The sequence below is a fragment of the Pseudochaenichthys georgianus genome, chromosome 8 (genome assembly GCF_902827115.2).
Source record: "Pseudochaenichthys georgianus chromosome 8, fPseGeo1.2, whole genome shotgun sequence".
Lineage (NCBI taxonomy): Eukaryota > Metazoa > Chordata > Actinopteri > Perciformes > Channichthyidae > Pseudochaenichthys > Pseudochaenichthys georgianus.
This window is the reverse complement of record NC_047510.2, coordinates 30,393,399-30,537,577: the sequence shown is the minus strand read 5'-3', so window position 1 is coordinate 30,537,577 and position 144,179 is coordinate 30,393,399. Positions and strand designations below refer to the sequence as shown.

The following is a 144,179-nucleotide window of genomic DNA, read 5'->3' as shown; positions in this document are numbered from 1 at the left end:
AATATCTTCCGTCTATGAAGATTTTTTTTAACAATGACGGAAAAATCTGAAAGCAGTCCGTCATTTTGACGGATTACAACAAACTCGGAACAGTGCCACAGTTTCCCCGCAGCGAGGCTCCGGTTTTAAGCATGCCTGCCAAAAAGGAAATGATACCGTTTCCAAACCCAACTTTGCCACAAATCATTGATATGTCTGTGAGTTTTGGCTTTACGCTGTGCGCACTCCCGCGAGGTGCAGTGGGCATGCATAACACGGCGCTAACAGTTCACAAGCGTGCGCCCCGCCCCCCGTTGACAGTTCACGACCGTGCTCTCCCACCCCCCCCGCGGTTGACAGTTCTCTCTCTCTCTCCCCCCCCCAGAGTGTAAAGGCCGACGGGTAATACTGAATTTTTACGGACATTTTACGATCCTGTCCGTCAAAATGACGGGCAGTGAAAAAGTCTAGCACAACCTCTGCCCGGCAGCTACTGTATAAACTAAATACTGCGGTGATGAAACGCCATATCATCGATTATCTCTGAAACAGTCTGGAGCTCAAAGGCTTTCTCTCTTGTCGGTTATACCACAAGGTGAGTTCCTTTTTACTTCCTGCTTCTTCACACACATGCTCTCCAGTACAGGTTAGCTCTGAGTGTTAGCCATGCTAATGTAAACACCGACCATATTACGTCCAAAACAGTCGGGCATTGTTTCTGATAGCAACGTTTCTGATTGGGCCGTGGGTCCACATTTACGATATTACGTCATATCGGACGCAAATCTGGATCAGCTCCGTTGTTCCCTGTTTTTAGAGATTTGGGTACGGAGGAAAAGAGAGGGTTTTATTTTCTGACGCTGCGTGAGTTCCCCGACACACCGGGGACACATGTTTATGTATAGAAGGCATTAAAAGTGCATTTTGCATGATGGGTCCCCTTTAATAATTAGCTGGTATAGGTGGAGCTAATTTGAAATTGTGCTGCTGGATATCTTTACTTGTAATTGAATGTCATTGAATTGTATTTTTCATTATCTAAAGATCTCGGTGTAAAGTAACAACTAATAAAAGCTGTCAAATAAATGGAAAATAAGTGGAGTAAAAGGTCAAATATAAGGGAGATAAAGTATAAAGTAGCACAAAATAAAAAACTCTAGTCATTAAATACAGTACTTTTATGAAGTATTATGTATTTCATTACATTCCACCAAACAACACAATAGATAACAAGAGCAGGTGTAATCTGTTACTGTGTAGGTTTCATATGCATGTTGTAAAGTACCCTCATGTGAGGTCCAGTCCACAGGGGGGCTCCACTCAGAGGGGACTCCCTGGTAGAGATCAGGGACCACCAGAGACCTCACCTTCACCTGGTAGAGCTGGGAGGGGACCAGCGAATCTCCCAGGATCATCAGGGCCATGGAGCCTTTTGAAATGTTCTCCAGGACAGAACAACCCTACAGAATCATAATAATAATAAAGCTTTATTTATATAGCACTTTTCCTACAACACATGCAGCTGAAAGTGCTTTTATAAAATGACACATCACAAGTTAAAGGTCCCCTATTATACTGTTTTTCATCAATATATTATAGCTCTCAGATATATACAAAACATGTCTCTGAAGTGTTTGGCTCCAAACACCAAACAGGTCATTGCAGCATTACCCATAATCCCCTCTGTTTCAGCCCTGTTTCCAAAGTGCTGATTCTCTGTCTGTTACTATAGATGAAAATAAGGAGCCCCTCCCCACGCCCCTCTGAGAGACATTTGGTTACAAAGAACTCAATGGAGCTCTAGGAGGAGATTCAGGGTGATAAGGGGGGGGGGGGTTACCTTGGTTGCTGATTGGCTAATGGCTACACAAGACAACACATCGTTATGACATCACAAAGTGGCCAAAATCTGATCAGCTCATTTTCAGACAGGTTTTTATATAAATGGATCAAAAAGAGAGAGAATCTTTGTTCCTGAAACTTTCAGAGTCTCTTTCCACAGAGGGGACACATGTTGATGAAGAAGAGACATGAAGAAGAGGGGACACATGTTGATGTAGAGGAGACATGAAGAAGAGGGGACACATGTTGATGTAGAAGAGACATGAAGAAGAGGGGACACATGTTGATGTAGAAGAGACATGAAGAAGAGGAGACACATGTTGATGTAGAGGAGACATGAAGAAGAGGGGACACATGTTGATGTAGAAGAAACATGAAGAAGAGGGGACACATGTTGATGTAGAAGAGACATGAAGATGAGGGGACACATGTTGATGTAGAAGAGACATGGAGAAGAGGGGACACATGTTGATGTAGAAGAGACATGAAGAAGAGGGGACACATGGTGATGTAGAAGAGACATGAAGAAGAGGGGACACATGTTGATGTAGAAGAGACATGAAGAAGAGGGGACACATGTTGATGTAGAAGAGACATGAAGAAGAGGGGACACATGTTGATGTAGAAGAGACATGAAGAAGAGGGGACACATGTTGATGTAGAAGAGACATGAAGAAGAGGGGACACATGTTGATGTAGAAGAGACATGAAGAAGAGGGGACACATGTTGATGTAGAAGAGACGTGAAGAAGAGGGGACACATGTTGATGTAGAAGAGACATGAGGAAGAGGGGACACATGCTGATGTAGAAGAGACATGGAGAAGAGGGGACACATGCTGATGTAGAAGAGACATGAAGAAGAGGGGACACATGCTGATGTAGAAGAGACATGGAGAAGAGGGGACACATGCTGATGTAGAAGAGACATGAAGAAGAGAGGACACATGCTGATGTAGAAGAGACATGAAGAAGAGGGGACACATGCTGATGTAGAAGAGACATGAAGAAGAGGGGACACATGCTGATGTAGAAGAGACATGAAGAAGAGAGGACACATGCTGATGTAGAAGAGACATGAAGAAGAGGGGACACATGCTGATGCAGAAGAGACATGAAGAAGAGGGGACACATGCTGATGCAGAAGAGACATGGAGAAGAGGGGACACATGCTGATGTAGAAGAGACATGAAGAAGAGGGGACACATGTTGATGTAGAAGAGACATGGAGAAGAGGGGACACATGCTGATGCAGAAGAGACATGAAGAAGAGGGGACACATGTTGATGCAGAAGAGACATGGAAAAGTGGATTTTGCACAAAAAGTGACCTTTAAAAATAAACAACAAGAAATTCCCCTCAGATTATTTGTTAAGAACTTTACAGCAAAAATATTACATTGTAACAGCTTAATAGACACAAGGAGGTAAAATGTATGATAATACAAATAAAATAAATAATGATTTCTCTCCGACAGATAAGACGCAACAATATAAAACCCCATAAGACAAAGTGAACATATAGGTACAACAGAAATAAAAGGATGAATGCATATAATCAATAAAAAGTGGTTGTTCATTCAGGCAGGAGAACGGGCTCAAATGAGACCTCACCTGATCCGCTGTCTTGTAATAGCAGACGTGGTAATACAGGTCAGGCTTTGAAGCTGGTTGCGTCCACTCCACCATCCAGTTCCTGTCTTTTGGCTTCACACTCACCTGCTGCGGGGGCTTGGGACGAACTGCACAACAAGAGCTTGGGTCATGAACAAGTAACGCAGAGCCCTGAGAGGCAAGTTAGAAAACAATATTCTGGTAATAATGTTTTATGGCTGAGCTAAATGGTTTTCTCTCCTGTGTTTATGACTCAAGAAGAACACAAATGTTTTGCCTGTTATCTTTCTAAGTTTTTTCGGACTATAAAGCGCACCTGCATATAAGCCGCAGCAGCTAAATTGTCCGTCTGTCTTGCTCTCGTTCTGTCTCTCGGTTCCACTTTTACTTTGGCGCGCTACCTGTCTCACTCTTTTCCGGCCTCCAGCTTTTCCTGTTGGAGCCCGCCGCTTAAAGGTGGCGGGCGCGGACCGGTCATAGAGCCCGTAGAGTTAAAGGTGGTTAATTTTACCTGTAAAATCCATAGATTTAGGAGGTTCCCTAGTGGCCGCTAGCTGTACAAAAAAAATGGGGAAAAAAGTCGCGGTTTATAGTCCGAAAAGTACGGTACCTGAGTTTACGTTTTTTTTAAAACCATGGTTGTTGGGAAAATACTGAATGTACTCTTCTAATATCAGAGTACACATGATAACAAAGGCCCTACGTATAGTGTACATGACAGGATGTATGATTAGCCCGAAGAGCGCCAGGACTGTTTTAGGCATATGATAGCGATGTGATTAACATGCTGATTCAGCCACTATGGAGATAGACATATGACAAGCATGCTCATTTCTGACGTGGAGCTAATCTGAAGTAAACGTTGAATACTGCTTTGAACCGGAATTCCTCCATCTTGTGACTGTGTGACTCCCTCTCTTGTATATCAGCATGTGAAGGACACGGTTCAGGAACTAGTAGTATCATATGCTCTGTACGTGATGACTAATTGTTACTTGATTAAACATTACATTTTAAGCCAAAAAAGACATGACGTTTTACATCCTTAAAATGTTTAAGAGGGTTCAGAATTGAGCAGTACGTTTGCTGTGTAAATGCTTAATGGAGAGGTAGCAGACCTCGTGTCTATTTGTGTCATCATTTATACGTAAGAGTCTTTTAATAATTTGGGAGGACTTCCCATAATAGAGGGCTATTATAAGGAACATCTGTATTTAGAAACTGGCTTGAGAACTGGCTTTTTTTTATCAATCAAAAGACCTTTTTTGTGTTGTTGTTAAATGTTTGTTACAAGTGGAGGACCACAGATGGAAATGAGCTATTAGCTATAATCTGGCATATTGCATCTCTTCTCTTTGCTGAGATTAATGTTTTTGTATGCATGGTCCTTCTATAAATAAAAAAATAAAAAAAAGTGTGTTACAGTATGTGTGATTTGTCATATGACGTGATCTTATCTTTTTGCCTTGTATTTAGTGTACAGGCCAGCAGTTTGGTTAGCTTGGGTCATGAATAAGTAACACAGAGCCACGATAGGCAAGTTAGAAAACAATATTCTGGTAATACTTTCCAGGATACATTATTTTTAAAGTTTGTCAGAAAAAATGTAGCAGCAAGTTTGCTGTGTAAATGCCTTAGTGGAGAGGTACCAGACCTCCCATGTCTCTTTGTGTCATAAGTTATACTTAAGACTCTTCTGAATTTGAGTAATTCAGTTAAAATTAGAAGGCATTTATAAGGAACATTAAAGTGTTTTAATCAATCAAAATACCTTTTTTGTGTGTTATGTGTAATTTGTCACATGACAACAACTAAAATATAAAGCCAGCCATGTGATGGTATCTTATTGCCTTGTGATTAGTGTACAGGCCTGCAGTTAGGTTAGTGAAACACTAGGTGGCGGCACTCCATCACATCACAGTTACTCCGCTCCTCGCCCTGCAGTTTCATCGCCCCATGGTGCCTGTTTTAATTGGTCTCTCCTCCATAATCCACTAACTCTAGCTGTGCCCTCTGGATGTCCACTCACTGTGTTCGCAGACGTTAAAGCTCTTAGCGGGGTGGGATGGCTGGAGCTCTACCAGCAGATGTTTGGGGTCTGCATCCGTCAGGGAGCAGCTGTACCTCACCACCCCCCACCGGGGTCCGAGCTCACTGTCAGGTTCACACAGCGCCTCTCAGACCTGAAGCCACGGATTACAAGGAGATGGGAGATGGATGAAAGGATGATAAATAACCGGATGCATTTTCCAGCCAGGTGGTTTTGTCCACTTACGGCGGCGTCATGTTGTTTGGAAGGACCAGCTGGTAGGTGATGAAGTGATCCACGTCCCTGCTCACCTCCCAGCTGCACGTCACCTCCCTCTCTCCATCCAGGACACAATGCAAGCTGGGAATCTGCCCAGTGTCTAAACCCAGAGAAAAAGAACTAATAACAACAGCTGCAAGCGCCAGATTTTCCATCAGAGAAGGAAGATTAGAAATGTGAGAAAAGGAGATAAGGAGCGGGGTTTCTTATAGAAGAAAGGTCAGAGATGGAAGATTTATTCACATCTTTAATTTAATTAAAAGTCCCGTTACATTATTTTAAAAGTACTCGAAGTAAAAGTACAAAAGTGTTATCAACAAAAAGTACTTAAAGTATCAATAGTTACTTATTCTGCAGAAAAATGGCTTCCATTTATGATAAATTATTAGAAATGTGACATTATTACATTGTTCATGTTGTTGCATCAGGTAGCATTTAGCTGCTTTACACAAAGTCCTTGAACACCAATTATTCATGTTTTTCTAACCCTTTGTTTAATATATTGGAGACTTTTACCTTTTTGTACTTCAAACATTTACAGTAGGTGCATTATATGTTAAAAGTTAGGATTAAAATCAATTATTTCCCTTTCCAATGAAACGGAGTAGGAAGTAGCATTAAATGGAAACACTCAAAGTTCTTCAGGTACTTACAAATCGTGATTGTAACTATAACTTTTTAGGTGTTTTAAAGGTAACCTGTTATGCAAAATCCACCTTTCCATGTCTCTTCTACATCAACATGTGTCCCCTCTTCTCCATGTCTCTTCTACATCAACATGTGTCCCCTCTTCTCCATGTCTCTTCTACATCAACATGTGTCCCCTCTTCTCCCTGTCTCTTCTACATCAACATGTGTCCCCTCTTCTTCATGTCTCTTCTACATCAACATGTGTCCCCTCTTCTCCATGTCTCTTCTACATCAACATGTGTCCCCTCTTCTCCATGTCTCTTCTACATCAACATGTGTCCCCTCTTCTCCATGTCTCTTCTACATCAGCATGTGTCCCCTCTTCTTCATGTCTCTTCTACATCACCATGTGTCCCCTCTTCTTCATGTCTTTTCTACATCAGCATGTGTCCCCTCTTCTCCATGTCTCTTCTACATCACCATGTGTCCCCTCTTCTTCATGTCTTTTCTACATCAACATGTGTCCCCTCTTCTTCATGTCTCTTCTACATCAACATGTGTCCCCTCTTCTTCATGTCTCCTCTACATCAACATGTGTCCCCTCTTCTTCATGTCTCTTCTACATCAACATGTGTCCCCTCTTCTTCATGTCTCTTCTACATCAACATGTGTACCCCCTTCTTCATGTCTCTTCTACATCAACATGTGTCCCCTCTTCTTCATGTCTCCTCTACATCAACATGTGTCCCCTCTTCTTCATGTCTCTTCTACATCAACATGTGTCCCCTCTTCTTCATGTCTCTTCTACATCAACATGTGTCCCCTCTTCTTCATGTCTCCTCTACATCAACATGTGTCCCCTCTTCTTCATGTCTCTTCTACATCAACATGTGTCCCCTCTTCTTCATGTCTCCTCTACATCAACATGTGTCCCCTCTTCTTCATGTCTCTTCTTCATCAACATGTGTCCCCTCTGTGGAAAGAGACTCTGAAAGTTTCAGGAACAAAGATTCTCTCTCTTTTTGATCCGTTTCTATAAAAACCTGTCTGAAAATGTAGCAGCAAGTTTGCTGTGTAAATGCCTTAGTGGAGAGGTACCAGACCTCCCATGTCTCTTTGTGTCATAAGTTATACTTAAGACTCTTCTGAATTTGAGTAATTCAGTTAAAATTAGAAGGCATTTATAAGGAACATTAAAGTGTTTTAATCAATCAAAATACCTTTTTTGTGTGTTATGTGTAATTTGTCACATGACAACAACTAAAATATAAAGCCAGCCATGTGATGGTATCTTATTGCCTTGTGATTAGTGTACAGGCCTGCAGTTAGGTTAGTGAAACACTAGGTGGCGGCACTCCATCACATCACAGTTACTCCGCTCCTCGCCCTGCAGTTTCATCGCCCCATGGTGCCTGTTTTAATTGGTCTCTCCTCCATAATCCACTAACTCTAGCTGTGCCCTCTGGATGTCCACTCACTGTGTTCGCAGACGTTAAAGCTCTTAGCGGGGTGGGATGGCTGGAGCTCTACCAGCAGATGTTTGGGGTCTGCATCCGTCAGGGAGCAGCTGTACCTCACCACCCCCCCACCGGGGTCCGAGCTCACTGTCAGGTTCACACAGCGCCTCTCAGACCTGAAGCCACGGATTACAAGGAGATGGGAGATGGATGAAAGGATGATAAATAACCGGATGCATTTTCCAGCCAGGTGGTTTTGTCCACTTACGGCGGCGTCATGTTGTTTGGAAGGACCAGCTGGTAGGTGATGAAGTGATCCACGTCCCTGCTCACCTCCCAGCTGCACGTCACCTCCCTCTCTCCATCCAGGACACAATGCAAGCTGGGAATCTGCCCAGTGTCTAAACCCAGAGAAAAAGAACTAATAACAACAGCTGCAAGCGCCAGATTTTCCATCAGAGAAGGAAGATTAGAAATGTGAGAAAAGGAGATAAGGAGCGGGGTTTCTTATAGAAGAAAGGTCAGAGATGGAAGATTTATTCACATCTTTAATTTAATTAAAAGTCCCGTTACATTATTTTAAAAGTACTCGAAGTAAAAGTACAAAAGTGTTATCAACAAAAAGTACTTAAAGTATCAATAGTTACTTATTCTGCAGAAAAATGGCTTCCATTTATGATAAATTATTAGAAATGTGACATTATTACATTGTTCATGTTGTTGCATCAGGTAGCATTTAGCTGCTTTACACAAAGTCCTTGAACACCAATTATTCATGTTTTTCTAACCCTTTGTTTAATATATTGGAGACTTTTACCTTTTTGTACTTCAAACATTTACAGTAGGTGCATTATATGTTAAAAGTTAGGATTAAAATCAATTATTTCCCTTTCCAATGAAACGGAGTAGGAAGTAGCATTAAATGGAAACACTCAAAGTTCTTCAGGTACTTACAAATCGTGATTGTAACTATAACTTTTTAGGTGTTTTAAAGGTAACCTGTTATGCAAAATCCACCTTTCCATGTCTCTTCTACATCAACATGTGTCCCCTCTTCTCCATGTCTCTTCTACATCAACATGTGTCCCCTCTTCTCCATGTCTCTTCTACATCAACATGTGTCCCCTCTTCTCCATGTCTCTTCTACATCAACATGTGTCCCCTCTTCTCCATGTCTCTTCTACATCAACATGTGTCCCCTCTTCTCCATGTCTCTTCTACATCAACATGTGTCCCCTCTTCTCCATGTCTCTTCTACATCAACATGTGTCCCCTCTTCTCCATGTCTCTTCTACATCAGCATGTGTCCCCTCTTCTTCATGTCTCTTCTACATCACCATGTGTCCCCTCTTCTTCATGTCTTTTCTACATCAGCATGTGTCCCCTCTTCTCCATGTCTCTTCTACATCACCATGTGTCCCCTCTTCTTCATGTCTTTTCTACATCAACATGTGTCCCCTCTTCTTCATGTCTCTTCTACATCAACATGTGTCCCCTCTTCTTCATGTCTCCTCTACATCAACATGTGTCCCCTCTTCTTCATGTCTCTTCTACATCAACATGTGTCCCCTCTTCTTCATGTCTCTTCTACATCAACATGTGTACCCCCTTCTTCATGTCTCTTCTACATCAACATGTGTCCCCTCTTCTTCATGTCTCCTCTACATCAACATGTGTCCCCTCTTCTTCATGTCTCTTCTACATCAACATGTGTCCCCTCTTCTTCATGTCTCTTCTACATCAACATGTGTCCCCTCTTCTTCATGTCTCCTCTACATCAACATGTGTCCCCTCTTCTTCATGTCTCTTCTACATCAACATGTGTCCCCTCTTCTTCATGTCTCCTCTACATCAACATGTGTCCCCTCTTCTTCATGTCTCTTCTTCATCAACATGTGTCCCCTCTGTGGAAAGAGACTCTGAAAGTTTCAGGAACAAAGATTCTCTCTCTTTTTGATCCGTTTCTATAAAAACCTGTCTGAAAATGAGCTGATCAGATTTTGGCCACTTTATGATGTCATAACGATGTGTTGTCGTGTGTAACCATTAGCCAATCAGCAACCAAGGTAACCCCCCCACCTTATCACCTGAATCTCCTCCTAGAGCACCATTGAGTTCTTTCTAACCAAGTCTCTCTCAGAGGGGCGTGGGGAGGGGCTTCTTGTTTTCATCTAAAGTAACAGACAGAGAATCAGCACTTTGGAAACAGGGCTGAAACAGAGGGGATTATGGGTAATGCTGCAATGATCTGTTTGATGTTTGGAGCAAAACCCTTCAGAGACATGTTCTGTATATATCTGAGAGCTATAATATATTGATGAAAAACAGAACAATAGGGGACCTTTAAAGCTTTTTTGTCCGACCTGTTTCAGAGTGGCAGGTCACCACAGGGCTCCAGTCGCTCCACTGGCCCACGCTGGCCCGGACCCTCACCCGGGCTTCATAGCTGCGACCTGGGAGTAAAAGCCCCTTCTCCAGTTTCACACTGGTGTTTGTGACATCCTCAGACTGTAGGGAATGAGAAGAGAGTCAACTCGGTCACATGACGTTTCACATGGATTGTTATGTTTCTGTTTCAATGCATGGTGATGGATGGATTGGAACTCAGTACAACAATTATACAAATTAGGAATTGCAGCTAGCTAAAATTATTAGTTTGTAAGCAATTATGTAGCATGTTGAAATGCAAAACATGTGGTAAACATTGCAAACGCTATACATCGGCATGGTAATGTTGTCATTGTGAGCATACTGATATTAGCATTTGGCTCTCAGCAAATACAAACAAATGTAAAATACCAGATCCCCGGATAAGTTTGTTTAAACGGATGAACTGATTGAGACATTTTTATATTCTTGAGCTGGTATTTCGTGGCATGTATATACAAATATAATTTCAGATGTTGTAATTGACTTTTCATGACTTAGACATTTAGTAAAAGCTGGCAGCAGATTCTTTGATGCTAACCGTCCAGTTGTCCTGTCCGTGTGTCCTGTAGCTGAGCTGATATGTGAGGTTTCTGTTCAGAGAGGAAGAGGAGGGGTACGGGCTGGACCAGCTGAGCCGCCGGCCTCCATCACCTCCATCATGGCAGGATAGATTCACTGGTGGGCGGGCTCTCACTGTACAACACACAAACACATAGCAGTGAGACCACAATGGAGATCATTATTCGAGCAAGAATACTTGAAAACAGAGAGGTTGCTGGAAGGTTGCTGGAAGGTTGCTGGAAGGTTTATTGAAGGGCGGAGCCAAGGAAAACAGAAGATGAACAATACAAGTGCTTTCCACCATCTTCTTTGCCAAACCTGCCTCTGGTCTGCATATTGAACTGATTCTTAGACAAGTCATAAAGCAAATGTTCTTTAGTATAAACGCGCCTTGACTCCAAAAATCAAGGCGCCTCGTAAAGATTAAGATGGACGTGAAAGCTGCCTGTTGTGACCTAAGCCGCTTAAATGATTCCTAACATCGAAAAGGCCATTCTAAAACCAAAATATGTATCAAATCAAACATTTTTGTATTTTGTAATGTACTAATAGATATGAATTAGCTCAAACATTTCTTATAACACATGTTCTTTTGCTCGTTAGCACAGTTCATTATCTCAACGTACAGTGCTGGGAAAGATCCAGAGGCTTGTGTGGGACAGACGAGCAGAGGGTGTTGTTCTCCAGGAAGAAGACGGTGTGTTTGATGCCGATGGAAAATGTCCGGGTTTCATATCGACACTGGACAGTCCTGTGCTCTCTTCCATCTTCCAAGGCACCGCAAGGCAAGCACTGCTCCCTGAAAGGACATCAACACAGAGCTGTGGGACAGAGAACGTGCCAGGACGACATATTCCCCATTCATGATGTCAATTAGTTAACTTGGCTTTTGAGAGAAGGGCCAGACCTCACACACACTTCAGATCGCCTGCTGAGCTGCTGACCCCAGGTCCGCCCATCCAGCCTTCTTTATCCATCATTTCATGACTCATCATTTCCCACCCATTCATCCCTTTCCCGAATACCTCATCCTTACCTCGTTCCTTTCGTTCGCTTCCTACCTTCACTCGTCCCTTCATCTTTGCTTCCTACCTTCACTCGTCCCTTCATCTTTGCTTCCTACCTTCACTCGTCCCTTCATCCTTAGCTTTCTACCTTCACTCGTCCCTTCATCCTTTGCTTCCTACATTCACTCGTTCCTCATCCTTCGCTTCCTACCTTCATTCGTCCCTTCATCCTTTGCTTCCTACCTTCACTCGTCCCTTCATCCTTTGCTTCCTACCTTCACTTGTCCCTTCATCCTTTGCTTCCTACCGTCACTCGTCCCTTCATCCTTTGCTTCCTACATTCACTCGTCCCTTCATCCTTTGCTTCCTACCTTCACTCGTCCCTTCATCCTTTGCTTCCTACCTTCACTCATCCCTTCATCCTTTGCTTCCTACATTCATTCGTCCCTTCATCCTTTGCTTCCTACCTTCATTCGTCCCTTCATCCTTTGCTTCCTACATTCAATTGTCCCTTCATCCTTTGCTTCCTACCTTCATTCGTCCCTTCATCCTTTGCTTCCTACCTTCACTCGTCCATTCATCCCTTTCCCGAATACCTCATCCTTACCTCGTTCCCTTCGTTCACTTCCTACCTTCACTCGTCCCTTCATCCTTTGCTTCCTACATTCACTCGTCCCTTCATCCTTTGCTTCCTACCTTCACTCGTCCCTTCATCCTTTGCTTCCTACCTTCACTCGTCCCTTCATCCTTTGCTTCCTACATTCATTCGTCCCTTCATCCTTTGCTTCCTACCTTAATTCGTCCCTTCATCCTTTGCTTCCTACATTCATTCGTCCCTTCATCCTTTGCTTCCTACATTCATTCGTCCCTTCATCCTTCGCTTCCTACCTTCACTCGTCCCTTCATCCTTTGCTTCCTACATTCATTCGTCCCTTCATCCTTCGCTTCCTACCTTCACTCGTCCCTTCATCCTTTGCTTCCTACCTTCACTCTTCCCTTCATCCTTTGCTTCCTACATTCATTCGTCCCTTCATCCTTCGCTTCCTACCTTCACTCGTCCCTTCATCCTTTGCTTCCTACATTAATTCGTCCCTTCATCCTTTACTTCCTACCTTCACTCGTCCCTTCATCCTTTGCTTCCTACCTTCACTCGTCCCTTCATCCTTCGCTTCCTACCTTCATTCGTCCCTTCATCCTTTGCTTCCTACCTTCACTCGTCCCTTCATCCTTTGCTTCCTACCTTCACTCGTCCCTTCATTCTTTGCTTCCTACCTTCACTCGTCCCTTCATCCTTTGCTTCCTACATTCACTCGTCCCTTCATCCTTTGCTTCCTACCTTCACTCGTCCCTTCATCCTTTGCTTCCTACATTAATTAGTCCCTTCATCCTTTGCTTCCTTCCTTCACTCGTCCCTTCATCCTTTGCTTCCTACCTTCACTCGTCCCTTCATCCTTTGCTTCCTACCTTCACTCGTCGCCTTCATCCTTTGCTTCCTACCTTCACTCGTCCCTTCATCCTTTGCTTCCTACATTCACTCGTCCCTTCATCCTTTGCTTCCTACCTTCACTCGTCCCTTCATCCTTTGCTTCCTACATTAATTAGTCCCTTCATCCTTTGCTTCCTTCCTTCACTCGTCCCTTCATCCTTTGCTTCCTACCTTCACTCGTCCCTTCATCCTTTGCTTCCTACATTCATTCGTCCCTTCATCCTTTGCTTCCTACATTCATTTGTCCCTTCATCCTTCGCTTCCTACCTTCACTCGTCCCTTCATCCTTCGCTTCCTACCTTCACTCGTCCCTTCATCCTTTGCTTCCTACATACATTTGTCCCTTCATCCTTTACTTCCTACCTTCACTCGTCCCTTCATCCTTTGCTTCCTACCGTCACTCGTCCCTTCATCCTTCGCTTCCTACCTTCATTCGTCCCTTCATCCTTTGCTTCCTACCTTCACTCGTCCCTTCATTCTTTGCTTCCTACCTTCACTCGTCCCTTCATTCTTTGCTTCCTACCTTCACTCGTCCCTTCATCCTTTGCTTCCTACATTCACTCGTCCCTTCATCCTTTGCTTCCTATCTTCACTCGTCCCTTCATCCTTTGCTTCCTACATTAATTAGTCCCTTCATCCTTTGCTTCCTTCCTTCACTCGTCCCTTCATCCTTTGCTTCCTACCTTCACTCGTCCCTTCATCCTTTGCTTCCTACCTTCATTCGTCCCTTCATCCTTTGCTTCCTACCTTCACTCATCCCTTCATTCTTTGCTTCCTACATTCACTCGTCCCTTCATCCTTTGCTTCCTACCTTCACTCGTCCCTTCATCCTTTGCTTCCTACCTTTACTCGTCCCTTCATCCTTTGCTTCCTACATCCCTACGGCACTACATCCATTAATCACTTCTTCCCTACATCCGTTCATCCCAGCTTCCTTTGTTTATCCCTCCCCCTTTCTTCCCACATCCCTTCAAGCGTTCATCGCTCTGACCCTCCCACCCTTCGACTCTCATACTTCCCTTACTACATCCCTTATTTGATTTATCCTTTCCTACACCCCTTCAACCACCATCCTTCCTTACCTATCCATTTATCCCTTCCTTCCTACATCCCTATGACCCTTCATCCCTTCTTTCCCTACATTCCTTCAAACGTTAATCGCTCCCTCCCATGTTCCCTTTGACCGACATGCCTCCTTACTTCATTCCTTTTTCAGTCATCCCTTCCTTCCCTTCGACAGCAGCCTAACACACAACATCTGGTTGCTAAATGCTAGCTATTCTAACATCATGTCTTCACAACGAGCCAGCCCTCAAGCATCCTCTGTTTTCTCCCCTGATCTTTTGCCCTCACCTGTTGTCTTCTGTCTTGAACCAGAGCGTCAGGGTTGTGTTTCTGTGCTCCCTCCAGCTGCAGAGGACATGGGACTTGTAGTCGTTGTGGCACTGTAAGGATTTCAGCAGCGGAGACACTGGGTGGAGAAAAGGAAGTGTTGTTTGTTGATTACTTTGCTGAATGTATTTTCTTTTCTGTTGTGTTGTGCTGAATGACCAGTTTCAAGAATAGGAAGTTGTACAAAAACATGAAATCACCACTAAGCCGTGCATTCAAAATACTACATGTAGGAGTGTAAAGGTACTATAAGTGTGTATATTATAGGACAATTCATTTCTTAAAGGTCCCATGTCATGGCCATTTCCACTGGTCATAATTCCATTGTCTACTAGAATAGATTTATACTGTGCAATTTTCCAAACTCACATTGGTTTCGCATACGGCATCTCTGTAAAGTATGTGTATTCACTCTCTCCACTAAACGGCTCGTTGCAGCTCTTGCCCCCCCCCCCCCCTCCCTGTGAGCACAGTGTGCTCTGATTGGTCGGGACGTTGTGAATCGCGCTGAGCTCCGTGGAGGTGTGATTTCCTTGTTTAGCGATACACAGCCAAACTCACCCTGAGCACACACAAAGTCACAGCCGAAGAAAAAACAATAAGTGTGGCTTGATATTGAGAAAGAAAAAGGTTGATAAACGCTGTGAGAATGGGTCTGCAGAGAGAATTTCCCAACTGTCTGTTATCAGCCTGGGAGGAGAGATCAGCAGAGCTGCCTGCACTGAGTGTGTGAGGAAGTCCGTGGATTGGTCAATTTGGACCAATCAGCGGGGGCTTAACGTAATGGCTCCCCGGACGTAACGTAACGGCTCCACGGATTGGTCCATTTCGTTCCGGGGACGACATGACATCATGATGTACCCGGAAGAATCAAATGGACAGTGACGTATCTCCAACGAGGCGTTTTGGGGAGGTATTTTCTGTTTTAGAGTTTTACTCGCTACAGGGTGTACTTTGAGGGTTTTGACTCTGCAGACCGTTTACATGCATCCAAACCTTCATAACACACAAGGGGACGGGCAATAACCGGAAAAGCATGACATGTCACCTTTAAAGTGTGTTTATAGCATTATGGTGCAAAACGTCAAAACTATAAAGATGTTTCTGTTCTTAAACCATTGAGAAAAAGGGACACTTATACCTATCTTTAAATGAAAACAATTTGATGAAATATGTTTTGGAGAAAAGCAATAACATTTAAGGCAGTCTGCTTTACTTGAATGATGGAGAAGTTGACTTCACACTGTAACTTCCCATAAAGAAACATTTAAGACTTTGGAGATCCTCAGTATTATCGTTTGTTAAGTGAACAATTAATCACATTTCAAAGGCTTCTAGCATGTAGTGTAGGGGGAATCACTTTTATTATATGCACATTATTTATCAGCTTTCTGTCAGATACATTTAAAAGTATAAAATTCCCCTATGAAATGTGGTGGAGTAGAAATATACAGTAGACACAATACTCTTACGAAGTACAAACAACCCCAATCTGAACTGAAGTCAATCGGTTACATTTGAGAACATCACTTTTATTTACATGATGTATCACACAAACATAACAAAGGAGCATACCTGAGCAACGATCCAATTAATTAATAAATAAATAAATAATAAATAAATAAATAAATAAATACACTAATAAATAAATAACTAACTAAATAAACAAACAAAAAAACAGACAAATAAATAAATAACTAAATAAATAAATATATAAATAACTAAATAACTAAATAATAAATAAATAAATAAGAATCAGAAATATTAAAAACGAGACAGTTGAGTATTTCATTCCAAAACAATTGTGAATATGCCATGTGAAGAGACTTACCGTTGCCGCTGCTCTCGTGCACAGAACAGCAGTCTGGAGCACAGCAGAGAACCAGAGGAGGGAGCGTTGACCAAAGCACTACCCAGTAAAGAGGCATCATTCCTGGGCACACACACAGCCAGGCGCCTCTTTTTGTCTGAGGTCTGTTTCTGTAAACTTCACTCTGCGTGTTCACATCGTCCCGAAGTCTGATTGTACGGACACGGTCAGAGTCAGAGAAAGAGAGAATTAGTTCATTTGCTAGAAATAATGAAGAAATGAGTCACGACCGCACCAGCAGTGATCACTTCTGCTTTAAACGTCTGCTTGTTGTAGGAAGTCACCACACATCCGCCTACCTCTTATCTCCCTCTCACATGTGATTAAAACACACACACATGCTGTCACTGGGGACTATCAATAAATAAGATACCAAACACTGTTGACTACTATACTGTGTATGTAAACAAATACGTATTTACAGCTTGCACTACGCTTCAATCTTTAAAACCACACCTTTTAGAAAATAAAAGTTTACCCTGTTTGGGGAAGGAGTTATTCAGTTTTGCCCAAATGTAATTGACTTGTAAGTCATTTATAGATTTGTTTTTGTTTTTAAAGTGTCATTATCTACAAATGTTATTCCCACTTGTATTTTAGTTACATTAAACATTTCCAAATGTATTGCTTTTTTGTTGTATCTTTATTTTTTTATCCAAAACTTACACAACCATGTCGTTTCTGAATGTAAGTCCATCTGGCTGAAGATTTTGTATCGACTTCTGAAAATAATTATATCAATTCAAAGCATTTGTTTTTAAAATACAATTTTGTATGTCCATTTAATGATAGCTGTGACGGAATGTATTTTCAAATGAAACCATAAATATGTAATTTAAAGAGGAAACGTGAAAAAATAACAATGTTTTTTTTGTGAGAAAAAAGACAAGGTGTGATATTGCATCAACCAGGGGGAATTTGAAGGGTCACTCAGGCATAACAATGCTGTTGTACAGTATCGGGGAGGAAAGCCCCTTCAGGAGAGTGTGGGAAGCAAACAGTCACACTGATGCTGACATTTACCACAAAATCATAAAATCAAACTGAGATTTAATCCAGATATATCCATGGAAAATGTGATTATGTTGGCAAATGACCGAAAGCATGAAGCAAGACTGGAAGAAATGTTGTTACCGACATCTTTAGTCTTTACCATGACACATTGTCAAACCATTATGGAAGTCTCTTTATTCAGAAAATTCACTGTAAATCCGTCTTGAGTCACAGAGGATCTCATGTCATCCCCATTTTGTTATCAGCTTTAATGAAGACCAGTTGCATTTGGACTTCCTTCTTTCAGAAGAATCGCCAAATAAGAGCTATACATACATGAATATCACTGTACTCTTTTTAAGGTGATATATACAGTATTCACACAATTTCAACCCTATGAAAAGAAACCTTATTTAAAGGTGGGGTAGGTAAGTTTCAGAAACCGGCTCGAGATACACTTTTTGTTATATTCCATGCCTGCCACGATGGTCCTTCAGAATTGTTTTTTAAACTCTAATCTCACTTTTGCGAAGTTTGCTGGTGACTCTAGAACAGCTGACAATGTATGTGTGTTGATTAAGAGGAAAATGTGCTTGGTATTTTTATTGTTGTTACTATCAGGAAATGTACAGCCAAATCCAGGTCCCCCTAGCAGTATTAGTCAAATAGCTACTCCAGGGGCCTATACTACGAACCTGGTTCAACCTAACCTGGATATGTTTGAGTTAGCCGGTTGGCCTAATCCAAAACATACGCGCTCTCGCTAAACTGTACTACGACGCTGGTTATCAAGTGGATCGCTCAAGCCAACCGTGTCCTATCTAGTGAGGTGCGCGTTCACATGAAAGGGGTGGTATCTGGAGCATTCGACCAATCACAAACATGGAGAAGCGCACTGACAGCGCAGCGTCATACTTCCTGAATGAAAAGTGAACTTTAATACTAGTCAAAAATGAAGAAGTTAAACTTTAAACATCCATGACTTAAACACTTGATCCAGGATCAAAGCCACAGAGCTGCACCTGCAAGGTGAATACAGCTGGAAAAAGAAAAAGTGTTTGAATGCGTACATTAACAGGTTTATGATATCACTGCCCCGTCTAAAACACGATCTGACTTCAATTACATTTGTCTCGAGTGTTTCGTCAACTTAATGTGTTGCTTAAAATAATACTTCTGCATCCAGTATGTGACACTGTGAGTGTTGCACGGCCAGATACGGCTCAGCTGACTCAGATAAGGAGATATATGATACATTATGAAGTGATATGCCGCGGACTGTACTTAATGTACTCTGATCCGGTTACTTATGTTGTGGCAGATATTTAGGTAAGCTTTCTTAACGCTAATGTTATAATAGTCAGATTGCTCTGAAGATGGAGGTGATATTCTATTAATGTTCACGTTCACACAGTCGGTGATTTTTGCCGGCCGTCTTTCCTGCGACAGCAGTTTTTCTGTATTTCCTTTCTCCTGTAATATGACTTGATCGCTTTAAACTCCGCACACTGAGCTCTGATTGGTCAGCAGGCGGTGCTTTCACTGAGTTGAGCTCTTAGCCTGCAACCTAACCTGGTCCCGACCAGGTTAGCTGCTTAGCATATATTACCATGGAGATCTAGCCTGCTAAAAAGAGAACCAGCTTCGGATGACCGGAAAGCCGGAGTTTTCCCTGAATTTAGCTGGCTAAGCGAAAATCCTGCTTCGCAGTATACCCCCCTGCTGATCTTATATCTAGATCTGGGCTAGGTTTAATTCATTTAAATGTGCGTAGTCTGTTACCTAAATTAGATTTTGTCCGTATTTGGGCGAGTTCGACTGATGCTGATGTCATTGTCTTATCAGAAACGTGGCTAGATAAATCCATTTTGGCCTCTGACATTTACATAAATGGTTACAGTGTATATCGTACTGACCGGCCTAAAAAAGGTGGTGGCGTTGCCATTTATGTGAAAAATAAGTTTTGTGTAACTAATATGGTTTCCAAATCTGTTAGTAAACAGCTAGAATTTTTAGCCGTGAATATTGAGGTAACAAAGGGTCAACAGGTCATGGTGGTGGGCTGCTACAGGGCTCCTTCGGCTGTCAAGAACTCTTTATCGTCATTGGCAAAACTGTTATCACAACTTTCCTACAAGGAAATAGTGCTGCTTGGTGATTTTATTTGGGACTGGTTAACTTCTGTGTCAGAGGATTTTAAAAACCTGTTTACCTCTTTGAATTTTACACAGATTATAGACAGTCCTACTCGCCCAAATATTAAGTCCCTAAACAAATCCTCCTTAATTGATCTAATTTTAACAAATGTTCCACATAAATACTCATCTGTGGGAGTATTTGCTAATGATGTGAGTGACCACTGTGTTGTAGCCACAATTAGGGACACTAAGGTCCAAAAGGTTAAACCACGTATCATCACAAAGAGAGACAAAAAACACTTTGTGGAACAGGGTCTTTTACATGATCTGTTTGATTTTGATTGGGGTAGAATCAATTTGTGTGCTGATGTTGAAACTGCATGGTCTTATTTTTATCTTGGTTTTATGAAAATTATAGATAGACATGCACCTCTGCGTAAATTTAGAGTGAAGGGACGAAACAATCCCTGGTTTTCTGCTAAGCTGTCCAGTCTCCTTCATGAGAGAGATAATGCTTGGGCTAAGGCTAGGAAATCAGGCTCAGAGATAGAGTGGCTGCGTTTTAGGCAGCTAAGAAATAGCTTCACATCTCAAATAAAAAGTGCTAAATCAAAGTACTATTTGTCAGTTACCACAGAAAACCTGAATAATCCTAGGAAATGTTGGAAAGCCATAAAATCGATTTCCACTGGTGATATCCCAAATGAGCTACCTCCGTGCCTCACCACAGCATCTGGCATTATATCAGACAGGGCTACTATGCTAACTTGCTTTAATAAGCATGTTGTGTCTTGTGGCTCTCTGTTTGATTCTGTTACTGACTGTACTTCTGCTTCTGTGAACGCTCCAATCCTTGACTCTGAACAATGTGGTCTGGAAAACCCTTTCAGTTTTACTCCTTTTACTGTCAATGTTGTTCATGAAGCCTTATCTAAGCTAGATCCTAGGAAACCGGCTGGCCCGGACAACTTAGAACCTTTCTTTTTAAAGATAGCTGCAGATTTTATTGCTCCACCTCTTACTTCTCTTTTTAACCTCTCCCTCAGCACAAATGCAATTCCAAAAGTATGGAAGTCTGCTTATGTCTTGCCTTTACTGAAAAGGAGGGGAGGCAACTATTTTAAATAACTATGGGCCAATCTCTAAATTGTCAGTTCTGGCTAAGGTGCTCGAACGACTTGTGAGTGAACAAGTAAAGGAGATTTTATGTATAAATGACATCCTGTCTAAACATCACATTTTAAAGCAGAGGCTACTCAGTATTGGCATATCCAGCCTTGCAGTGGGGTGGTTTGTGAACTACCTCTCTGAAAGGTCCCAATGTGTTCACTTTGATGGGCTGTCTTCTGAGTGGTTAAACATTTCTAATGGTGTACCACAAGGTTCTGTTTTAGGACCACTTTTATTCTCCATATATATCAACAGTTTAGCTGATAATATGGATGAAGCTACTTTACATTTTTATGCGGATGATACCGTGATGTACTGTGCAGGTCCCTCCATTAAAGAAGCTGTTGTTAAATTACAGGCTGTTTTTAACACTATTCAGACTCAGCTCTCTGAATTAAAGCTTCTTTTAAATGTGGATAAAACCAAGGTAATGCTTTTTCGACACCAGAGCCTGTTTTAGACATTGTAACTACGCAAGGAACAAAACTTGAAGTTGTTGCCTGTTACAAATACCTTGGTATCTGGCTTGATGATTGTCTCTCTTTTAAACTTCATGTCAATAACCTGCTTAAAAACCTGAGGGTTAGGCTAGGGTTCTTTTTCAGAAACAAGTCCTGTTTCTCGCTTGAGGCCAGGAAAAGGCTAGTCACTGTGACCTTTTTACCTGTGCTGGACTATGGGGATTTGTTGTATATGAATGCACCTGCCAATTACCTGAGCAAATTGGATGCTGCGTATCACAGTGCTCTGAGATTTGTCACAAATTGTAAAGCGCTTACACATCACTGCACACTGTATGCCAAGGCAGGTTTACCATCACTCTCTGTACCGAGGCTCAGTCACTGGTACACTTTTATTTATAAAGCTATGTTGGGCAAACTCCCGTATTACATCTGTTCTCTGGTAAAGCAGAAAGTTGCGGGCAGCTATTGTCTGAGATCGCAGGATGTGGTCTTGTTAGATGTGCCAAGAGTGAGGACTGTCTTAGGTAAGACGGCTTTTATGTGCACAGCTCCACTTGCTTGGAACAGCCTACAGTCCAAATTGAAATTGAGCAATTTTATTTCTCTGAATGTTTTTAAGGTTTTTAAGGCATGCCTGGAACACCTCCCTAGGGAGGCGCCCAGGTGGCATCCTAACTAGGTGCCCGAACCACCTCAACTGGCTCCTGTTCAACACTTAATTCTGCTTCACTCTTTAAAGGTGACATGTCATGCTTTTCCGGTTATTACCCGTCCCCTTGTGTGTTATGAAGGTTTTTATGCATGTAAACGGTCTGCAGAGTCAAAACCCTCAGTACACCATGTAGGGAGTAAAACTCTAAAACAGAAAATACCTCCCCAAAACGCCTCGTTGGAGATACGTCACTGTCCATTTGATTCTTCCGGGGACATCATGATGTCATGTCATCCCCAGAACGAAATGGACCAATCCGTGGAGCCGTTAAGTTACGTCCGCGGAGCCGTTACGTTAAGCCCCCACTGATTGGTCCAAATTGACCAATCCACGGACTTCCTCACACACTCAGTGCATGCAGCTCAGCTGATTTCTCCTCCCTGGCTGCAGGCTGATAACAGACAGTTGGGATTAGTGCTGCGTACCTGGACTCACATTCAGGTTCAGGTCCGGACTCAAGTCCAGAGGTTCAGGTTCAGGTCCGGACTTATAAGTCCGGACCTGAACCCATGGCTTGTGTCAAGTTGTGTGACTAAAGTGAACTTATTGTGAGCTAATTATCAATTGAAAATTAACTCATAATCAACTCAAATTCAAACTCGTCAGGTGTATTGTGCTCCCTTCCAACTTGTGTCTACATTTATCTACAAAGTACAAATGTAAAAAAAATATTTTTTGCCACTTAGTCTACAAATGACTTATGACAGCAACTACAGTGAACTACTACAAAGTGCAAACATTTATTTCATTTACCAAACTAAAGTAACCAAACAGTCCCTGAGCTGACTGAGCCTAAATCCCTAAAACGTTGCTGAAAGGTAGAGTGTAGAGTAGACCATACGCATTACACTGTTACACACCTACTATACAGTATAGGCTACACTGTAGTGACTGTACAGTCAGAGTGTACTGTACTGTCTGTACACCATGTCTTTTCTACAACTCTACATGTGTACATTATACAGTACATACTACATACATAGTGATGTACATACATACTGTTAGAAATTAAAATCAATGTTGATATGGCGTAATTTTGAATTAAATACACTATTTAATTTAAATCAATTTTATTCTGAAAAAACCGGAAGTTCACACTATTAACTTAATACTTTTATTCTGAAAAGTCTTCACTTCCGGTTAGCATTAGCATGTGGCGAAATGCTACATTTTCAAACCGTGAATCGAAGGTGAAATGACATGTGATGTTGTACACTGAGCACACTGGGATTAGCACTCATTTATTGCCGCTGAATAACGTTTATCAGGGAATGTTTAAATAACCACAGAAACCAGAATATACGTAAGTGGTAGTTTTTTTGCGAGTCCAAGTACCGGTTCCCAACGTTCCGGTTTTAACCGGACTTGAACCGAAACTTTTTACAAGTCCAGTACCGGTTCGGCGTACCGGTACGCAGCACTAGTTGGGATCGTGGCGAAATTCTCTCTGCAGACCCATTCTCACAGCGTTTATCAACCTTTTTCTTTCTCAATATCAAGCCACACTTATTGTTTTTACTTCGGCTGTGACTTTGTGTGTGCTCAGGATGAGTTTGGCTGTGTTTCGCTGTGTATCGCTAAACAAGGAAATCACACCTCCACGGAGCTTAGCGCGATTCACAACGTCCCGACTAATCCCGACCAATCGGAGCACACTGGGCTCTAGGGGTGTAACGGTTCACAAACATTTCGGTTCGGTACGTACCTCGGTTTTTAGGTCACGGTTCGGTTCGGTACGTTTTCGGTACAGCAGAAAAAATTATCACAAAACATAACATATTTTTTAAAAATGATTATTAAACTGTGAATAATGTATTCACTCAAATAAATACAAAATATAATAAAATAAACATTAAGGTGCAGCATTTCGATGAACTGAAATAATCTGTATTTGAACTTTACTGTACTAGTACTCACAAAACATAAAATATTAGTTTTGGGTTTTTAATTATTATTAAACTATGAATATTCACTCAAATAAATATAAAATATAATAAAATAAACATTAAGGTGCAGCTTTTCGATGAACTGAAATAATCTGTATTTGTACTGTACTGTACTAGTACCTAAGCAGCCAGTTTGACATTAGGACTTGCTTGTCATTTCTTGTTTTTTTAAAGAAAGATGAACTTGTCCACATTGCTTGCCGAAAGGGCAGATCAGCTGGCACTAACAATGTCTCCTGCCGTGGAGAACACCCTCTCGCTAGGGACAGAGGTAGTAGCAGATACAGCCAGGTAGCGCTTTGCTAACATGGCAACATAAGGATATTTGCCGTTTGTAATAGCTTTGGCTCGGTCTGAAGTTTTTGCGAGTGGTGGAGGCTTAAATGCTAGTGGGAGTTGGGTTTGCACTTCAGTCTTTTGGTACCGGTGATATTCACGTTCGGGTGATGCCTTTTCAAATGAGTGTGCAAGTTTGATGTATTGCCAGCCGCGTAACCAATTTTAGTTGAACAATGCCGACAAACAGCTTTGGTTCGGTCCACCTGTCTTTGTCCGTCATCCTTGTACGGAACTGCGAAACCAAAATGTTCCCCAACCGGAGACTTCAATGATGCTGGAGGATTTTCGAGCTCAACTTTATCTGCGTTCGCCATTTCGACAGTTCCTTAAATTACTGACTACATTTGAACGCATCCCTCTGACCAGCTCGTCCAATGAAATGACTTGCTCGCTCTATGACGCGTTGAACACAATGGGAGCAAATTACTCTGAATGCTGCGACGCAGCACCTGAGATTACTTCCAAGAAGTTGTTCACGTTCTCAATTTTTTACGTTTAAAGTTATATTTGTTCGGTACACTTCGGTACACACGTGTACCGAACCGAAGGGCCAGTACCGAATAATTTCGGTACGGGTACGTGTACCGTTACACCCCTACTGGGCTCACAGGGGGAGGGGGGCAAGAGCTGCAATGAGCCGTTTAGTGGAGAGAGTGAATACACATACTTTACAGAGATGCTGTATGTGAAACCAATGTGAGTTTGGAAAATTGCACAGTATAAATCTATTCTAGTAGACCTCAACAATGGAATTATGATCAGTGGAAATGGCCATGACATGGGACCTTTAAATTAACAACCGCGGATGTCTTTTTGAAGACATCCGCGTTCTTGTGACACATAAATACTACGCTTCCTATGTTTTGGTGCGGACTGCGTTCACACCAGAGATGAACCGCTCCAGAGTTCGCAAGCAAGCGCTCCGAGACCACCTATTTTAGCGGACCAGAGTCCGGTTGTTTAGTTCACTTCAGAGGTCTCGGACTGCGTTCACACCGACCCAAATGAACCGCACCAAGCGGCTAAACGCACCAGGGTTAGATTCAACCGGACTATAAAAGGCTGGTGTGAATGCGTCGTTATCTCAGTGGGTCTCAAATGGTTTGGTCACAAATTATTCAAAAGATTATTTCCGCGACACACCTTCATATGATCATTATAGTCTATATGGCAGTAACACAAGAATAGAGTTTGAAAGGGGAGTGATTTGTAAAATATCCATAAAGAACATCTGCTTACAGTTGTGTTTCATCTGGGTGTTGAGAGATGTATCCATAGATCTCTTAATGTTGCTCTCAAAGTGCACCAGATTGATGCTTTTAACTTCAATATTTAAAAAAAATCTTCCCGGGGGAGCATGCCCCCAGACCCCCCTAGAGGAGGTGAGGTCCGCCCCCCACACATAAAAAATAGCACTTTACCCCTGCCTATATGCCGTGAGCTGATTATCGAGCCTTCATTGTAACAGCTGCGGGTGTACTGTGTTTGCGTGTGGGGAGTGTTCCAGTAGAAAATTCCACTGTAGCGCCGCGGCCGCCGCCACTGTGGGCTAAGCCCCGAATGTTTTCATGTCCAGGCGACGCCCCTGGTTTTCACTATAAGTACAACATATTTTTTCAGCGGACACTATAATTTACAGTTTTTTACCATGTTCAATCTCAATTTTCTTTAAAATAAAAAACATCTATATTGATTCTGACTTTTCTACATCCAACTCACAGGTTTATCATTACTTTGAGAAAAAAGATTATTAAATTAACCCTTTTAGAACGGAAGATATGGTCATTTGTTCTGGGAATGTCATTTTCGAGCCTGAAACCTGACAAACAGGCTTGGGGCTTAAGAGGTTAAGAAAAATACTTGTTTCCAGTAAATCCTCCAGTAGCATATCGTACTTTGCATGAAGATATTTTCAGAGTTTCCTTTGTCCGTTCTTTTGCATGCTTCCTTCTTCTTGGCCGTCTCCTCATCATGACAAAGTCGAAAACTCTGTGGGCGTTTCCCAGTTCCCGCTTTCTGTGACATATATTATAAAAACGTCATGTTCCCAATATCACATTTTGCCATTTTATGCTTTGGTCATTACTTTTCCTATTCTTCACTGATGTCCTTATTGAATGTTACTGAAGGCCTTTACTCCAGTACATTTCAGAAATACATTTGTATTTGTTATTTTATAGATTTAAGATTTCTCAAACAACACATATATGATCAGCTTGTAAAATATGAGGTATTCATATTATGACTTTTTACTGTGCCCGCTTTCTTATAACAGTGAGTCATTCTGGTTGGATGCTTTCTGTTCACAAAGTTCAATTTTAAGTCACCAACCCACATAGGTTTCACTATCACTGAATCAAATTCACCCCAAAAACACATTTATAGACACGTCTTAAAGGCGGTGGGATAAATACAATAATATATATTTGTTCACCTGTTTTGATCGGTTGAGTGCTAATTGAAGTCCTTTGCTTCAAAAAAATACAGGTCACGACATATTTATGAATACAAATATGTTCCCATACAACAAAACTTAATATTTAACTATGGAAACTTATTTTCTCCAAGGTTACTATTTTAGATACAAATATGTAATATAAAAAGGGATTTTGTGTAATAAAATGAAAGTAAAAAAATGCTTTGTTTAGTAGAAGATCATGGTTTGGGTTAAAATATGTACATTTGTGACATAACTTAATTGACATACTTGAGTTTAATACGATATGTATTCAACTTAAGTATGGTAAGTTTTGTAAGTTTAAAAATGTAGTTACAAGTGAACATTGGCTTTTCGTTTAACATGCTACACAGCCTGAAAGTCCCGTTTTTGTTTGCTCCAGTGTAAGATGCGTGGAAAATGTTGTGGAGTAAGAAACTCTCCAAAGGTAGATCCCTGGTTAGCTCTGTCACATTACGTACAGAGGTTAAAATATGTAAACATTTACTTTTTAGCCTCACATGGGGAACCAACAGAGGCCTCTTGAGTGAAAGTGGTTGGACCCATCCATCCACCCCCCAGAGAAATAATAAGTTTAGCTCAAACTTTGTAGACAAAGCATTTTTGTTTAATGGAAACAACATTGTTAGGAGACCAGGAAAACGTTTAAACAAATGGCGATAAATACTACTTCAAATGCACTTTTCACCTCGATATGAGGTCCGTAAAGACAAACTGAACTCTGACTCAAGTATTTCCTTCAGCTCTTCTGTCTCTGAAGCATTAACAGTCTTCTAGGTCAGGCAACTTTATTTATATAGCACATTTCAACATAAGGCAATTAAAAGGGCTTTACAAATAATGAAAAACATAAGGAGGATTAAGATACAGTCAAACAGAAACACATCTTAAAATGACATTTAAATACAAGATAAGCAGTCAACTTTACATATAACAGCAAACGTATGCATCACATTCATGCTATAGTCACACATGTCATCTCAATATGGCCGAAAGGTCTTAATGTTTTCTGACGGATCCAGATGTTTACTTGTCTCGGATCGTGAGCCATGTTAAAGTCTGATGGCGATCTTGGCGTGATGCCTTTGAGTCATGAGGGAGAAAAAAACGTAACGGCATGGAAGAAAATGTAAAGGACATTTTAAGGCCAGAAACATGCATGCAAAAACATCTAGTGTTATTTACTGGGGAATTAGTTATATTTGTTGTCACTACTTGTTGTTCAAAGCTGACTATCCCCTACTCTATCTATCTGATCTATCAAAATCTAAGAAGCTTTATTGACATGTCCATATCAAAAACACAGTATTGCCAAAGCACGTTGTACAGAGTAAGACAGTAAAACATTGAAAACAATCATGTCAGACTCTCTCACTGTCTTGCTGTATGACTTCCTTCTAACAAACAACTTTAACGCCTCACCCTGAGAAAAGTGGATCGTGAGTTCAGATAATAACGTGACCAATTCCTCATTTGTACTGCTGCAACTTTGTTTCTCAACAATTGTCCTTTACAATACTCAGCACCTCGGTTTTAAAACGTATGGGCGTTGTCCAGTATTAACTGTAAGGTGGAGTTGCAACAAACCCTCATACAAAAAACATGTTTAAGGGTGTTAAAACAATCACATGACCTCCATTTCTTGCCTGATCATGCGCACGTTTTCTTTTTCATTTCATTAAAAACAGATATTCAATGAGGAACTGTTGCTATACTTACCCAAAAGTTTGGCTTGGGCCCAGACAAATTGGGAAGACAAGAATGAGACGTTAAAAATAAGAATTACGCTTCCTCTAATTCTTAGAAACAATGAGGAACTCGCCAATCAACTTGCTGATCTGTAGGCTACATATCTGACTGACTACCTGAAAAAGCAAGACGTCAAAAGTGGTGACAGACTGTATCTGTAGTGACGCATGACTTACATACATTCAAGTTTGTTATTGCAAAGGGCAGTTCATGTGAAAATGTGGCACACAAGTCACTTTACTTTAAAAGATTGGACACAGGTCCCTCTTCTACTTCTTACTCATGCACGGGGGTGTATTTTCATATTTTTCAGCCATTGAATTGTACCTGATTGCATCATAATCATACAATAATGCATCAATAACATGACTTAACAATGTAATAATATCATACAATAACGCAACAATAACATGACTTAACAATGTAATAATACCTTAACAATGTAATAATACCACTTTCAATATTCCAGGCAGCAGATCAGTGCCATTTCAACCTCAACCTTGCCATCTAGTGATCGCATGCTACAACTGCTGTTTAGTATTACAGTAAAAGCACACCTCTGATGTAGATGGATGATAATAAGGACACAGATATGCATGAAGCAGATTATATATTTATATTTGTTTTTTAGTCCAGAGTGGTGTCAAAGAGCTACATTCCTACACGCCACACAGAATTGGACAAATTCACAGGAAACACGTCCAGTGCCAGGGGTTTGTTTTATCTAATTATGAAATACCTCTGGGGTTTTAAAATGGTTTTCTGTGTGAAAGACTTTATCTCGCTTTTTTGTAAATCCCATCCGTCCCAGAGACCGTGGTTTCCAAATGAAATGTCACAGCCACAGTGCATTTCCATGTAAGAAAATACATTCCTAACTATTCCCTAAATATTTGAAATGCTTTGCCGATATTGTAGCAAGCCTATAAAAAACACGCCTTCCTAAATACAGATGTACATTGATGACGTACCTAAGGATCCCTAAACAAAAAGGCATTTGGATTTGCTTTTGATCAAACGGGATAATCTCCACATATAAGGTTACAAACAAACTGCGTAACGGTGACATGGCTTCACGAAAACACCGCTAAGCTAATGTTATCGTAAGTCGGACAGCTTCAAAAAACATTGACTTCGAGACGTGGAAACAGGAAGTGTCGCTAACTCATACCCGGGTTTTAGGACTCATTCCTTCACCACTTTATGGTTATCTGCTCACATGCGCACGAATAACTTCATGGTTAAAGTGCTAACCTTATTTCTCCAAAGAGTCATTTTCAGAGCTGTTGCTGTCCTACTTTGTGATCGATAAGAAAGACGTGCCATTGTTAAATCTTGCCATGTGTAGCTTCAACAGCGCAGCGTAGCAATGTATGGTCTCAATTAGTTTTCAGACTGATTTTACAGATACATACTTTTGCCAATGTTGTGCACTGCCAGTAATTAGCATACACACTTTTTTTGAGAGATGTCCACAGTCAGGGAAGCATCATCATGAAAATACCGTTTGAGGGTCGAAAACTGATTTCACTTCAGATAAAAAAGGAATCTTATCCACACACCTCTCACATCATGAATGGCAAATACAACAGGAAGAGGTTTGATTTCCACACAGCTCATCTTAAAGTCTTGTATCCTGCATTGAAAACTGGTGTTTTAGGGGAATCAAAACAGGTAATGAATACAAATAGCTATCCCATATTTAATGAATCAGGGCTGAAGGCATGTTCACACAGTAGTGATCAGACCAATCTGTGGTTATTTAGTAATAACGCTGATTCCACCATTACACAGCCACCATCTTGCTGGTGTAAAATAAACTACTCTTCAGGGCTAATGAGAATGTAATATAAATTAATGAGATCAATAGTGAGTGTTTCAGAGGGAGGGCAGGAGCAGGAGGTGGCAGGGAGAAAGTCAATTATTGGAGTCTTTATTAGGAAAGACATCGTCCAATAAGAATACATTAGAGTAATTATAAAGTAGTTGTAGTTTAATCTGAGCCGAGTGCTCTGCTCTGATAAACAACTGGTGGAGACACGTCTAGCGCTCAGCCTCCTGTCTCATTAACTCTGGGCCTTCTCTCTCTATCACTGGGCGGGCACACACACACACACACACACACACACACACACACACACACACACACACACACGCACACACACACACGCACGCACACACACACACACACACACACACACACACACACACACACACACACACACACACACACACACACACACACACACACACACACACACACACACACACACACACACACACACACACACACACATACACACACACACACACGATGCTATTACCGTCACAGCACAGTTGCCTTCCATTACTGCCTGTTTCCCAAAATCACTTCAGAACAATGAAAGCAAGTCTTTGGAATCGTATTGAAATGTTTTCCCGTGTCAGCACTGTTGCATGCAGCCATTTATATGACATGAGCACTCAAAAGCATTCACTTAACCATGCATGTAGCCTGTGAGGATTGACAGTAGTGGAGACACTTCTCTGACAATTGCTGCCCCAGATAGTTTAGAGAAAAAGTCTGGAATCCAAAAATGAGCTGTTTCTGAATTAATAATATGTGTTTTTTCGCTGTTTCTTTGAGATTTTGTTCTCTCTCTTATATTGCCAGTGGCTGTCCCTAACCAATCCGTACCGGAAACCTGATTTGTGCTGCGCATGTGTGAAGAGGCAGCTACTTCCCATGATACTGTTGGAAGTATGTCAATGCCATTCAAGGCAGTTTCTGGGATTTAAAGGTCACCTATTATGCAAAATCCACAATGAGCTGATCAGATTTTGGCCACTTTATGATGTCATAACGATTTTTTTGGCTTGTGTAACCATTAGCCAATCACAAACCAAGGTAACCCCGCCCCACCTTATCACCTGAATCTCCTAGCACCATTAGGCGGGTTCACACCAGAGTACTTTTCCCCATACCTTTCCTGTTTAGTTCCGTTAGTACCCCTTATGTCGCGTTCACACCAAAAAGAGTACTTAGTGCCGGGAACTTTTACCCCCATTTTTAGTGCCTGCTAGAGAGGTGGTACCAAAAAAGTACCAATTTCTATTGGCTGGGCAAATTGCAAACCACGCCCCGTAAAACTTCTTTGAAGCCGCCATTGTATTTGCTGGCATTAGCATTATTAGCATTAGCCCCGCGCACCAACGGAGAGAGACTAACTTATGGCAACACAAAAAAAAAACATGGGAGCGGTGGAGCGATGAGGAGGTGTCGGCGTTCTGGCGATTTACTCGGAAGGCTTCAGTAGAAGCTGCTGCCAGTCCCTTCGGGGGGCAGTATACGCCGTGAAGTTGTTTGCGGCCTGCCGTGGGGAGTGGCTCCTTATTTTCATCTCAAGTAACAGACGGAGAATCAGCACTTTTGAAACAGGGCTGAAACAGAGGGGATTATGGGTAATGCTGCAATGATCTGTTTGGTGTTTGGAGCCAAACACTTCAGAGACATGTTTGTATCTGAGAGCTGTAATATATTGATGAAAAACAGTATAATAGGGGACCTTTAAATTAAACAATGTATACACATGCTCTTGCACTATTTTATCTGTTTTATTGTTTTATGTCCTATATATGTTGCACTGTTGGAGGAGCCTGTGACCTAAGTTTTTCTTATCTACACCGTACCTTGAAACTTGAAAATCATTTGTTTGATTGGTTTTAAAAAACAAGTTCACATTCTGGAGGCTGTTTTAATGACAGGCCAGCTTAGGGCCAGCTGCTGCTGGTTTAGCAGGATTTAGTGGAAAAGGACGGCCATTTTCAGCGAGGTGTTTAAACCGCTAAGTAAAACTATTTTTAAAAAGGACACAAGCAGTCCCAGGTCTAAGCTCTGCCAGCATCCAACCTGATGAAGTGTCCTTGAGCAAATTAAGCCTCACCTTAAGAAAATGAATCCTCGCCTTGCTATTTCCAGATGACTGCGGGTGACCCAGACCTCTGACATGGAATATAAAAAAAGATTTTCTAAAGCATCTCATCTTCATTACCGCTGGTCCTATCATGCCCCTCAGGTCCTACTGTGACGAATGACTCGACCCGTAAATCAGGAGCTTATTCCAATAAGCATGTCCTCGAGGTGCTTCACATCTTCAGTGCATTCAGCGAGGGATTCATTTGCCTGCAAAGGTAACACAGTCACAGAGCGGGCAAGTCAATCAGATGTGAAAGACAGAGTGACTAATACACAAGCAAAGTGAACACAAACACATGCAAGGAAAGACACAGGGTGACCACAAGGAAATTATGACAAAAAAGACGATGACAAAAAACACCCCAGAAAAATAAATACGAGTAAAGAAAGGCAACACAACCAGAAAGACACAATAAAACCTCCCCAAAAGACTGTGAAGAAACAAAATAGCAAAGTGGAAATGCATGTTCTGCTACCAAAAGTGAAATATAATTCTCTGTGAATCAGATCCGCTCCAAATTTCAATGGGTTCCTCCTTGGCCCATGCTACATCCTTCCAGGAAAATGAGGCCAGTCATTTCTCCATAAACCTGCTGCCAAACAGAGCCAGAAAACTCACTGGCAGAAAGGACAGAAATACACATCCAGAACGACTACAAAAGGACAAAAAGCTTTCATAAAGAAAGCCTGAACAACCGAAGATCCAACAAATCTGAAGCAAAATGACCTCAAAGAGATGCAAATAGAAATGCAAAGCAACGACAAGAAGACACGACTATAGAGAGAAGGAAGAAAGGAGAGAAATGAACACAAACGCCTTCAAAAAGTGATGCAGTATGTTTTGCGTCACTTTTAGTGAGTCTTTACTTGTCCGTGCCCAGAGGCCTTTTGTTTTATAATCCGTCCATGACAGTAACTTGTGTCTAGGTCGCGTGTATGTCACATTGTACCTTCACAGAAATGTATGAAAAGCACAAGACAGATTCCTCACCTCCATTCATCCTCCTTTCTTCTTTCCTCTCTTGCTCTTTTTTCTTCGCCACCCTTTCATCCCTGAGTGCATTCAGCCAGAGGCCAATCTGCTCCTCTTCTTCTGCTCTCCACGTGGCCTGCAATGCCCTCTATCATTATCACTGCATAGTTTTTCCGTAGCATACCACTTACCACCCAATTCGTGTCTCTAAGGAAACTCGCTGAGCTCTCATTTCTTCACCTTTCTCCGTCTTCTGCTTCCGTAAGTTATGGCTCCAAAGTTAATTGCAACACGGCAGGATTGTATTACAGTGTGATTTATTGGATGGAAGGACATTTTCTCCACTCTGAAATTGATAGTCTGCAGGTACAGGTGCATGTGACGGCTGGTCCAGGGTGGCTGAGGCCTGCGTTCATTTCTAATCATGTTTTTATCCTTTAAAAAATCATTTAAGTTGCACACTGAGAGGCGACAGCGCTAAGGCAAACATTTGGTTATTAAATGTTATCCCCGATAATATGATTGTTACTGTTTCTCTGTTGCCCTTTACATTTCCATGGCTAGTGCTGCCGGAGCGCCACGGAAAAACAAGATGCAGTTTGCAGTTCACATTACGCTGCTTTCACATGACACACGGTACAATGACTCTGCGCTGAAGTGTTTCTATGGTTGACTAGGCGCTACTACTACTACGGCTCAAGATAGTCTCTGAGCGCTGTTCCCAAAGTTGAAATTATTGACCTTGTGACCGATGACCTATTGACGCGCAGCCAATCAGATAACTGCTGTATGTAAAGGGTCCTTTCCATGGAAACCAAACTTCACTGACTGTTTTTTCCGCAAGGCTCTGCGCCCAACCTTGCAGTCAGCAAAGAGCACATCTTGTATAATGTGAATGCAGCTTAAGAGGTCGTACAGAAGCCTTGATCAATACGTGCTCAAACCTCTTTTTAACGTACACGAGTCTATTGGAATTACGGCTGTGCCCGGAGTCGAAAAGAGGCTAGGATGCGCCCTGGTCCATCCTGGAAGGTCTCCTACATCAAAAAAGCAGAATATGAAGTATCCAAGCATTTGATTTGTGTGAGTGGCTATCTACGGAGCCCCCTAGGGGACATGGAGAAGAAAAAAAATAATAATTTGAGAAAAAAAAAGTTGTGAGATATCGCAATACTTTTGCGAGATCTCGCAAAACCCCTTTGCGAGATCTCGCAATACTTTTCATTTAGTACTTCCTGGTCAGTTCGGCTGCTACGGCAACACAGAAACCACAACAATGGAGTGGTTCATCGATTTTACTTTGAGCTTGGCCTTAAATATAAAGATATAACATCAGGGCTTGGCAATAGGCACGGGTTTCACACATAGACTGTATATATAAAGGGTTTCACATAAGTGAAGACACCTCAAGAGAACACTCAGAGCGAGGGACATGCACGTTCCTCTGAGCTGAGTTATTGACAGATTCGAATTTCGCAGATCAATTCTCATGAACATAACGTTGTAAAAATACAAACAACATGACTTTACAATCATAGCAAGGTAGACAACGAGCTACAGAGTCGTTTTTATCAGAACAGTTCGATACGCGCCGTCATCCGAGCTAAACATCAAGAATTGGTCACAATCTGCAGCTGGAGGAGGGAGAGGAGTGCTTAGGGACCGTCTACAAACTGCAACGGGGTTTTGCGAGATCTCGCAAAGGTTTTGCGAGATCTCGCAATGTCCCCTAGGGGGCTCCGTAGCTATCAATGGCGGCTGGTGGAAAATATTTTAGGTGGGGCTGTAGAAATGGTGACCAAACAATGGATGCTCCCCCGGTAAAAGAAATTGAGAAATTACCCCTTAAATTATGACTTCTGGTGATGTTAGATTTTTAAATATATTTTTTAATTGTATTTTTAATGACAATCTAAAATGTGGGAAGAGGGGGGGCTGTGCCCCTATGGGCCGGCCGCCACTGGTGGCTATAGCCTGCTGTCATTCTTAAGAAATCGAATGAAGTAATTACCGGAAATCTGAAGAAGTCCGGCACATTTTAATCTCTCCGATCATATTGTCCAGTGAAAAATTAACTGTAAGCACAATTTAAGGCGTATTAAAAATACTCTGAACTCGTAGTGAGGACAGTGTTGATAGTGCTGCAGAACAACGCTTCTGTGGAATAATATTAATAAAAGGGGCCGTACACATGCTGCCCTTTTGCATGCTTAAATCCACTTTAGTCTAAGGCATCGCTGGGCACTGCGTTCTGGCACTGCTCGTCACATGCTGAAGGTTTATCATTCTTTTTCAAATGCTGCAGGGATTTCAAGTGAAGGAGCTTTTTATACTCTAAAGCCGCTGTGGGTAGAAACAACACTGTAAGCAATTCTGGCTAAAGAGTTTTGATTGACATTGGTTATGTAATGTCGGGTTGGGTCAGAGTCGAGGGCACATGTTCAGTCCGAGGTCTGCCCCTTGTTTCTCTTGTATTTCCTTGTGGCGATAAAATGACCGTACAGTTGTGACACAGTCAAGAGAGCGTTGTGTGCTGAGAGCTTGACTCATTTCCAACAAATTAAAGCGTGTGAACAAACAGTACTGGTTTCTTTGAATGCTGTACCTTTTCTGCCTTCTTCAGTCGGACTCTGCATCCTCCCTCCTCTCTCCATCTTTCCTCTTCCTCAATTCCCTCCTCCTCCTCCTCCTCCTCCTCCTCCTCCTCCTCCTCCTCCTCCTCCTCCTCCTCCTCCTCCTCCTCCTCCTCCTCCTCCTCCTCCTCCTCCTCCTCCTCTCAAACATCACACAATCCCCTCCTATCCCAATCCAGCGCACCCTCACTCTCTCTCCCTCCCTGGTCCTTTATCTGTCTCTCCCTCTCTTTCTCCCCTTCATCTCACCTCCAGCCAGCCAGAGGACCCTCCTCCTCCTCCTCCTCTTCCTCCTCCTCCTCTTCCTCTTCCACCTCCTCTTGTATCGCACTGCCCGCCTTCTCCAGTCCACTTTATCTCTCTCTTTACACTTCTCACTATCTCCGCTGTCTCTTTTCTTGTATCTCTCTTCCTCTTCATCTCTTTCTGTCCTTCACTTCTCTCCAGACGCCAGAAGCTTGCAGGCTTTCCGGTCTTCCTTCAAAACTACTGAGGATTCAGAAGCACTGTCCCTGTCACTGGAGGTAAGTGTCTACAAATGTCTCTGTGTGTGTGTGTGTGTGTGTGTGTGTGTGTGTGTGTGTGTGTGTGTGTGTGTGTGTGTGTGTGTGTGTGTGTGTGTGTGTGTGTGTGTGTGTGTGTGTATGTGTGTGTGTGTATGTGTGTGTGTGTGTGTGTATGTTAGTGGTACTCTACATTGCATGCATCCACCGCTGATTTAAAAGGAAGAGTAAGGGTATAAGCTGTTCCGCAGTATATGGCAGAGTGACATGACTGTAAGAAGATGTATACAAGGCACTGCTGGATGACGGTGACGGTGTGTCAGGGGAAAAGTGAATTCAAAAGCATCGGAAAAGAGGAAGGCTATTTTTATTCAGCACTCACAGTCTGCATAAAAAAAAGACCAAAGAGTTCAAGAAGAAGGAGAAACGGAAACCAGGGTGTGACAGAAGAATTACAAATGTGTTATACAGTAGAGCAGAAAACAGAGTGAGAGAAAAAATTCAATATTTGAGAATGGGATGCTGAAAGCAGCTGCATGTCTACAAACGCAGCGGTGCCTGCCTCCTCCTCTGCTCCCGTAAAAATCCCATTCACAAACAGGACCTGGAAACAGGCGATGGTGATTGGTTCCCAGAGCGCTGTGTGAGAACAGACCCAATGCATTCCTGTGCGGGTGATGCTTGAATGAAACTGCAGAGTATGCGCTTGTTCATTAATATTCACGACACTATGCTCGTTATACATTGATGTTACGGAGGTGACAGATGTTTAATGACATCTGAATTTGTGGGTCCAATATTTGCTCAATGACAGATGTTTGGACAGTGATTTTGCTACAGACTCAAACTTCTTCTTTTTTTTGTCCAAGTCTTTCTCCCTCATTGCGTCATTCTGTTCCAGATTGTCGTCCCTTTGGCCGCCATCATCACTGCCATAATCTCTCTGCCTCTGCCAACCTTCTTAGATTAACAGCTGTGCAAACTGTGATGTTCTCTGCAGGCAAATTAGAAAGTGACATTGGTTTTGGGAAGGGGGGGGAGGAGCTGTTTGTGCATTGAATGTATAGGGCAGGGAAGGAATGAGAAACGGAAACAGGTAAGAAAGAGAGGAGACAAAATGCATAACTTCAGATACCTTTACAGGGTGTAAAGTAGAGAGGGAGAAAGGCAGAATTTGACGAAATAAATTGATTTGATTTGATTTTATCAGTCATACACGTTGAGGATCCTTTAATAAAACGCTTGGAAAAAGGCACCCCCTTACTGGCCTAGTTTACGTTCAATAAATGGATATATGTAGATATTTTAGTCAGGACCAAAGGGTGGATAGATGCTGCTAGCATGACTGCAAACCATATACATATTAATACAAAAATCTTAACTGCAATTGAAAGAGTATAACATATTTTTGGAGGACATTATAAAAGGTAGTTTGAAATAAAGTGTTATGTACAATAAGTAGTGCATGAAGTGAACGGTAACTAATTTCGCAGTTTAGGTGCATTACTATAGAAAATGCATGGTCACCTAATTTCAAAATCCAAAGTTTGGTGTAGCGGGAATAACTTGTACAAATGGGCTTACTTGGAGATATAGCTTGGAGCCAATCCATTAAAGTCTTTATAAGGAAATAATATAGTTTGTAATTGTTCCTTGAAAGCATTGGGAAGCCAGTTCTAGTTAAAGTCTGATCAGCTACATTTTGGACAAACTGAATATGACTTAGTGCCTTTTTACTTACAATATTCCAGTTGGGATAAACCTCAGTCTTGCCATTGTTTGATGGTGAACATGATCAAATATATTCAAATCAGTCTGTTAGGGAAGTCAAGTTTAACAAAAGACATACTTGTGTATCATCTGCATATTTATGAACAAATGGGAAACATGTAAAACAATAGGGCCCAGAATTGATCCCTGAGGAACACCGCAAGTACGTTTTGTAGATGATGAAATAGAAACCAGTCTGACAGATCGGATCGAAGATAATAAGGGAAAGAGATTGTGAGATGTGCGGGAGAAAGAGTAGCAGAGAGGCTAGATTATAATCAGCCCCTGAAGGGAATAGAGCATAAAAGTAAGTAGCCATTATTGTTGAATAATACCATAACCATCCACACACCCTCTGGATCTTCTCTCCTGCTAATCGCATTTTCTCTCTCCACTATCCAACCCATGCATCACTTGTCCACATAAACGTTATCACCACTTCTCCATTAGATATAAAAGTCAGGCGTGATGCATGGTAGCATATCTTCTCCTGATTTCATGGGAAATCATTGATTTAACGAGCGTGGAGCTCTGCGGAGTGTGAAATACCCAGGTGTGATATAATGCTCCTGGGGGAAGAGACCTCACAGTGTGGTGATGGTGGTGGTGTGTGTGTGTGTGTGTGTGTGTGTGTGTGTGTGTGTGTGTGTGTGTGTGTGTGTGTGTGTGTGTGTGTGTGTGTGTGTGTGTGTGTGTGTGTGTGTGTGTGTGAGACAATGGTTTAGTATTAGTTGTGCAATGAAACGGAAAGAGGGAGAGACTGGTTAAAGTGTGGAAGAATTGTAAGTGTGTGCTTAGAGCTGTTCAGTACTGATGCTGGTGTGTTCAAATAAGCGTGGAGTACCAGTGTAGCAGACATTTCCGACTTGCACCAGTGGAATTGGGACAGGTGGACTGGGAAAGGTGTTAAATCACCATAACAGGCATAATAGGGGTTCGTTCAGCATGTGTGTGTCAGTGTGGGTGAATTGACAATTTGTGATGTCGTTGAACCTATTTAGCACTCTGATTAACTTACGTGCTCAACTTAAGTGCTGCTAAATACTGGTTTAAGGTGGCTCTAGTGGCCTGTATGCTAAGTGGTTGTGTGTGTCTACACTACTGTCACAGTACACGGACGCAGTGTCCATTGTGTTGTGTTGGGTTCAGGATCAGATCACTAACATTGTTGTCAGCAAATTTGCAGAACTAAACAAAAATATTCAAGTTAAAACTGGAACAACAAAATACCACCACCTGGATACACTTATTCCTATAAGGAGGTGTTAACTTATGGGAAATGTGTTTTCTACCACTGTACCCCTCTTTTGTAATGTGCTTTCTCTTGCCATTACATGTGGGGAGGTGATAAACTATTTTCTCTGTACTACCACATCTTGACTCGTGATTTTGTCTTTTATGAGGCCAATGAACTAAAGAGGGCTTGCTCCAATGATTTGTGTTAAGAGATTGCGCTAATGCGACTGAGTCCTTAGACATAATGACTGTCATTAATGGGGCATGCAGATATCTGCCCTGATGTTATCGCAGATTAGAAATCAATCTAAAAGTGTGAAATCATTTAAAAATAATGAGGTGTAATGAAGGGTCATTTTGAATATAAGAATCTCAACTGGCTTAATTTCCGACTCGTTCAAATTACACTAATGTAAAACAAAACTGAGAATCTGCTGCCATGCTACTGTATAGTTCTGAACCTGCTAACCTCAACATGCTACTATGCCTACAATGACAAGGTTAACATGTTGATACCATCTTACATGAGCACGTTAGCTAATATTTGTATGAAACATCGTGCCAATCGTCAAATAGTTGTTAGGGTTAGGGTTTGGTCCAGAATCAGATTGAAATATCCATTCAATCGAGTGCATTAACATTAACATCCACTACACACTATCCATACTGTACATGAATGTAAAGAAGGTGACAGATGTTTAGTGATTGGATAGTGATTCTTCTTTGTCAAAGTCTTTCTCCCTTATTACATTATTCATGGTGCTGTTCCAGATTGTCATCCCTCTCCCCCTCCAGCATATTAGCAAGTATAATGAAAACCATTAGCGTGTTAGCTAATATCTTCCAATAAAAACGTTTTTCTTTTAACCAAAATCATGCCAATGGTTGTTGGGGTCAGGGTTTGGTCCAGACTGACAGGTCCAGGTGACAGAGGTTTATTAAAACTGCATTTTTATTTGTGGATCAAATATTTTCCCAACCAATTAATGTTTGGATAGTGATTTTAGCTTTTTTTTGTTCAAGTCTTTCTCACTTATTGCCTTATTCTCCACGCTGTTCATGGTTGTCATCCCTCTTCCGCCATTGCCATTTTCTTTGCATGTTCATCGTCAAATACTTGTTTGGATTAGGGTTAGGGTTTGGTCTACACTCAGATGGAAATATGTGTTTGAACCAACACTGCCATTCTTGGAGTTACACAGCTAGCATGGCTAAATATGCACTAAGGAACAGAAACACTCATTAACAACAACATGTCTTTTCAAAACTGCCAATAGAGACAGATCCTTGTGTCTTACTACCTTTGCTGCATTGTACAAACCTGCATTCAGAATTGATGTGGACCACAAAACCAAGAAAAAATATATAGTGGTGATTGTGTGTTGGCATTGATATGTGTGTGTGTGTGTGTGTGTGTGTGTGTGTGTGTGTGTGTGTGTGTGTGTGTGTGTGTGTGTGTGTGTGTGTGTGTGTGTGCGTGTGTGTGTGTGTGAGTACAGTATGTTTCTGTGTAGTCCTGTATATCTCAGAGTCCTTCTCCTACATTGCCAATTGCCCTCTGGTTGTCAGTTTTCTCTGCTCTTCTGTTCATTGTTGTGTGGAGGCATACCGGGGAATGTGAGTGAGTAGGATGGAAGCCTCTCAGTGGGCGGACTGGATTGGGAAAAGTAATTTTACTGGGAAAGATAGATGGGTGGTTGTTTGTGTGGGCTTGTTATCAAAGATGAGAGAGTGACGGGTCAGTTAAATGTGAATTGTCAGAAGGAGGCACGGTGCTTATGTGGGCAAACATCCATGGAAAGATGCACCCTGGGAAATGGAAGTGCTTTCTCTGGTGAATTTCTTCAGATCTTTTTTTTTTTCATCTCGACCTTGATTTCTTATATTTCCTCTGTTCCATTCTTTTTCTACACACCCTCAACCTTTTGTCTGCTAAGCATATGGTCCACCACTTAAAAAGGTTGTCTGGATAATTAAAACACCGTACCCAGCCACGGCACAGAGGTCGCTTCGAGACAATTTGCATTTGGGCTGATTTAGTCATAAAAAGCCCAATTAACCTCGTGTTCAGGGCTCTTGTTAAAAGCCATTAATTAAAACACAGATTTCGATATAAGAGAATGAAGAAGAGAATTTTTTTTTTGCTGAGATTGAAAAAAGACGAGAAAAACGGAGGCCATGGTCGCAATCAGATACACTCAAGCATGATTTATACTACAATTGCCTACCGAGCTGCATTCAAAGTCATATAGGATAATATCACTGACAATGCATGATATACCATAGCAGTACGGGTCATTGGACAATGTCCCGCAGATTATACAAATAGGCTTATAGCTGCACACACAGAAACACTGTGCACTGATGCAGGGGAAGGCAGATCGAATTTCACCTTATCACATCCACAAAACACACACACACACACACACACACACACACACACACACACACACACACACACACACACACACACACACACACACACACACACACACACACACACACACACACACACACACACACACACACACACACACACACACACACACATACACGTTAACATATAATGATGTGCATAGACAGAAGGCTGTGGCAAACCGGCTGATGGTGAGTCTTCATCGTCAAGGTCAAGGGCAGATGTTGTGCGAGGCGTCTGGAGACGTCTCGATGATATGCAGGACGATCGGTTAAAAAAAGAAAACGTACCTGATGCAGCAGGTTCGAGGCTTATGTGTGTGTGTGTGTGTGTGTGTGTGTGTGTGTGTGTGTGTGTGTGTGTGTGTGTGTGTGTGTGTGTGTGTGTGTGTGTGTGTGTGCAGATACTGGTGTACCGTTGTGCCAAAGTGTGCAAAAGTCTTTGTTCTTGAGGGTGGCACCGAAGCCGTAACGGAGCCACCCGCTGATAAGGAATTATGAGCGTTAGTTGAGCAGCATATCGAAACATCAGATGTTGTGGTATCGATATTAGCCAGATAGGATTGAAGCAGTGTTCGGACAGATAGTGTTCAGCTGGACTTTGTAAGTACAATTAAAAGCGTCTCAGATGTTGTCCTGCCCAATCTTGGCGACATTGCGATATCTGCATTACTCTATAATTGCCTTTGCTTTAAGGATGCTCCCTGGAGAACCACAGTATCTTCCCTTTTGTCAAATGTTCTTCAAGCAAAGCACATCTTTTCCTTGAGGGAGGACTCAGGTCCGAACGATTCTTTGAGCCAGCGGTGACAGGAGTATTTTTAGCGAGGTCAAAGAGTTGATACTTATTTTAGACTGTCACAGGGGTCAGTCCACTTCCAATTAGAAAACCCGTGACCTCTTAAATTAGATCATTAAGGAACCCAGATGGGAGAAGGAGCGAGTATAAATGGATTGAGACTTTTCTTATTTCAGCCCTTGATCTTTTCCGTTTATTTTTAGAAAAGAACAATTAAATAGATGATGTGACCCATTTTATCAAAGCCACTTAAACCCTCTATCTTTGGGGAGTCATGGTATATATAGAGTTTAACTGTTTCTTAAAGAAGTGAACGGTATTTAAGGTTAAACAATTAATCGACAAATGTCATTTTCTTCTGTCTTGCGCACCATCATTGCAAGTTACTTTTTTACTGGTACTTTTAATGTAAGGTTTCATTACAATTACAGACACTATAGTCTTAACTCTGAAAGTCCACCAATCATTCATACAAGTTCTCAACATATCTGCACCTTTTTGTTACATATACTGCTAACTTGTTACATGATTACACTTCCACCAACATTAGATATTTGGTATATGATTTTTTACTTTCTTGATAAGAGTTTTTTGCATGACTATTACCCTTCTTGTTCTTGGCTGGGAAGTCATGGACCATGGATCTTTGGTTAACAAGCACTACAAAAAGTTTACGATTCATAAAATATGCCATTATTGTCCTTGTGGAAGAATCTCCGCACAAGAGCTCCGTACAGCTTCACACTTTCTCCCAGGCGTTAATCTTTTGTCGTGTTCTTAAAGGTTCAAATCAGAAAGAAACTTTGCAAAAATGGAGCACCATTTAAAATGATTTACCTCTTCTTACTCTAATGTTTCAACGGTAGGATTATCCAAGGCGAGAGAAAAGTTCTCGGCTCCTAGTGCGACTCAAGAGAACATTTGGAATATGCAAAGAAGTTATCTTGGAGTGGCTCATGATAATGTGGAGCAACGAAGTGTCAATGGTCAGATTGAATCGCATTATCAACTCGTGCAAAGCCGCATTCGTTATGAACAATATCCATCAACCGCCCCCGAGTGTCACATCCAGCCTCTCGACCCTCAGGAACAAAGGCCAGGGAAGTTTTCCTTCCATTTATCGCTTCATACACTTTCTCTACGCCTTTTGTCTGACCTTTATTTTCAATTCCCTGACTCCACATTTAATTTAAGTCGCATTCCTTATCCCATCACCCATACTCTCTTTTCCCCGGTGCAATCTCTGCATTATCGCCTACTTTGCTCTGCTCGGCTTTGGGTTGAATGATCCCAACAGAGTGTTGGTCTATTTCGTGCCGCCTGACTCTAATTCATGCAGAGAAGGACCGGAGACAGGAGGGAAATTACAGAAGCAAGTGATACCCAACTAATATAGTGTTGTAGTCTTATAACATTCTCAAACTCACATTAGACGTTTAATAATAATATGCTGCAGAATCAGACATATTCTGCACATCATGCTTTCTTCACATCCTTGCACCTACATTACCCACAATGCAGCTGAATCGGAGATTTGGGTCTGTATATTAGTACATTACATTACATGTCACTTGTTAGACGCTTTTATCCAAAGCGACTTCCATACTCAACACTGTGGACAATCCCCACAGGAGCAATTTGGGGTGAAGTGTCTCAGGGACACAACGACATGCTGACTGCAGTGGGGTTTGAACCTGTGACCCCCTGATCACAACACATATGCACTAACCCACTGCGCCACACGTGCCCCTAGTAGAGCGTAATGTAACCTCAAGCTGAGATTTTTTTCGTTTCCTGAGACTTGTAAAGAAACTTAAAGTGCCAGTATTTTTACCAACCTAGCGCCTACATTACCCACAATGCAACTGAACTGCCAACAGTTCTATCTTAGATATGGGTGTATAATGTTATTATCGCACAACGCAACCTGAAACATTGATTTCCCTACCTTTGTTTTACTTCACAATTCCCGTTAAGAGAGGTAAAGCCCAAAACAAGTGGATTTTCCAATTTACTTCAACTTGACTTATCAGAAAAACACATACTTTGCAAAAAAGAATCCAGATATTTCTTTTCAGCATTGCCATTTTATGCATTAACATTCTGAAAATGACTTCTCTACAAAGTGAAGAAACCATAGCTTCGTACAATTTTAGTGGATGTCTTTGGATACCTTTTGGATACCTGACCATCATTTAAATTAAGAATTAGTACACAGAACGCATTTGCGAATACTAACACACTCTGTGTAAAAGTCCCTTCCTCATTGTCTTATATCAATATGGAACACTAAGGCTCTATAACTCTGAAACACAGCCAAGAAAATGATTGAACTTGTGTTGTATTTCTCTGTGGGGCTGTAAGCAATAAGACACATCTCAAGGGTTCAAATACTGTGATGTTTTCATTCAGATTTCATATCAGTGATCTGATCCAGCACGACAAAAATAAAGCCGGCATCTGAAGCGACACTCAGTTACAATGTTTTCCCCATAATGCGCTCCATCACGAGTCCCATTCACTTTAATGGCATTTTCCATCTGGTTTCAACACTTTAGACGTTAGGTTGGAGACAGGTTGTAATATTGCTATCTAGGAAAGACTTATAGCGAACCTTTTGTCACCTGAAATACACGTTACGTTACATGAACAGAAGACCTGCTCATAGAGGTGGTATATTGTTGGCAAACCATTTAGTCATAGAAGTGTGCAGGACTCTACCTCACATCCTCCCCTGAAGATATACCTTGGGTTGGTCTTTTCTATCTTTACCTTATGAATGAGTGCACATTCATTTCCTTCTTGTGCAGATTCCATCCTTACCCACTTGCCCTCCACCGATTTGCCATCCTGCTTCCTTTCTCTTGCTTCGAGAGACGGCTGACCCTCGCACACCGGCCTGGGGCGATTCCTCGGAGTGTGGAGCGAGTGTCGGGGTGAACACGAGAGGCTGAGAGGGAGAGGTTGTGAAGCGAGGGTCTTTGTGCATGTGTGAGCAGTCAGAGGTGCTTCTACTTGAGTAAAGGATGTGTGTACTTTTGCCATCTCTAGTTGTGTAAATGTGTAGAACCCTTCTTGAAGCGAGTGTCTTTGTGTGTGAGCAGGCAGCTACTACTGCTGTTAGGGTTTTCTCTGCTGCAAGGTCAATGGCGCTTCTACCCCCCCCCCCTCCTCCTCCTAACATCGCTCTCTCACTGCGGGAGCTGCTGTCAGTGACAAGAGGATGTCAGCTGCTGCTGCTGCTGCTGAACAGGCATCACTGCCGGGGTTAGAGATGCAAGCCAGCGCACACATACTGGCAGAAACTGGCATTCACGTGCACACGCATGCATGCAGGCCAGCGTTGCTCAATCGCGCTGATGCAGTTTCGCTCAGTACGCCACCAGCGCTGAGAAAAAGCGCATTCACGGGTGCTTGGGTTGATGCGTGGATTTCCATCCCACGTACTCTTCTACTCCGCCACACACATCATTATCCAACTGTGAGGAAACACGTTCAGACAATTCGAAACATCCACCAGCGCAGTCAAGTCGCGTGTCAATATACAATGTGTGATGATGAAGACAATTCCATGGATGCATTTTACTCGAATGCCTAATTGCAATCAGATGCAGAAATGAGAATTATAATTAAGACATTAAGTGGATCAGCATTCTCTCCATTCACTCAAGGTCAAACTGGCCTCTTAAAGAAGGAGAAACAGATCTGCTAACGATGAAGACGAACGGCCCCCCGGACCTTATGTCCAATGAATTTAAACAACTTCAAACTGTGACTTTAACAACCCCTTCCCCCCCCCCCCTCCATGCGCTTTCCGCTCGCATCACAGACGTGGTCCAGAATACAAATTGTGTTTTCCTTTCTTTTTTTTGGGAAGCTCATAATGCTGTAGGCCAGCAGAGAATGGGAGACGGGAGCGAATGCGTCCCACCAAAGAGAAAAGGGAGGCGACAACGAGGCGGTAAAGCTGCTCCACAGACAAACAGCCGAGATGAGGTAGAAATAGAGACAGGGCGGCAATATATAAAGACGGATGGAAGACACCGGGAGAAAACATACAAAGACAAAATGATGACAAAGGAGCCTGTAAAGGACGGGCTGTTGAATAGCCTTCAAAGACCTGGTTCATTATTTGTTCAAAGCATACAATGTCTTCCCATAATAATTGCCAAAATCTGCATTATGCTGCAGAATGGGGTGTTGGTTCTCGACGGTATAAGTGACCCTTTCATATAACACCAAGTCTTTGATTCCATATTTAGATCTGAAGTATCGATCGCTGGATCTATGACTTATTCCCTGTAACATAACACAACCCTTATTCACTGAGTGTGCACTTCAGATGTTCAGAGCGTGCTGCAAGACATTTAAACTTCAATATGCAGCAATACCTAGAGAACTAGTTAAAGCAAGAAACTCTGAAATAACATTTGTTGAGCCCTGCTTTGATCTGAGAATTGTTATCTTTGAAAACTTTGAGCTTTTCCACTTTAAACCAGATGTGTACTTGCGGCAATACGTTTGAATTGAGTCCCACCGCAGACATCAATGGATTTATAGTACTATACATAACATTAAGCTGTCTTTGGCTCTTGTTCTGCTGTAACAACGTACATGTCCCCTCTGTGCGACTAATAAAGGGATTCTGATTCTGATAGTACGTGATTAAGTCGTATTGTGCTATTCTCTTAACAGTAATTGTTTAAAAGCTGGAACTGTAATTGTAGCGTGGTTGTAGCTCACATCAGCTAAAGGCCTGGCATGTGGCGCAAACCCCGCAATCAAATGGGCCCATGGGATTCACCGAGCCCACTTTCTCACAGTCGAAAAATGTAGCATTCCAGAGATAAAGTATTTGCACTTGAGGAAACAGTGGTGCAGTGCAGACGCGTTCTGCTTTGACCTTGTTTACAGGACTTTTTGAATGTTTTCACAAAAATGTACCATTACTCTTCTTTAGGAACAGAGACATCGATATGCCCTCAGTCCTGCTACATAAACCACCAATACCCAGAACACTAATGGCGCGTTTCCACTACACGGCCTCGCTCGTTAGGACTGGCTCACTTCGTTAGGACTGGCTCGCTCGTTAGGACTGGCTCACTTATGGCGCGTCTCCATTGCAGTTTAGGAACTGGGGTAGTATCTATAGTAACGCAGTGTAGGCGGAGCGATCGGCTTGTTGTTGTCCTTCACTACGCGATACTCACTCTTCATCTTTTCCCCTACACTGCAAGACAGTCCTCGAGTAACCGCTTCCGCACATCAGTGTAGAGACCTCCTGAAATACTTTCATATTGCGAGCTGTCCCGTCGAGCTCCCGCTGGATCTTGTCATCTGCAATAAAGTGTAGGAACGTCGTAACTTCCTCGGCGGACCACGGCGTGCTTTTCTTTGCCATTTTTGTTGATCCTCTGTTAACAAAGATACTGTTTATAAAAATGCTGCAAGCTTCGCTATATATATATTTATATGCGACGATTCTCTCTGACCAATCAGCAGTCCAGAAATGGGGCCAGAAAAACTGTGAATTAGGACCCGCTAGCCGGTACTAGGCCAAGTGGAAACGCAACCAAAAGTGGGCCGCTGACGTCACAGCCCTCTTAAACGAGGCTCCGCGCTGTAGTGGAAACGCGCCATAATGTCGTTGAATTGATGCAGTGCTTCAAAATTTTTTTTTTAAATAATGGGAAAAACAGTTTTTTAAAAAGCTTTAGTCCCTTGGTATGGAGGGACTAAGGCTCAACATATACTGTATCTTATGTTTGGTGATGAAAAAGAGAACTCCTTGGTGGTAAAGATGTGTTCTTCAGGGACTTAAACTGAACTTGGATGGAAGGCGAGTGGATACTGAGTGGATACTGTGCAAAGCATGGAGGCATCAGTATGACTGGATGAGCAGAAAGCAGGTCACCAAATACTGTGGTTCCGTGACAACCACAAGTCTTGTGATATACCTACAGTGGCAGCAAGGCGCTTCCCCTAACCAGGCACTGTTGTCTTATGCCCCTCACAGACAGCAGGCAGTGAGTCAGACCTCAGAGTCCATCAGCTCTTATTAGAATCAAAGGAAACGGACCTGTCTGCCACTCTGTCCGCTGGATGGGAGGGTGAATACTGCCAATGCTCCACTCGCCATGGCCCGCTGCAAAAACATTAGAGGAAACAAAACTGGAGCGGCGAGGGAGGCAGAGGACCGAGGGGAGGGCATCAAAAGGCCAGGGGTGCATTTTGTGTGTGTGATTGCGGGCGCCAAAGCCTCATCTTTTTTGTGAGTGTGCATGAGTGTGACCACTGCCCTGGAGGAGGTGTATGAGTAATACAAGAGCCATGTGACTTTCTGTGACCCCATTTCAAACACACACACACACACACACACACACACACGATTTGGTCTTCTCCCTAAACAAAGCCCAGCCAGACTGGACTCCATCACTTGAAAGCAGCTGAGGGAAAATACACGTCCTTACATTTGTATCCTAAGCGACTTACATACATTCAGTACTGTGGGGTGAAGTGTCTGTGGGACACAACGACATGCTGACTGCAGTGGGACTCGAACTTGCTATCCCCTGATTCGAAGTTGAGCGCACTATTCCACTGAGCCACAGCCTCCCCCGTCCATCACACTGCTGTGAGCCAGCCATGCGTGACGAGGACTGCAGTATTTTCGGCTGGAGAGACACCCCGGCTAACAAACAAACACACACACACACACACACACACACACACACACACACACACACACACACACACACACACACACACACACACACACACACACACACACACACACACACACACGCAGCCGCACAATGAAAGATAACACTTTTCAACGTGTCTTACAGCTATGAGTGTAAAACCGGAGAGGAAATAGACAATAAAGGTGAATATCTGCAGCCGTACGTGATGTTACTGTAAAGTTGCATCTTTGCATTAATCCCTGAATGTCAAAGACTATATTATAGGTGAAGCTTTTAATTTCCGTGTGTGTGTGTTTTAGCTGCTCCAGTGTCTGTGACCAAGCGGCAACCTCCATGGCAAAAAAGTTATCCAATGTAGAAGTGCCTTAAGCATCCGTTCTAACGGCCAGTAAATGGCACCTCCAATGGTTGCAAAAATAAGTCAAATTGAATAGAGGTCTATGATTAAAGGACCCCACATGTATCTTGATGTGTTACCTTAGCGACTGCAAAACGCCAACTCACGGCTTTAACACAGCTGTGCAAAACCCAATGGGTGACTCCTGGTAGCTGCGCCCACCTCTTAAGAACAGTTAAGCAAAGCTTGTTTCAAACATGTGCTTCCTCTTCCTGCTTTGACTCTTCTGGCCATTGCCTGGTCCATCCATGATCCATTCACTAAAGAGTGTGCAGTGCTTGTGTTTAGCAGCACAATGGCTTTCAGGCTCTTGCTTTGCTAAAGATTCAAACAACAGAACAAAAAAGTGAAAAGGACGACGCGGCACAATGTCAGAGCAGGAGTGATTACTCTGACGGACGTGCAGACTGCGGGACGGTGACACAGACCACAGGGAACACTTAAACACACACCTCTCACTGTCAAACTCAAGGACGTGTATCATATGAATTGTGTTGGTGAAGCAAAGGACACGCCGTCACATCCTGCTCTCAACCAGCGCATTTTAGACTCAATATTCAAACCCGAGTAAGATGCAAGGTTGATTGGCTCCTTTTACTTGCGGTTGGTTTAGGTATGTTAACCGTAATATACTGAGTGTGTTAGCCCCTTGAAACACGTGCATGCTGTCCAGGATGTAGCCAATGTCGAATACAAATTGGTTGCATCCCCCACGCGACCGTCAAATGGATAAAGCAAGTACAAAAGATGAATACAACCAAATTCTGTCTACTTTGCTCATTTATAACAGGCCTAACAAACAAATAGGACACTATAGATGTTTTCAAATGTTGGGGGCAGGCCGAATCCATCCATCCATCTTCTCCCGCTTATCCGTGGTCGGGTCTCGGGGGTAGCAGTTCCAGCAGAGAGCCCCAAACTTCCTTTTCCCTGGCGACATCAACCAGCTCTGACTGGGGGATCCCAAGGCGCTCCCAGGCCAGCGAAGAGATATAATCCCTCCACCTGGTCCTAGGTCTACCCCTTGGTCTCTTCCCAGCTGGACGTGCCTGGAACACCTCCCTAGGGAGGCGCCCAGGTGGCATCCTAACTAGGTGCCCAAACCACCTCAACTGGCTTCTTTCGACGCGAAGGAGGAGCGGCTCAACTCCGAGTCCCTCCCTGATGACCGAACCTCTCACCTTATCCCTAAGCGAGACACCAGCCACCCGGCGGAGGAAACCCATCTCGGCCGCTCGTATCCGCTGCAGGCCGAATGCAGTCGATCAATAATTTAAAGAACCCCGATTATGCTTTTTGGGGTTTTCCCTTTCCTGTAGTTTGTTATATAGGTTTGTGTGAATGTAAATGGTCTGCAAAAGCTAAAATCCCAAAGAGAGTTTCTCTCCCACACAAAATGTTTTTCCTATAAAAGAATACTGCTGGTTCTGTGGTATTTCTCATCTGATGCCTGCACTGCGGCATCAATTGAAGCGGGTCCAAAGATGCGCGTCAATTATTATAGTCAGTGCATTTGAGGCTTTATTCCATAAAAAGTCGTTTCTCAACCTTGACATCCCAAGCTCATCTTCTTTATTTCTGCTCATTGTTTCTTTTCAGTGAAACATGTTTGAATTTCACATGTTCTTGACCCCAGAAAAATTGGTTATGCTACGACACAGAGAAAGTCGTCTTGTCAGCTAGTAAACTACATTTTTCTCAGAAATACAAAATAATTAGCCATATAATCTTATACGCTTGACACAGACTTTGTAAAACTGTTATGCAGCTAATGTGTGGACGGGATAAATAAGAGATTTAATTGAATATGTGTGCATTGTTTAGCTGCATTCCACAAACCTCTTTATCTACTTTGCACAACTGGACTGCTTAACAATGGAGCTATTTCCATGTTGTGATAAATGCAGGCAGCGCATAAATCCGTCCCTCAAGTCACACAAATATCAATACCAAAAGTAATTAACTCAGAAATTCTCCTCGGCTCGTGCAAATGTCGCACTGATTCCCACCGTGAAAGATGACTTCCATTCAGAAACTCCCATTGAGATAACTATAATTCTTCATCTTTCCAAACAAGCTATAATAGTCATTTCTACAGCTCATTGAGCCTAGGAGCAAAATGATGATGGCGGAGTCTTGAAAACTATTGATGTTTTAATCGCCTCGATGAATTAATCCGTTTGGAACGAGGGACATAGTGAGAAAAGGAGAGGAAGCGTAATGGCTTGGAAGAGGACCCAGTGGACGAGGAGATGGCATGGAGTATACATTTGTCACATGAAGACTCAAAAGGACTGGACCACGCGTATTTGTGTGTATCTGTGTGTGTGCTTATCGCCGTGTTTTTGCATATTGATGGGAATCATGGACGGCCTTAATACAAGTATACTAAACAAGCCCGTCTATTAGTCACACAATGGACATCACTGTTAACCAAATCAGGCATTATAGCAACAGCTTACTGGCAAAACATGACAGATATTTTTCTTGGAACGGGGAAAGAAACAAAAATGCTGGCAGCTCAGTGTGTGTGTGTGTGTGTTTTTGTCCTGTGGTAATCATTCACCACACCTGGAGCAAAGGAGCCCCTCTGCTGCGGCCAAATGATCCTGCCAGTGCGTGGCAGGGACACAGGAATGGAGGATAATAAATAAATGGGATGGGGGAGATCAAGGACTTAAGGGAGAGAGAATGGGGGAGACAAAATGTGCCAGGAGAGAGGATAATGTGACTACATAGATGTGTGTTGCTAAGAGAAACTAAAGCACGGTAAATAAATATAGTATATAAAACATTTACGAAAAAAATTGTTGGGTGAGACGCTGACATTTTAGCAACGTTTACATTTTTTGGGGCATTTTGCCATTCGAGAAATTATTATTAAGAGAGACTCTTTTGAAGAATTTCCAAGGGACTGGTCCCCTAAAACAGGTGCAGTGATGATTAGGGTTAGGTATCGTTTGAATTTCCACGATTCCGATTCTACTTTTCGATTCCGGTTCTTAACGGTTCTCGATTCCGATTCTTTGAGGGGCAGGGTAAACAAATGATACATGCTTCTTCCACCAACAAAATTACATTTATTCGAGAAACTTTTACACAGGTTAGTTTAAAGTAATATTCACATGAATCAGTCTGTTTATATTCACTGCTATGTAACTTTAACCTGAGAACCACTGCTACAACAGTGCAACAGTCCAACTTTTAAAAACAGTTCTTGTTGAGAAAAACAAGCATATCTGCCTTCTCAGGCATACCGGGAAGAAATGTTTGAACATTTTGAAGTAAAATGCTTCAATCTGGTGCACACGCAGAATTACTAGAGACTAGATCTAGGGGGTACAACTCCAAACACCCATATGAAGAAGATCGGTTTACATTTTAATAATTAAATAACAAATAGCCTACATGTAACGCATTTTATTTTTGTTGTTCATTCATATCTTATTTTACTATTTTATTTATGCATATGTTTTTATCTCTCCAGTTTAAAACGATGTGTCTGGTTTACTGTCCTATAGTATACATTGGAATGATTTCAAACCTGTTTTATCCCAATCATTATAAAAGAATGCCTTGGAAATATGTGTTTACATAAATTGTGATCAAAACGTTTGAGACCCACTGAGATAACTTAGACTAAAGTGAACTATTTAAACCCTCAGAGTCCTTTACCTCACTGAGCTGTAGTTATCAGCCTTTCAGTATGACTGGAGAGGACTCTCCCTCCACATCATTGTAGAAACATCTTCTTCTTATATCCGTCAGAGCAGCTAGCACCAGATGCTAATAACAACAGCGCCCTCCCTTTCTCCCTAGCTCACTCGCATTTTGGCTGTGAGCTGCGGTTGCCAGATAAGCCAACATCCCCCATTTTAATCACTTGCAGCGCCCATCGTACAGGGCAAATGAAACGTGTAGCCGGGGTGAAAAGGGTGTTACATTTACTTAATTATGAATGTTGTTACATCAAGGCCGAAAATTAGGATGAGCACCAACGGTCAAAACATTTTTTTTTTTCTCCCAGAGCTGCCAGCGCAGCGCCTCCACAGATCTGGCGCCCTAGGCGAACATCTATAACGCCAGTGCAACGGGCCGGCCCTGGTCTCAGGTTACACTGTAGGAAATGTCCCGCCCCGCCGCAGTCATGCAGTAGGCTACGGAGAGCTGCGAGAAATATTTCCTCAGGAATCGAAAAGCGGAACCGAAATTCACATTTCTAAATGATGCCGTTGGAATCGAAATGTTGGAACCGGTTCCGAACCGGAACCGGTTCTCGGTACCCAACCCTAGTGATGATGTATGGGCTTTTCCAGGAAATAAGGTCTGTTGAAAAAGATCTTTATGAGAATTGTCAATGTTGAGTTCAGCAGGATAATCTCGATATATTAACATCACGTTTATGATTTCCCCCCGGAAGTAAAAGGCTAGTGTTATGCTATAAAGAAGCTAAATCACAGTCACATGACTTCATGTCACCACCGCTAACCTAAAGGTGGCTAACCTTCCACGTAATGGCGTTAAGAAGTCTCAATTAGCCACTTGTTAGCAACCGCAGTTCGTGACACACAGAAGATTTGTTATTCCTGCAGTGGGGTATACATCAGACATATTTTAAACAATAGAACAAAACGTGAACATCTCTTAAGCTTGTGTTCACCAAAGACCTTATTTCAGGACAGAAACATATTTTTTTAAACATTAACTTTGAGAAGAAGGGAACAAGATGTGGGTTTAATGACTCATTCCTGCACCACGTATAAGTACGCAAGGTCGTGACTACTCCATTTTCTTCCCGTGTTTTCTTTGGTCTGTTTTATCTTTAGTATTGTATTATTCTGTATTATCTTAATGCAGTTGAGCGAGTGAACGAGAGAGTCAGGGAGGACAGCCAAATGAGAGTGAGGAGATGGATGGAGAGGCAGCGAGATAGATGTTCATTCGGGGTTGCAGGGACACATGGTGCAGCTTCAAGAGGAGGAACGAGCCACGCAGACACACAAGGGGAATCAAACATTAGAGGAGAGGTTGAGGCAAAACTGTAATCCAAATAAAACGCAACACCGACATTCTGTTACGGTGTATGTTGGAAGCAGGACCCAAATGCAGATATAAACTGAAAAAACTCCTTTATTTCAAGGCTAGGGCTAGGGATATAAACAAAGACAAAACAGAACACTCACCGACGAACTAGTCATGACACAAGACGAACCGACATTGAACACTGGGAGACAGGGGAATTTAAACACAGGGTAACTAGACACAGGTGGGAACAATCAGGGGTGGGGCTGACACTGATGAGCACAGGAGACACACAAGGAGTGACAGGTGAAAACAATCAGGAAATTAGACACACCAGGGAAACTAACGACAGGAGGAAAAACACAGGGAAAAGGACCAGACAATATACCAAGAGGAAAATACCCATAACCAGACATACAAAACTACAAACGTGACAAAACATGAGAATCCTGACACATTCGAAGGGAAGCGTTGAATTGCCTTTCAGTTTTCAGTCTGGCTTCAGTCCCAATGTGTGATTTCAGAGCGCTTCTCTCTGAAAGGTGCAGCCTGGCATTAAATGGATAAAAGTTAGCTCCAAGGACACCGCTGCCTCACAAACTCACTCACCCTATAAAGCATCTTTCAACTGTAGGTGCTCGAAGACAGGCTGACGCAGTGTGTAATCATTATGCTGCTACTCTGAAGGCATCGTAGTTTTCCTTGAGGTCGGTTCTTTTACCGTGGAGTGAAGTGGAAATGCAAGACACAAGGTTAAAGTAGCAGTGAGGACACGGGCCTCATTCAAGAGCTTTTTTATTCCAAATCTCCCCTAATTTCCTTGTGAAACTCGTACAGACCTGGTTTCTGGACAGACTCTTGAGGTTGGACGATTAGCATTATAATGGATGAAGACATCTTTAGCAGTGTCAGTGATTTAAAAAAAAAAAAGGGTGTAGCTTATAGGGGTGTAACGGTTCACAAACATTTCGGTTCGGTACGTACCTCGGTTTTTAGGTCACGGTTCGGTTCGGTACGTTTTCGGTACAGCAGAAAAAATTATCACAAAACATAACATATATTTTTTTAATTATTATTAAACTGTGAATAATGTATTCACTCAAATAAATACAAAATATAATAAAATAAACATTAAGGTGCAGCATTTCGATGAACTGAAATAATCTGTATTTGAACTGTACTGTACTAGTACCTAAGCAGCCAGCTTGACATTAGGACTTGCTTGTCATTGTATTTCCATGTTGTTTTAAAGAAAGATGAACTTGTCCATATTGCTTGCCGAAAGGGCAGATCAGCTGGCACTAACAATGTCTCCTACTGTGGAGAACACCCTCTCGCTAGGGACAGAGGTAGCAGATACAGCCAGGTAGCGCTTTGCTAACATGGCAACATAAGGATATTTGCCGTTTGTAATAGCTTTGGCTCGGTCTGAACTCTCTGCGAGTGGTGGAGGCTTACATGTTAGTGGGAGTTGGGTTTGCACTTCAGTCTTTTGGTACCGGTGATATTCACGTTCGGGTGATGCCTTTTCAAGAGTGTGCAAGTTTGATGTATTGCCAGCCGCGTAACCAATTTTAGTTGAACAATGCCGACAAACAGCTTTGGTTCGGTCCACCTGTCTCTGTCCGTCATCCTTGTACGTAACTGCGAAACCAAAATGTTCCCAAACCGGAGACTTCAATGATGCTGGAGGATTTTCGAGCTCAACTTTATCTGCGTTCGCCATTTCGACAGTTCCTCAAATTACTGACTACATTTGAACGCATCCCTCTGACCAGCTCGTCCAATGAAAGGACTTGCTCGCTCTATGACGCGTTGAACACAATTACTCTGAATGCTGCGACGCAGCACCTGCGATTACTTCCAAGAAGTTGTTCACGTTCTACATTTTTTACGTTTAACGTTATATTCGTTCGGTACACTTCGGTACACTTCGGTACACATGTGTACCGAACCGAAGGGCCCGTACCGAATAATTTCGGTACGGGTACGTGTACCGTTACACCCCTAGTAGCTTAACAAGAAGACGAGGTGTTTCAGACGAGCATGATCTGGCCTTCATAAGGATTTTGAGGAAGCTGTCAGTGATATACTCGGTGGTGATATTTCTCTTAATGGATTATGCTCCGGTGGAAGAACAATGCACTCAGCACTGTAACGATGACTGTCAATTAAGTCGCTTTTAGACTGAATGCAAAAACGTTTTATTGTGTGTTTAATTCGCCGTGCCAAGGACACATTTCCATTTTATGTAAATGTGATGGACAATAATGGAATCTGAATTCAATTGGAACCAATCTGTATAACAGACTGTACAACATGACTCCACCCATAGGTTTCTCAAGAGCCGTTATGAAGATCAAAATGGGCGGCTAACTCCCGGCTAATCCTAAAAGGGTCGATATTCAGCACTAGCATTGATAAAACTCTGTTAACACTTTACGGTATAAGGGCAGGTGAGGTGCTTCGGGCTAACTGCAGCACATGACAAAGGATTGGAGATATACTGCCAAAAAAGCTGCTTTCAGAAGAACTTCACCTTCAATTTCTTTATTTTTAACTGAAGGTACTGTTCGTGTATTGTTTCTTATATTTGGTCAGGGTAAGGTAAATCGAAAAGTTGCTTTAAATCTAGCAGGATAAATCAATCACCATACTTGTATTTACTATTTAACTGGGGTATTGCATTCGTCTAATGGACTTTGTTCCACTTTTATTATTCTACATTTCAATGCTCGATGAAACCTACTTGAAGTGAGGCGTTCAGTTGCTATTTGAGATGCAAGGTAACGCCTGCCTATTGAAGCACCGCATCTGATCCTGACTCTTCTCACCTGAATAGAGAATTGCTCGATGATGAAATGAGAGAATGAGAAAAGCCATCATGGACCTTGATGCAGCTGACTGTTGGCAGCACCCTGCTGAGAGAAAGAGAAGCAGACAGATCTTTCACCCACAAGGACAGAGAGAAATGAAGATCACATTCAGCCTCGCCATCGCCATCACATTGACAAGAACAAAGAGAAGAGGACACAAGTCAATTTAACGATGCTCTTATATGGAAACATCACCTCTGGAAGTTTTGCTTTCGTAATGAACCACGGTTGGAACTGTGGTGACAGCAACGTTACTCAAAATGACGGTAGCACTGATCAAGGTTTTCTGAAACTGTCTGTTCACATTTTATGTTCCATGAGCCAGTCTTTAAACCCAATCTGTGTCCATCTTTACTTTCTGGCCACAGCTGACGTTCAATTGACCGGGTTTCCTTTCTGCGTATTAATACGACTGCACATAGTTCCTAAATCAGAGCGTCCTTTGCAGCGTTCTATACTATCAGGAAATAACACACCGCTAAATGTTCACAATAATTCAACAATAACACTTAATATTTCCTTTCCCCCAACTTTCAATTCTCTGCTCATCGTCTCCTTCCATCATGCCTCTTCTTATTACTCCCCCTGTCTGTCCCGCTGTCTCCCTCTCCCTCCCCAGCCTCCACCCTCCCCTCCTCACCTGCCTCACCTGTCACCTCTAATTCCCCATCAGCAGCCGCTAATCGCATGCTACTACAACTACAACCAACATCCATTGTGTGCGGCTAAGAATTATGACATTTAAGAGAGTAACAAAATAAGTATGAGCTGCTAAAGATTGATGGCAAGCTGGCCGCGAAGAAAGACAAACCTCTGTAAAATATAACAAAGTCTGGAGTGGGGATTTTGTGAAATCGCTTCACTCAAACAAACCTTCTCTTTCTGCCATTCACTCCCTTTGTTTCCTGTTCTTTCTCTCACACACTTATCATCTTATCGGAGCTGTCTGTTCTGCGAGATGACAGAGTTAAGAATCTTTGGAGTACTCTGAAGGATGAAGGATGTACTTTATGCCCTGCAGCTATGTGTGTGCTGCACACGCACACAAACACACTGACATGCTGACACGCAGTAGTAAGCTTTGACGCAGCCCGTTGAGCGCTGACTCCCGTGGCAACAGCCGCTGCCCTTCAGGTGGCAACATCAAAAGTCAAAGTATTGATCATTATTCATTCTCACGAGCTCTGAGAGTTAGAGTTTCTTTTTTCTTATGACACACACACACACACACACACACACACACACACACACACACACACACACACACACACACACACACACACACACACACACACACACACACACACACACACACACACACACACACACACACACACACACACACACACACACACACGGAGCTTGTCGGTCAGGGGAAGGACTGGAGTGTGATGTTGATCTGCTGACGGAAAACACTCCCTCCTACGATGTAGTTGCGCTTTAGGCTATGCAGTAATGGATAGTGATCATTGTTATGCCTACACATAAAACATGCACTAACAAATCCCACTCACATGTATGAATATGTTCATGCCTACACAACCACATAAACACTGACAACATATATAATGTCCCTTATGTAACGATTCCCAGGCAGGTTAACATTGTGAGGTCAGAACAGTAATAGATACAAATGGTCATTTTGTTAGTGGGTATTATAACTGTGTGTGTAGTGGCATGTATGCGTGGTACTGTCATGTAGCGGGTACACACGGATGGGCCTGCCGGATGTGTGGGAAAGCTTGTGCTCTGATTTTTAATGTATAACCTTTTTTTGTCGTTATTTTCTGTAATATTTGTATCACCTGAAATATCATAAACTTTGATAACATTTTAAAAATAGTTTTTAAAGAAGCAAAGAAAGAATTTGCATCGAACATACGATCATTAGTAAAACAAATAAAAGATAACGTTTATTTGCTGAACAAATGGGTCCTCACAGCCACTGCAGAAAATGGTGGTCCCCTCTTTGATAGGTAGACAGGTAGACACAGCTCAATGATGCAAGTTCCCACTCAGTTATTTTTCCCTTAAACCGAAACATAAAACGAAACGTGTTTGCAGTGATATATAGGAAATTATCTAATGAATACAATTTCATATTTTAATTATTCATCTTCAGAAGGTTCCCATATGCTAGTATATAATGGTGGTCCCCTGTTGGCCATATAGGTATGTATGTGTGTGTGTGTGTGTGTGTGTGTGTGTGTGTGTGTGTGTGTGTGTGTGTGTGTGTGTGTGTGTGTGTGTGTGTGTGTGTGTGTGTGTGTGTGTGTGTGTGTGTGTGTGTGTGTGTGTGTGTGTGTGTGTGTGTGTGTGTGTGTGTGTGTGTGTGTGTAAGCAGGCTGAAGGGTAAGCCAGCGGCAGATACAGTCACATTTGGAGGGGCTGTTTGATCCAGAGCAAGCTTTGCCTGAAATCACAAGAAAATAAACTGAACATGAAATCGAATCCTGAGGTTGTTTATGTTTTTTTACAGTGAAGCTCAAACAGTTTTCCAAAAAAAAACGTTTCTCTTCCTACATTTTCTTCTTAACTCCCTTTCCTCTTTACTTTTTTCTTATCCTTTCTTTGTCTTACAAATAATAAACTGGATACGTCGTTATATTCACAAAACATAACTTGTTTTATTAGATTTTTTGTGTTCACCGGCAAACTTGTTTCATAGGTACTTTAAACTTTTCTTAAGCCGTACAATATTAGTAACATGAACACTTTAGAGCCATTGTTTAAATGTAGACTTGATTTATTTGTACATTAACACATGTACTTACCAAGATAATATAAGCCTGTCTGCGGCCTTCGTTAATCAAGACTTCTGGAGAGGGAACAGTGAGAGTGAGTCCTTCTTCTTAAGATTGATTACTCCTGTTTCCAGAGAAGTTATGATTGATGCAGTTTCTTCAAAGGCTTTGGGACCCGTCTCAAAAACTGCTCAATTATAAAGTAACTACACTCTGCTACACTCGGCTACTATCTCCGTCATGAAATGCACCTCAGCCAGTTGTGAGCGAACTTGTTTTAATCCAGGAATTTAAAGGAATCCAATTTCTCTTTTTGCTGGGCATACAAATTAAACATGGTGTGACGAGTTCCCCTTTACAATATGAGATAAGAAGACTTTGCATTTCTGGACTGCACAGGGGGAAAGAAATTCCATCACTCCCATGACTTCATTATACCGTCTTTAATGTTAATGCTAATTCTTTCACTGACAGCACAAATGGCTTGGTGTGCAGGTTGAGTGAATGCTCTCTTATCTACTAAGACAACGATCAGACCGTGGATGTAGCTGTGCATTTAATAAATCTAACAAGTCAAGCCACTGTGGGACATTAGCAGGCAGTGGATCGATGCATGAGAGATGCCAGTGCATTAACTTGACTTCATTATAGTCTCTACAGTGAAAAACCCAACCCTTTCCCTCTCTGTAACCCGCACATAGTGTATTAAACACACCTAGCTAACATAAATGGAGTTAGCCCGAAAATCCTACTTTTAAAACTCAGTTCTAGTTCAATACTTTGTTTATTTTTGAGGCTACAGTTGAATTGAAATTCAAGCCACCATGGCTAGTGTGACCACAACGTTCTGTATCTTTTTTGGGGAAACCATTAAAATGCTAAAAATGATCCAGTTAAGCAACGGTAGCCAGGTTTCCGTCAAAATATATCGCACATTCAAACGAAGCTATGAATTAATGTTTGTTTCCATCCACTATCATTAAGCAAATAAAATAGATCTCTTATCAAGATAACCAGTAGGTGGTGCTAATTCTTCTTTGTTCGTTAACTCAACACATTCAAGTGTAGATACCATTTGCATTATTTCCGACAACCCTACCTAGCTAGCAGGATGGTAGCATAGTTTGCGTTGTTAAGCCAAATGAAGAGAGAAGTTTGTTTAACTGTACTCTGTGTTAATGGAAAGTTCATTCAGTATTACCTTTGCATTCGTGCTTTAGCTTATTAAAGCTAAATAACTAAACATAGTGAAAGCACACAAAGCAACACTCATACGGAAGACACGTTCCTTCACATTAGGACACGTATGCACACATTATGTTCATACATGGGCTCAGAATAAACTGAAGACAGGCTCACACACACACACACACACACACACACACACACACACACACACACACACACACACACACACACACGCGCACACACACACACACACACACACACACACACACACACACACACACCGTCATTCCCTAATTGCTTTAATGGTCGTTTAATTGATCAATGGATGTTATAGTAGAGGCCCCTCCTCTCTGCATTACACATTGGCAGTGTTGTCCTGAGGAATTTTACACCCCAGTGAGTCCTTCACTTAAATTAGATTTCAACTGCAATGCGGCTTTCACATCGCAGTGTTAGCCAGTTAGCATTGTGTGTGTTAATGGTCCGTCCACTTAGGAATGACTCTTAAACCTTTGCTGCCCACAGACAGTCAGGCTTCTGCGGAATGAGAAAGCAGAGCAGGCGCTGCTTTCCACGAATCCGCCGGCATTGTCATCGCACTAATGTTTTTATAATGTGCAGCATTTAGTAGCGTGGTGGCACCGAGTCGCCCTTGGATTAACAAAAGGAACACATGAGCGTCAGGCAATGTGAGGGAATGTTGTTATCGTAATGTGCTGCTGGTGTGACTCAGGTTTCAGAGGGTGTGAGGAGGGAATAATCTTGAGAGACACTGGCCATTTGCTTTAACTTGATATACTTAAACGCTCACAGCCTACACATTTATCATAGTGAACACATAATGTTCACACCAACGTCAAGGTCAACACAGTGGTTCATTTTTAGAATATGAACGTGTGTAGCATGTGTTTAGGTCCGCTGTATATGTGCACGCATGCATACTTGCATGTATAGTCTGTGTAGGTGTTTGCATCTGAGTAGCTCCAGGGTTACATGTGTGCAGAAGGGTGTGAGTGTGTTTATGAGCATTTCATCCCCTCATTTATTTGAATGCTGGGAAACTCCATGATGGATAGTTCCTTGTATAAAGGGTTGAGACACAACATCTTTCAGACAGCTGCATTTACTGCTATATCAGATCCAGTACAAGTATGATGGTCTGTCTGAACCATGATTCAACATTAGCATCTGTGGCCCACCTGTCCCATTATGTTTGCACATCTGAATGATGATATAAATACGATATATGAATATGAAATTAGAATTAGAATGGGGAGGGATGAACACGGTCACACACGCAGAGCACACAGAGGCTGGTACTAGGAGCAGTGGGCAGCTAGTGTACAGCGCCCGGGGAAGCTTGATCCATCTCATAAGTTATAATGTAAATTATTTATGCTTTCATTTCTGTAAAAAGAGAGGTGATTGTGAAAAGTTGCTATAATTTCAGTTCAATGTTTTAGTTTATTTGAAGAAGAAGATTCAACTTATTGTCGTTACGTAGTACAGGTACTATGTATCGAAACGGTTTCTCTGCATTTGACCCATCCTAGTGTTAGGAGCAGTGGGCTGCCATTATGTACGGCGCCCAGGGAGCCGTGTCGGGAACGGTGCCTTGCTCAGGGACACCTCGGTAGCACTCGGTCTTTCCGGGACTTGAACTGGTGACCTTCCAGTTGCCAAGCCAAGTCCCTATGGACTTCGCCACCACCGCCCTCGATACATTTTAAAACAAGGTGTGTTAACATGAGACCAACCTTTCATTAAGCACACCTGTTGTTCCTTTGCAGTCAAGGACATTAAACACAGGTGGGCCTGATTATGCCTCTCAGCTGGGAGAGGCTGGGCTCTGTTAGGATGTAGGAAAATAGGTGAGATAGTTCTGCAGTATGTTACTTTTTACAATATTGTACATGTGTATTGAAAGGAGCCCAATATATTGAGTGGTATGATAGTATATTCATTCTTTGGGATTTGGATGCTTGCTCAGTCTGGCTCACCCCACACTTACCTGTGCACATGGTATGTTCCAGTTAGGTAAAGCTGAGAGGGTAGCATGCAATTCATTGTAGTAAGAGCGGAAAATAATTCGGTAGCTTGCTCTGAGGCTGCATCTTTATTTTATTTAGTGATATTTTGCTTCCCTGTATTACAATTAGAACATTTGGGACTTCACATTCCCAGGTTTCACTGCTCTCTGTTTTGAACAAATGGCACTTTTTTCCCCTTCAACTGCTCATCAACCTGGTACTTCTACGTCCTTTTTTAAAGTTTTTCCGGAGCCAAAGCCTCGTCAGCCATTGATATGAGCTGGCAGCAATCACTGATACGGGGAATTATGCTTAGATTAAAGTCTAAGTTGACAAAATGTCCAACATGGCACCTCATAAAGCTCCTTTCTCAAATGTCAACCATTCAAGAAGCAGTTTATGTCCAGACATATTTAAAATATATAGTCAAGACATGAGTTATCACTACATGGACATGTATCATTAACATCGTTATTTCCAATGATATGTATTCCCCCAAAAAGTGTCTTCTTTCAAACTTGTTTAAAGAGCTGTCCCTCTCCTCTGCTTCGCTGTGAGTGTTTGAACACACACTGACTCTCCGAACACGTAGCTGAACCTCATATTGCTTCTGAAGTCACTCTCCACACCTGTTGCCGAGGTTCACACTGTTCCGTCAGCCAAGGCCGCAACAGATACTGTGTGAATAACACAATCACCACCGCGTCTCTCATCTAGATCCTGCACTATGTGTTTGTCCTACTGTACGTGTCAACACCCTTGTGCTTCATATCATTCGAATGGGAATTTCTGATATATGGTTTCAAGATGTCCGTGCATCTGTTTGTTACTATATATGTGTGTGTATCAGTTTCAGATGGTGTTATGTTGTTATAGTTGTCTACTTATCTATTATATTTTCTCATGTAAAATATAGCAGTAAAACAAGATTTTTCAAACGATTACTGCAGGCTATGAATATAAATTAACTTTGTGTGTGCAAAATGTTTCACTAGAAGCCAACGATCATCCAGTCATGGTTGAGTGCAGCAGCACGTCAGGCTGTTGCACGAAGAAAGTAATCCAGCTGTGGTTCCAGCCCTCAGATATAAGGCAGCAAGGCCAGAGGCTGCACAACCGGACATTCGGTCTCCACACTCGGCCTTTCGGCATCCCTCCCTGAGTCCAAATCCATTATTGCCGTTAACTTAACTTCAGGGTTGCTCCAACAAAATAACTGTTGGCTGATGCGAGTAGCTAGACACTGCTCGATCCAAAAAGGGAAACCTTAATCTGAAAAAGGAAATATGAGTTTCATCCCATGAATGTATAAAGATAACTGGCTTCAGTGTTGAATGCATGGCCTGGTTCATTCCTTTAAAAGTTCCTCAGTGAAGCCAAACTTGCCTTAATCTCGATTTCCCAAATTTGGATCTGGGCTGATCGAGCATGCCAATTGCATTTTACTCAAGCCCCGCCTACAATCTGCTTTGTCACATCCAGTCTCAGCTCAGTTAAATGAATGGAGAGGCAGATTTGAAGAACGTAGTTTTGTGTTGGGTTGTTGATTTAGCTAAAAAACAACAACTATACGCTGATTGTAAGGAGTGTCTTTTCCAATGTAATTCAAATGGAAAAGGTATTTTTGGGCCCGATGACATCATGTAAATGACACTGAAGTTGTAATATCAACGTTTGGCCACTACAAAAAATAGTCCCATTGTCCGTCTCACTTCCTGATGGTTTGATTGGAAAGAAGTTCACTATTTGAACATAATAAACGTGTTTCTAATACGCTACTGCACAAATAAATCTATGACTTTACTGCCCGTTCCTCACTCATTCATGTACAATACAGTGGTTGAGAATAAAAAAATCAAATATGTTCACCATTAACCAAAAACATTACAAAACATGTTTTTTAGCATATTAATGCACAACACTGCAAATTGCCAAAAAGAGTCAATAATGGCTTTAGGTGTGTTCAATTAATATTTCCAACTGAAAGCACATCGTTTAGATATTTAATTGGAAGCCCAAAGGATTATCTGGTTGATGTTATCTGTCTGCTAGTGCTTCATTAATCCCATGAATGTATGAGATTAAGTTATCTTCATCATCTCAATCAGTGATTAAGTGAATAATAAAGTTTCTATCAGGTCACTATCAGCCTGTCACTCTTATTAGTAGTTATTTTCGGGAGGGGGCGGGGCTTGGAGGAACAGAGAGGAGACGGTGATCACGGAAGCTTTCCTCCTGCCTTCACACACTTTACACGCGTATTTAACTGAAAATAGCAAGAGGACATTCATACTCTGCAATCCAAGACTTGATTAAATCCACCAAAAACCTGACATGACGATAACGAGTGTTTTTCAAAAACACAAATCCCTCCCTCTGTGTCTCTGAGCCGCAGCCTGATTCAGAGCGGGTCATTCTGCTGGTGCTGCTGGAGAAAGCAGACTGCTCCGTGTGTGGTGTCGCTGTGCCGCTGTCACATCTGCTCATTGATCTCTGCGTCACGGACCAATTGTATATTCGTGTGACAGAAACAATTCTAAAATAAAAAAACTTTATTGTCCGGCCGCGGCCGAAAAATCAAGAAGCACCCTTACTACGCTATAATCGATAATCGAGCGGCGAGCTACTGAAAAGCTGCCCGCGAGCTACCGGTAGCTCGCGATCGACGTGTTGGAGACCCCTGCCCTAGAGTCTATCATGTATCATCTAGTTTCACCAAATCCCAAGATATCAACAGAAACAAAAGTAAGGTGTACAATTTTAATTCCCTTAAATGACAAACTCTCTCTCGACATGACGTTAACATTTGAAGTGGGAGGTCGCCGGCCTCAGCCTGCTAAGCCAGCAGCAAGACAACCTTATTGACACGCAGATGATGGCAGGGGAGATAAAGTGATGGCCTTGAGATTAAAGTTATAAACGTGCTGTTGATGACAACCTTGAAACTTGAATACTCGGATAGTTTCAACACTGACCCGAGAGACCTCATAAACCAGAGCAATGCATAGCGACATGCCTGACACTCTTCTCTCATCATCATACCTCTTCCTCCGGAAATCTTATTGAACAAATCCTCTTTCCACCTATGCTGCCTTTTGCCTTCTCTCTTTCTCATTGGTATTTCCTCCCTACCGAGGCATCATTCCTCTTTGTGAGTACGGACAGGTCGATCAGTCTTCTGTCCTTCAAGTCTCTTGGTATCTCTGTACAGGCCCTGCAGAAACGACTGTTCCTTTACATCTAAATAATCGAATGATATCGTGTAAGCAGAGGTATACGTCTACCCTGCAATAATGCCTGATCTTGCCGAGACTTACCACCTTATAGCTAGCTTATACAAAGAAAACAAACATGTAACATAACCTGACGATCCCTGAAGAGAGACAAGCTCAAAGACCCTCTACCGTACATTAGAGCTGGGTTTATTTAATGTTTGATTGATTGGTTCACAAAGGAGTGCTTCAGAACTCACAGGACCCTGTATCTCAATTAAAAACAATTAATGATCACCGTTCAGATCATGGTTAAAGAATGGACTTGTGTAAGATAACGAATATGTGACTTCCACATTCTTAGTTGGTTAGCAAAGCTTAACATCTGGAGGAGACTGATCGGTAACAGCTGTTTTCAGAATCACATAGATGCCTTAATGCTTTGCAGAAAGAACAGCAAGGGGCTTCTTCTGCTCTAGCATCGGGCGATTGTTCACACATGTGGGACACTTACACAGAAACAGACAGCAGACCAAATTGGATTGGAAATCCCATTAGCAGGCGAATCATTCCTCTCCTCTCCTGTCTCATTTTAGTTGTAAAGTATCACGTCACCCTATCTATCTATCTATCCATCTATCCATCTAACTATCAATCTATATCTATCGTTCTATCTATCCATCTATCTATCTATCTATCTATTGTTCTATCTATCAATCTATCTATCTATCTATCCATCTATCTATCTATCTATCCATCTATCCATCTATCCATCTATCTATCAATCTATATCTATCGTTCTATCTATCCATCTATCTATCTATCTATCTATTGTTCTATCTATCAATCTATCTATCTATCTATCCATCTATCTATCTATCTATCCATCTATCCATCTATCCATCTATCTATCAATCTATATCTATCGTTCTATCTATCCATCTATCTATCTATCCATCTATCATCTATCTATCTATCTATCTATCTATCAATCTATCTATATCTATCTATCTATCCATCTATCCATCTATCTATCCATCTATGAGCGAGCGAGCGAGCGAGCGAGCAGCGAGCGAGCGAGCGAGCGAGCGAGCGAGCGAGCGAGCCGGCGAGCGAGCGAGCGAGCGAGCGAGCGAGGGGGCGAGCCGGCGAGCGAGCCGGCGAGCGAGCGAGCGAGCAAGAGAGCGAGCGAGCGAGCAAGCGAGCAGCGAGCCAGCCAGCGAGCGAGCAAGAGACGAGCGAGCGAGCGAGCAAGCGAGCCAGCGAGCCAGCCAGCGAGCGAGCGAGCGAGCGAGCGAGCGAGCGAGCGAGCATCTATCCATCTATCCATCTATCCATCCATCTATCTATCCATATATCCATCTATCTATCCATCCATCTATCTATCTATCTATCCATCTATCCATCTATCTATCTATCTATCTATCTATCTATCTATCTATCTATCTATCTATCTATCTATCTATCTAGCTAGCTAGCTACGTCCCACCCCTTGCTCACCCCTTGTCCCACCCCTTGCTCACCCCTTGCTCAGCACCTGTCCTCTTTTCCATTTGTCTTCGTTTCCCTGCCTCTTTATTTTTTCATCCATCTTCGCCTTTGGTGTTTCCCTCCCTATTCTTAATCCACTCGTTTTTTCTCACACTGCATTTTCAGTGTGAGAAAGACAGATGGAAAAATAATTGCTGAGACAGAGGAATATAATAGTGCTCGTGGAGGACGAAGATGATGATGGCATATAACAGCTTTTATGTCTTTGCCTGTCTCTCTCATAGACTAGTGTGTCATGATGCAAAAACACAAAAAAATAGAGTACAAAAATAAAAGTCGGAGATAGCGATAAAAATGGCAGTACTCCAGATGTACCATGCTCAAAGTTTATTGGAAGGCCTGCCGAAAGAAGAGGGTCTTAAGGCCGGTTTTGAAGACCTCGGTGGTATTCTCTACTTCTAATGCAACTGTTTTCTTTATTGTGTCTTTTCTCCCTCAATCATGTCTCTGTCTATCAAGTCCACCACGATGCACAAACTACGAAACACAAATGCTGCTTTCAACTAAATAAATCAAGAGCACTGACTTCTTTTGAATGTGAAAACCTTGTAGAGAAAAGAGAAGACGCTGATGTTTAGAGAAAGCCTTTCTGATGGCTGTGTGAAGACACAGTCCTTGCACCGTGGTAAGGACAAGCGAAGACAAAGACCTTCGTGTCAGTTCTCATCATATACGCTATTTAGGCATTTAGCAAATGTTCTTCTCCAGCAACTCGAGTCTGCTTGCTGAAGTAATGTGTGTAAAGCAGATCTCTCTATGCACTCACAGACGGAGTGCATTGGTACATCAATTCAAATTCAATCTAGCCATTAGCTTAAAGGCCCAGAGTTTAGTGTTTAGCATATCTATTGGCAGAAAATGAATATAAAGTTCATATCTTTGTTTGCATTAGTGTATAATCATCTGTAACTAAGAACGTTTGTGTTGGCTAAGAATGGGCCCTTCATATCTACATAGGGAACTATTTTTGCACCGTCATGTTTCTACAGTAGCCCAGAACGAACAAACCGACTCTATAAAGTGCCTTCTGCATCTCGACGTATCATGAAGACGACTCGAGTTTCTGAACACAGTTAAAGGACAGTGGTAACGCCAGTTGACTCCTGAACTTCATCGCTCCTAAAATAGTATTATCGTAAGGACGGTGCCTGTGTCACAATCTTATGAAGGACCCAAATGCAGCACTCGAGAAACCACGGAGTATTGGTAATGTACTTTATTGGTAATAATACCAGAACAGAGGAATACCGGATGATGCACAGGCAAACGAACCGGAGGACAGCGGGCAGAAGGTGAGTCAGGGCCGGGCAGAGGGTCAGACAGCAGGCGAGGCGGTCAGTGTAGGTACAGGCAGGGTCAGACAGCAGGCGAGGAGGGATAGTCCAAGGACAGGCTGGATCAGGGATCAGGCAGAGCGGGCAGGTCGGGGACAGGCAGGGTCGGAACTGGGTAGGCAATCTGATGACAAACGCGTGAAAGACTAGCATGAAGGCAAAGTACGATCTGGCAAAGGGTGTGTGTCTGGTGAGGGTTTAAATACTGGCAGTGAAGCCAATGGGTGCAGAAGAGAAAGAGAGTGAGCAACAACGTGGGTGTGGTTAACAGGTGAGACGGGTGAATGGAAAACTACTGGTGAAAGATGGAGCAGACTGTGACAGCCTGAGCGAAGTGAAGGTCCTGAAAGTTACTACGCCGATTCCATTGTTTGGTATTCGGTTTGTTACTTACATTTTGAAGAGAGGGGTGAGTGGAAGGGTATTCGGTTGGTTGAAACCTGAAACCCCAACACTAGATGTGTCCAAAATACCTCTCACTCTCCCTATGACAGTCTTTCTTTGCTACCACAAGCTATGACGTTAGCTCACGAAGATGTACACAAATCCCAGTCATATCCCACTCTCATTGACCAAACGATATTGGGGACTTCTTGCCTCCCAAAAATAGCGAAGCCTCTTTTTAAGTGTTGTTTCATCCAGAAATGATGGCTGGAAACACACTTTCGGTGTGTCTCTCTTTCTCTTGATGCTTTTCTTAAAATAGGTCCCCAATGTGTCTGCATTACGGTGGCTTACCTATCAAAGGCATCTTGTTCTCTCTCCTGTCGTTTCTTATCCCCATCAATCCCTCTCTCTTTCTTCCCTCTCTGGAACATGTCTTATCTTCCAAGTTCATCCTAAGAATACATTTCCTTTTTCCAAATGTACGGGATGTAATGTGAATGTAATGTTATGGTTCACCTAAAACCTGTGTTGGAAAAAGTTAGACCAGAAGTTGTATGACACGTTACAAAAGGACTATGAGAAAGCGAAAATGAATACAGATCAGTCACAAGACTCCCATACATGGAAGTCTACATAAGAAAAATTATTAGCTTATCATTTACATTTCTCAACTTCATGTTTGTTCAGCACCGCAAATACATGATTACTAACAGACTGAAGTGAAATACCCTCGGGAGGATTACAGAGTGAGCCGAGCTTGTTTGCGTGCTTAATAATAGATGGTTTGATGGTGTGCATGACTGATGCGAAAGCCCCAGTGGTAAATAACTCACACTGTAAGTGAACCGATGGGGAATGATGTAATGTGCTGCATTAACAAGCCAGTCAGACACAACTAATTCATCCATCCATTTGAAACAATATCAGACACACACTTAGAAGTCCAATAAGTTGTCATATTAGCCGAACATCTACTTAGTGATGATGATTAAGGTATCATCGAATAGTAGGTTGATCACTAAAACCTAGACATTTTTAACCCAAGATAAGTTTGATTAATAAAAATGCTATTTGATAGGAGAAACATATTCTTTTCCTCCAGAAGCAGCCGCTGGTGGTTTTCTTGTCACGCATAGTTATGCAGGCGTTGGAGGAGATAACGTTTTACCCGTGATGTGAATTTTATCTTGTCGTTTTTCGCTTTCTCCTCCATACCCTCCACCCCTGTCCATGGCTCATCGAACATTGACATTCCCTGGTGAGATCCATCGTCAACCTCTAGCCCTTCGCTGACCCCATGCGCCACTTCTTAGTTTTCACGTCTGCATTTCTCTTTTAATCTCTCCATTGTCATCAGTTTTAATATATCCTCTTTCATCCTTTGCCTCTATTTCCCTCCCAGTTTGGCTTCTCTTGTCACTTTTCCATTCCCTCCTTTCCTCTAAGCCCCTTGTCAGCCCAAAGAGAACTGCTCATAGCAATTGGGCGCATCGTGGGATAAAGACTTGGGTTTCCCAAGGGCAAGGCAAGGTAAATTTATATAGCATATTTCATAGCAATCCAAAGTGCTTTACGAAAAAAACATCCAAAGTATTAGTGCAACAGAAACACATTGTAAAATGACCCAAGAGAATACAAATACAACAGCTAGAATAGAATAAAACAGGAATAAAATACAGTGCAGAGTGAGATATGAATAGCTATTTGATTTATTAGAAGGCAGCAGCTAAAAGAAAAGCCTTGATTTAAACGAAGTAAGAGAAAATGGATAGAAAGAGCTCTTGACTGAACCATATGAGAGATTAAAGGGGTGGGAAGCGGAAGGTGTGTGAATTGTATTGGGAGCGATATCCCCGTGCAGTGATGCCAAAGGGAATAAAGAGCAAAGGACGGATAGAGACAAAGAGAACGAGAGAGAGTCAAAGGCAAGTTTCATCGAGCTATTCAGACCAACCCTTGGGGATTGTAGCCAAAATAACTTCTATGAGCCTTTTCTGAGGTTTGTGGTCCAGACTCTTGAGAGAACCATTAAACAACCACAGGCTTTGTCAGTAAAGGCTTCACTCCAAGTATGACTCGTCTTGTCTGGTGAGGACAGTCCTTGGCACAGGAGAGCTTCTACGAAACACTTCATGATTGAGTCTCAACGATAATAAATCACTGCTATTTTCCAAGTGATTCTGGCTTTTAAAAAATTATCCAACATCAATAAAACGTCTATTATAAAAGTGACAGATATCTAATGTATTAAATAACTTTGCCATTAAGTAGCCAGAGGAGAGAATTCATGTGTGTGGGCAATTAGGTTAGGGAAAAGCGTAGCGCTCCGGAGGATAGGGGTTAGGGTTAGCTGGCTCTCGGTAGCTGGGGGTGTTTAAAGAAGCATTTAAAAAAACTCCATAACAATCTAAATAGCCCTACAAAGACCTTGTAAAAACCCTTTAAAAGCGTTGTAAAAGCTGTGTGTGTGTGTGTGTGTGTGTGTGTGTGTGTGTGTGTGTGTGTGTGTGTGTGTGTGTGTGTGTGTGTGTGTGTGTGTGTGTGTGTGTGTGTGTGTGTGTGTGTGTGTGTGTGTGTGTGTGTGTGTGTGTGTGTGTGTGTGTGCGTGCGTGTGTGTGTGTGTGTGTGTGTATGGAGCTCGTCACTATAGAATCAGTAAAAGACCTTAAATGAGAGGGGGATCTGAAATGGTTGATTAAAAGCGACTCTAGTTCTGTTAGTTCATGCATAACATACAATTAAAAGTGAAAGAACAAGCATTAAAACACAAGTGCAATAATAAAATAAGTGCAATTAAAACTATCCCCCGAACAATTAAAAATAAATTATATATAAGAGTGTTATAATTAAGATAAGATTCATAATAAGAATGATAATAAAAAAGGAAGGGGGGCACACCGGGTTAGGAAAATAGTATAAAAATGAACTAGATGTCACAGAAATAAAAACCGCTAAGATCAAGGTCGGTAAGTTAAAAAGATTCCTCATAGGACAGGTGTTTGAGTCGCTCTGTTTATTGAAAAGGTGGCAGGTCGGTGAAGATGTTCTCTCGGCGGGTGGTTTGACTGGCCTCCAGATAATAAGATAAATAAAATAATTACAAATAATAATAAATAGAAGGATCCCTCCTCATGTGGCTTTGATTACAATAAAAGGTAAATGCATGCACATAATACATAAAAGGGATAACACATGTAATAAGTAATACAAACATATAAGAAATAAATATAAACACCATTAAAATAAATAAGATAGTGCTAAGAAAATGCGTTAAAAATGGAGCACACTAGTAAAAAAAAAAAGGAGGATCACTAAAATTAATTTGTTTCGAAAGGAATATAAAAATCTGTATAAATAATTAACAAATATAAGTGCTTTAGTAAAATGCGTGGAGGGTGGATTCAAACAGGCAAATATTCATCATGTCTGAAATAATGAGCATTATAATCAACACAGACAAAGGAAATAGTAATCATTTATTAATCCAAAGGTTTTCAAGTTGGTACATTTAGTCTGTTCCCTTTCATATGCCAGTTGAAAGGAGGCGTGTAATGTGGATGGGTTACAAGATGGACGTTCATACTGTATAGTGTCCAGCCATAGGGTATCTGTACACATCAAATCCATTCCCTGTGTATGGCTTTCACGTAGAGTAGCCCTTAAGTCCCGTATCTCCCCCGCTTCCTACAGGTCACAGTAAAAGGTTCTGCGGTGAAGCCACTGGTGGAAACAGCTGATGTTCGCCCTGATCTATAATCACTTCAAGTGAGCCTAGGGGAGTATTCCTTGTAAGAGAGTGCTGCACTGTCCCGGGGGAATGTATAGCGCGGCAGAGCGTTTTATTGTTAAGGTTAGCGATGCAGAGCGCTGGGGTCCACCGCAGATTCTTCCCCTGCAGAGTCACTGAGGTCTGCGAGAGGATCATGGAGTTGTTCTGGATCTCTGCGCAACTTAATCTAGCCATTGATTTCACATTATACCCACACTTAAAGCCCACCACCTTTTCTCTTGAATTCAACCCTTGAGGCAAAATAAGCTAAATGGAAGCAAACTTTAAGATTATCAAGAATTATTATGTCCTTTTATTTTCCTGTGTGACACATCGATCGCCAAAGAGTACACCATTACTTACCAAGTACATTACCGCAGTTAGGTAAATGTTGCGTTAAAAAGTCTACACTAACAACTAGTTCCAATGTTAGCTTGATTTGCTAACAAACAAAAAGCACCTGCAGTGCGGTAATTTACACTGAAAAAACTGAACCGTTGACTTTAATTAAATGCACTAAGACTAAGTCAACACATTTCACATAACGGCATTAGGTATTTGAAAGCAATAATATCAGGTTTAAATAGGTTTAACTTGATATTATTGCTTTCCACTAACCTAATACAGGTATGTGAAATGTGTTAGTGCATTTAATTAAAGTCAACGTTTCAGTTTTTTCAGTGTACAGTAGTTGTAGTAGTAGCGGTATTACTTGAAAGCTTGATGTATCACGTGTTACTCCTGGTGTGCCAGCGCGGAAAGTGGCTAAAAAAACACGAAACACCTAGACTTTGATTTAATGTGAAACACAGCGAGCACTTCCTGATGGCGAGAGGCTTAATGTGAACTTGAATGTAATACATGTTCGTTTATATGTAAGAGTTAGGCCATGCCTTTCAAGACTGGAAATCTTGCGAGTAACTGATAATTGCACTCACGTTTTTGATTAAGGCAAAAAAGGCTTTATTTAAATACCATAGTACGATCAGGGTATGGTAAAATAATTGATCACTGATAATGCTGATTGCCTTAAAGAAAGCCATGCTAGATGAGAATGAAAAGTGATAATTAAAAGTTTATCAGAAGAGCGAGACAGAGGGAGACACAGAGAAAGTTAAGGGGAGATCTCAGCTCACTGGGGATTGGAGGACAGAGCGAGGCCCCTTGGGTGGGATCAAATCAAATGGAGAAATGAAACGGACAGAAGGAGTAAGGGGGAGTGTTAGAGGAAGGGAGGGGCGAGCAAGGGTGAGAAAGAAAAGAAGTGTGGCTGGTGTGAGAGGTGGAGATTGATGATTATTAATAGTGATGTTTGATTAGCGTGAGTGCAGTCAGGAAAGCGATATGGGCAGCCTAACATCACTGACCCCGCGCTGAATTGGGCGCCCATCTTTCATCCTAAAATAGTTGGAGAGGGTATAAAACAGGAAGTGGTGAGCCTCTCTTACTGGACGTCCCTCTTGAACCTTTCTTCCAACTCAACATCAGTCATCCAGTAACCAGGTAAGGGGAAGAAATGATAGACATGGTGTGAAGTCTTTCTCAAAGTAAGAGACTTAGACATTTTTAGATGTTTTCTTTTGACACATATGGACAGCAGATGGTTGAGACATCACAGTAGTTCTTGATGTTACTTTGAGTGATAGATCAAACACATTGGGGAGGTGATTGATAGACAAACGTGTGAAGAAATTTAATTTTCCCTTTTTGACACGCTCCATTTAAAGATTAGATTTCGATACAGAGACAGTATATCAGCTAGGTAATTACTTTCTGATAGCAACGGTTTGCTGCCAAAAAAAGAGGCCATTTTGTTGCGGTGCTTGCTTGCGATATCCGTCAAGGTCACATTTTTAATTACATCTAATAGATTGAATACAGTCTCCACCCAAGCTCCAGGGTAACTTAGCTTTGTTCAAATGCTGATGCAGGGAAAGCTACTCTTGAGAATTCATTTCCTCTTCCTTCAGAGTCTACGTCTGATCACAGAGATTATTTATTTTGTACCTATACTCATACAGCAGCCGCATTATACAGCCTGTCATTAATATTCAAAGTCACTACGACACTTAAGTGTATGCAGTCTCAGTTAATTAATGAAGAGGACGCATAATATTATGTTTGTGTTTCGATGATGAAATATAGGCTTTCTCAACACTGTTGCTTTTAATGGCAGATTAAAGGGAATTTACATGTTTTAATTTGTTTGGTAATATCTAATGCAAATATTCATCGAGTCTGGAAGCTTACGATTGCTTTCATCGCATGGGCTGTGTGTTTCCCAAAGTCATCTCATTAGTTTGTGACCTTATTGGTGATACATCTTTGTGGCACCACATACAATCTTTTAGGTGGGAGTGTGTAACCATGGCAATGATTGGTGCATATACATTCGCAGACATTTCTTTATATCACTTTATGTATACAGGTTATAACTATGACATGGATCACCATTACATGTGTTAACGCATTCATGTTCTCCAGAGGGTTCATGCATGTTGATGAACACATGACAATAAAAGCCTTGAATCTTGAACACAGAATGTTGGTCTCGAGTCATCTTGAGGTTGACGGTTTTTCTGTTGAAATATCTAGATAAATATTTGATGAATAATAATACCATTTCTTATAGAACTTCGTGTTCCCCTGAGGATGAACTACTACAGTATACATGTGTTGATTCTGCCTTTTACTTTGGTGCAATAACCTGGGTGACATGTGTATGAGTACATTGGTTTATGATCGAATAGCTTCAAAGCTAATGGGTTAGGGTTAGAAAATAGAATAGAACACACACACACACACACACACACACACACACACACACACACACACACACACACACACACACACACACACACACACACACACACACACACACACACACACACACACACACACACACACACACACACATACCATGTATACATCACTTCAGGGGACATTACATTGACTTACATGCATTTCCTGGAGACTTATCCTAACCTTAACCATAACCAACACATGCCTAACCCTAACCCTTAACCTTACACTTACCCTAAACCTAAACCTTAACCTTACACTTACCCTTAACCTTACACTTACCCTAATCCTAATCCTAACCAAGTCTTCTCCCTAAAATTAATGATCCCCCTTATGGGGACCTCCAATTTGTCCCCATAAGGGAAGCCAGTCCCCACACGTGACTATGTAAACAGATTTAGGTCCCCACAAGGATAGTAATGCTAGACCACACACACACACGCACGCACACGCACGCACACACACACACACACACACACACACACACACACACACACACACACACACACACACACACACACACACACACACACACACACACACACACACACACACACACACACACACACACACACACACACACACACACACACACACAGGCACACTATTTTAGTTTCTAAGCTGTAAATATGTGGTGACGCTGTCCTGTCCTGTAACTGCCAGAAGATTAGCTGGCGTACAGTGGTGATAAGAGCCAAATGATCCCCAGGCAGCTGTACTACTTGTATTTTAAAAAATCCAGTCTTTCCTTCTGTGTGTGTGTGTGTGTGTGTGTGTGTGTGTGTGTGTGTGTGTGTGTGTGTGTGTGTGTGTGTGTGTGTGTGTGTGTGTGTGTGTGTGTGCGTGCGTGCGTGCGTGCGTGCGTGCGTGTGTGTGTGTGTGTGTGTGTGTGTGTGTGTGTGTGTGAGAGAGTGTGGACCTGCTGCTATTGATCCCCACTGAAGCACAAACCATGTATTATGGTGCCTGAAAGCTCTGTGCTACAAGGACACGCCTGCACCTCAGCAGAGCGTTTCTAGTTGCTGTCAGCCACCGTACAGAAGGTTGACTCTATGGCAACAATAACCTCCAGAGGATAAAGCCGAGGAGTGAGGCAACACATCACGAAACACTTATGGTTAAGGTTAGGATAAGTCTCCAGGAAATGCACGTAAGTCAATGTAATGTCCCCTGAAGTGATGTATACATGGTGTGTGTGTGTGTGTGTGTGTGTGTGTGTGTGTGTGTGTGTGTGTGTGTGTGTGTGTGTGTGTGTGTGTGTGTGTGTGTGTGTGTGTGTGTGTGTGTGTGTGTGTGTGTGTGTGTGTGTGTGTGTGTGTGTGTGTGTGTGTGTGTGTGTGTGTGTGTGTGTGTGTGTGTGTGTGTGTGTGTGTGTGTGTGTGTGTGTGTCCAGAGAACATCTCATCCAAACCACTTCACCCTTGACACTGTCTTGGGTTCTCCATCTGAATAACGGTTGTGGAGTCATTTGAAGGACAGATAGACAATCCTTCCATTTTAGATAAACAGCATGCTTGCTTTCTCAGCAGCTCTATACTATCACTAGACAAAGTCATTCACGCTGAATAAGTGCTTTGGCTACATTCCGCTGTCAATCGCTGGTTCATTCAGAAAAATTGTCTTTATGGGAACTGGACAAAAAAAAGTGATACAACTTTTCATCCCACGTGAATATACTTAGTTAGATCCTTAAAAATGCAATATATCAGGGTGTCCATCCTTACCTGTAGGTCTGTGAAACTGAACAATATGTTACCGTCTGTTAACGTTGTTTTTAATTGTTTTATCTTTCTCTTTAACTACCTGGTACGGGTGCACACTTCCGAAGGAGACAACACAATTATAATAACTTGAAGCCATTTCATATTTATTGACTGTTAAGTGTTTGGGTAGTCAGTCCGTCCGTCTGTCCCACTCTCGCGAATGTGATACGTTAAGAGAACATCTTAAGGAGAACATTTCTTAAACATTTGGCACAGATGTCCACTTTGACACAAGGATGAACTGATTTGTCGGTCACAGATCAAGGTCACTGTGGTATTACGTCTGTCATATGTTCATGAACATGATATCTCTGGAAGACCTTGATGGAATGGCACAAGTACTTGGCCTCAAGGATGAACTGAACTTTGTGGTCGAATATCAAAGGTCAATGCCCCTGTGACACAACAAAAACATATTGTTGGATGCAGTTTAAGAACGGATGTACATGCGACCCTAAGCTTGTACTTGTAGTTTTGTGAAGTGTGTCTAGTAGTAACCAAAGAGTCATACAGCTATTCATTACGAAATAAATCCCAATACCGACCTCAGTTTAAACTCAAAACAGCATAAAGCCCACTCACAATATTGCTCATTACCTTTAAGTCCACAAACAAGGATGCAAGGACACTTAGAAGTCACATGTGTCTGTATTACATTCCCCCTCTTTTCCCCTTGTCTCTGCTATTTACAGAGTCTCACGCAAACATACACACAACAGTCAAGGCAACATAGCGGGCTCGGGTTTCTTGAAGTGTAAGTACATTCTTCTTATAATCCCTCAGCCTCTTCGCCCTAGTCTGCTTGGCAACCTCTGTACAAACATATTCACACCACCATGCAGCTGTCACAGAAGACTGGGTACTTGGTACACGGTTCGGTTTCCCACACCTAAAGAGACTGTCAGGGTGACGGGACTTCCCACAAAGGGAACCCCAGTTCACACCTTGTTTTATTTAAAGGACTCACATGTTGACGGGAGATATCGGTATACCAAAGAACCTTTGAAATAAACGATTTATCTGACATATTGTTCCCTTACTCCACTTTTTTCATAGAGTATGAAGCACATACTTCTACTCCTCTATTTAAGTTCCATTATAATAACGTTGGACATATCAGATAACCAAATGGTCAATATCAGAAGATCCAGAGCTCAAACTGAAGCTTTGTTTACATCTTTTTAAAGGCAGTATATTTTCCCTAAAATGTTGATTTCTTGCGAATTAAACACAAAGTGGACAACACACCTGGCAAAGTCTGCCAGCGAGTTAAAGAGCAAAGTAAATAGAGAGGGCATCAAGTCAAATTCAAGTCGCAAAGATGGGTGTTGAAGACTAAGGCAACAGCTACACAATGATTCCTGCAGGCCAGTACAGATAACCTTGGTGGAGTTCAGATTAATACACAGATAGGGATTTTACATCTAATTGTGGGGGGGCGCAGCGCTATTGCAGGGGGGGCTCGTGAAGCTTGGGAAGAAGTTGTAAACAAACATTGTTTCTCGTAAAATCAATCAAATTGACAAATTTTTAACACAACCGGCAGTTAAAAGAAGAGTGGAAAAGCCCACGACATGCCTTTCAGCTATAATGCCCAAATCAACAAAGTATGATGAGGCACACATCTCCCTTGACATCTAACGTGTTCGGTGCGGAGATCTCTCTCTCTCTCTCTCTCTCTCTCTCTCTCTCTCTCTCTCTCTCTCTCTCTCTTCTTTGTGGGGGGCGGGGCCTCACAGACTCGCTGCAGCGCCGTGTACACTACACAGAGATCCGCCGGTGGAGAACATAGCGTTCAAAAGTGACAATCTAATCTACAGAGCTCGATGTGGTCAATGCTCGTTTGCCATAAGTATTTTCGCGGAAACACGAGCTATCTGTCCATCAGCTGGCCAAAAGGCATCATATTCATACGGAGAAATGCACCGTTTTCAACTTCCTTAACTCAGAGTTCTGTTGCCCCAATTATGTGTAAAGTTGGAGAAGTACTCAGATCAAGTACTTAAGTAAATGTAGTATACACTGCCTTTGGACTGTAGAGGAGCAGAATTACAAAGAAGCAAAAGTGGAAATACTTAAGTACCTCAATATAAGTACAGTACTTGAGTAAAAATCTACTTACTACCACCACTACAGGTAGGCCTATTTCATTTGTGCTAGCAGCCCATAATACACACTATACTATACATACAATTAATCAATGTGAATTCTGTTATTAATTTGTTTAGGTTTCCCCCTAAAAAATAACAAAAATAATATACAAATACTGTTAAAGTACCGGATCGATAAAACATGTTTGAAATTGTTTCAATTAGGCCTCATTATTTCACAGTGACACAGGATCATCTGCCAATCCAAGCACTTTTGTTCATGTTCAATCCATAATAAAATATAAAATTATAGTTGGATCTTTTATGTCTTGTTATTATTAGCAGAGAAAATGTAATGTTTGTACAACTATATACAATTAATTCTACCAATCTCGGTGGGAACCGGATTAGGGGGGGCTCGAAGATATTTCCAATTACACAATTGTAATTGACTGAAAAAGGTTGGGAACCGCTGGTCTAGGTGAACAGAAGAACGGTTTTATATCAATGAAAACGTTGCTCTATAACTGCTGGTTGTGTAATATGTCAGTGTTGTCTTTCCAACTAGTTTTCCAAGTGGCCAAAAAACACATTTAGTGCTGGTTTCACTATTTGACAGATATATTACAAGGCATTTGATGTAGTACTGATTCTCTGTGTGATTAACAATCTGCAAAGACACCACTTTTCAGTACTTAGGTCTTTGTAGACTTAAATAACCCAACATGGCTTACTTTATACAGTTCTACTGACTGAGATATCTCGGTAAATCAATCTTATCCTCCTCATTTCACGGTGAATTGTTTCTTCTCCCCCGCGGAAATCTTTGTGGTAAAGGTCACGGAAGGAGGTTGTGCTTCTATAATGATAAAAGATTGGATGTGTGGCCCCACAAGTTAAGCAGTGTTCAGTATTGATCTGTGTGTGCAGCAGTATGTTACTGAACCAGATAACACTATACCTCGCGAGGAGCTCATACATCACTGAAGCCGAGCGTGACACCAAAGGAACAAATCCATGAACTACGTCCAAACTGTGGTTAACACGATTGATCTGTTAGTAGTTTATAAATAAAAACACTTCTAGCCTCGCAATGGATTTCATGCTATTTTCATATCCATTGAGATTTTTACCATTTTCAATGTAATGTCTTAATCTTTTTCACTTTAATTAGCGTCCAACAAATGATCTTTCCCATTATGGAGGACCTCTCGAGCCAGCATCTGATGATTTCCCCACACTGTTAATACAATTTCACGCCTATTTAGAATGGAACCCACATGAATAATAATGTTTTATTGTGGCTATTAGCTTCAAATGCAGCCAAAGAAACAAATGAGGCAGACTATGTTACAATATTACAATCGTTGGATTGCTTGTGGCATGATGCACCAAAGCCCTATAGCATGAGTAACTGAGGTAAATGCACAGGCAACCCGTACTGTATTTCCAGTGAGAAGGACACCGTGACGATATTGCCCAGCTCAGCATTATCCAGGGACCACCGTGATGATGACGGTCCAAGGATGATGGTACAACACCATTACTGTGACCTTTCTATGAGACATTTCAATCATCCCTGCTTGGCATTAGAGATTAAAGGTGAAAAGATGTTAAATTATACAGTAATATACAGCAAAGTGCCCCAACAAACACACAGGTGTAAGTGTGCTTGTGTCCAGGAGCTCTGGGGCTCACCGCAGGTAGTAATCTACCCTTGGAGCGTTGCTGTTAATAGTAAGTTCTCCTTCACAGGATCCCGTATCCTTGAAAAGCCAGAACACATTTCACAAAATCTGCGTTTTAGTGTTTGTGGCTGTGGGGATGTCTGTCAGTGCACCACCTCGTTTCACACTAACACATCTCAAGGGGACGGTCCACTCACAAAGCCTTTTCAGAAACGCTTTCGGGGGCTAACTCACCACACTCAGAACACTTCTCACAGCTCTCTTGCGGTGTGTATGAAATGATACATCCATCATTGTCGCATTCTGAATTTATAATAGAAACCTTAATGGTCTGAATGGATCAAATCAATGGATTCATTAAAAAAGAAAGCTCACTCTTCTTACAGTAAACTACTTAAAGGTCTCCTATTATACGGTTTCATCAATATATTATAGGTTTTTATAGAAATGGATCAGGACAAAAAGAGAGAGAATCTTTTTTCCTGAAACTTTCAGAATCTCTTTACACAGAGGGGGGGTCACATGTTGATGTAGAAAAGACATGAAAAGGTGGATTTTGCATAATTGGTGACCTTTAAAGACCCCTTCTAGAAACATTTGAGTCCATTAGATGTCAATAAGTCAACCCTAACCCTAACCCTACATTTGTCTGGCTTTTTCCTCTGGCTGGATTTGAGGATACTGGTGGTCCCATCTATGTGTTTAGTTGGTAAAAGGACTTGCCAAGTCAGTCATATTGTTGATGTGGATACACAGTCTTGTCAATGCCAGATTTCAGTCTGGAAAAGACCCACTGAGAAACCAATGAGGCTTGCAGCTGGAAACTGGACAAAGCATTAGGCTTTTTTAATGAAGATGGGACTCGCTGAAAATGAAACAGTGCAACCTGTTATGGGATTATTAAAATACTGGAGAAGCTGAGAGGCCTATTTTCTACTCAAATGCATCCGGAAGGTCCCTCATGGAAACATGAAGGCTGAAAGAAAATGTTGATGTTTCTATCCACACTGTGATTTGAGTCCACTCCAAAATGTAATGGATTTCTGATTGGCCCATGCTAGTTTTCCTCCTATTCGTGCTGTCCAACAGACAAACAAACCAATTGAATCGGAAAATAAATGTACCCTCTTGGCGAATGAAATTGTTGTCAATTCGCTCAATTGGCTCGCTACTCCCATGCCTGTTTGCTATCTTGGTTCCAACATGGTGGAACGGTTTCCCCATTGATATCAGGACAGCTTAAAGTCTACACACTTTCCATACAGAACTGAAAACCCAACTGTTCCAACTGCAACTTGGCCATCAAACCTAACTTACAAGGTTTAAACCATGTCAATGCACAAGCAATAACAATGTCTTACGACCACTTATTGTAAGACCTTTTGGACAAAAGCATCAGCTAAATGAAATGTAGTGTAACAAATGTACAAGTTAGGATAACGTGGGGTTTGTGTGTGTGGAGGAAACTTCTGTGTAGCAATGCAGTGGGAGTCACTGACTCATGAAGGAGACACGGGACGAGCAGGAGTTCTGATGTCAAACACTGATATTTAATACAAGCATCGGTCGGAGAATTCACATCACAAGTCACACAGTCAAAGGTTCTGACTGCACGGGTGGGTTGCCATGTCAAATCTGATCAGCCTCGCATCTTGGTAGACCCTTTAACTAGTTTACAGAGAGTCACATCCACATATTGGGGATGGGCGTAAACCATCTGCAGACACAGGAGATGTCTCTCCCATCTCTGGAGCTTAGAAGCTAGCGTTCTCACACTCGCAAAACCTCCCTATGCCCTGTAGGTCAAGCTGTAAAACCTAGTATCAACATACGACTGCATCAACACATTCCTTACGGGAGATTAGAAGCAGGGATGGTCGTACATGTCAACACACAAAATAAGGTTAAATGTCTAGGAGTAAAGACAGAATGAATCCCTAACAGTGTGGCTTTCTAAGTGAAGCATCAATCATCTGCCATAAAGCGTGTTTGAAATGTGTTCAAAGCCCTATTTACATTTGTTAGACGACATCAAGTGAAATCTGAGCGACCTCTCGTCCACAAATCACTCACTCCCAACAGCTCTCTCCTGTTGTGTCTCCTTTGTGTATGCCTATGATGGGTTCATCTTCAAGTTTATGCGTGCTATATGTTTATATGCTATATGCTATATGTGTGTTTGCAGTAGCAACAGAGGAGAAGCGGGTAACAGTCAAAGTCGGGGAAGGTGACAACTTCATATGCAACGATTGGGTTCGGTAGAGTAAGAAGCCAAAGCGCCTTTAAGTGCCGGGCTCACCTTTCAAAGCGTGGGGTAAAAGAAGATACTCCATAGAGAGTGGGCTGACAAGATGAATTCTCCTGGGGTATTTCAGACACTAAAGAGACGGCCCCTTAATCCCTGCTGAGCATGTGCCCTGCTTGTCATCTAACGGCTCAGTGATTTCATGCATATAAAATGGAAGACACTGATATGAGCCTTAATTTCGATGACACTTCACCCCTTAATACCACAACCAAACCTCCTTCTCTCAACACCTCCCTTTCCCACCCATCCACCTCCGTCACATCTACTTCCCCTTCTCTCCCTTTGTCATTCTGTCACTCATCACCTCCGTCTCACATGTCCTGGTTTCCTGCTCCATGTCTAGCGTGTCACCAGTGTAATACGAGAATGTCTCAGAGTTCTTTCTCTGCTCTCTGGCGACATTGTTTTTAACCTTGTCCCCTTTCTCTCTTCTTTTTCTGTCTCCCTCTCCTCTGTCTTTTTTCTTTTTTTGGCAGCCAAGATGGCAATGTGCAGCATCCTCAACGCTGATGACATCAAGAAAGCACTAGATGCATTTGCAGGTAAAAGGACTTTTTACGGATGAGTCGAAAACTACACCTAAGCGGCAGAATAGGTTGTTTACCAATGACTCCGAAATGGCATAAATGACCATGTAGGGTACAACCAACAGGCTGTGAACCGGTTCCACCTTTTTGATAGTGGTCTTCATTCAAGCAAAACTACTTGGCTAGGTTTATATGAAGTCAAGGTTTGGTTTAATATAAGTATGATTTTTATATAATTTAGGTTACTAAGTTAGGTCAACAATAACATACGTTAACTACGAATATAAGTGGTTACGGCCCATCCACACAGCGGCGTGCGTTGAAAGCTTCACCATTCACTTTGAATGGGGTGACGTCACTTTTCGCCAAACTACATTGCGGGAAGCGACGCGGAGCTTTGCTGGCGTGGCTCGCTGCAAAAGTTGAGCAATGTTCGAGCCTCGGCAGAAGCGTCAGCCAATTGAATCGTATGCCAGTACAAGCTCTAGCCAATCAAACCGCTGCTTGTGTGTCAGGGGCGGGAGATTCATGTGATTGGTTGTTGGTCGAGTTTCAGACACGCCCGCCGGCAAGCTTCAACGCACGCCGCTGTGTGGACGGGCCGTGATAAGCTAACAATAACTTTGGGTTTCGCACAAAACATGTGACAAACTCCTAGGTGTAAGTCCTCTCGATTCATAACCATTATCAATTATGTCCATGGGAAAAATGTAAAGCGCCTTTGTTTCCAGATATCTCGGCACTGAATGTTTGAAAGTACCACCCACAAGTGTACGTTGTGAAAAAGTCACATGTTCTGAAGTAAAAAATATATGAAAAGGTTTAAGAAAATATCATGGCAGGGTTTAAAATAAGTATTGTTTGTTTTGTGAATTAGGTTACTTACGTAAGTTAGTTCTGTTACACAAGTTAACTTACGAATATAAGTTGAAATAAGCCAAAAATAAGTTTTGGTTTCACACAAGACACGTGACATTCCTGGGCGTTAGTCATCTTGATTCACAACTTTATTAATAATAATAAAAACTGTGTGACAACATTGTCTATATGTGAAAAGAAAATGACCTTTACTTCCAGAACGAGAAGCCCCTGAAAAACCCCTTCCACTTTGCAACTCCATATCACTGTTAAACGAAGACGTGTTTGTCATGCACCGACTAATATGATGCTTATATATTAGCATATGTGCATGGTTACATTATTTGTATGTTAGAAATAGACAGCGCTCCATGACCCAGAACTAATGGGTCCTCTGGCAAAAACATGTTCTCAATCTATATCAGTCACACTGGAAGAAGGCTTATTACAATTACACTTTTTCCTCTGGGCTTCATCACCCAGATGAACACACGGTAAGCAACTTCCAGCAGTGACATCACAAGCCTCCAGCTGCTCATGAGCACACTTACTGTATTGTATGTGTATATTTTGTATCCAACGGAAAATCTGTGTGTATTTATGATGACATTGAAACACCATTTTTAATGCAGAAAGTTAATGTATTTTGTTTAGAAGCTCTGACAATTTGCATCATCGTGTTTGGTGTGTGTGTGTGTGTGTGTGTGTGTGTGTGTGTGTGTGTGTGTGTGTGTGTGTGTGTGTGTGTGTGTGTGTGTGTGTGTGTGTGTGTGTGTGTGTGTGTGTGTGTGTGTGTGTGTGTGTGTGTGTGTGTGTGTGTGTGTGTGTGTGTGTGTGTGTGTGTGTGTGTGTGTGTGTGTGTGTGTGTGTGTGTGTTCAGCTGCTGACTCCTTTAACCATAAGAAGTTTTTCGAGTTGGTGGGTCTGAAGGCCAAGTCTGCTGATGAGGTGAAGAAGGTCTTCTTGGTGCTGGACGCCGACAACAGCGGCTTTATAGAGGAGGAGGAGCTCAAGTGAGACAAACACACACACACACACACACACACACACACACACACACACACACACACACACACACACACACACACACACACACAATGATTTTGCTGCACATAACATATAAGAGTTCTGTGACATGTACCTTTTGTGTGTTTCTGTCCCTGGCTAGATTCGTCCTGAAAGGTTTCGCCCAAAATGGCAGGGACCTGACAGACAAGGAAACCAACGCATTTTTAAGAGCAGCTGACAAGGATGGAGACGGCAAGATTGGAATTGATGGTAAACATTCAATGTTGTTAATAGGAGTATCGTGAGGTCGCACAATCAAACACCAGAGCAAAAGGTGGAAAGAAAGTCAAACACATCTTCGTTCCCACGGTGATTAACATCCTAATTATTAAATGGCGATATTCCATGTATTGGGTTATGTTGGCTGAATGTGGATTGCAACCCCAATGTCATTAATCTGAATTAAAAAAACGGGATTTATCATGGGAGAAAATTGGGTTTTGTTACAAAGGAAAAGCTTTGAGATAGACATTGCACTCACTTGTCAAACATTTGTCAGGCACCTTGGAGAGACATGATTGTCTGCCCTCATCTTTCAAATGATCGGAACCACACGCTGAATCTCAGACACACATTTGTAGACAAACAGATAACAAACAAATAAATAAATGTGAAACCATGTTGTTTTGCATGATTTGGGCCATTATGGGTCTTCCGAAAACGATTGGGGTTTGGAGTGGGGTTGAGCCTTATGTTTTCCCAACCCAAACATTAGCAGTGGAACTAGCAATTATCAAAATGACGGTCAACACAACAATCCTCTTCAGAACAGCTGCTTTTTTAAACCAATGGGTATAAACACTTATATAAGCCGACTGGGCATTGTAATGTTTTCCCTTCAGCCATTAGTAGAATAGGTTTGGTTGTGCTGAACATGGATTATTGTAGGTTAGAGTTGCAAAAGACAACATGTGTAGCTTGTGCTCATCATTCTGAAGTGTATGTTGATTTCACAATGTAATGGCTGTTGAATAATGGCACCAAAAGCGTTTAGATTTCCATTTAGCCTTGATTTCCTTATGCAATCTGTCTGCCTCTGTCTGGGTTCATCTCCTGGTGAAATAAAGCTGGATTTAATGTACAGAAAGGACAAGGAGAATGCTTGAGTGTGAAGGCAGTAAGATAATACAACAGAGAAGAAGACAAACTATTATATTCTCACAATGGGGACAATTAATTTTGATCTCTGTTATTTTATACAGATTACACACGAAGGCTTTTGTTTGTTGTTTGGTCCATACTTGGAGAAATTAGCAATTATCCAGTGACCATCCGGTTCTAAAGCCAAGTTCGTACGGACTAAGCTACTCACGTTGCTTCAGTTCTTACCTTTCACAGTCAAGTTAATACATTTAAGACCTTCCCTTGAGTTCCCAAAAATAAAAAAATACATATAGCTATAGTCCTTTTTGTAACTTTTTTGATTGACTTGAGCGTTGTACATTTCCCCTCTGTGGGACTAATAAAGGTATTCTGATTGTGATTCTGACATGGTGTGAACCTGACACCATTTTACTGTCATGGATCTAAAAAAGTATGAAAATAACCCCGGAAAAATATTCCAAATGGTCTTTTTCTCTCTTTCAGAGTTTGCCGCCCTGGTGAAAGAATAAACAGTCGCCCAATGTGACCGACTGTCACTCCAAGATCACCTCCCAACCACGCTGCACTCCCACACCTGCAGGCCTCCCTCCACAGCACCAACACCTCACCCCCCCCACCCTAACTGCAGCTGATCCCCCCCCCCCTCACCCTCTACCCCACTGCTGTCTTCCCTAAATGCAACACTGCACTGACGGAAGTTAACTGTGGTGTCCCCCCCTTCACACACACCTCCTCCCCACAGCTATACTAATCCTATTTATTTTATCCTTTTTATACAAAATGTTTCTGTTTCTGTATAGATATCAAACATGCCTGCAAGAAATAAACCTCACATTTTAAAGTAGATATTTAAAGAAAATAGAGATAATAAGAGAAAGACCCCATGTCCTTCCTCACCCTCTTTCTTTCTCCCTTATTCTGTTTTTTCTCTGTCGATTTAACTCCTGGCACTGATCCTGCATCCGCCCCCCCCCTCTCTTCCCCCCATCTATCTATCTATCTATCTATCCGTCCCTTTCTCCTCTGGTAATGAGCTGTTGTAAAACATACCAAAAGAAGAAAGCGGTCAAGCTGTGAAAGAATAAAATAAAAAGTCTCAAGAAACGCTGAGTCACTGTTAATCCCTTCCTTTGATGTGATGCTCTTATCTGATTCTCCACCTTCCCTGTCCTCTGTCGTGCAGCTTTTATTAAGCAGTAAAGCACATCTTGAGATCTTATCATGTATGAAGGGGTATACACAGGGGTGGAAGTACATCAAGTTTCATATTCATGTACAATGTTGAGGTACTTTAACTGAGTCTTTTTATTAAAGGTAGGGTAGGTAAGAATGGAGAAACCAGCTGAGTGCGCTAGAATTTGGAAAGTACACAACGGGAACAAATCTGTCCCTTCCTTCAGACTTCCTCACAGAGCCCCTCCCCCAACAGATGGAAGGCTGACAGGCAGGTAGGCCATCCAGTTATTTTAGTCGGGCCGAGGCAGATGATTGGTCGTGCTTTTAACAGTTCGGCTTCCACAGATGATATTTTTTTATTTTAAGTATTTATTGTCAAAGCATTTCATGTATTCATTGCTATCGGGATGATAAGAGCATTCCATGGAATATAACAAGTGTTTCTGAAGTGAATTACCAACCCCACCTTTAAATGCTACGTTTAACTAATTCTCCACTACAATTTGGAGGCCAATATTGTACCGCTCTTATCCATCCATTTATTTGACAGCTTAAGTAACGATACATATTCAGATTATTGCTCAATAAAAAATATAAATCAACATTACAGTATAAATAATGGTTAAAATAACAAATCATAATCCAGTAATTTAATATATAATCATTAAAAATGGCTGTTTCACATAACAAGTACTTTTACCTTAAGTCTATTTTGATTCCAACACTTAAGTAAGATTGTGGGTTCAGCTCTTTAACTTGTAATAGAGTACTTTTATAATTTAGCGTTCTGTTTTTTCCCTTTCCTGTAGTGTGTTATATAGATTTGTGTGCATGGTCTGCAAAGGCTAACATCCCTGTGTTCTCTCCAGAGGGAGCTTCTCTCTGAAATGTAGCATATATATGACCTCCTTAAAGAAGGTCAACATTAGCCTTCATTTTCATATATTAGTATTCATTAGTTGTGAGAAAGACACAGCATAAAGACAAACTGTGCAGAATGACAGTGGACTAACAAGCATCTCTCCACAGTCCATATTACATATTTATGTTTTATAATAAGAGCGAATGGGAAGCGGAGGCCACATTATTCCACATGCCAGTGTAACAGAGTCATGCTGTCAGGCCATTAGCAGAATTGGAATCACACTGAGGTTCAATTTGGGTTAAGTATCCCCAGCGGAGGACCCCAACAGGCAGCGAGGGAATCCTGATCTTCTTTAGTAGGCCATTTTACTGCCTGAGCAAATAAGCACATTTGAAGCTTCGAGGCAATCACTTAAAATATGAATATGTGAGTGAAGCGCAGACAAGCAGAAGGGTCTTTCATGAGAAATACAACTAAAAGGGTTTAATTGGTATACTGTTTTATTTAGTTGTAATGTAATGTTTTAGAAAAATACAGAATATCTTAAATCAAATACTCAGGACCTCCCACTAATGATGTTATACCAATATTTGTGTTGTAAAAAAAATTGTAAAAATGTGCCACCAGCTAAAAAAGTAAAACCCATTGGTTAAAGTAATCATGCTATAACGATGGTATTACATTATCCATGAATGCATTGCATTTTTCATCAGATCTCAGGGTCAGACTACATTTATTTTTCCTATTTTTCTTACAAGATATATTTCATTTTCTGCCAGAGGTTACATTTTCATTTCACAAAGTAAATTAACGTTTCAATTAATATGTATGAATGGATGTCATTTGGTGGAACATGTAGAGAAAAGGCGTGGAAACGCAATATAATAGCAGTAAAAACATAAAAATAATATTCATCATTCATCCTTTAGATATTTATCTCATCTCAACTTTACACAAGATATTTATATATTTGTTTCGATATGAAAGTCATTCACATGTCATCTCCTGTCCGATTACAGTACACCAAAGAAGAAATGATAAGAAGATATATGTACATATGAATGTATATTACATGAACACATTTGTATCACAGATTCTTTATGAAGTACATGTAGGATATTTGATCATAATGGTGGCGCTGTTGCACGAAAACCCAATTCTACGCACATTTCCACCAGGTTTGAATTTTCTGCCAAAAATAAATACATATTTCCACATGTTTATGCCCTCAAATTTGCAATCCATTTGGTCAATTATAATGATAACACATAATGTGATTCCAATAGGGTCATAAGACCGAATGCTCAGACCCTAATTATTACAAAAGTGTAAGTAAAACCAGAGCCAACGAAGGATGAAAACAACAAGGATATAACCATTAAAGCATAAAAACCACAATGTAGTTTTTTGATTTACCAAGATTTAAAAATATACATGTATCTCTACAGCTCAAACCCAAGAAGTATACATTATTTATACTTTTTATCCTCTTTTTATAGCAAACATTGTTGTGTAGCAAAGTAGGGAAAAACTGACTCTACTCAAGGTCCACTTACTCACTTTGGACCATACAGTATGAGCTCTGGTGTGGAAACGTGAGAAACCTAAGAGTGTTTATCAATAGTTATGAAACGGACAGTCAAATCAAGCAATCTGATTGGTTCGTGGCCGTGACATAATGAGCGTATATCACGGGTAGAATTGTAGTTACTTTTCACAACAAGTCAGTTTCCCTCCGTGTCTGAGAAAAGCTACAACCGTTACAACTGTTACATTACATCCGTTACGAAACTAGCTAACTAACAAAGTCGTGAGCTATTGCTTAAATAACCAACTTTCCAAACGGTATTAATCCCAATTAGAAAAGATCAAACTAATCACTTAAAAAGATTGTCAATACATGATTTATTCACAATTTTAGAGGCATTTCAAAGTTAAAAGCTTTTATAAAAGGTTTCCTGTCGAAAAGTCCTTCAAACGCTTTTTAAAATCTACACTCTTTGTGCGAACACAAGAATTATAAAATATTTATACTTTTTCGCCCTCTTTCTTCAGCAAACAAAGTGTTTTATGGGCAAGGTGTGAAATGATGAACAGCCTCACCTCCAGATTTACTCAGTCACTTTCGACCGTATATGCTTAGCTATTTTTTAACGGTAAAACTAAACTCTTAGGCTCCTCGACAGCGCTTGTTTGGGGTAAAGATGTCATCGTCGGTGTACACGAGGGGCCGATCTGTCATCGGTTGACGTGGGCTTCAGCTTAATGGTGGCAAATGGGTTGGTACCCCTTCAAAATAAAAGGAACAGAAAGAGAAATGGATGTTGGAGGAGTTAGAGACAGAGTGCAGAAAAGCTATATCTGAAAATAGCACATTTTAGCCGAACAGCGAAGGTTATATCAAGAGAAACGAGAAGTTCATTTCACACCGTAGAAGCCTCATCTAGCGAAACCTGAGTAATAGTCACGGTTCCCAAACGGCCGTAACTGAATGGTTTCAGCACTAAACTGCACTTCAAACTCTAATGGAAGGAAAGCAATTCTGTGCCATTTAGATCACGGCCCTCTTCTGTTGGCTCGTTTAATGGGTTCATGATATACTTCAAAAAATATCGTTATTGTCTGTAGTGCCGTTTAAATATTTTACAACCTGAGAGAGAGCCAGAGGTGCATTGATCTTACCTCGGGAAAAGATCTGGTTGTGATGCATGTGGGTTTCTCTGTGGAAAAACACGCGAGAAAGGTGTGAGTGAGAGAGAGCCAATCGAAACGGTAAAATGTAGACGCATGATGCACTCATGGAGCTGCGGCCCTCGACCCTCTGCTTTCAGTCGGATCTCAAACAAGAGGCTCGGAGATGTATTAAGATAGGCAGCCTCACACACACCACACACACACGCGTGCACACACACGTGCACACACACACGCACGTGCGCGCGCACACACACACACACACACACACACACACACACACACACACACACACACACACACACACACCATGTATACATCACTTCAGGGGACATTACATTGACTTACATGCATTTCCTGGAGACTTATCCTAACCTTAACCATAACCAACACATGCCTAACCCTAACCCTTAACCTTACCCTAATCCTTATCCTAATCCTAACCAAGTCTTCACCCTAAAATTAATGATCCCCCTTATGGGGACCTCCAATTTGTCCCCATAAGGGAAGCCAGTCCCCACACGTGACTATGTAAACAGATTTAGGTCCCCACAAGTATAGTAATGCTAGACCACACACACACACACGCGCACACACACGCGCACACACACACACACACACACACACACACGAGAGCAACAGCAACAGAGACAATGCAGAAAAATCAGGGAAAGTTATCAATGTAGCAAAAATACATTTGGCTGTATTGTCACACTGCAGCACCTCAAGGTTATATATCAGACCCTTTTAGTCACAAGGACTTCAAACATGGCACACACACACACACACACACACACACACACACACACACACACACACACACACACACACACACACACACACACACACACACACACACACACACACACACACACACACACACACACACACACACACCCACACACACACACACACACACACACACACACACACACACACACACACACACACACACACACACACACACACACACACACCCACACACACACACACACCCACACACACACACACACACACACACACACACACACACACACACACACACACACACACACACTGCTCGCTCTAACACCATCAGCAGCTGGAGCTCCCTCCATGCGTCCACCAGAAAGAGGGCTGAGGAGCCGTGGAGAACAGGAAGCTGCTGCAGTGCCCCTGCTGGACAGACTGGTGAATAGATTTACAAGACGAACCTTCATCAGCTCGTCCCAAACACTTTGTGATGTAAAAGCATGTATCAATGCAGCTTTATGAAGGGATTATATACTGTAACTTGTGGCTTTATTCATGGGAACTGAGTATTTAAAAGTTATATATTAAAAGATAATTATAGGTTTGGGTTGAAAGTTGTTAAAAATCATGTAACTTCTTATTTCCTTGGTCATTTATTAACATTAATTTCCACATAACAAAGGCAGACTTGGACTTCAAACGCGTTAATAATGATGTATTTACAAACAGAACGTGGAAAAAACCAAGAGTATGTATGAATGGATCACTAACTTTTCAAACCGCGTTATTACCATCTAGAGAGGATCAACCAACAGAATTTTGGTAGGCCAGAAATTGTTCTTATTGGTGCTTATACATTTAAAATATCTAGTATTGACTTTAATAACTCTGGTCCCCAAATACTTTTTATAAAGACTGAAGGAAAAAAGACAAAAGTACATTTATGATTAAAAAAAAGAAGTAATAATTGGTTAAATAGATTTATTTTGGCAGAGAGTGAATTGATGATATTGACACTGATAAATAATCAGACTGACAGCCTTACCTTTTTTTCTGAATTAGACTCAGCCTTTTTGTCCGGAGTCCGTGTGATTGGCCGCATCTCGTACTCCTTATTGGACGATGACGGAGGTGGAGGGGGCGGGGGCGGGGCTCCGCTGTAGCTCCTGCCTCCCGATTGGTCGAGCAGGTTACTCATGGAGTTACTGCTTCGGAGAGATGAGTGTCTGAAATTAAATAAAGAATTTTTTTTTCATTCCCCAGAAATGCTTTTTGTCCTTCATAACCCTAACCCATACTTAAACAATATCAGATTTTAACACCATCACCATTCATTTCAAAATCAAATGGTCAGTGCATTAAATCAACATTATTTTTTTTAATTATAGGCATAAAACCCTAGCATGGGTCTACACGGACTGAGCAAAGTTTTGGTTTGAACACTTTTACTGGGTTTCCTCCCAGCAATGGGCCACCCAAATATATTAAATAGTTCATGTTATTATTCCAGGCCTCCACTTCATGCTGGCCCTCTTTTAAAATATTGAGCCCATAAAACAATAAGGGCAGCCTGGGGGAGCTTCACAATATATCCAGTATCAGGTTGAAAAGCAAATGGCTGCAAATAAATAATTGATTGTCTTTTTTTGGACTGTGAGAAGTAAGGCACACAAACACGAGGCAAGCCACTGTGAGACCACGGTCGACAGGCAGCATTGTTAAAAATACTTTTTCAAGTTAATTCATGTGGGAGAGTGACATTGGGTAATGCAGTTCTGTTTGTCATTCAGTAATTCATGATTAGATTTAAGCGTCTATTCTGAGATTTGTAAACTTTATTTTGGATTTGTACTTGCTTTGTCATGTAACGATGAATAGGTTGCTCTGCTTTAATAGTAGATTAACAATTGATAGAAAATATACAATGAATCCTATTCATCACATCATGAATAGCGTACTCAAAATATGATCATTAATGTGTTAGACTTAAGCCAATTAAAGAATAGTTTGAAGCAAATAATGTGATAAGTCATGCTCGTAGTTTCCTTTAGTCTATGGTGGTTGTGCTAAGCTAAGCTAAGCTAAGCTAAGCTAACCAGCTGCTTCAAATGCTGGAAAGCTTTTGCCATGATGTTAGTGCACAGTTGAGTCATTCACTGTATCAAAAGCCTGTTCTTTGTATTGTTGTGCACCGACAGAAATGTTAAGAGAGTTTCATTTTTATGTTGTTTTATGGTTGTTGTTGTTGTTGTTGTCAATCACCATTTACCCGTCATTCCAGGCTTCCTAATTATCTACCTCTTGTGTGTCTCCCGCTCGTCAGCACCAGCCCCGCCCCTGATTGTTCCCACCTGTGTCTTGTTGTCATGTGTTTAAAGTCCCCAGTCTCCCATGTGTTCTTCGTCAGTTCGTCTTGTCTCATGCCTCGCTCAGATCCATGCTCTCCTTGATACCATGATGTTGTTGTTCCTCACGACGTGAGCGATTTTCTTTTGTTCACTTTTTGTCATCTCATCAAGAGATTAGAAAGTGTTTATTTTTGTTCATCTATTGGAAAATAAAGTATCTTACAAATACTTTACCTCTGTCTCCTGGGTCGTGCAATTGGGTCCTATACCTTGAGTTTCTGAATTCGTAACATGTCGTTTTTATTGAACACAGTGGATTGGATGTTTACCCAGAGCTGGGTGCTGTCGGAGGATCGTCCACCTGCTCCACATAGGCGGCTGGAAACCATCCCTGACTGAAAACAAGAAAGCCAAACAGTGAAGTTAACGGAAGTGGATTAGATCAGGTGTTACGGGGCCCTATTATGCTTTTAAGGGTTTTCACTTTCCTGAAGTGTGTTCGGTTTGTGTGAAAGCAAATGGCTGCAAAGGCTGACATTCCAAAGTTCAATCTAGCAGCATAATTTTTCAAGAAATGTGTTTTTGATTTTCTGTTCTTCTGACCTTTAAATATGTTCTTTCCCCTTCCACGTTAATATAAATAAATCACTTTGGTAAACCAGCTGGGTTGTTCTTAGGAAAATTGACCTGTGTCTAGAACAATAAATATAAGAATAATTGTACGCTTCTATTGGCCAGTGCTCCAACACATTGTATTTGATAGGCTAAGGGGCGGGACATCTCTAAGCGGTTGACCAATCACAACAGATAGCTAACCAATCAGAGCAGACTGGGCTCTGGTCTCAGACAGAGGGTGAAAAGAGGTGCTGCAGCACAGGCAGTATGAGAACAATAAAGAGCTTTTTGAACATTAAAACATGTCACAGTAGAGACACAAATATGAACCTGAAGATGAGCATAATATGGCCCCTTTAAAAAAATGTAACTTCTTACTTCAAAACCCTAATGTTCTGTAAAGTTTTTATAGCAGAGTCACTGCATCTCACAGCTTTTTGAACATTAAAGCATGTAAACATGTCACAGTAGAGGCACTAAATACTATCAACCTGAACATGTGCAGAATAGGGCCCCTTTAAGCCATACAGATGTCACCTTCTGGATCCGCACCAGTCTGGTTTCAAGGCAGGTCACTCCACAGAAACTGCCCTCATTGCTGTCACTGAGGAACTGCACACTGCTAAAGCAGCCTCCCTCTCCTCTGTCATCATCCTGTTGGACCTGTCTGCTGCATTCGACACGGCGAACAATCAGATCCTCCTTCGCACTCTCCAAGAACTTGGAGTTTCAGGCTCTGCACTTTCCCTCCTCACCTCATACCTCAAAGACCGCACCTACAGGGTTACTTGGAGAGGGTCCGAGTCCGACCCTTGTCAATTAACTACAGGGGTCCCTCAGGGCTCTGTTCTTGGTCCTCTCCTCTTCTCCTTGTACACAAACTCGCTCGGATCTGTCATTAGCCCGCATGGTTTTTCATACCACTGCTACGCTGACGACACCCAATTAATTCTGTCCTTTCCCCGCTCAGAGACCCAGGTCGTCGCACGCATCTCTGCTTGTTTAGCTGACATCTCTCAGTGGATGTCTGCTCATCACCTCAAGCTCAACCTTGACAAGACTGAACTGCTTTTCCTTCCGGGAAAAGATTGTCCCACTCTTGACCTAACAATCAACATTGGCACCTCTGTTGTTTCCCCGACTCAGACTGCAAGGAATCTGGGTGTGATCCTAGATAACAACCTGTCCTTCACTGCAAACATCGCCGCTACAACCCGCTGCTGCAGATACACGCTTTACAACATCAGGAGGATGCGTCCCCAGCTGACCCAGAAAGCGACGCAGCTTCTGGTCCAGGCTCTCGTCACCTCACGCCTAGACTACTGCAACTCCCTCCTGGCTGGTCTACCTGCATGTGCCATCCGACCTCTGCAGCTCATCCAGAATGCAGCGGCTCGTCTGGTCTTCAACCTTCCTAAATTTTCCCACACCACTCCGCTCCTCCGCTCCCTTCACTGGCTTCCGGTAACTGCTAGAATTCACTTCAAGACTCTGGTACTTGCGTACCATGCTGTGAATGGATCTGGCCCATCCTACATCCAGGACATGGTTAAACCGTAAACCCCAGCACGTGCACTTCGCTCTGCATCAACCAAACGGCTCGCTGCACCCTCGCTGCGAGGGGGACCCAAGTTCCCATCAGCAGAAACACGTGGGTTTGCTATCCTGGCTCCAAAATGGTGGAATGAGCTCCCCATTGAAATCAGGACAGCAGATAGCTTACACACCTTCCAGCGCAGACTGAAAACTCATCTCTTTCGACTCCACTTCGAGCGATAGAACTACTAACAAAGAACTATTAACAAAGCACTTATATACTAATAAAGGACTGGCTTATCTAAAGCCAGTTGAGTGGCACTTGAAATGTTTGGCTCTATGAAACCTGATGTTCTTATATGATTCTGTTTTCTTCAAGGTTGTGTCTTCCTGGTCGAATGTACTTGTTGTAAGTCGCTTTGGATAAAAGCGTCAGCTAAATGTAATGTAATGTAAACACATGCACATTCATCGCTCACCGTGAGCTGCTGTCAGCGCATCCGTACAGCCAGCCGTTCCTGGGCTGTTGGACCAGCACAGAGATCGCCTCGCCCCTGCTGAAGGGCAGCAGGGTGGGGTTGGAGCCGCTGGGCTGGTGGGCCACCCGGGCCCTCGTGGACCTTCCTCCTGTAGAGCGAGACACGCTTCCCACGGGAGACGGAGCTGGAGAGACGAGGAATGAAAGGGGCAAAGAAGAGGATTCGTTGAGTCAGATGATGAACCAGCTTGAACGTCAAAGCAAGATCTCTAGTGAAATTATTCATTAAAAAAATAAAGGCGGCAATGATTTTTAAATTATGGCCCTGGAATTAGTAGCACAGAGGGTTAGCAGACTACTAAATACTTTACTTTATGCATAATTATTTTTTGCTTGGATGGCAGTTAATTGAATTACACCAGAGAGGGAGGCAGAATGCTGGGCTCATTAGCGGGCTGCATGTTTCAGAAGGGCAAAAGTGGAATATAGGAAGAAATGCTGTTTAATATTCTAGAGATTGTTTATTGTCTGTTTTTGATACTTTGGTTCTTTATCTTTTCATTCCCTCTAGATAAGCAAGCCAAGTAATTAGACAGACTTTCTGCACAGGAATGAGAGGCTGTGTGCAAAATGCTGAAGCGGGAGATAAAGATAGACCAGAGAGAGAAACGGAGATAAAAGGCTTAAAGAGCGATAAAGAGGGTGGAGAATTGAAGGCTCTGGTGGAGGCATTATGGGCCCCAAATAATTTACTGACATAATGAATATTACAGAAACAGTTTAGGGATACACGTAACATTACATATGTGGCACAGAAGTGAAATTCTGAATATGTTGATGTTACAGTGATAGGTGTGGAGAGCATTCGAACAGCGGTTAATATTGAGATGTTTTACTTTAGACAAAGTACTGATACCACTCTGTTGAACTACACCACTAGATATAAAAGTTGTGATGTGACTTACGTCTAAAATCTTAGTATTTGTACCAAAATGTAAATAAAATAAAACAAGTAAAAGTATTCAGTGTGCAGGAATATGTTCTGATGCGATGGTGTCGATGCATGTTTCTGCTGATCCAAGAGGCTTTTTGCAATAGTTTAACTGATAGAAAAAAAGCAACACGTCTTCAATTAGTTTATGACAAAAAATCTACAAATCTTGGGATTCATGCTTTTAACCGAACGAGAACGGAATGGTAAACCTGAACTTCAAACATGAAAATAGAGTTAAATGTACAATTTTGAATCTGATATAGAAGTATAATGAAGCCGAACAAATTGAGATAATAAAAAATCTGTAAAAATACTGCGACTTTGTGCTTAAAGGTAGTAGGTAAGAATGGAGACGCCAGCTCGAGTGCGCTAGAATTTGAAATTACGCAATGGGAACAAATCTGCCCCTTCCTTCAGACTTCCTCACAGAGCCCCTCCCCCAACACACACGAACGCGCACATGACCAATGAGGGCACGAGATCAGTTTGTGCACAGATGGAAGGCTGACAGGCCGGTAGGCCATCCAGTTACTTTAGCCGGGCCGGCTCAGATGATTGGTCGTGCTTTTTACAGCGCCACGGCTTCCACAGATGACATGTTGTTATGTATTGTCAAAGCATTTAATGTATTCATTGCTATCGGGATGTTAAGAGCATTCCATGGAATATAACAAAACGTGTTTCTGAAGTGAATTACCTAACCCACCTTTAAGTACAGTACGTGAGTAACTGCCCATACTGTAGTTAACATCCAACACGGGGGTCAGTAAAATGTGTTGAATGAATCCCCTCACCCCTTGATGGTATTTTGCCGAGGGGAAGCTCCTCTCTGCTCATCCTCATGTCCTCTTTCATCGACATCTGTACAACAACACATACACCAGTTGGAGTTAATATATCTTGTAAACCTCAGGGTATAATGTGATCATAAAGAAACAAAGAAAAGCAGCTCATGTGTCAGAAATAATGGATTCTACAAGGAGGACATTAATATTTGAGTTCCAACAATGAGTCAACTTATCCATTAATAATATAACTGCCAAATATTATAATAACCAATTAAAATTCAAATGTTTTCATGCTAACATTTTGAAAATGCTGTGTTTAGCCTGTTAAATATGGACATACTTTACAGCTTTCCCCTTTTATATGATATTAAGGAGACGACGTTTCAAGACATCACCTTGAGCTTTGAGAAAGTAGGATGGACATTTTGTATAGTATTATCTGACACTATATAGATCAAAAGATTAATCGGGAAGAAATCTCCAGATCAATGGAAATGTATTTTCTCAATTGCAGCCCTAACTGTAGAAGCACAGCTGAAATATCCATCTAACGCGGCTCACTGCTTCTCTCCGTTATAAGCAAAGGATAAATCCCGCGTTGGACCAAAACAACACAGAAACCATGTTAATCCTTCGATTGTTATTACAGTAGGATGTGGGATGTGCAGGTTCGTTGGCACGTCACCTCCAGATGAGGAACAGACGGAAACTGACAGGGTTTATCTCAGGGACGTCCCTGTTGTTTATTCAAATGGTAATTTCAGCCCTCCTATGGAGAACCATATGGCTTCAGTTTGTGAATTATCAGTTTGTGTGAATGCCACTGTCTTTAGATGTAGAGCCATATTTAATTTAGAGTGTATTATAAGATCTGTGTTTAGATGATACAAGGTCCATATTTCAGTTAATGTGAATGTTTGTAAAGAATACAGCATATGTATTTATTTTAATGCCAGACAATCTGTAATCTCTGCCTTTCTGTTCCAGCTGCAGGTTTAATCCTTCTTTAGAAAGCTTTGACAGAAAACTGATGGCTTTCAAATTAAATCAGCCTCTAACCAGCAGAGGGCACTCTTGTAACACAAATATTATTGCAATTATTTACATGTTCCCTTTGGTAGACTACCTGTGCATAAGTATAATCACTGTCTTTGTTTCACAGTTCACAACATTTGCCCCAAAAAGGGCAAAATATTTGACTGGTTCAACCTCTGTTATCCTCCTCACAAGATACTTACCTCGAACACTTCCCCTCAGTTCACCCCCAAACACAGGATGATGTCTCACCACTCACCAGCAGCTTATTTTAGGAGTTTTTAGAGCAACTCTCGTGAATAATTCAGTAAACCGATTTCTTAAAACCGAACTCACCAAGTTTTCCACAGAAGTAGGGCGTCTGGCCTCTGGTCCTCTGGTGGCCCCCACCTCCTCCGTCCAAACATCAGCCCTCTGCTGGAGAGACCCTCCTGTCTGCAACACAACACACACAAGCATATGTGAAAAATGGACAATTATTTCCACAAATAAAGAAACAAACTAGTTTCTTTTTACATCAAAATATGTCATTCAGGTGAATATTGTAGATCCGAATAGTTTAATAATAGAATCGTTTTTTTCAACCATTTCCCATGCTTGCCAGCAATGTAAACCCTGCATGTTGAGTATCCCAAAAGTTTTATAATAGAAATGTATATGGGTCCCCATTACATAGAAACTGCCCGATGCTAAATTGCATATGTTGAGGAATTTGCACAATTAGCATAAATATAATTAATTAGCATTATTTAGCATTATGCAGACAATAGCAACAAAAAAATGCTTGGCACATTTTGAGAACTTTGGTGTGGTTTGTAACGTATATTGAGGATGTTCAATTTTAGGATAATAAATGGCAGTTCTGAGTCCCATAAAACTTTAAATAGAATCAAAATATATCAAAACGTGACCACAGGGACTACAAATATGGCCACTCTGGTGAAAACTGCCATGTTTGATCCTGAACATGTCAGAAACTTGTTCAACATCTTCAATAACCTCCAAAACAACTCAGCAATTCTCCAAATAGCCAAGCCATTTTTAAACTATCGTCTGCGGGCTATAATGTCATGAATGCTATTTAACGCAATTTATGCTAATTGGGCCAAATTGCCCAATATATTCAAGTCATCTTCCGGCAGATTCTATGTTCTGGGTAGGCTATACATCCATCCATCCATCTTCTCCCACTTATCCGTGGTCGGGTCGCGGGGTAGCAGTTCCAGCAGAGAGCCCCAAACTTTATTTTCCCTGGCGACATCAACCAGCTCTGACTGGGGGGTCCCAAGGCGCTCCCAGGCCAGCGAAGAGATATAATCCCTCCACCTGGTCGCAGGGTTGCCAACTCTCACGCATCTGGCGTGTGACACACGCTTTCACTCTCAATCTCACGCTCTCACGCTGCCCAAACTATTCTCACGCCAAAAACAAGAATACCGAAGACTAGAAACGGTTTTGAAAACTTTTGTCACGTAGTGATCGTCTTCTCAATAGAACATCTTTGATAATGTCTTCTGGCCAATCAGATTCAAGATAACGGCGTGGTGTTGTTGCAGGAAGTCCCGACGGAGAATACTTTTGCTGTAATACATCTCTATATACATCGATACAACATTACGTGTTGATAGAAATCAACACGTAATTAAATAAGACCCCACGGTTTGATGATTGATGTGTGGGCTGTCTTTCATTTTGACACACAGAACAATGGGGGCTATCCACCCTTATCCACAATGTAAAGTAATTAACACAGCTTCTTCCCTCTTCTCTCTGAGTAACAAAAAACTAAAATGGCATTCATTTTTTTAAATATGTTGTGTAGTAATAGATGTATTTATTTTTCTTCTCAAGAGAGTACCAGAATGTGTATTTTATGTTAGTATTTCAAAAAATCTCCTGGGGGAGAATCCCCCCAGACCCCCCTATACAGGGGTTGGGCTTTCAGCATGTCAACGCTTTCACCTGTGGGGAAATTGCAGGATTGGCTCCAGGTCGCCCTTTTTATTTACTACAAGACAAATGTGCCTTTTTATTTCATACAGTTCCATTTGGATTGAGACAGGGAAATACTCACGCGTGGCGTTTCACTGTCAAGGGGGAGCGTGTATGTAATTACATTGCAAATACTGACTTCACCCCACCACTGTATGGGTTAGCCCTACCATAGATTACCCAACACAAATACTCTCTGGCAACTGCCGGCCCGTATTGCGCAAGCGCAGATCTAAGATCCAGTAGAAATGATAAAAAAAGTAAAAGTCTGCTGCTTATTGTTCTACTAGGCCAAAATAGAGTGTGTTAATTAATATGTTTGGCAGTTTGGAGTAAGTCTTTAGATTTGTTTGTGTGTGTGTGTTTCATGTATAGGCCTCTCACGATAATTAATTTTGTTGGAGACATTTTCCAGGAAATTATTGCGATAAACGATAATATTGTCGGCACCGTTGTATGACCATTTTAGACCCCTGACATAATGATAATAATAATAATTGAAGTACATCCTTTCGAACTGCTAGTCACATCCTCATGTAAATGGCAACTTATCGAGTTCATTTTTATTTATCGTACGATAAGTCAATTAATTGCTTATCGCGACAGGCACACAATAAAACAGTGGAAACAAACATGTGTTTGACTTTCATTAGTGAATGAAACGTTGTGCCCTTTATAGTCTGTGTCCAATTTTGTGTATGTGTATATATTGTATATCCTATATCCTATATTTATGCTAAGGTCCCGCTGCTGACACGATAGCAGTCATTTAGTGGGCATATGTGTAATTAAACCCATGATATCAAAATCTCACTCCAGCCAGGTACCCAAAGTTGGCAACCCTGTCCTAGGTCTACCTAGGCTACTATACATTTCTTACATAACACTTTGGGGTACTCAACATTTCTGGGTTCACAGGCAGGAAGACTGAAGAGCAGAAACAGTTCTGAAAACTGTTGTCAAGTGGGGATCTTCTCCTCAATAAAACATCTGAGCCTTCTGGCCAATCAGAATCAAGATATCTCCAACGTCTTGTTTCCGGGAGTCCCGAGGCAGAATAACTTTTTGCGGTTCACTTTAAACATCCATGGTTCAACTTCAATTGATGCTAGTTTTTAGGTAAGTCTCGTTAGTTGCTAAATTAACGTAAAAGTAATTAGTTGCCAACTCAACACGTGTGCAGTGGTGAAAAGTAACTAAGTACATTAACTCAAGTACTGTGAGAGACTTGTACTTTACTTGAGTTGTTGCATGTTATGCTACTTTGTACTTCTACCACCCTACAATTCAGAGGTACATGGTGTACTTGTACTCCTCTACATGTATTTAATCCCTTAGTTACTTTACAGATTTGTCTTAATGATGTGAAATATAATCATCACTTAAATCAGACTTTAGTTCCACCTGGAGTAAATCCACAAGCTACCCTGCAGTAAACAAAGTCATTCAAACTAGCTGCACCTTTACCAGCTTTGAGAACACTTTCATGATCAATCATTATAAAACATATCATATATATTATTCTGAAATGGACCAATCTGCATAATAAGTACTTTTACAGTTGGTTCTTTTAGTATATTTTGATGCTAATACTTCTTTTACTTGAGTAACATTTTGATTGCAGGTCTTTTACTGTAGTATTCCTACACTCTGGTACTTATACTTTTACTCAAGTACAATATCTGAGTACTTCTTCCACCTCTGCTTGTGCTAGCTTTAAATTACTTACACTATTTTATCTCAAAGGTTGACGTTTCATAATGTTCTGCTTTCACCATAACTCACTTTTTATGTACTTTTCTCAGTTTTTTCTGAAACACTCTTCCATACTCTTTCTATTTAATGTAAAGAGTATTATTTTACTGTGTTATTCACTTTGTAAATCATTGAGACTTAATAAGGCTGTTTAAAAGCCTTATCAACAAAAGGCAGAGCTCGTCAAGTGGCAGCAGTATAAGAGGTTACAAGGTCATATTTAATGTTATGAGCCTTGTATTTACATTGTACTTATCTTACGGAGAGTTAAGAACACACGTCACACCGTTTCTCCTGAACTACCTGTACAGTCTCAACATGATGACTAAGGGTGGATACTGTACGAAAGATGTCCGTCACACTTTAACTGTTTACATAAAGTGGAGTCATAAAAAGTCCATAGTTCAAAAGAGCTGTTGGAGACATCAGTCCTGCTTAACACACTGAGTATCTTCGTTCTACGGATGAACCTTGTTATACCGGAGGAGGCTTTCCCCACGTGGGCCGATAAACTCTCACATAATCATTCATTACACCTTATTGTGAAATCTCTTTTAAGTGCCGTCCTGTCATTGTCTCCCTCACATGCCCTTTCAATGACTTGTAATACAAACCCGACGTTTGGCACTTGTAGTCAATAAGCCAAAGCAAACTGTGAAATATTGAGAGGATATTTGAAGATACCTTATTCATGAGGTGTGCGATGGATTGGATCAGGCCGCAGTGTTTCTCCGACAGGAAGCGGTATCGCCTCTCCTCCTCCTTTAAAGCCTCGCTGTGGCTCTCCCTGAGGAACTGCACATACTCACTGCAATCCTGAGGAGACACATCATTGACAGTGGGTTACATATATATATATACTCTACAACAGGGGTGTCCAAGCTACGGCCCGGGGGCCAAATGCGGCCTACGGACCTTTTTGAATCGGCCCTCAGCAAATTAAAAAAATATAATGGAATATGGCCCTCAATGAAACTTGTGCTTGTCTTATATTGTACTTCTAATACCACTTTTCAAATAAATTCATTCAATTAAAGTTGGAAACATTTTCTAACATATCTTAGTTGATAAGAAAAAAGCCCACTGACTTATTTACATAACGAGCTTGAAATAAACCCTTTTTATTTCTCCTTATTATAATCACTATAATCAGGCTTCTGTTTTAAGGGATGAGCTGCCAACACTCACAAGTTACCAACATTTAATTGATTTTGCTAACTTATAACTGAACTTATGAGGCGATATACCTCAAGTGAGCGGCCCAGCCCTTCGTATATTTTTCTGTGTGTGGCCCTCGGAGAAAAAAGTTTGGACCCCCCTGCTCTCAATGACACATTCATATATTGTACATTGGTGCAGATTCTTTGCTTCGGATGGCAGAAATAGAAAGAAAGAAACCTGGTTGGCTCCTCTCCTCAGCTGTCGGTCCATAGACACTGCCTGGTTGTGCACTTCCATCTCATAATGCTTCCTGCTGTCCTGCAGAGGAGAGGACTCACATTATGTCTGTGTGATATGAAAATGAAGCCGTTTTCCCATTCATTCTAATGGCATCTTTTTCACTAATGACAATGATAGTTATTCATTTTACATTTCTTCCTGGAAATAATAATGAGAAACAGTAACAGCTTCTCATTTCAATTGCCTTTTGAGCTCGCTGTGCCTCTGCGTTGCCCTCATTTGCTGCATTTCTATCTTGTAGTTTAGAGGAAAATGTTTTTTCTACAGTAATCCGGTCACGGTCTAAACTTACATTTAGAGTGAGACAAAACTACTTGCTTAACTTTAATGGAACATCCTGACTTTGGTTGAGCGTTGTCATGTGACTCAGGGTATGCACTAAGTAAAATACATTACAAACCGTAACTTTTTGGTTAGGAAAAGATACGATAATTGTGATACGCCATAAACAAACATTACCTGGGTGATAATATTGATATTGATATTGAAGTGACTGTTATTTTGTATATATTGATTGTTGTGTTTTTTAACCTAATGTGTGCATATGTGTAAATGCGTCTGTTGATTGTGTATATAGGATATACATATTTTATACATATTTTGTATACATATCTGTATATTGTATAATTGTATTTTTGTATTCAGGATTGTTGGAAACGTCATTTCGATCTCTCTGTCTGTACACACAAACTGAAAGATGAACATTAAAGTTGACTTTGACTTTGATATGTTTAGCTAAAAAAAAAAAATTGGCAATGGCATTTCGTTGAATGGGAACATTGTGTTTTTGGTAGACCAGATTGCTCACTGATATATAAGTTCTGTCCTGTCTAATGTTGTTGTCCATCTCCTGAAGAACCTCCATAGTGAACCAGCGGAACTGAAAAGTGACAAAAATATATAAAATACATTAGAAAATTGAAAATCTGAGTTTGATCACGATAACAAGTCGTGATAGATAAGTGTAGTATTAATGGTACTTACTACTCCATCCAACTCCACAGTGAGTCTTCTTTGGCTCTCAGACATCTCAATCAGGACATCCCCTTTAACACAAGCGCATTACATGTTACATCAATAATATCACTTAATACATAACTTCAAAACAATAAAATGTATACAGTATTATGTAGCCTTTTGTATTAGGATCATACATCTTTCCACTTGCTCATTTCCATCGACTCATTACCCAAAATCAATCAATAACCCTAATGTCTTAAACACACTACAGGGAACACTCTGTCTCTAAAAATAGAAGTTGCTTTTTATTGCAGTTTCAGAATCAGATAAGATAATGTGTTCTTCATTGTTCTACATGGACATTTCTCTTACTCATACATGCTGAGGACACAGGCTTAAATGCACATGTTGAGTGTGTAACAGTAGTTCTTGTAATATTAATAATAGTGATAAAAAGTAATGAAAGTCAAGAGTGTCAAATACTAAAACCAGGTAAAATCGTACCATATCATCAGTAATTACTAACAATATATTAGTCCCCGATAAAACCAAAGCATATAATACCTGTTTCTTGTTTTGATGGAATTGTTGTATTAGTTTAACTTCAAATGTAATATTCAGAACCGTCTCCCTGAAAGCGTCTTCTCACATTCTGAATGTGTGTTGGGTCGTTCAAAATCTCATTTGTCTCCACAAGCACATACAGTATATTTCATATAAGTTCCCAGCAGCCTCTCTGCCTTTTCCTCTGTCTCTGTTCCCTCATAAGATTCACAAAACCACAGGAGATTTCTTGTCTTGTCTTTCAACTTCAAAAATCTTCAAAGAATGGATGAATAATATCCCACACTACGGCAGAATAATAATAAAAAATCTAAAACCCACTTCCTATGTTGCAACCAGGTAGTCAGAAACTTGGGAAACGGGTTTTTAAAAAAAAAGGTTTTAGATACTTAGCGATCAATCGTAATGCTAATACTTGAGAGACTTAAATCGGAGCTGTTTTTAAATGTTTGTGATTTCTTAATGTCATTTTTATCCTAGAGGTTAACTGCTATCGAAGCTATGCTCTGCTAGCTGTCTGAGGCTAACATGTTGCTAATACAACAGATACTTTGCTATTGAGCTAACTAATAAGTATCATGCCGTTTAGTCTTTAACTCTTGTAGACTTACTGTTACATTGTTAATTTCATTTGATCAAAGCAGCTAAATGCGAACAAAGCTAGCTGCTATACTAGCTGTCTGAGGCTAACGTGTCGCTAATACAACTGCTAATTTACTGCTGGGCTAACTGTTTAATGTCTTGCTGTTTGAATTGTTACTCGGGTAGACTTCATGTTAATGTGTCACTGGTAGGGTTGGGTATCGTTTGAATTTCCACGATTCCGATTCCGATTCCGATTCTACTTTTCGATTCCGGTTCTTAACGGTTCTCGATTCCGATTCTTTGAGGGGCAGGGTAAACAAATGATACATGCTTCTTCCACCAACAAAATTACATTTATTCGAGAAACTTTTACACAGGTTAGTTTAAAGTAATATTCACATGAATCAGTCTGTTTATATTCACTGCTATGTAACTTTAACCTGAGAACCACTGCTACAACAGTGCAACAGTCCAACTTTTAAAAACAGTTCTTGTTGAGAAAAACAAGCATATCTGCCTTCTCAGGCATACCGGGAAGAAATGTTTGAACATTTTGAAGTAAAATGCTTCAATCTGGTGCACACGCAGAATTACTAGAGACTAGATCTAGGGGGTACAACTCTAAACACCCATATGAAAAAGATCGGTTTACATTTTAATAATTAAATAACAAATAGCCTACATGTAACGCATTTTATTTTTGTTGTTCATTCATATCTTATTTTACTATTTTATTTATGCATATGTTTTTATCTCTCCAGTTTAAAACGATGTGTCTGGTTTACTGTCCTATAGTATACATTGGAATGATTTCAAACCTGTTTTATCCCAATCATTATAAAAGAATGCCTTGGAAATATGTGTTTACATAAATTGTGATCAAAACGTTTGAGACCCACTGAGATAACTTAGACTAAAGTGAACTATTTAAACCCTCAGAGTCCTTTACCTCACTGAGCTGTAGTTATCAGCCTCTCAGTATGACTGGAGAGGACTCTCCCTCCACATCATTGTAGAAACATCTTCTTCTTATATCCGTCAGAGCAGCTAGCACCAGATGCTAATAACAACAGCGCCCTCCCTTTCTCCCTAGCTCACTCGCATTTTGGCTGTGAGCTGCGGTTGCCAGATAAGCCAACATCCCCCATTTTAATCACTTGCAGCGCCCATCGTACAGGGCAAATGAAACGTGTAGCCGGGGTGAAAAGGGTGTTACATTTACTTAATTATGAATGTTGTTACATCAAGGCCGAAAATTAGGATGAGCACCAACGGTCAAAACATTTTTTTTTTTCTCCCAGAGCTGCCAGCGCAGCGCCTCCACAGATCTGGCGCCCTAGGCGAACATCTATAACGCCAGTGCAACGGGCGGGCCCTGGTCTCAGGTTACACTGTAGGAAATGTCCCGCCCCGCCGCAGTCATGGGCTGCAGTCGGATAGTTTAAAAATCAGCTCCTAAATTCTGGGCTGCAGTCGGATAGTTTAAAAATCAGCTCCTAAATTCTAACCCTATCGTCTATTCCTTGACCTCTGAGTGAAACGTCACGGGGTTAAGGGATAGTGGATAGGAGAATTCAAAAGGACTTAGGAGAAGAGACTGCGGTACTTTAGAGAATCCGAATGCACTTTCACTATCCGACGTGTTTATGATGCGCCAGCGGACGTCATTGTGTGCGTCTGCTGCTGTGGGGAAACTATGGAAACTACAGTTATACAAAATACAGCGGACTACAACATGGATGTTTAATAAGAACGAGGGACTACTGTAAACTCATCTAGAGACTCTGCACCGTGCTCTGATGCTGCTGCTTTGCTTTATGAACGTGGACAACAGAGAAACATATTCTTCATGACCAAAGTTGGAATTGAAATAAAAAAGGAAAGTGAAACGTATGCTCGTCACCCTCTCCCTCCGGTCCACATTAATACAAATGATCCCAATACGTATGATTGTATGAATTAAAGATCTTAAAATCAATACAGATGTATTTATTATAAACATTAGTCCTTAACATCTATCACTGTGTATATCACCATTCAAACATCTTTTAAAGTTGAACAAACCCCACACAGCTCAGTAAAGACTGAAATGTTGACTTTATTTGATAACTTCAGTGAAAACTAACGTTCATATTTCTCTTTTTGATTATAATACTGATGAAGGTTCAATACAAAGCACTTTGGCAACTTACCACCTATGTTTTAAAATGCTTAATAAGCACCGTAACTTTCATGATATCATTTCTCGGTCATAATCGGTTGTTTCCGTGAACGGCCGACTGTTGAGTGACGGCAAATGCTGCGGCTGCAAGGCATTGTGGGGCAGCATTTTCGCTTCTCCTGTCGGTTAGGGAGGTCCAGTGGTTCCTAAGCTAAAGGAGGTTATAAAGGAAGTTTGAAACCTCCTTTCCTATCATTCTCATCATTCTAGAGAATTCGAACGGCACTTATCATGGCTGCCACTGAGGGACTTCCGGGTCATTTCACTCCTTTAGGAAGGTTCCTAAGCTAAATGGACTATTCGACTTCAGCCCTAACCCTATCGTCTATTCCTTGACCTCTGAGTGAAACGTCACGGGGTTAAGGGATAGTGGATAGGAGAATTCAAAAGTACTTAGGAGAAGAGACTGCGGTACTTTAGAGAATCGAATGCACTTTCACTATCCAACGTGTTTCTGATGCGCCAGCGGACGTCCTGAATGTGCGTCTGCTGCTGTGGGGAAACCATGGAAACCACAGTTTTCTATACAGCGGACTACAACATGGATGTTTAATAAGAACCACGGACTACTGTAAACTCATCCAGAGACTCTGCACCGTGCTCTGATGCTGCTGCTTTGTTTTATGAACGTGGACAACAGAGAAACATATTCTTCATGACCAAAGCTGGAATTGAAATAAAAAAGGAAAGTGAAACTTATGCTCGTCCCCCTCTCCCTCCGGTCCACATTAATACAAATGATCCCAATACGTATGATTGTATGAACTAAAGATCTTAAAATCAATACAAATGTATTTATTATAAACGTTAGTCCTTAACATCTATCACTGTGTATATCACCATTCAAACATCTTTTAGAAGTTGAACAACCCCCACACAGCTCAGTGAAGACTGTGAGATGTTGACTTTATTTGATCATTTCAGTAAAAACTAACGTTCATATTTCTCTTTTTGATTATAATACTGATGAACGTTCAAAACAAAGCACTTTGGCAACTTACCACCTATGTTTTAAAAAGCTTAATAAGCACCGTAACTTTCATGATATCATTTCTCGCTCATAATCGGTTGTTTCCGTGAACGGCCGACTGTTGAGTGACGGCAAATGCTGCGGCTGCAATGCATTGTGGGGCAGCATTTTCTCCTCTCCTGTCGGTTAGGGAGGTCCAGTGGTTCCTAAGCTAAAGGAGGTTATAAAGGAAGTTTGAAACCTCCTTTCCTATCATTCTCATCATTCTAGAGAATTCGAACGGCACTTATCATGGCTGCCACTGAGGGACTTCCGGGTCATTTCACTCCTTTAGGAAGGTTCCTAAGCTAAATGGACTATTCGACTTCAGCCCTGCAGTAGGCTACGGAGAGCGGCGAGAAACATTTCCTCAGGAATCGAAAAGCGGAACCGAAATTCACATTTCTAAATGATGCCGTTGGAATCGAAATGTTGGAACCGGTTCCGAACCGGAACCGGTTCTCGGTACCCAACCCTAGTCACTGGTGGTACTTTATTTCTTCCTGGTTGAAGGGGTGCAGTGTCACTTCTTTGAAAGTTAAATACACTTTTACTACAGTGGCTAAATCCAGTTTCCTTCTTACTCTGCCGATGTATTTTTAGACTACCTTTGTTCTGTGTTAATGTTTCTGACCTATGAGGGTGTTATCTGATGTCCTCATTTTTTATGTGATCATTATCAATGAGTTTCCAAATAGTCTTTTGACGCAACTGCTACAGGTAAATGCCAACTGCTTTGACACTGCTTAGATATATTATATATACTGTATGTTTAGGTATTTTTTAGGGGCAGAAAAATACCTAAACATATGATACAGTAAAAGCATAAATCCTTTGACCATTACGTTTTGCTATCATATTCTGGAGAATGTATGTTGGAGTTGTTTAGTTCGACCTGTCAATGGCTATGAAATGCACACTGGGATCCCTTTCCTTTCACTGTTACAGTACACTAATGATCCAGTTTGGACAACATCTTCAACCCCGGCCACTAAACCTTACATGACTCCCGTTTAGAGTGGCTGGGTTAAGTGAGTGGAGCACGGCCGGCTGCCTGTCATCATCTATTATTCATGTTGCCGACGGGCTTCATCACCTGATCCAACATCTTTGTTTGAAGTCACAGAAAAACAAACATAAACTGTGTTGCCTTATGCAGGGCACGAGCCATTGCTAGTTATATAATGTACAACAAGTCTTACACTAAGTCTTACACACTTACACATCAAAGGGTATGCTAATAACACACACTACGCATTCACTGTGTGTCTTAGTTACTGTAAGAGCGGCTATAGTATCGCCAGAGGGTTGGTCTTCATGATGCGGAAGAACAATGTTGAAATAGTTTAATAAATGGCCATAAACACATCAAAGACAACACGCTCACATCCTGGATTGTCGATAACAGAATACCTTCCTTGTGTTTCCGCTCATTAATTGGGAGATTGCAAAAGCCAGCTGAGCGTAAACATGTTCACACGTACCTAGGGAGCGTGAAGATATGGTGTGGAAAGCCCTCTCCCCAATCTTTGAAAGTGCACTGAAGTAGGCCTCACTGGTTAATGCCAGATCTGAAACACACACACACACACACACACACACACACACACACACACACACACACACACACACACACACACACACACACACACACACACACACACACACACAGTCATTTGAAATGCAAATGTATTTGTTGCAAATAATTTCCCCTGGCATAGAACTACAAAAGCAGCTAAACAGAGCCATTAATCATGAGAGTATATGTTATAATTAGATAATATGTTTAATTATAAACAGGAGCATAACATCACATCAAAATCACATTCCTTTCGATTGCAATAACCATGAAATCTTTCTTTGCCTTCCTCTCTTGCTATCATTTTTGCCTGGTATCATATTATGGCATATGAATTCGTACCATTTTTTAAGTCATTTTGTCTGTTATCTCTACGCATGTTTGTGCTATTTAAGGTAACAAAGTATAAAGAGTGAGACATCCAAACCAGAGGATGGGGTAAAATAAAAAGCCAAACTATCTTTTCCTAAACCTAATCAAGTAGTTTTTAATTCACAACTCCTCAATATGAGACATGTTATTCATGGGAATGGGTGATTATGACACAATATCATCTTAAATGACCCCCAACCTGTCCTTAAAAGTGGTAGGCCTATGCTTTTTATACACCTTCCCATAAAATCACATTGTGCATTTAGACAACCTGCTATTATGGTTAAATGTCTACTCAAGGCTTGTATCCCTTTACATATCCCAACATGCAGTAACCCTAACCCTACTGAATGAGGAGCCTTCTTAATTTTACAAAAAAAAATCTGATTTAATCTATCAAAAATGTATGATTTCAAATTACAACTAAACTAACAGTAGTGCCAAATCTAGGGGAAGCTAGCGGCTAGCCTTGGCTCAAACTAAATGTATATTTGTTATCGCTTTGTAGGCTTACTTATATTAAATATATACATATTGATGAATTAACATCTTGGGGATTTAGTTTGTTATCCCACACAAATAATATTGTAGCTAAATCCAGTCATTGAGAACAAAAACAGCTAAACTAGTCCTGCCTAAAGCTAACTAGCTTAGCTTAGCAGAGTAAGCTAAGTAAATGGCATAGGTCTTAACTAGTGAATTCATGATTAGATTTGGTGTGGTTACGTTTTTTTAAATGACATTGTAATGTATTTAATTGAAAATAATTTATAATTTGGATTTAAATCTTCTTTGAATGTTTTAAAGCCTAAATACATTTCTTCCAGCATTTTTTCTAGTTACTGCTATCTGCATCTGTAGGGCGGTAAAAGTCAAATGGGGTGAAATCTCAGTTTGACCTCAATTAAATGTCCGGACAGGTTTAGATCCCAAAGCAGAGGTTTGCTGGTCTTTTATATGGTAGATGTTCTGTATTTAGCTCTTTTCTACCATAGTGGAAACAGCGCAGCGGAGGTGAGGACGCTTTAGCTGCATTTTTTAATAAGGTGAGAAAGACTTGTTTTTAATGAATGGGGATACAGCCAGTGCAAACCAACCAATCAAGCACTCCCAGAGGCTGTGAGACTAATACATATTAATAGTTAAAATCAATGTGATGGTGCTTAATAACAATACTGTAGATAGGGAGATCCTGAGCAGCATCGACTACCGATTTAAAAAGTTGATTATTATTAGGAGGAGAATATGCTTCAGTAGAATCCAAACACTGATTTAGATTCGGTTTGAGCTTTAGCTTATTAAAATGTCATGTATTTATTGCACTTCCCTGAACTCTGGGAGGGGATTTATAGACTCTGGGACACATAATAATCTGTACTTTATGTCTGCTGGGCTTCTGGTGCAGCGGCGCTCCTATGGTGTATTTGATGATGTATTATTACTGCTCTTGCATATATTAAACACCTACTATGATGTTGAATAATGTTAAAAGCTTCACCATAAATGTTACTGTCAGTGAACTTCATTTGCATGACAACATTCCCCATTGAATGCACTGCACAGGGATTAGAAGATATGTTAAAAATGAAGGCATAAAATACAGACACAATTAATATGCCTTCAGGTTTAATGAAACACTAGTCACAAATAGAGCAGAGATACAATTTCAAGACTCAGTATCCCTGCCTCTGTATGTGAGAATAACATATAGTTGTGGTGCATTGTTTGTTTGTGAAAATATACTACAAGCTATTTATAACAACCTCTGGGTTACAGGCCCATAATAAAGGCGATAATAGCTCCAGGATATTATCAAAGCATGTGGACTTTGAATTAGGTCTAGTTGACCCGACAGCTTCCATGTAAAGGAAGGGTTTGCTATCCTGGCTCCAAAATGGTGGAATGAGCTCCCCATTGAAATCAGGACCGCAGAAAGCTTACACACCTTCCGGCGCAGACTGAAAACTCATCTCTTTCGACTCCACTTCGAGCGATAGAATGACTAACAAAGAACTGCTAACAGAGCACTTATATACTAATAAAGGACTGGCTTAGCCAGTTGAGCAGCACTTGAAACGATTGGCTCTTTGAAACCTGATGTTCTTATATGATTCTGTTTTCCTCAAGGTTGTGTCTTCCTGGTCGAATGTACTTATTGTAAGTCGCTTTGGATAAAAGCGTCAGCTAAATGAAATGTAATGTAATGTAATGTAAAGCAATTAGAGGTTGGTTCATTTACTGCCATTTTAACGGGGCAAAAATGACCTTAAAGTAAAAAGTCTCATCGGGAGATGTTCTTTCTTACCCTGGAAAGCTTGGACGTAGCTTTTTCCCAGTGAGACCAGTTTCTGTAGGCTTGGGTTGAAGTCGTCCATCAAGCTCTGAAAAACACACATACACACACACACACACACACACACACACACACACACACACACACACACACACACACACACACACACACACACACACACATAGCACATGTTCTGTTACATATTTCAAAGTCAGTGGAACTTTAAAACCAAACTAAAGGGGGGTCAAAGGAATCCATCTTTAATTCAATCTATATTTATGAGCACAAAGTCTACCTCCATACTCCATTTGAAACAGACTCTCGTGAATTCACATCATGTTTGATTAGCAGAGAAGACCTTGAAACAACTTCGATCCTAGAAATGTAATATTCTCCAGAAACTGCCCTAGTTCATAAGTATCTGAAGAAGAGATCAAAACACATGACAGGACACTCTTACTCATGTGGTTATCTTTAGCACCTCGTAGGTAAGTTTGTTGTCTAATTTGAGCCTCCATACTGAGTATCTGTTACTCACCGAGTAAATCCCCATGGTGGAGCGATACAGCTGATCACTATTCATCCCCGACATGTTTATATCCGCAGTAGCTGTCAGCGAAGCCTTGAGAAAGGTTTGCAGGGTTTTAAATAATCCGACAAATGTACCACAGCCTCTGTAAAAATGGAGATAATAGTATTAAACTGGACGTGGAGTTGAGGAGAGGCGGAAGTGTGTGTTAGTGTGTTGGTAACTGACACCACTGTTGCCTGAGAAAGACTAGAGTAAATAATTAAACATGGCCCGGCTATAAAACACACAGACATATGCTGTAAACCCTGGGCGTGTGTGTGTGTGTGTGTGTGTGTGTGTGTGTGTGTGTGTGTGTGTGTGTGTGTGTGTGTGTGTGTGTGTGTGTGTGTGTGTGTGTGTGTGTGTGTGTGTGTGTGTGTGTGTGTGTGTGTGTGTGTGTGTGTGTGTGTGTGTGTGTGTGTGTGTGTGTGTGTGTGTGTGTGTGTGTTTGCCTGATCCTATGTTTTATTCAAGACTATAACAGAGAAATGGTTTCACTCTGTAGGCCTACTTCATAAAACCCTTAAATATACAGCAAACAACAAATACTTTTAGAAATTAGTCATGAAAATCAGAAGCCCTGAGAGGCAAGTCCAAGAAAAATCGTTTTAAGTCTGATTTAAATAGTTGGCTTTTTTACTGCAGTGTTATATTATTATATTATACAATATTATTATATATATTTTTCACAAAACGCTACAACATTTCACAAAACGCTCCAGCATTTCACAAAACACTTTACATTTTTACGGAAAGGGTATTCCTTTAAGGAGAACACTTCTTGTTTGTGATTGGACAGAGCCAGCCAGAGAAGCACTGCTGTGATTGGTTGTTTTTGCTGCCATTCAAGAAATTACGCTTCGTGATTGGTCAGGACCCACAGCGCAACATGTCCCAAAACATCAGCCGTTAGCTGTTAGCACACAGAGCTCACAGCTCCTCGTATCTGTTCAGAAACTGGACAAAAGTTAAACAAGTACAAAACACAGACTGTCTGGCGAATACAGTCGCTGCTTTATTTCTGTCTGTATGACGTTGTTGTGAGTGTGGACGGCGCAGCTACAAGTTAGTCTAGCCTGATGGGTCTGATCTCCATTCAGAAAACAAGCATTTTAAAAAGGGTTTTTCGCCTGCCGTCTGTCTGCAGACTTGTCAAAGCATTAATTCATGGTTTTTACTAACCGGTATCAGTATGTTGTTACTTCGGCATCATTTTGAAACGTGTATTACAATTAAATCACTTTAAAATATGCTGAAAAACACAGCTGACAGCCGCGGTGAAACTCGAGTGATTAGAGCAGGGGTGGGGAACCTCCGGCCCCCGGGCCGTATACGGCCCGCGAGACAATTTGGTGTGGCCCTCGAGGTAATATATAAACACAAGCAAAAAAGAAAAAAATTAAAGAAATCTAGACCGCAAAATAATTAAACAAGTGAGTGCCTGTTTTTCCTGGCCACGGTCAGGGGTCTTGAACACAACACAAGCCTAACATGTCATCACCTGGTATCTCTGACAGGGGTGTAGTTCTGACGGGGAGCACCAGAACGCAGCTCGCTCCGGCAATTCCAAAAATTGCAGCACCCATAAGGAGCTGTACACATGCTGCAGTTTTTGCGTGGCTGTGTCTCTAGTTGAAAGCCCGGTGGCGATCTGTTCATCTGTCATACTGATCATACAGTCAATAACTTTGTTGTTATTAGCATCTGGTTAGCTAGCTATGCTAACGAATATAAGAAGCTTTTTCTACAACCAGTGAGGTAAAGGCACATCTTTATATGATCATTATAGTTATAAGAGAATAAAGTAAACAGGTATAAAATACTATATGACAGTAACAAAAAGTTGTTATTAATAAACAAGAATACAGTTTGAAAGGGGAGTGCTTTGTAAAATATCCATAAAGAAAAAGAAAATCTGCTTCCAGTTCTGTTTCATTTGGGTGTTGAGAGATGTCTCCATAGATCTCTTAATGTTGCTCTCAAAGTGCACCAGATTGATGTTTTTAACTTCAACATTTAAAAACAAATCTTCCCAGGGGAGCATGCCCCCCGGACCCCCCTAGAGGAGGTTAGGTCCCCCCCACTTAAATCATGTCCACATGGATAGGAAACTAAATACATTTGCACACATCTTGTGTCCATATCTTTCTGTTTGGGTGGTCATGCCACAACCGTGCATGCATACGCAAGTCATGGTGAGATATCTGGACTAAGAGGTTGCTTTTTCTTTGCACAGCATGAAAGAAAGGCCGAATGAATGGGCTGTGATTTTAGTCTTTTTAAGCAGAGGTCAATAATTTGTACGGCCCTCGGAGGATGTTGAAAACATTGAAATGGCCCTTGAGAGGAAAAAGGTTCCCCACCCCTGGATTAGAGCGATGCGAATATTCGGGGCTTATCTCCATGTAATGGTAGACTACAACAAAATGAACATATTTTACCGTGATTTAATTGTAATACACGTTTCAAAATGATGCCGATGTAACAACATACTGATACCGGTTAGTAAAAACCAGAGGTGGGAGTAAGTCCTACATGTGTCATGAGCAAGTCTCAAGTCTTGACCTACAAGTAAGCAAGTCCCAAGTCACTGTGGTGAGAGTCAAGCAAGTAAAATCAAGTCATTGCTCAGGTCAAGCAAGTCAAGTCAAGTCATACAAAATTCTGATGAATAAGCCCAGTTTCCGCATTTAAATCAGTTAAAAGACAGTGGTTATGAAAATGGATTCAACCCACATTATGTTCTTCATTACATACACAGTTAATCATTTGAAATCTAATTTAGACCGATGACAATCATATTAGATTCATATTAACCCTAGAACTGCAGACAATATAGCGAGGACTCAAAAAGTCTGTTCAAAAAGGCAGAATTCCAGGTAAGAAAATCATATATGGCATTTACCATTACATTTCTGTTAACACTAGAACCGCCAACAGCGTCAGCACCTACATAGATATCTTTTTCAAATCATTTAATTTGTTCCTCTTCATAATTTCTTTATAAACTAAGTAGGACGATTTAAAACTCACTTAATTTAGTTAATTTCAGTTTATCATCATAACAGATAAAAAAGTTCAGATTCATTTTTACAATAAATCAAGGAATGATGCACTTCTACAAACGAAAACAACATAATTAAAACATTTAAACAAACTACTAAAAGTAGATTAACTACATTATTCAAAAGTTTACATTAACTTCTGATAATAACAGGGGAAATAAACGAGGCTTCTCTTTTCCTCTCTCTCTCTCTCTCTCTCTCTCTCTATCTCTCTCTCTCTCTCTCTCTCCTGACAGCCCGTCAGTATCAGGGTTAGTCCAAATGAATCTCTTGGCGGTTCTAGTGTTAATTTACCGTTGTCTTCTCTTTGCTCAATCCATTTGAAACCAAGTCTAACGTAGCTTAAACGTAACGTTAGCTTTCTAGCTAACACAACACATTCACGCACCTTTCTCTGTGGGTTTTTTTGTAGTGACGAATGAAGTTGGATGTTGTGGTGGTCGTGTCACTGATCTTTATGCTGTAGACCCTGCATACCGCTGTTCTCTTCTTATTATCATCATCGACAACATAATCCTTGAATCCAAACTTGACTATTTTTGGAGTAACGCTAGCCGCTGCCATGTTAACTGAGACTCCTGCCTACTAGTGGGTTGCCAGGTTTGCGCGCACATTCGAAAAAACTAAATGTAATATCTCAATACAAAACCAAACGCAAATATTTAATTTTAAAAAATCATGTCCTTTCAAGTCATCTGTCTCAAACTTAAGTCAAGTCTCAAGTCATGAATACTAAGTCAAAGTCAAGTCAAGTCTTTTATCAATGTTAGTCAAGCAAGTCTCAAGTCCAAAAATATGCGACTCAAGTCTCTAAAATGCGTGTTTTCTGAATGGAGATCGGATCGATCAGGATAAACTAACTTGTAGCTGCTCCGTCCAAACTCACAACAACGTCATACAGACAGAAATAAAGCAGCGACTGTACTCGCCAGACAGTCTGTGGTTTGTACTTGTTTCACTTTTGTCCAGTTTCTGAACAGATATGAGGAGCTGTGAGCTCTGTGTGCTAACAGCTAACGGCTGATGTTTTGGGACATGTTGCACTGTGGGTCCTGACCAATCACGAAACGTAATTTCTTGAATGGCAGCAAAAACAACCAATCACAGCAGTGCTTCTCTGGCTGGCTCTGTCCAATCACAAACAAGAAGTGTTCTCCCTAAAGGAATACCCTTTCCGTAAAAGTTGAAAGTGTTTTGTGAAATGCTGTAGCATTTTGTGAAATGCTGTAGCATTTTCTGAAAAATAAAGCAGCGACTGTATTCGCCAGACAGTCTGTGTTTTGTACATAATAATAATAATAATAATAATACAGTTTTTCTCGATTGCTAACACACTAAAATTATACATAAAGCACAATTATTTTAACTGACACTCAAAGAGCAAAACATCGGCTCCAAAACTCTAAACACGTTTTCAGCTTTTCACACAATTTGCAAATCAACATGGCACTTTGTGCAAACCACTGCACACGTTTCTCCACGTAAGACACAGGAATCTGACGTAAAGTCACGTGTTAGCAGGTTTAAAACACTGATATTCAAAATGCCTCACGCATGGACCAATGATCAAGTTACACGTTCCACCTGACCAAACACCTGATAGCATCATTGTTGGCGCATCAGTCAGGATGTTAACACCATAAAAAGACCAGGTGAGTACTTTCTTACAGCAACTATGGAAGCAAGAGGAAGAGGAAGAGCTGGGCTGAGAGTGAGAGGAGGAGGAAGAGGTGGGTGGGAGTGAGAGGAGGAGGAAGAGGTGGGTGGGAGTGAGAGGAGGAGGAAGAGGTGGGTGGGAGTGAGAGGAGGAAGAATGAGAGGTAGAGCTGGAGGGAGAGGACGTTCAGAGGGTTCAGCCTAATCTAAACCGATTTCCTGTCGCCTCTGTAATCCGGACACTTAGACTTGAAAACAGGTTAGTTACCAGTTTGTAGCTCTGCATAATTCATGATATATCAGTGCTTATATCTGTTGTGTGAAACGTATTTGCTTCATTACTGTAATTGAATTGTTGGCATGTTGCATACTATAACTGTACAAAAGTCCTGCACAATGTACTGTGGTAAACTCACTTTTATGCAACACAGACACTGACCGACCACTATGTCTTTGTTGTTTATCTGAAGGACGGAGAAACAAAGAGGTGGAAGGCTAATGATGTTCAATGAGGCAGGAAGCAGCAGCTACTAACTGGGTTTTGGCAAACAATGCATCCCACTTAGAGAGAGCATAGTGCTATGTGCTGAGATGCATGTTGCTGCAGTGTTATTTTTGAATAAAATGGGATTTTTTTCAACAACTCATTTGTATTTCTTCATTTACTGTATTTCTGTAAACTCAAGCGATCTTTCTCTGCAGAAACCTGACGGAAGTGCTTGAGATGATGATCAGAGTGCAGTTGGGTGGTCAAACCATCCAGCATTAAGAATGAAGTTATATTTGGTGCTAAGGTTTGCAATAGGTAAGTGTTTATGTAGTTTTGAGGGCAGTTCTTCACTTAGCAGGAGAAATTAGGTGTTTTGCACTTTGGGTGTGGGGTTTTGTGAATTGTGTTTAGTGTTCTGAGAAACTGAGCAATTTAAAAAAAAACGTGTGATAGCAATCGAGAAAAACTGTAATAATAATAATTATAACTTGAATTTATATAGTGCCTTTCATAACCTCAAGGTCGCTTTACAAAGAAACATACAAGGACAAGACATGTTTGACTTTTGTCCAGTTTCTGAACAGATAGAGGAGCTGTGAGCTCTGAGTGTGTGCTAACAGCTAACGGATGATGTTTTGGGACATGTTGGCTGTGGGTGTTGACCAATCACGAAGCATCATTTCTTGACTGGCAGCAAAAACAACCAATCACAGCAGTGCATATCTGGCTGGCTCTGTCCAATCACAAACAAGAAGTGTTCTCCCTAAAGGAATACCCTTTCCGTAAAAGTTGAAATGCTGTAGTGTTTTGTGAAATGTCGTTTTGACCTGCACTTCAGGGCCACCGTAGATTTTAAACCCATTTAGAACATGTGTACTTGTGGCTGAAGTGAATATAACAACACACACTTACAAAATATGAACTACCTTTCAAGGAAGTTAAAGGTTAGCGCAGTGTTGTCTGCATTTTAACTGCAGTCTAAAGTCCCAATTTAGCCAAATTGGTCCGCTGACTTATGAAAAATAAATGACTATTTTGCACATTGTTTTTGCGATTAACTACAGCGGCAGGTTTGTCTACAAGGCAGCCCCCAACACCTAATCTATTTCAGTTACTGCAGTCAAAAAGGGGTGTTTTTAGACAACAGTGGAGGACTTTATGTCTCAGGGGGATTGGATTTATACGGCACTGGATGCACTGACATACTTCAATGTTGGATTGGTTTTTTTCGTACGATTTGTTGATAGAAACATACTAACATTATCCTTTATGTTCTTCACAAAAGTGGGTTGCAAAGAAATCTAAAGGGTTCAGTGAGTACTATTTTAGAACAACTTAAAAGAGTCGTAATTAAATATTAATCAGACAACATGAAATGCTCTGCTCATGAAACCATTGAGGAAGTTTGTATTGAGAGGAAAATACACGCAAAAAATGTGTCTATAGTCACACATTTTAAGAATTAACATAAAATGGGGCTATATATAAAATACGATTTACTTGACTTATCTAAACCATAAACTGTAGTTGTAATTCGCATATTTTGAAATCTGTGATCCTTCTCCTTTAATACAGTTATGCCACCTATATTTCTCCATTTTGATTGGTTAATGCAGAATTCAGTGGTCATATGTGCTAAAACATCCCATAATCCTTAGACTTTAATCACTTCAGATGTCAAAATCCTACTTGCAGCGACTGCACGGGACAAAAAATACACAATTTTAATATGAAAACAGACATTTACTAAAACATTGAATGCATCTTGGTCATTGGGCTTTTTCTAGTTTGCACACTTACACATAAGATATTTTGGTTACTGATAAAACATGCAGTTCTTCCACCAATAAGCGCCAAAAAAAAGACAGGGAGTGTTTTTGCTAGATTCGATCAAAAACTCCAGAGAATCTGAACGAAAGTCATTGATTTTTCTTTTGTTACTCACTTCAATCATCATATGTTGGCATTCAGCCCACTCCTGTTGCGAAGCTGAAACACACACGTGGTTGAGCTGCAATCGCCCCACAGCTCCGAATGATTTATTATTCTCAACCCTGCAGATTTGTTGTTCCCGTGACATGTCAGAGTCAGTGAACTCCCCGTGAAATCCCGGAGGAGAGATGCAGGTATCACATGAACGCATGATGTATTCCCTTTGGTGAAGGCATGTAGGACGGTGTTGTAATGTGTTATTCTCTTCACTGCATGCATGTAGTAGTAGAAACTTTATTTAGCCACAGGCATGTGAGAGAATTGAGACAGGAAGTAAACTGGGAGACCTTTGGTTCGTGGTGTAATTGAATAATAATAGATTAAAGAGCGATAGAGAGACCTTGCACACTAGATGGCACCATAAAAGTGCACACATGACTTGAATTGTAATCAGCTTCTTGACGCACTTATTTGATGTATCTTGTTAATTCTTCTCTTTCTTTCTTTTTCATAATTTAAATATTTGAGATATTAGCACACATATTCTTACACAAGAAGCTGACGTATATAGATCTAGTGACGCATATTGATTGTAACCTATCATATATCTGATCACAGGCCATCAGAGACGGAAGAGATATTTAGATGCTTTTCTTAAAGGGGTCCTTTTCTGTACATTCTCAGGTTCATATTTGTATGTTGTCCCTCTGCAAACAAGCATAATAGGGCCCCTTTAAAGACATAATAGGAGAAGCCAATACTCTATTCCAAGTATTGAAGTGAAAAGCTTGTATGTAAAGTATTATATTGCAGCAAAATGTACCCTGTTTACATTAAAACATTTACATTTACTTTTGGGGCGTTGGTGGCGAAGTCGATAGGGACTTGGCTTGGCAGCTGGAAGGTCACCATGCAGTTCAAGTCCCGGCAAGACCAAGTGCTACCGAGGTGTCCCTGAGCAAGGCACCGTTCCCCACACTGCTCCCCGGGCGCCATTCAAAATGGCAGCACACTGCTCCTAACACTAGGATGGGTCAAATGCAGAGAAACCATTTCCCCACGAGGGATTAATTAAAGTCCATCTTAATCTTAAAACATTATGTGTTTTCTCATGTGTTAACATATTGGCAGCATTTCAATGTTACCAGATGTTACAAATGGATTATTTCATTTTCATAAACTGTTACAGTGCAATTTGTTCTAGAATTCTTAGTCTGAAAAGTAACTATTAGATAAATGCGATGGAGGAGTAAAGAATACAGTAGTTTTCTTCGAATAAGTGTAGTAGAAAGTAGAAACAGGGTAATACGCAAGTGAGCACATGTAACCAAAATGTACTTTTTCCACTGCAGATTATTATAGCTCTTAAATGTACACACACTGATCAATCCGCTGACACAGTGACCTTTTATTAAATTACAGCTGATAAAGGAGCAGCGCACACTACAGAATATAAGCAACAGAAGAAGAAAACACAACAGTAACACGAAATGTTTCTCTGCCACAATTCATTTTGCCTCCAAAGCTCATGAGAGGTGAAGTCCCATACTTACAACGTCAACAGACAAATAATGGCACCGTGTTTCCTGGTAGGAGCAATGTTTTTCAGCTTTTTGAGTTATCGAGCAGCTCGGAAATGCCCCGGTAAAGATTATTGCTCAAATCCTGTGCAAAAAGTGCATTAAAAAGATGACAAATCCCCAACGAAGGAAAACTTTTAAAGCTCTAAAATCACTGCAGCACGCAACAAATAGGTCAAGGGTGACTTCAATGATAAATTGAGCTTACTGGCTTCAGCTCGAGGCTTTTATCGACATATTAGATCAGTGTTATGTTTCGAACATGAGGAGTCCAGAATGCTTCACCCACACTGGTCTTTTTAATCCACTTCATTTCTCAGATCCAGTGGACTAAAAATATGCACTGCTGTAGTTTTCGACCTTTTGACATTTCGATGAAAGGAAAAAAATACTTGAATACCCAAGTGCCTCCATGTAGAGAGCCATATGTGAGCGTTTATATATTCAACTTCCTGAAATACAGACATAAATACAATTTAAAGCTACAAGCATCGTTCGGTGCAGTTCTGCAAACCGCTGCTGCGAAGCTATTTGCACCCGAAAATGCCTCGAGCGTCATTTTATGAACACAAATGCTCGGCACTCAGACATCGTTCTTACTCATGTGATTGTTTTGCATTTACTCGTCGCAGGCTCTCTTCGGGAGTACTTAACAATCCACTTTGCTATTCTAGTGTTCCTGTGAAGAAGAGCTGGAGCTATTTTCTGCTGCAGACATGTCTCAAGATGTCTCACGCCGTTTCCCCCTCCTCACACATCTCTTGCAAGTCTTGGCTCAAAGCCCCTTAATACTCGTGTGAGAATGCACATCACACACTGGTTTTATACACACGGGGAAGACTTTTCCCACACCTCTCTTTTTCTGTTTCTCTGCCCCTCTGCATGCTCATACATATATTTGTTATACGTGTTTGTGCATATCACATCCAGATTAAAATGTGATTTTTTTTACTGGTGAGCATGGTTCAATGAAACCAGTTTATAGGGCTCTCACACCAACACATCACACACTCCCTCTAGGGCCATTATTCTGTCATCGCTGCTGCAGTAGAGCTGTGCTAAAGGGGGCCTTGAGGCTGTCTTATGACCATACACATCGCATTACAGTAGTCCTATGGTGTTGCTGAGCAAAACATATTAAGCCGAAGGGAAGGGAAATAATACTTTGTGATGATGAAGAAAATCCAGCTTGAAGAAATAGAAATGTCGCATCGAAGACACAAATGGATGTGGATTTTCACATGTTGATAGAACATCTGGTGTGTTACTAAAAGCAAAGTTTATTATAGGTTGGGATTTTCCTATCACAGATTGAACATTGCTGGAAAAGTTATCTCTAGGCTACAGGAGGAAGATATAATCGAGAAATGTGCTTATGTCACTGCATGGATCTCTCTCTCTTTTACTCGCTAACCCCTCACCCCCTCCCCCATTCTGCTTCAGTATTAACAGGCTGTGTTTCTGCCTGAATACTGAGCACATGCGCGCTGAATGGGGGGAGGAGGTGTATCGCAGTCTGTCTGCTTCTCATGTTTTCGGTTGACTCAATTATGGTGCGGATCTCTTTTATTTTCTAATAATCTGTTCTTGTGGGGAAAAAAGTGAAGAAGGGTTGTTGTTTTCTACATTTAGAGACATGCTAAGAATTTGACACTTTGGAGCTTTTTTAGATTTTTTTTCTAATACTCGATCTACCCAGCCGCAAACCTGAAGTTCATCGTTATTATTTTAGCCGCCGGAATGGTGGCCTTCGTCGGAGCGGTTATCTGCATCATCGCCGCAGTCCACACCGGATCCTCCAGGGCTGCCGCGGCTCAGCAGAGACCGCCAGCCGACAACCACTCTCTGTATCCGGATGCGCATCAGAGCCGCGGCGCGTCGGGCTCCGTGACTCGGCCCGGATCTCTGGGAGCTCTCCATGGTTCTGATACACCCGATTCAGAATCACCCACTTTCAATGTTGGTCTCGGAGGGCTGGACGGGGTCAGTGGACTCACCGGGCATGACCCCACGGTGAGTCGACTCATCTGCACACCGATACCAGCTGGAGAGTGCAACCCGAAAAACTTTCAGCAACAAGCGGATGATCCGTCGCTGTACGCCGGGGAAGACTGGGGGTATCTCCGGACCACCGCCGAGGAGCTCCGGCAGACCGTGCTGCAGCAGAAGGACCAGATACTGACGGACCAGAGGACCATCCAGGAGCTCACGGGGAAACTAACCGAGTGTGAGAAGGGGTTGGACGGCAAGAGCATCGCGGAGAGACGAGGCAGCGCTGCGGGGCTGTGGGGGGGCAGAGCCACCGCGGAGGAGACGCACCTGGAGCGGGTCATGGTGCGGGACAGCCCGGGGTCAACACCTGAGAGCGGCCACCTGCTCACCGTGAGGGCTGTGGATGAGCTGGAGCAGGCGATCACCCAGCTCAAAGACCGCATCGAGAAACTGGAGGTATGTGAAGAGAATCAGCCCTTCATTAATCATCTCCTGTGTAAAACCAGCAGTGATTGGTCCCATAAGGAGATTCAATGGCTTTATTGTCATATGCACATACAGCAATGGAAATCCTAAGTCCCAGGCTCCTCCAACAATGCAACATATAAGACATAAAACAATAAAACACATTTAAAAAACAGTAGTAGAAGTGAAATAGTGCAATATTATTTTGCAAGACCATTATGCAATACAGGATAATTCAGATTCACATGGTGTTTCATGACCTGCGCTTTAAATAGTATTGTTTTACTCCAACGTTATCTACATTTCACTGTAACACCTGATGATCTGATTAGATATGTGTCTCCTCTAGTCCCTTTTAAGATTCCTGGGAATGCATGATTGGTTTTAAAGGCAAGGGCTTTTAATTTTGAATGAGAACAAGTGAGTTATCCAAAAATATTTATGATATTAGATATTCACAGCCAGATTTAAGACTCCCTTCATTTTTGACAGCAAATCCATTTGAAATGCCTCTTGATTTGAAATGTTGTAATCATCAACAGTGATATTGTGTATACGTGTTACTGTCTTTAATTACACATCAAGCGGTTGGTTTGACGAGCATGCTTCAGTAGATTTTCACTCCAAGAAAACAGATTGACCTTTTTAATTAAAAGAGAGATAGATGAAAGGTAACTAGGGGGGAGATAAGAGGGGGAGGAGGGCTCAGGGTATGAGGATAAAGGTAAGGAGAGAGGATGCATGAGGAGGCGGAGAAGAGCGCAGAGTCAAATGAAACGTGCTTCTCTCCTCTGACCAGGACACGATGATGTATATCCTCATTTTCGGCCAAATAAATCACATCCATAATTCACGAGTTGCCTAAATGTGTAGAGATCGCAGACTAAACACGCTGCAGTACTCCTCACTCTGTGGTTGTGTATGTAGGACACGTCGTCGCCCCTGTCAGACCAAATCCCCCAGAATGCTCAAGGGTTGAATAATAATCACACTGTTTTTACACTATCATGAACACATTTCTCTTTGACAGGAAGCGATTGAAATGGATTTTCCAGGTCTCAGGGTGAAATGTAGTTGAACCTAAAAACAGCGTACTTGGCCTTACTGTATTTCATTAACAGGGGGGGGTGTTTACATCCAATGTGTACTGGTAAACAAAGAAGATATAGGAATAAAGTTCGGTCAAATAACTGGTTTAAATTTCCATCAGATTTCTCCACAACCCTTAGCATTCAGAGTTAGGCTTTAAGACATATAGAAAGAAAAAAGCAACAAGTTTAAAGGAATATTTTTGGGAAATATGCATCTTGCTTAGAGGCAGAAGAGAACATCCACAACTCTTATATCTGTCCTTTCAGTATACAGCCATTTTGTTTAATACATAGCTTAGCATAAATAATGTAAACAGGGGGAAACGGCTAGCGTGGCTCTGTCTGAGGGTAAAAAGGGACACATCTACATTTCGATAATTAGCAGTTGTGGGACTTAGGCACCCAATGAAGACACAATGTCACACATTGTAAAGCGCTGACTCATCACTGTACCCTGTATGCCAAGGCAGGTCTGCCTTCACTTACTGCAAAGAGGCTCAGTCATTGGTACACGTTTATCTATAAAGCTTTGTTGGGTAAACTCCCGTATTATATCTGCTCTCTGATAACACAGAGAGTTGCAAGCAGCCATTGTCTGAGATGGCATGATGTGGTCTTGTTAGATGTGCCAAGAGCAAGGACTGTCTTAGGTAAGACAGCTTTTATGTGCGCAGCTCCACTTGCTTGGAACAATCTTCAGCAAGAATTGAAACTGAGCAATCTCATTGTACTTATAGGCTAAGGGGCGGGACATCTCTAAGCGGTTGACCAATCACAACAGAGCCGGCCAGCTAACCAATCAGAGCAGACTGGGCTCTGGTTTCAGACAGAGGGTGAAAAGAGGTGCTGCAGCACAGGCAGTATGAGACAAATAAAGAGCTTTTTGACATTAAAGCATGGAGACATGTCCCAGTAGAGACACTACTACTGATATGAAGCTGAACATGAGAATAATATGGCCCTTTAAGGACCAAACATAACATGAACAACGGCATAGGGAAACCTTTTGAATCAGCCCTTCGTTGTATCCGTATTTGTGATGTAATGTCTGGGCATAATCAATTATTCATTGGGTGTAATAACTTTTCTTTGCATGCAACAGACCTAATGTTGAGATGTATTGCTGTAGTAGTAGTAGTAGTAGTAGTAGTAGTAGTAGTAGTAGTAGTAGTAGTAGTAGTAGTAGTAGTAGTAGTAGTAGTAGTAGTAGTAGTAGTAGTAGTAGTAGTAGTAGTAGTAGTAGTAGTAGTAGTAGTAGTAGTAGTAGTAGTAGTAGTAGTAGTAGTAGTAGTAGTAGTAGTAGTAGTAGTAGTAGTAGTAGTAGTAGTAGTAGTAGTAGTAGTAGTAGTAGTAGTAGTAGTAGTAGTAGTAGTAGTAGTAGTAGTAGTAGTAGTGTAATAGTAGTAGTAGTTGTAGCAGTAGTGTAGTAGCAGTAGTGTAGTAGTAGTAGTAGTAGTAGTAGTAGTGTAGTAGTAGTAGTTGTAGCAGTAGTGTAGTAGTAGTAGTAGTGTAATAGTAGTAGTAGTAGTAGTAGTAGTAGTAGTAGTAGTAGTAGTAGTAGTAGTAGTAGTAGTAGTAGTAGTAGTAGTAGTAGTAGTAGTAGTAGTAGTAGTAGTAGTAGTAGTAGTAGTAGTAGTAGTAGTAGTAGTATAGTAGTAGTAGTAGTAGTAGTAGTAGTAGTAGTAGTAGTAGTAGTAGTAGTAGTAGTAGTAGTAGTAGTAGTAGTAGTAGTAGTAGTAGTAGTAGTAGTAGTAGTAGTAGTAGTAGTAGTAGTAGTAGTAGTAGTAGTAGTAGTAAAATTGTCAGGACGGGTGGTGCAGTGGTCTGTGCATCCGATCATCAGAACAAGGGGGGTGCTGGGGAACTCCAGTTCGAAACCCGCCACTGCGTCAGGCCGTTGTCCGGGCAAGACACTTCACCCGGATTTGCTCCGGTGGGTATTGTTCACAGTACATGTATAATATCAATGTGTACTTGTAAGAAGCGCTTCGATGACTTATGTGGGGCAGTGCGCTGTGCAATGATAATCAGATCAAGGGCCGCTGCTGTGTCTGTAAAGCCGTTGTGTCCTTGGGCAAGACACTTCACCTGAACTTGCTCCTGTGGGTATTGTCCACAGTGAACATTGCATGTATATAACAATATGTGTAATGTGTATCTGTAAAGTGCTTTGAGCACTGGAAAAGCGCTATAATAAATGCAAGGAATTATTATTATTATTAAATACATCATCTCACCAGAATTAAAGATGTATTTGAACAGCACACTGCAGACAGTACTTTACAATATGTTCCACACCAACACAAGGAACCTCTTTTCATCCTCTGTCTCCAGTTCAATCATACAGTATACTAGCTTCCCTTTATGCAGACGTAAGGCAAACAAGTTAAAATGGTGACACATGGTGTGAATGTGCAGCTGTAATGATTTTCCATTTCTATTCCATTATATTTGGTACCACATCTGATAGCAGTATGAGTGAGTAGTTGTACTTTTTTCCTGCAACGTCAGTAAGATTTCCATCATATCCCGAGGCTTAATGATTGTAAGTGCTCTAATATCATGCTGATCCAGCTCGAGTGCGGCGATTTTTAGCACTGTGCTTCACTCTAAGTAGGCTTGTGGCTGTATTTTAGTGTGCGGAACCATGTCTTCTAGCCTATGTGGATTTTTTAAATATATTATATAAAAAGATGCTTGTTTTCATTCCCTGAAAATCCACGAAATAGCTGGGTAAAATATTTCAGTTAGGACCGAGGTGGTTTACCAACCAACAGACTGACAATGTGTGGCTGATAAAAACACAAAATGCACCAATATGTTAGGCACACTCGACTTAGTTTTAAAGTTGATAAGGATATGGATATGTAAGTATAAACTACTATATTTAATGTCTTGAGACCGGCAGTGATGCTTGCAACACCCTTGTGATAAATTGAGCCGTTTTTCTCTAGACAGGTTTGACATCTACAGGAGTAAATACCTGCCTTGAAGGCCGACCCCAGGCTGCATAACAGAACTGTCAAATGTATTTGAGAGCAGATCACTCATCATGCTGAGACTCAGGACAGCACATGCATCATAGTGCACAGTCTATTCTGCAGCAAGGTGCACACAGATCATTTTGTGTTACAAGTATTTCTGGTGTTGATTTGACCACAATATGTAGCTTTTCCCCAGGATAATAGATGTTATTTTAGGAAGAAAATCTCATCCTGTATAGTTTATCTGTATCATCTCATATAATAGAGGTGAAAGCTGCACGCTGTGTGGCTTTTATGTGTTGTTGTGTTCTGTAGGTGTATGTGTTTTCTGTAATAACTCCCTCGAGGAGAGTATGTATTTCTGCACCATGAAAAATTGTTCTCAGTGGATATACTGGACCACGCAGGTTTTAGGAATCTTGCAGCGTCTGTATTTCCAACAATACTCCAGCGAACTATTATCCTTGAGCCTCGAAAGAAAATGTATGTTGACGAGAATAGTTGATTCTCTTTTCAGTCTTTTTGTACCCATAACTTCAAGCGTGAGCTGTAAAGTACAAACCCTGCTCCAGTCATGCCAGATGTTCCAGAGCATCGGGAGAACATCAACAAATAAAACCTAAAATAAAACACAAGCAATGTTGCAAAAGCAGCCCTGTTGTAGCTGAACTGTGGTAAGCATTGATATTCAATATGTCAAAAAAAACACCAAGTTTAAAGAAATAGTTTTACATTTACATATAGTATATATATATATATATATATATATATATATATATTAGGGCTGTCAAGTTAACGCCTTAATAACGCGTTAACGCAAAAAAAAATTAACGCCACTAATTATTTTAACGCGATTAACGTATGTGTATTTTTTTTCCTCGGCCGCCCCGTAGTTTCAGAGCGCATCGAGTTTAAAATACCATCTACAAGCTGATGCTGCTAGCCCCGCTCCTGCCGCCCGCTTGTGGCAGACCACACTTCCACGCTCACCGGCAGGCACCGACTGGCCATCGGGAGGACCGGGAGGGTGTGTGTCTGTGTGGCCCGAGCGAGCGAGAGAGAGACCATACGTGCATTGTTGTTGTTAGCATCTGGTGCTAGCTAGCTGCGCTAACGGATATAAGGAGCTGTTTAAATGAAAACAGAGGAGCGCTCTATCCACACAACTGCGCCGAGCACTTGACTTGATGCAGGAAGCAGACAGCGGGACATTGTAGGAGAAGTCAGCACACTCATGATTGCAGCAACATGATTGCAGCGTCCAGGCAGCTCCCGTTCGAGCATATGCCTTGAGTTGCACATAGCTTCAACGATCCAACACACACACACACGCACACGCACACACACACACACACACACACACACACACACACACACACACACACACACACACACACACACACACACACACACACACACACACACACCATTTGTATTGTATGAGAGAGGTTCCAGGTTGAATTGAGGCGAATATTTGTAATGTTCAGAGGTTGTTGTCGTTTAATATTCATGAGAATATTTGTCATTGTTCAAATGATAATAAACATTAGCATAAAGCATATTTGTCCACTCATGTTGATAAGAGTATTAAAAACTTGAAAAATATTCCTCTAAGGTACATTTAGAACAGATAAAAAATGTGCTATTAATTTGCGATTAATCGCGATTAACTATGGACAATCATGCGATTAATCGCGATTAAATATTTTAATCGACTGACAGCCCTAATATATATATATATATATATATATAGTGCTCAGCTACAGCCAGTATCCAGTTAGCCTAGTTTAGCTTAGCGTAACAACTGGAAACCGCTAGCCTGGCTTTGTCTAACGGTAACAGAATCCATCTAATGTTTAAAGGTCACCAATGAGCACATCTCATTTGAGTAATACAAAAGACAAAGTGTATTTTTATAGGATAAGTCTGATAATGATTTAGCTTCTGGGGGCAACGGCTAACATTTCAGGCCTAGACTTGGTCTACTATGCGCTTTTTTCATTTTTGACAGTCCTGTTAGCATCTTGAGACACGAGATCGCTAAAGCTCCAAAGCTAATACAAATCGAAATGGTTTAAATTAGCCTATTTTGCTTTTCTCACGGATGGTTTACCAACATGCAACCAAAACCCACTCCAACGTTTTCAGTCAATCCTACTTGGACTTTTAAAAGAAAGCAAACCGAAACACTTGCGATACCAACATATTGTCCCGTTGCTTACAGAATTAGGAAATTCAAGATTAGGTTAGGAAACAATTTGTATTTTTTACGGGGGGTTATTTGCAGGACTAGTACCTGACAACCCAGCAGAACAAAGTCCTTAAAGTAATGTTGAACTATCCTTTAAGGAGCAAACATTGAATTTCCTACAGCACAGTGAAACCTTTTCAACCAGCCCCTAGTTGTTTCCCCAGGCGTGATGTAATGTCTCAGCGAAATCAATTATTAATCAGGTGTAATAACTTGTCCTCGCATTGGCATGCAACCAACCTAATGTCGAGCTTCACTGCTATAGTAAACACACTATACTGAACTTTAGATGTGTTTATAGTGCAGTGATTACAATATGTTCATAGAAAACTTCTGATAGAAAACCCAAAATACATAGTTTGTACTAGTGTTTTTCTTTTTTAACGTTTTTAAATATTTTGATATTTGACGGAGCAGGGTGTACTTTTATTAGAGATGTGTCTGTTGTCTGTGTTTGTGTTTAGAGTGTGTCAGGATGCATCCCTTGTCTTTTTATCTGCAAACTAAATCTACCTACGGTTACAAATAAAGAACCTGAACCCGAACCCACTCTTTGAACGAGTATCCACTGTCTCCCTCCTCTGCAGGCAGACGTTGGCCCGTCTACTCACAACCAGACGGACAGCAGCCCCTCAGGAGCGCCAGGAGAAGGCGTGGCGACTGGCGGCCAGGAAAGGTTGGCTGATCCGGGGCAGAGAGCTGGCGCTGAGAGGCCCTGTAGGGTGGAAGACCTGGAGGGGGAACTGGAGAAAAAGGTGGAGCTGCTGGAGAAAGAGAGAAAAAGCCTGAGGCTGGAAACTGAGAAGCACAAAGAAGAAATCGACCACGGCATTAATAAACTCCACCACCGACTCTCAGGACTGGAGGGAGGTAGGAATTACCAGACAGGAGGAGAATCAGAATGTGTGTGTTTGTTTTAATGGGTAAATGGAAAGTAATTATAGGTACCGTACTTTTCGGACTATAAGCCGCGACTTTTTTCCCCATTTTTTTTGTACAGCTAAAGGCCACTATGGAACCTCCTAAATCAGGGGTGTGAAACTCAATTTCGTCGCGGGCCACATTCGCATAAAGGTTGCACTAGAAGGGCCGGCTGTAACTATATAAATATATAATATATATATATAACATACTGTATTATATGACATTATTGCCTCTGAATTGGATTATTATCGGATAGGATAATAACTTAGTAATTAACTATGTCTGAAAGCAGAAGTCTAGGGCAAGTAATGCAAGTCTCTTCAGTGCGCATGTCACAAAACGAGATGCATTGTGGGACATGTAGTTTATGGGCAACCTGCTTCTGTAAATCGGCATGTAACCGTATAATAAACGTATTATATTCTTTGCAAGCTCTTGCGGGGCCACATAAAATGAAGTTGCGGGCCGGATTTGGCCCCCGGGCCTTGAGTTTGACACCCCTGTCCTAAATCTATGGATTTTACAGGTAAAATTAACCACCGTTAACACTATGGGCTCTATGACCGGTCCGCGCCCGCCACCTTTAAGCGGCGGGCTCCAGCAGGAAAAGCTGGAGGCCGGAAAAGAGTGAGACAGGTAGCGCGCCAAAGTAAAAGTGGAACCGAGAGACAGAACGAGAGCAAGACAGACGGACAATTTAGCTGCTGTGGCTTATATGGAGGTGCGCTTTATCGTCCGAAAAGTACGGTACTTTGATGGATCACTCGCATGATCACTGAAGTCTGTAATGATGAGGAAGGATCTTCCATAAAAGTTACCTCGGATGATCGGTTGTGTATAACTGTTGATCAAATCAAGCCATGGTGTTTCTTTATGATGAATAAATCATGTTTAAAAAGATCAGAAAGACTATGAAATCAATCCCCTGCTAGAAAAAGACAGATCAGATGTTTTGATGTGAAAAAGGAGAGCTACTGTTGATGAGAAAAGCAGGACATATTTTTGTATCCTCTTGACAGAGTTCTGCTTTTACTCTCTTACACTTCTTTTGTGTCCATGCTCTCCAGGTGTCTCAGGGCATTCTTTCCCAGAGGGCTACAGGCTGTCCTTTCCAACTCGGACAAACTACATGTACGCTGTCGTGAAACACGCCATCCCGGCACTGCGGGCGTTAACCGCGTGCCTGTGGCTGCGGCCCGCGGAGGGAGGGATCGGGACGCCGCTGTCTTACGCTGTTTCCAAACAACCCAACGAACTGGTGCTGATGCAAGGCCTGCACACCCCCGCTGAGCTGCTCATCAATGATAAGGTACTGAATCTGAGCGTCCACTGTCTGTATCTAAGCTGATTTATCTGATGCAATAGTTTAACATTTTGGAAGTATGCCTCTTCTCTTTCTTGCAAAGGTAGAGAAGATACAGACAACTCATATGGGTCAGTTACAGATTTATCCGCTGCTCGAGTTTATCATTTTTAAATATGCTTTTCTGATTTCTTGGAAGTGGTCGAGAAGATTCAGACCAACCATATCTTTCACTTCAGTATGCAGCTTAACTTAGCATAATGATTGGAAACAGCTAGCCTGGCTCTGTTTGAGGGTAACAAAAATGTACTAAACTTAAAGCACGCTCAAGTTCAATAATTAGCATGTTCCATGTCTCATTTGAGTAACATGTCCAAAAGAGACATGGATGGAAAATGTGGATTTCCCCATTGAAAGTTTGGACACGGACAATCAGGAAACGTATACCACCTCTCAGGGGAACAACCAATATTTTGGGGGTTCCAGTGTAGGTGGCAAACAAATATCCAATTACCCTAGAACACATCATGTGGAAGAGCATATTTATCAGACACAGTTAAATAGCTCCATTCCTATGTTTGAATTGCAAACCATATTGAGAGCACCGCAGGGTAATGAAATGCAGGGCTGTGCTTTAGGTAAAGTTTAATGAATTCACTATGGTAATAGATACCTCGGGGGAAAGTGCTGTGTCCTTGAAGGTAGCAGGATGTCTTTGGGACTGATGAAATATATCACACAACTGAAGAAATCCGAGACAAATAAGATGTTGAAGGACTGTCAAAAAAGTGAAACGCCTGTTGACATCTCTTACCTACAAATCTGTGGTGTGTGTGTAGAGACATCTGCTTTATCTGAACTGCCCTTTTGCTCGTTGATTCATAGGTGGCGCAGTTGCCTCTTAACCTGTCGAAAGGCAGCTGGCAGCACATCTGTGTGACATGGAGCCAGAAGGGAGGAGCCTGGCAGGCCTACCAGGGGGGAAAGCTGAGGGGCGAGGGGCGCGGAGTGGCCGCCGGACATCACGTCAGACCTGGAGGAGTGCTCATACTCGGGCAAGAGCAAGTAAGTGTATGAAGATTGATGGATGGATGGATAGGTAGGTAGGTAGGTAGGTAGGTAGGTAGGTAGGTAGGTAGGTAGGTAGGTAGGTAGGTAGGTAGGTAGGTAGGTAGGTAGGTACTTTATTCATCCCAATTTGGGAAATGTTTGCGTTGCAGCAGCATAAAAAAACAAGGCAATGTACATAAGAGAAATTAAGACACAAGAAATAAATAGTCCAAAATATTTCAGAAATAGAAATAAAATAGCATTAAAAAGTTAAAAATATATATATACGTGGATGTGGAAAATATACATGTGGAAATACAAGTTCCATGACGAAAAGAGTGATAACGGGCATGATTTCTTGCAAATAAATCTAATTTGGTATCCCCTTAGGCTACTGCTGACTACAGCACTGTACGCAAAGAGTGAAATTCCCCCTGCAGCTGCAAGGCTATTCGCTTACTGACTTCTCCATAAGGTGTAGATAATGTTAGTAATAAATAAAAGCATGAAACACTTTGAGAGCCTTGAAGAAAGTACGACACAGTAAATCTACAAATTCAATTTAGTTTGGAGTGTGCTGCTAAACAGAGTGGGATGCCATCTTCTCGTGCTGAGTAGATAAGGTGTGTGCGTCCGCGTGTGAGCGTAATGTTCAAAAGCTGCATTTCCACTGCATGGTATGGCTCTGCTCCACTCAACTCAAGTCCCTTTCTGTACAAGGTACTTTCTTTTATTTAGTTTTCCACTGCGGAAAACACTAAATCATTGTAAGTGGTGTTTTTAGATCACCGACATACAGTAGCTTCACCTTATAAAACTGTCTCAAGCAACACTCACCGGATCCTTTTATCAATCTCTAAACAGAGAAATGTTTGCACCAACACAGTATTCTGTGTATCTTTGTGGGGTGGCCATTTTAAAAACAATAAATAATTGTGGTGAATTTTAAGATTGCATTTTGTTGCGCTAGATTTTCTCTCGGACCAATAAGTGGTGTCCAGTGTTTTAACTTCACCTTCTAGAAGGCCTATAAACTCAGCTCAGACCCTCTACCAACGTAGTACCAACAAAAGTACTTTCCACAAATGTTGCTAATGGCCAACAAAAAAAGAGTGAGTCAAGTCAAGTAGAGCAATGCGGTACAATGCAGTAGATATTCAACATCAATTCAGTAGTCTTTCATACATAGGCTACTAGTCACTTTTTTCACATCATATTCATCTTCCTGTAAGAATGAACACAATCCGGCTCAAGGCAACACAACCATTGAAGCTGTGCTTTTGTATCAAAGTCATCTTTATTGTCAATCTTTCAGTTTGTGTGTACAGACAGAGAGATCGAAATGCCGTTTCCCACAATCCTGAATACGAAAATACAAATATATATACAAATATGTATATATCTATATACACACAATCAACAGACACATGTGCACACATTAATACATAAAAACACAATAATCACTATATACAAAATAACAGTTTCCATAACTTTGAGAAATATGCATTAGTGCAAGACTGTCCATAGCAGCGTATGAAAGAAAAAGATATTTTTAACACATCCTTTCAGTGATCAATCTTCTCTACTTTTTCTTTTTTAAAGGATTCCCTAGGGGGAAGTTTTGACTCATCCCAGGCCCTAGTGGGAGAGTTATCCCAGGTGGGTATTTGGGACCGGGTGCTGTCTTCCAACCAGGTGGCTAGCTTGGCCCGCTGTGGCAAAGTAACCCAGGGCAGCGTGGCCCCCTGGACCGAGAGCGGAGTGGAGGTTAACGGTGGAGCAACGAAGGACCCTGGGGAGCCTTGTAGTAAACACAACAGGAATTCTCAATGACCAATGGGGGAAGGGGAAGAGAAGGGAGGGGTAGAGTTGTAGTCCTTTCAAGAATGGGGGGATTTTTTAAACAACTCTATGTGGCATGGACTGACAAGTAAATCAAAAATGTAAAGTGAGGCGTTGCAGTTACTTTACCACACTTCTAGCAACCGCATACAGTACAATCATTGAGGTCCACTGGAAAATTGTGCAATACGAGATGAGATTTGTCATACATATAGCTGTATTTTTGGTAGGACAATTCACAGTAATTTCCAAGTTCAAAAATGATATATTGTTATAGATCTGTCTCCAAATTCAGGCGACACTAAACTATTTGCTCATTGGTCTTAGCTCATCTAAAAGTTGTAAGCAAACCAGCTAGCAGACAAAGCAGCACGCAACGAATGTTAATGTTAATATGTGAATTTAGCAAACAAACTTCTGTTAGCTATTAATCAGTGATTAATGTACAGGCAATGACACAGTGAATGTTAGCCTACCAATAATAGTATACTAGCTAGCTAAAAAAAACTGTCACTTTCTCAGCTTTAAAGGAATTGTTAAGCATTTTGTTCAGCTAGCAGACAGTTCAGTTAGCAACAAATGTGAATGTTAAGATTTAATGCTAGCAGACAATTGAACCTTCTGCTAGCTATTGATCAGTGGTGATGTGTAAGCAATGATGCAATGATAGGTTAGCTTACCAAAACTAGCATGTTAGCTAGCTTACCAATTGTCAATATCTTAACATTAAAGAAATTGTTCAACAATTTACTACTCTCATGTCTTTACAGTTAATATCAAGCTACCGTCAGCAGCTGGCTAACGTAGCTTAGCTTGAAACCGTTAACAGCTGGTGCTAGCTTCATACTAAGCCTAACTACACATGTGAGTATCAAACTTCTTATCAAACCTGCAACAAGATTGTAAACGACTTATTCCCAAACATGTTTAGTGATGATTAGATTAGTAGAGATGTTGTCATCTGTGCATAAATTACCACTCTTTATTAATTCTAATGGCCTAAACTGGGTGAAATTGAATATGTATTTCACAGTTGTTGTAAGAGCTGCTGACCTCCACTAGGCTGCTAGAAGTTGTGTAAAGCTGAATCCCTCCATGAGTGCATCAAGGTCGTGTTTGAGTAAATTAAGGGCTGCGACAGATTTAGAGATGGGAGTGGTAAGGTGATGAAAGCATTGGAGAATGTTAGGTACCGAGGAGAAGATGATGAAAAAGAAAGGAAAGAGGTAAGAGATAGATCTGACACTTTTAAGGAGTGATGTTACATTGTTTTCACCTCTGCATGATGTATTCATATAATGTCTTGCCACTGCACTGTGCAGCTCACAAGTTTCACGAAAGAATACAGTGCCTCCTGCATCCATTGCTGGTCAAAAACAAAAAAGGTCTTATTCCCTAAGGAAATCAAAACCACTAGTGACTAGCTGAATGCTATTATTTTCTGGGGGCACGACACATACTTTTGACAAGCCTTTGCCCCATTTATGTCATTCTTACAACCTCTAGCATCTTGAAGCACACTCTTTGTTATTTTAACATTTTTAGGTTCATACTTGTATTTTCGGTTTCCAGTAGAACATATTTACTTGCTTTAAATATTTTTCATACTGTCTTGATGATGGGCTTGCAAGAAAAATATAGCCCACCTTTCCATCGTCAGTTCTCAAGCTGTGTGATGAGATACTCAGATGGAGGATATGTTAAAGAGCCCACATGTGACAAAGGAAGAGGGGACACATGTTAATGTCATCACATTTGATTACCTGTACAAAGATCTGACCGTGATGTCTTATATCACTTGTCTTGGTCAGCATTCCAGATACACGAATGTATGTAAACAAGCACTTAAAGAGATGATATGTTTTCATGGTCTTGAATGTAACCTTGAAACATACATAACATATAGCTAGATTATTTTGGCATAATGCAACATCAACATTTACATTTTTTTTTATTAATATTGACTGTTTTATTTTTGCAATAATATACATGCAACCTCTCAATAATGTGGTTTGATTCGCAACCTCTAACTCTAACATTCCTACATTCATGCCCGTGCAAAAGTGACACTTCAGAGAGGTAAGTGGAGAGTCACAGTTTGATATATTGGGCCACTGACCAAGAGAGAAAACACCCTGTGGGAGATGAAGTTAGAAACAGATTGTTCATTTCACACTTTCTCAAACACTGGCTCTCCTTAGCATAAAATAATCCTTAGTGCAAAGTGCCTGTCAGGGTGTTTGTACCCATGTAAAAAATAAAAAACAACTCGTTTAATATTCCGTCGGATAATTTTTGCTGCGAGGTGAACTTGAGCTAATTAAGCATCAGTATTTCTGTGAATCCCCTGGTGGATTTTTAAGAGTTTTTGATGAAACATTTGAAAACACAGGACTTAAGTGCGGTGCCGTTGCTTAATCAGTTCAAAATCATCTCGCTGTGCCTAACAGTGTCTTTGAAGAGTCCTCTCAGTCTGCAGTGTTATTAATATTATTATGCCTGGTGTCTGTTCAGCTCCTGTAAGAGCTTTCTTTTTGGGCTTTTTGATAGTGGTGTGAAATTACTCTGTTTATTGGAATTGAAAGCTTTTTAACTCAAAGAAGTATCGGCAATGTTTTCTTACATGACACATTTGTTTTTCACTGTTTGCATTGGTTTAATCTCATGTTGTTGTTTGTATAAATACTGTATGTCCATGACTTGTATGGTGTTGTATTGTTCTGCATATGTGCTGTGTACAAACCTCAAATCTGTATTAAAGTCTTAATTTTCAGATGTAAAGAGTGTGTTTCTTTTCTTAGTCTTTAATACTTGATAAGGTTCAGAAAAAAAGTGATCCTATATTCAAGGACACACACACACACACACACACACACACACACACACACACACACACACACACACACTGTAATTCAAGGGTAGCAGTAACAAGGTCTGCTGTGAAAGTAAACCCTTTCCAGGCTCCATAAGAAACATACTTTTCTGTCTCTGAAAAAGGATATATTTATTTATAGCAAATCAAAAAAAAGCCCAGAGCCTTCTCCCTCAGCTGCAGCATGTACTTCTATTTCAGTAACTGGTGTTTTAGAGGCATAATGGGGTCAAGACCTCACATTCAGTCAAAGTCTCAAATGGACAGCACAGTATTTATAGTATACCAAAAGCACGTGCAGCACTTAGAAGATAGAGCCGACAATACAAAACAGTGACTCAAAAGTACATTTTGTTATTCTTCTTCTTCCCTTTGCATTCATTCAAGACAAAATTGAAACTGATATCAAAGCAATTGTTTGACAATGTGCTTTTTATTGATGAGAGTAACACCTGAAGCTGATCTCCACAGCAAAGAAGAAAAAGACCAACTGAGGAGTTCAGTTTGGCACATGATAAGAACCTATTTTCTCCTTGAAGAGGTTTGGTCATTGACCCCAGACAGGTTAGCAATCCAACTAAGGACAACTTTGCTTTGTTGTTTGATGATTTTGAGTTTGGGTAAATAAAGCCCCTTTGACAGATTCCCAGACTTTGTTTGCTGTGTTTTTCTGTTGCCTGCCCAATCCTGTTACAACTAGAAAACGTAAATCTGAAGAAAACTGGATTCAGTTTGGAAAGCAGGGCTATGTGTATTCCCAGAAAGTTGCTCTGTTGCGAGTGAAGCCAAAGCAGTTTGACTCCCTGGTATACGAGTATTCATTGGCACACACAAGTGTTTTCTTTAACCCAGCCTCAGGCCTACTGAAACAAACAACTCACCTGTGCAAAGGTAATATATGTGCACCTTCAATCCACTCTAAAGCTCACAAATTAACACATTATACCTATCTTGTTTGTTTGTTCTGTAAAAATCCCGAAATGTGGAGAAAACATTGGAAACATTACTGTTTATGCCAATATGTGGTTTAGCGCTAATCTGTCTACAGTAGGCTATCAATCAATCAATGTTTATTTATATAGCCCAATATCACAAATGTTACACTTGTCTCAGTGGTCTTCACAGTTTGTACAGAATATCAGTATGACAATACGACACCCTCTGTCCTTAGACCCTCTGTCCTTAGACCCTCACATCGTACAAGGAAAATCTTCCGGAGAAAACCCACAGTTTAAAGGGAACATGGGAGAAACCTCAGGGAGAGCAACAGAGGAGGGATCCCTCTCCCAGGACGGACAGACGTGCAATAGATGCCGTGTGTAAATTGAAAAGATAATACATTTGCAATATACATACTGTATAGGCTACAGTTGTACTTTCTGTTTTTTGCTGCTTCAAGTTGCTTCTTTCAGTTCCGTGCAAAATTATGTCTGCATTTACATCAGAGTTAACTTATTAAGATTTCAATGTATACTTTAGTTGGCTCTTTTTTTAAATTTGGACAAATGGTGGCAATCTGTTTTCCTCCAGTGTTTACAACAAGCTAAGCTAACTGCCTGCTAGAGCCAAAGCCTGTTCAGTACACAATGATGTCTATACAATGACTCGGCAGCTTATATTTACATCAGAGTTCTCTTATAACAATTGTATTTGTCTCTAGTTGGCTCTTTTATAACTTTGGACTAATGGTGGCTAGCTGTTTTCCTCCAGGCTAAGCTAAGCTAACTGGCTGCTAAAGACAAAGCCTAATCAGACTCATGTACAGTAGGTGGCGGTATGCACCTTTAAAGTTCTTTGCAATCCGCCAAAAACC

The 144,179-nt window shown here is 41.3% G+C and overlaps 4 protein-coding genes across 6 annotated transcripts in view; 2 read left to right on the top strand and 2 right to left on the bottom strand.

Moving 5' to 3' along the window:
- Positions 1-16,812, bottom strand: part of csf2rb (colony stimulating factor 2 receptor subunit beta) — a 22,238-nt gene extending 5,426 nt beyond the window's left edge. The window contains 9 exon segments of the mRNA XM_071204093.1: positions 1,265-1,439; positions 3,434-3,561; positions 7,850-8,004; positions 8,097-8,229; positions 10,192-10,336; positions 10,797-10,951; positions 11,446-11,618; positions 14,666-14,783; positions 16,536-16,812. Coding sequence (XP_071060194.1) covers positions 1,265-1,439; positions 3,434-3,561; positions 7,850-8,004; positions 8,097-8,229; positions 10,192-10,336; positions 10,797-10,951; positions 11,446-11,618; positions 14,666-14,783; positions 16,536-16,635 — 1,282 coding nt within the window. The 5' untranslated portion in view covers positions 16,636-16,812.
- Positions 16,813-36,331: 19,519 nt separating this feature from the next.
- Positions 36,332-89,353, top strand: pvalb6 (parvalbumin 6). 2 transcript variants are annotated; one of them, XM_034089357.2, is made up of 5 exons: positions 36,332-36,628; positions 85,169-85,234; positions 86,958-87,090; positions 87,246-87,355; positions 88,733-89,353. In XM_034089357.2, the coding sequence occupies exons 2-5, from the start codon at positions 85,174-85,176 to the stop codon at positions 88,756-88,758; spliced, it is 330 nt and encodes a 109-aa protein (XP_033945248.1). In that variant the 5' UTR covers positions 36,332-36,628; positions 85,169-85,173; the 3' UTR covers positions 88,759-89,353. The 2 variants fall into 2 exon arrangements, with proteins under 2 accessions (XP_033945248.1, XP_033945249.1); XM_034089358.2 differs by lacking the exon at positions 36,332-36,628 and adding an exon at positions 75,360-75,544.
- Positions 89,354-90,851: 1,498 nt separating this feature from the next.
- Positions 90,852-120,388, bottom strand: baiap2l2a (BAR/IMD domain containing adaptor protein 2 like 2a). Of its 2 annotated transcripts, XM_071204210.1 has the most exons (15): positions 120,323-120,388; positions 116,837-116,972; positions 116,311-116,386; positions 113,539-113,625; positions 107,700-107,761; positions 107,524-107,595; positions 106,653-106,733; positions 105,939-106,070; positions 101,844-101,942; positions 100,479-100,545; positions 98,692-98,875; positions 96,391-96,456; positions 94,759-94,939; positions 92,973-93,010; positions 90,852-92,579 (listed from the first exon to the last, which is right to left on the bottom strand). In XM_071204210.1, exons 2-15 carry the CDS (start codon positions 116,888-116,890, stop codon positions 92,498-92,500), a joined length of 1,281 nt encoding a protein of 426 aa, XP_071060311.1. In that variant the 5' UTR covers positions 116,891-116,972; positions 120,323-120,388; the 3' UTR covers positions 90,852-92,497. The 2 variants fall into 2 exon arrangements, with proteins under 2 accessions (XP_071060311.1, XP_033945544.1); XM_034089653.1 differs by lacking the exon at positions 120,323-120,388 and having other exon boundaries at positions 116,837-117,047.
- A 6,672-nt stretch (positions 120,389-127,060) lies between these two features.
- On the top strand, positions 127,061-142,269 carry LOC117450536 (neuronal pentraxin-2-like). Its single transcript, XM_034088354.1, has 5 exons — positions 127,061-128,040; positions 134,963-135,245; positions 136,367-136,608; positions 137,488-137,667; positions 139,255-142,269. The coding sequence occupies exons 1-5, from the start codon at positions 127,333-127,335 to the stop codon at positions 139,483-139,485; spliced, it is 1,644 nt and encodes a 547-aa protein (XP_033944245.1). The 5' UTR covers positions 127,061-127,332; the 3' UTR covers positions 139,486-142,269.
- The last annotated feature ends 1,910 nt before the right edge of the window (positions 142,270-144,179 follow it).

Coding starts and splice junctions, on each gene's coding strand:
- pvalb6 (XM_034089357.2), top strand. CDS start 85,174: ATGGCAATGTGCAGCATCCTCAACGCTGATGACATCAAGAAAGCACTA. Junction 85,235..86,957: donor AGCACTAGATGCATTTGCAG/GTAAAAGGACTT, acceptor GTGTGTGTTCAG/CTGCTGACTCCTTTAACCAT. Junction 87,091..87,245: donor ATAGAGGAGGAGGAGCTCAA/GTGAGACAAACA, acceptor GTCCCTGGCTAG/ATTCGTCCTGAAAGGTTTCG.
- baiap2l2a (XM_071204210.1), bottom strand. CDS start 116,890: ATGTCGGGGATGAATAGTGATCAGCTGTATCGCTCCACCATGGGGATT. Junction 106,071..106,652: donor TGAGGAGAGGAGCCAACCAG/GTTTCTTTCTTT, acceptor GTGTCTCCTCAG/GATTGCAGTGAGTATGTGCA. Junction 101,943..105,938: donor TCGCACACCTCATGAATAAG/GTATCTTCAAAT, acceptor GTTGTGTTGCAG/ACAGGAGGGTCTCTCCAGCA.
- LOC117450536 (XM_034088354.1), top strand. CDS start 127,333: ATGGTGGCCTTCGTCGGAGCGGTTATCTGCATCATCGCCGCAGTCCAC. Junction 128,041..134,962: donor ACCGCATCGAGAAACTGGAG/GTATGTGAAGAG, acceptor CCTCCTCTGCAG/GCAGACGTTGGCCCGTCTAC. Junction 135,246..136,366: donor ACTCTCAGGACTGGAGGGAG/GTAGGAATTACC, acceptor CATGCTCTCCAG/GTGTCTCAGGGCATTCTTTC.